This window comes from Stomoxys calcitrans, chromosome 3, assembly GCF_963082655.1.
Source record: "Stomoxys calcitrans chromosome 3, idStoCalc2.1, whole genome shotgun sequence".
NCBI lineage: Eukaryota > Metazoa > Arthropoda > Insecta > Diptera > Muscidae > Stomoxys > Stomoxys calcitrans.
This window is the reverse complement of record NC_081554.1, coordinates 24,936,127-25,065,657: the sequence shown is the minus strand read 5'-3', so window position 1 is coordinate 25,065,657 and position 129,531 is coordinate 24,936,127. Positions and strand designations below refer to the sequence as shown.

The 129,531-nt window shown below is 39.4% G+C and overlaps 2 protein-coding genes across 7 annotated transcripts; both read right to left on the bottom strand.

Annotated features, from left to right (window-relative positions):
• Window positions 1–8,990: 8,990 nt before the first annotated feature.
• Window positions 8,991–12,001, bottom strand: LOC106084887 (PITH domain-containing protein CG6153). Of its 3 annotated transcripts, none has more exons than XM_013248835.2 (6): window positions 11,930–12,001; window positions 11,252–11,450; window positions 11,067–11,188; window positions 10,883–10,987; window positions 10,673–10,758; window positions 8,991–9,204 (listed from the first exon to the last, which is right to left on the bottom strand). In XM_013248835.2, the coding sequence occupies exons 2-6, from the start codon at window positions 11,447–11,449 to the stop codon at window positions 9,080–9,082; spliced, it is 636 nt and encodes a 211-aa protein (XP_013104289.1). In that variant the 5' UTR covers window position 11,450; window positions 11,930–12,001; the 3' UTR covers window positions 8,991–9,079. The 3 variants fall into 3 exon arrangements, with proteins under 3 accessions (XP_013104289.1, XP_013104288.1, XP_013104290.2); XM_013248834.2 differs by lacking the exon at window positions 11,930–12,001 and adding an exon at window positions 11,831–11,923; XM_013248836.2 differs by lacking the exon at window positions 11,930–12,001 and adding an exon at window positions 11,654–11,763.
• Window positions 12,002–21,708: 9,707 nt separating this feature from the next.
• On the bottom strand, window positions 21,709–67,628 carry LOC106084900 (uncharacterized). Of its 4 annotated transcripts, none has more exons than XM_013248864.2 (8): window positions 67,609–67,628; window positions 45,119–45,880; window positions 31,286–31,637; window positions 27,325–27,734; window positions 27,045–27,166; window positions 26,818–26,933; window positions 26,601–26,718; window positions 21,709–22,418 (listed from the first exon to the last, which is right to left on the bottom strand). In XM_013248864.2, exons 2-8 carry the CDS (start codon window positions 45,354–45,356, stop codon window positions 21,936–21,938), a joined length of 1,839 nt encoding a protein of 612 aa, XP_013104318.1. In that variant the 5' UTR covers window positions 45,357–45,880; window positions 67,609–67,628; the 3' UTR covers window positions 21,709–21,935. The 4 variants fall into 4 exon arrangements, with proteins under 4 accessions (XP_013104318.1, XP_013104317.1, XP_013104316.1 ...); XM_013248863.2 differs by lacking the exon at window positions 67,609–67,628 and adding an exon at window positions 67,377–67,549; XM_013248862.2 differs by lacking the exon at window positions 67,609–67,628 and adding an exon at window positions 54,889–55,120.
• Between the last annotated feature and the right edge of the window lie 61,903 nt (window positions 67,629–129,531).

Here is a 129,531-nt window from a genome sequence, read left to right as displayed (position 1 = left end):
TGTGTTAGGCCCTTTGATGTCTTATTTCATTTTGGTCCAGATCGGTCCAGATTTGGACCTTATAGACCGATCTCTCGATTTAAAGATTTGGCACCATAAAAGACGCATTTATTGTCCGACTACGCTGAAATTTGGGACAGTTACTCATGTTAGATATAGCTGCCATATAGACCGATCTCTCGATTAAAAGACTTGGCCCCATTAAAGACGCATTTATTATCCGATTTCGCTGAAATTTAACCCAGTTACTTATGTTAGACATATCGACATCCGTATCCTTTGTGGTTAAGATCGCTCTATATTTCGATATAGCTGCCAAAAAGACCAATATTTTATTCTACAAAATTTAACAGGGACTTGTGTTTATTAGACCGTGCAGAATTTGGTCCAAATCGGATCATATTTCAATATAGCTGCTATGGGTGCATAAATTATGAATTTTTTACCGGATTATGACGAAATACGGTGAGCTCCACTCAAGTCCTACTTCCTCTTTCTGGATTTAGCCGTCGACGACAACACACACTCTCTTCAATACAACCACGTTAAAAACCAAAACCTCCGTCTCGTTATTTAGCCCATTTAATCCATGTAAGCGTGCAAGACGAATGCAGCTATTGTGCATGACTGCTGGTAAAAGGAACCCAAGTTCCCAGCTTGTTTGGCGAAATCCCTTTTTTCTGTCGGAAGCTGAGTCCCGATGTTTCACCCATCCCAGGAAGCGCCAATAACGCGCCTTGTCATATCGAGTATCATACGCACTCAGCATTTGTGCCACTCGGTATTATGTAGCATTTTTCTGAGCGTACTAAAAACTTTTAATTGATCAGATTTTAAAGGGTCATTAAATAATTTGTATTTTGAAGGTTGTTGCAAATGTTTCTTTTTAAAAATTGATAACCAAATGCTTTGTTTAATCTTTATTTATAAAAAAAAAATCTCACATTTCACACGTACTTACACGCGTTTACCTGCTCACCCCAACCCAAAAACACCACACATACACATTCTCAACCTTCTCTCATTGAAAATCACACACTATATGCAATTCATACACGATACGATACACACTAAACCCACATTCCCACACACACACACTCACCCACGCATCTTTTCTACACTCTTGTCAATTTTGTTATAAACAAATTTATTATTATGATTATTATTATAAACATAAAACAAGAACGAACAAGCTAAAATTAAAATTATATTTTTACCAACCACATACTACATAATACAACATGAAAAGAGAAGGATTACAAAAGTTACAACAAATGTCCCCCTTCCCCCCCATCCAACCAAAGAAATCAAACCCTTAACAAAAATATGAACAACAAGCGAACAAATCTCACAATTTCTTATAAAACAACCAACCAACCAGAAGAAAAAGAATTCCCAAATTAACTAAAAACCAAACACCACAACAATGATAAACCAGAAAAAGAAGTTATCAACCAAACCAAAAATAATAATAATAACAAAAAAGAGAAAATAATAAATGATGATGATATTTCATATGGAAAAATAATAAACAACAACAGAAAAAAACACAATAAAAATTTAAAAATATTAAAAAATGTAAATTGTCCAATTTTTTCTCTTATGTTAAGGGATTTTTATACTCCATTGAAGAATGAAAGGTAGGTTAAATTTATTATTGTAGCGGACCGCTAGTATTCATCATTGTTTACTTTGTTTTATAGTTATGTCAGTACATTTGCCTTTAATACTTTTTGCCATTGATACTTTTACCATATTCGCCAAACTATGTTTGTCCGAACTTGTCTATAAAGATCTTATTGTAGTTTATGCGATATTGATAACACTGATAATGAACGAACATATGATTATTCCGTTAAGTTGAGCTTTCTGTTTGATTTGTATTCAAATGTTCTTTATCAGAATATAAAAGGAAATGCACTTGCTTTGTTTCGGTTATTCTCTTTGTGCAGATCAGTGATAAGGCAACAACAGGCATACAAAAAGCCTCCGTGGTCGCTTCGGGCACCATTGGTTGATACTGCTAGTTGTTGTTGTTAGTATAAACAAACAAACGAATGGACAGCAATGATGATCCGCGGTCGCTCCTCCCACCGTTTCATTATGCTGCGTTTGTTGTTGTGCTGTGTTTCAGTCGTTAGCACGGTTGCCAGATATTTTCGAGAGAGATTCCCAAAAAAACTGCCGATTAAAATTTTATTCCATTAATGGAAAAGATTTACTGTTCAAAGTTTTTTATGAAAAATTTTCTTTTATGTCCACAACCAAAGGATTGCTGCATTTCAATTTTATCATTGTATGTAGTAAAAAAAACACTGCGTGCAAAATTTCAGCCAAATTCGATAACAATTGCGGCATTTAGGGGCTCAAAATGTGAAATCGGGATATAGTTTTATATGGGAGCTAAATCAAGTTATAAACCGATATGGACAGTTGTACTTGCCACATTTGTTGGAAGTTGTAAAAAAATTATTATAAGCAAACTTTCCTATAGTAAGAAGTCAAGTCGAAAGATCACTTTATATGTGAGTTGGGTCGAAATTCCGGCGAAAACATAAAATTAAATGTTTAGCTGTGGTTATTCTCTCCTAGAGCTGGCGACACTTGTGAGAAATTTACCTTAGGTAATCAGCCGCACTTCTCTTCTAAGTGATGTCGCTTTGCGGCAAGCCGTTCGGACTCGGCAATAAAAAGGAGATAACTTATCATTGAACTTAAAAACTTGTATCGTACAGCATTCATTGATATGGAGAAGTATCCCCTCTGTTCCTTAATGAAAAGTTCTTGAGCAAATTTGCATATCGAAATCTGAACTGATATGGCCCATTTGGAAATGGAGATAGCCTCATTCGTTCGAACGCTATCGTGATTTCATAGGGATGGACATGGTTTCATCGGCTTAGAATATCAAGACGATCGGCTTGGCCATAAATTGTTGCAAACATTTCCAGCTTTAGTACCATGGCGAAACAATTAAAAGTGGTCTAATTTGTACAATAACCACAAATCTTATGGTGCAATCCGCCATCAAGCTGATCGACCTTTTCCCAACACACACAAAGAAATTTGTGTGCGTGGGTGTATACGTGTGCATACATGAGCAGAGAAAATGCGAGAAAGAAGATGACAACAAAGAGAAAGCTAACAAAAATCTGACATCTTAATACCGTCAAACCTGGCCGGCAGTTAACAGCTGTTCGAGTGAGACCACCTTTTTAAATCTGCATGCTTCCTGGTGTCATCATATTCACACACAATTGCTTAATATATTATACTTTCTACTAAATCACACCCAAGGCGGATTTAAAAAGGTAGTCTCACCCGAACAGCTGTTACCAGCCGGCCAGGTTTGACGGTATTAAGATGTCATACTTTTGTTTGTATTCTCTTTGTTGTTATTTTCTTTCTCGCATATTCTCTACTCATGTACGCACACGTACACAAATTTCTTTGTGTGTTTTGACAGAACGACCATCAGCTTGATGACAAGATGGCATATTGCACCATATGACTTGTGGTTGTTGTACAAATGAGACCACCTTTAATTGTTTTGCCATGGTAATCATCGAAATATCAATTTCCGTCCCTACAAAGTCTGTTGTAATCACTTTACAGCCTTCAAAAATTGAGATATTGAGCTGAAATTTGACACAGATACGTCTTTTTGACGCACGCTGGTTAAGATCTTAAACGGGTCAAATCAGACCATATTTGGATATAGCTGCATTATAGACCGATCTGCCGATAAAAGGTGTAATGTCCATAAATGCTTTATTTTTATCCGATTTCGCTGAAATTTGAAACAGTGAGTAGTTTAAGGCTTCCCGACATCTGAAAATGCTTCAGATCAGAATATATTTATATATAGCTGCCATATCTTGACGATCTTGACGATAAAGGGTCTGAAGCCCATAAAAGCTTTATTTATTACCCGATTTCGCTGAAATTTGAAATTGTGAGTAATTTTACGCCCCAACATAGGACACAAATATGAACTACATCGGACTTATCCCAAATATGGACTGTATCAGACTAAAAGTTTTATTTTGTACCGATTTCGCTGAAATTTGAAACATAGATTATTTTTGCGCTTCCCAACTCCCGATTCAAATATGGGTCAGATCGGACTCTATTTAGATATAGCTATATCGGACTGTATTTAGTTATAACATATAGACCGATATTCCGATTAAGATCATAAAAGCTTTATTTACTACCCGATTTTGTTGAAATTTGAAATACAAAATTCAACAGTGACTTATATTTATTAGACCACTCAATGTCCGTGCCGAATTTGGTTGCATACGTTATCCAATTTTCACCGGATTGTGACGAAAGCGGGTTTACATATATACCCAAGATGGTGGGCGTTCAAAGTTGGGCCGGGCCGAACTTAATGTCTTTTTACTTGTTTTTATTTATTTTGGAAGTATATTCATTTACTTTTACATACAAATACTTTTTTATTTATGCATCCACAAATATTAAATTTTTTCCACCCCGAGTTAGGGTTGGTACTCTATTTTGCTTTCGGAATAGCCACTAAAATTGTTAATTGTTTCGCGTACGAAATTTAACAGCAATCAAATGTTTTTTTTTCCATACCAAAACACGTTTCCCTATCTGCACTTATTGTTTTCTCTATTTTATATATTTTGTCCCAAATAAATAAAGAAAAAAGAACCAATGAAACAAACTAAAATGATGCCGGCAATAGTTTCAAGTGTTGCCACTATAGTAGTTTTTTGCAATTTCCTTGACTATAAGCAGAGTATTACATTTCCGCGATTTTCAGCCAACATTTCGCCGAAGTCTTTTTATATGGAGTTTGACAGCATTCCGCTCGAAAAACTGAACAGAATACTCAGCTTAAGTACATGTGAGCAAGATCTCTAACACAGTTACAATAAGATGTTTGGCGATCGCGTTTTTTTGCGTAGGAAAACGACTTGTTACGCATCGACGATGGTTGTGTACTTTTTGGACGTCGTGAAATGTACATTTTCCTTCGCTAGTCAAAAAAACATGTTATAGCGAAACAAATACTTTTCATCAATATTTTCCGCTATTTTTTTATATGGAATTTCACCGCCAATATAGTACACACCTTAACTCTTAAAGGCTGGTACTACATTTTTTACGGGAAAAATGTCCCTAAATCGTTCTTTCGATGGTTTGACATAGTTACCAAATTTGATTTTTTTGGGTTTCTTTGGCAAAAATATTGCCATTTACATATAAAAATTAAATATGGCATTAATCAATTTATCAGCTGCTACATGTTCATGTTAACACACAAATGTGAGTGTGGACCATACTCAAATTCATAAATGTTGTTACAATTCCAACCAAACCCTACCCCTTCGAAATTAATAAATAATGAAACACAAAACTATTTAAAAAGAAACGAATTCAGTTTTTATTTGTAAAAATAATTAGATTTTGTAGTATTTTCGTTGGTATAAGTTAAATAAGCTCAACTTTCCAAAAGCCTTTGCCTTTACCTTGTATAAAAATAATGTTGTCGTAATAGCAAGACCAAAAGCTTAACACTTTCTTTCACACTCGTTTTTACTTTGTACAGATTTATTACAATAGTTTCTTACGAAAGAAACATTTATTTTTTAAAATAAAATAAAAAAAAAACGTTGCCTGAATCACTCTGTTTATAGTGAGGAAAATAGCAAAATCTATTATAGTGGCAACCCTTGAAACTATTGCCGGCATCATTTTAGTTTGTTTCATTGGTTTCAATGGTTCGCATTTATTTGAGACAAAATATATAAAATAGAGAAAACAATAAGTGCAGATAGAGAAACGTGTTTTGGTATGAAAACAATAACTTTTGATTGCTGTCAAATTTTGCTCGCAAAACAATTACAAATTTCAGCGGCTATTTCGAAAGCAGAATAGAATACCAACCCTAGCTCTTAAGATGTTAAGAATCTCAAAAGTAAACATGTGATTAATGCATTCTAACGGTACTCTTGAAGAATAGCACCAAAAAAGGGAAGATAGAATTGCTTGGTATCAGATGTGAGTTTAGTGCAATAGTGAAGTGAAAACAACATATTAATAAAAAAAATCAATATATTGACAAAATCTATAATGAATGTTGAAAAGAAAGGTATTAACAAAACATAATTGTGTATGTTAAGCTGTTGTGTAAGTTATTTAATATTAGTGTTTTATATGCATGTTTTGTAATGTTATCTTGTCAGTATAATTGAGGTTCGAGCAAGATTTTAGTTTTTTTCCCCTTTGAACTCCCCATTGATATTTTACACCAATGTCAATGATGATCTTAAGATTTAGGCAAGGGATGGCTGTGAGCACCATATATAGGCTGAACATTAAGGTCCGATCTGTGTGGGGTTCATTGCTGTCACGAGAAGCTCAGCTGCGAGCTACCTTGCGCGACCTAAGTTGTGGATAGTAGAATGCTCCATATGGAGTAGCTGCAACGGCAATTGCAGACAATCAGCGGTATCGAGTGGAGAGTCTCAGTTAGAGGTCGGGTGGCTCCGGCTCTTGCACAAATACTGAGTGCCTATGATGCTCGATATGAAAAGGTGAGTTATTGGCGCCTTTAAATAACCAATGGCTGACCTGTTCCTGCAGCGATCGGTCCTTTGGACCAGATCGGGTAGCTCACCTACAGGAGCTTGACGAGAATTGCCACCTCCACATGACAATGTGGCTACAACAACAACAACAACAACATAGTCTTAAGGTGCTACATTTAAAATTTCAGCTGCAACTTTGTGCAACTCTCGAAGTTATGAACAAAAGTCTAAAGCTGCCTTTATCTCTTTTTGTAAGTTTTCGATTGTGTCCGTGGTATTGGTTATGTGGCTTTGTTTTCTTTATGCGACACTAGCGCTTTCTTTCACTCTCTAATACCTTTTACTTACAGGTATTGCAATCGTCTTCTGTTTTGGGGTGTTTTTAGATCAAAACTCCAATATATGGGAGGGGTCATAACATTTGTTGCATTTTTTCACACAGTCTTGCGAAAAAATGCAGCCAAATCGTATAAAAATTGCGTCCTTTAGGGGCTCAAAACGTAAAATCGAGAGATCTGTTTATATGGGAGCTATATCCAGCGAAATTCGGTCTATATGCACCTATATCGATTTTTAGTCTGATTTGGACCATATTTGGTTCGAAAGTCGATATGCATAGTACAAGTCAGTGTTTTAAATTTCAGCGAAATCGGGTAATAAATGCAGCTTTTAGTCATTTTTGGCCGCTCTTTCCATACAAGTACGACCACAGTGTAATCTAAACCATATTCTGCACTGTTGTAAAAAAATCGAATAAAACACCCGTTCCAAATTTCAACCTAATCGGATGCAAAATTTCCAAATTAAACATCTTAAGCTTATAAAATTCGTAGTTTTTTTTATATGAATAGGCTGAAATTTGGAACGGGGAGTTTTATTAAACCTATCTTCAACTGTGCCGAATATGGTCTAGATCGATCAAACTTTAGGGGTTATTCCCATATAAATGTACCCCCGATTTTTGGTATTTTGGCTCTGGAACCCACATTTTTACTCCAATTTTTTTAAAATTTGGCAAGCGATATTTTATTGGCATTGTAAAAGTGACGTTAAGGTGGACGTTAAGGTGGGTTTACTCCCCAAATTTTAGCGAACATCCTACTACAAGTATAGAAGGCACGTAGTGGTTTTCGTCTGTTTCCTACCTATCCCTCTGCCAGGACAGTTATGACTCGATAATATGATCTATAGATTTGGCCCTCTTCGACAACTTCAGGGGGTTCGCGTCCAAAGACGAGACTCTAAAATCCGGTATCTTATATCTTCAAGTGAAAATCACCAACTCCGTCTTACTGGAGTCAGCCCATCCCGATCGTTGACATCAACTTATTTTGTCTCAGTAGCAAAATTTATTTTCGCGAAAAGTTCATCAAAACTTTATTTTCATAGAAAATTGCGTCAAAATATCGATTTTTATATAAAATTTTTACTAAAATTGGATTTTCGTAGAAAAATTTTAAAATGAAATCGATTTTCATAGAACATTTTGCCAAAGGTACGTTTTCATAAAAATTTTCATCGAAATTTGATTTACTGAGAACATTTATCTGAGGCTCTACATGCAGATAATCAGAGAGTTGTTGTAGCAGTGTGTTGTACACTGAAGCGGCAGCCCTTGCCGATGAAGGAAGCCATCGGGTCAATCCGGTCCTTACAACCGACTGCCATGGGATTGATAATCAGAGAGTCATAGCCTGGAGTGATGGGAGTTAGACGTTCTTACGCCAACAAATACACACAAAATTTATGATAAATATTGGGTTGCCCAAAAAGTAATTGCGGATTTTTCATATAGTCGGCGTTGACCAATTTTTTCACAGCTTGTGACTCTGTAATTGCATTCTTTCTTCTGTCAGTTATCAGCTGTTACTTTTAGCTTGCTTTAGAAAAAAAGTGTAAAAAAAGTATATTTGATTAAAGTTCATTCTAAGTTTTATTAAAAATGCATTTACTTTCTTTTAAAAAATCCGCAATTACTTTTTGGGCAACCCAATATTTCACAGACACATTTATAGGATCCTTGGTATTGAACGTGAGACTTATCGGTGATCCAAGTATTGGTTTAGACTCCACATTAGGGTATTGCCCGCTAAAGGGTCGGGTCCACAGGTTACGGATAGCGGAATACTCCATACGAAGTAGCTGCAACTGCAGCCGCGGACAATCAGCAGTATCGAACGGAGAGTCTTACTAAGAGGCCGGACGGCAACGGCTCTGACAAGTTATTGGCATTTTGAGTTCTACATTAGATTCTATTTAATCGAGCCTTATTGTACTGCCTCGTAGGATTCCTATTTCTTTCCTCGATTTTTTAATTATTTATACATACAAATAATTATCACAACATGTTTTTCATACATGCAATATTTCTCAATAGAAAAGTTTATTTTTAATAAATTATTTAAATACACTTTAAAGCCATGGTTGGGAATTTCAAAAATTTGTTTACTTTTATTTTTTTTTTGTTCTTTTTTTATTCTAAATACATATACCAGATTCATTTTTTTCTGTTCCTATTGTATCGTCCTGTTTACAGCATCAAATGCCTCATTTTTATGATCACTAACATTTGGACGAGCCTCATATGTGCATATTGTAACACCATGATGATGGGCTTCACTGAATTCACCTCGTAGACCTAAAAGAAAAAAAAAAAACAAAACAATAAATTGCTATTATAAATAGTACAGATAAGCTTTTATCCATTTCTGACAAAATTGCAAATTTTGCCTCAAGAACATTCCACTAAGGAACAGGGGTAAACTTCTCACATATCAATGAGTGCAGTCCGATTCAAGTTTAAGCGCAATGATAAGGGGCCTACTTTTTATAGCTGAGTTCGATCGGCGTGCCGCAGTGCGACACCTCTTTGGAGAGAAGTTTTACATGGCATAGTACCTCACAAATGTTGGAGGGGAAAACCACCGCTGTAAATTTTTTCTGAAGGTGTTGCCAGGATTCGAACCCAGGCGTTCAGCGTCGTAGGCGGGCATGCTAACCCGGGTAAGGTAAATTTCTTCAGGTACAATGGGAGGCGGTCGTTCTCCAAGGACTACATTCACCCTGTAGCTTTTTACCGCATCTGCATGAATGTTGTCTAGACCTGCATGATATGCCGCTTGATTTAGATTTTCTCTCTGGTAGCGCTGAACCTCTAGCTCTAGATCATGTAGATGTACCTTAAGGCTTCTGGGCGGTGGAAATCCATACACAAGATGATGATTGGATGGTCTCTGCGATAACAGCCCAAAGGTATTGCTTAGACAGCAGCCGTCGCGGGCGGCATTTTGACAGATCTGAATATTATAATTCCACGCGTGTCACAGAGCAGTGTGTTGTACACTGAGTCGGCAGCTCTTGCCGATGAAGAACTCCGTTGGGTCAATGCGACACGTACAATCGGCTGCCATGTAATTGCATTTGTTGTTGTTGTAGCCACATTTTCATGTGGAGGTGGTGATCACCGCAGGTGAGCAAGCTCGTTCCGTTCTATACGATCGATCGCTACGGGAACATGACGGTTATAGGTTATTAAAAAGCGCCTATAACTCGCCTTGTCATATCAAGCATCATTGGCACTCCATATTTAAGCAAGTACCGGTGGCGCCCGGCCATGCACTGAGACTCTCCACTAGATACCGCTGATTGTCCGTGACTACAGTTACAGCTACTCCTTAGGGAGTATTCTACTATTCGCAACCATTGGACGCACCCGCTAGCTCCCAGCTACGTTTTTCGTGATAACGAAAAACACTACAAATATTGGATCTCAAGTTCCAGTCTATGTGATGCCTATAGTTATCCAGTTTTGAGCCTCTGAGTTGTTCAAAATACTGGCTCCTTGGATATGGGAGATATTCTCTGCTTGAATTAGTATATCGTTTAAATCTGGATAAGGGAAAAAGTTTCACATTTCGTACTCCTCTTTTATTGTTCCTTTATTATCACAAGTTTGCCCCTGTTCCTTAGTGGAATGTTCATGGCCAAAATTTGCATTTGTTATCACAATGGACTATGCTGTCTTAATAAATCAGATTGCAGACTGTATTTATAATCAAATCTAAAGTCGTTGGTATTCTCAAATATGTTCATATTTCTATACATACCTATATAATAAATCTTTGTATTATCTTCACCAAAGTTCGAAGGGAAGTGTATTGACAAATGATGAACAGATGAAAAGGTAACTACTCTGTAATAAAAGAATTTTATGACATATTATAGAAATTTTAAATATTTTTATAATGCCAAAAAATGTATTAAATATATGAGCGGAATGGAGTTGATTAATTATAACGACTATAATAATAACATACTTGGGGGAATATTCCACTTCACCTCTACTATCTCGTGTTAGTTCGAATTCTTGATCAGCTTTAGATTGGGCATCATCAAATGTCATTTTTGGGCGATTTTTAAACCTTTAACAAAAAATGTGGATAATCTGATATTAATTTTACAATTTCCCCAACAAACAAAATGCCATAAACGGATTCTTACAATCTCATTTTACTAGGATGTGAATCATCATTGGCACCAGCTACTATAATGCCTTTTAGTTTTATGTTGCCAGTAAATGGTATATTAAACAATAGTTCCTCATCTGCATCGCTTTGAACATACTAGGAGATATATAAAAAAATCTAAATAAATCACTAATTTGTTGCATTGATTTGTGTGCCTACCTTTGTTACATCCAACCTTTCTTCGTAGGGCTTGAAAACTTTTTTACCATCGCCATCACATTCCTCATTCAAACATTCCATATTTTCCATGTCGATTTTTTGATATAAGCTGTATTCAATTCCCATTTCGAGAGCATGATCTACATCTGTGGCTTCGTGGCCGCAACCATGGCCATGGTTATGGGAGTGACCAGACATGCTAAAAATTGATAAAAAAAAATATAAGCACTAAGTTATTTGATCATATAAAAATCACAAAAAATGTTTACTCTCCATGTAATAGAGGAGTAACATATATGGTTATTGTATTATTCTGTGTCTTTATGGTTCCAGGCTCTGAGGTGCCCATAGTTATCCTGTTCCGGGTAAAGTCAGTATTATTAAATCTAACACTTGCCATACCATCGACCGAGTGTTTTTAATCTATTGACTCGCCAGATAAGCCATGGGCAGCAGCAAATTGCTGTTCTGACTTGCGGCAGTTTGTCTTCCTGCATGAAACTACCGGCCTTTAAGCGGATACATTTTCCGCTTCCAACGGCATTGCTGTTGGGTTTGTGACAGCAGAAACGCGCTTACCCTTCAAAAGACTTTTGTCGTAGAAACTATTAATTCTCTAAACTTAGTCTACTTCCAAACTTATCCAATCCCCAAAATATTCCAATTTCGCAGACTCACTTTTTATCCTGTACGATGTTACTTTTTGTTTTTGTTTTGATCTAAAAGTCGATTTTTGACTAATCGATTAATCGACTATTTGTTTAAGAAATCGAAGTCGACTTCTGGTGGTTAAGTCGACCTTAAAGTAAAAAAGGTTTAATCGTTAATTTACGATTAGGATTAAAATGTCGGTAAATGCTTTAAGATGTCGGTGAACATTCCATTAAAGGGCATATGTATAAAAAACCAGTAAGGAAAGGCAAAAGTCTGGCGGTGCCGACTGTATGATACCCTATACTACTCTGTAGGTACAAAGTGGAAGCTATCTCTAATTCTGAACCAATTTTGATGGACCTCGGTGAATGTTTTCAGATGGGTTATGAAACAATCCGTATCAAATATAACAAATATATTCAAACTATAATACATACAGTTGACAAATGACAATTCGATGGCAGCCGGTTGTGCCTACCGGATTGACCCCATGGATTCCCTCGTCGGCAAGGGCTGCCGTCTCAGTGTACAAAACTGCTAAAAAAACAACAAATAACAACATTATTGCAAATTACCCAAAATCTGACGAACATATATGTGGGAGCTATATCTAAATCTGAACTGATTTCTTTCAAATTTCTTAGATATTGTGGTAGTTGTCGAGGAAAGCGTTGTGGAAAATTTTGTCCCACATTCAGAAGTTGAAAACACGGCTATTTCACACTTTTTAACATCCCTATCGTAATAATTGTGAATTGAAGATCTATTGTGAATGTTTATTTTGCCGGTCACCAGTGCTGCCCAGTCTCAGTGTTATAATATTAAATGGGTACATTACACTTGATGATTTGTCAAACATTTCATTGGATGATGCACGAGTTGTTATGATACTATGGCTGAATTATTTAAAGTAGAGGTGTGCCTGATTTTTCATTCATACTCACGTACGCTCACGAGAAATCTTACTTACGCACGCTTAGAGGCAAAAATTATTCCCACACACGGCTCACGAGTCACAAAACGCTCTTGACTCACAAGAAAATCACGACCAAAGTGTAACGGCCGTATTAACGAAAAGGAGGAATACGGCCGTTCTGGAGACTTTATAAACTACTAATAGGCATTTGCACCAAAAACCGTATTCACAAACCATTAATAGCCTATTAAGAGTTTAAGATTAGTTCAGTGAGCAAAAGTTATTGTAGGTTCTGACCATCTTTAACCTAATAATAACCTCACTTATTGTAATTTCTGCATGCACTCGTAAGGCTGATTTAAAAAGGTGGTCTCGCGCGAAGGGCTGTTTACAGCCGGTCAGGCTGTTTTCCATCGTTTTCATATGGATTTAGTTGATCCAATTGAAAACAGCCGGTAAATGGCGCTAATTTGGAGAACCCAACCTGATCAGAAAGAGGACAGAGTGGTCTAAATTGATCATATAGCATTTATCTTCGTTATGACTCCGTTGCGGTTTTTTGCGGTATTTTTTAACTTTCCCACTCTAAAACGGGCCTTAACAATAATTTTCAAAAACACCAGTTCTCGGAGCTGTGTAGGGCGATTTAAGAGAAATTTTGTTGGCACACTTACTTAAACTCAAAAATTTGATATCAGAATGTGAGGTGGGGTGTCTAGGATGGCCGCCCACTCCCGAAACTAGCCAAACGAATTTATAGACTAGTCACTACAATATGGGTATCAAATTAAAGGTATTTGAAAGTAGAAAGCGAACCTGATATCCAATTGTTGGACTAAGTGTTTCGTGGTCATCTCACCCCCCAAAAAAACCCCTCAAATCTGACATGTTTACTGACCTTTGCAATGTGGGGTTTAAATAAGAGGTATTTGAGAGTAGAAAAAAACCCACAGGAAAATTGGAATACATTTTCAACTGAAATAAGGCAGAAATTTCCAAATTTAGAGTACTATTCTCCAAAATAGCATTTTCGGGCGCAGCAGGGCGGGCCGGGCTCAGCTAGTCTTATGTATAAAAATCAATTTGTGTTTGTTTGTTCCGTATTAACTCAAAAACGTCTGAACCGTTTACCTTGAAATGTTCACAGATTGTGTAGGTTGGTCTGGATGGCTATATAATTTTTTGATATCGGAAGGGGGGCGGACCCTCCCCCTTATGCAAAAAACACCACCCAAAATCAAAGGTAAACCGATCAGGACAATATGGGTATCAAATGAAAGGTATTGGAGAGTAGAATACGAATATGGTATTAAAGTTTGATTCTAAGTACCCATCGGGCCGCCCCAACCCCAAAACTCCGCCAAAGAGATATATTGGACGTTCATGTCAATATGGGGCTCAAATGAAAGGTATTCGAGAGTAGATTACGAATATGAGATACAAAATCAGATCGAAGTATAGGGGGTCACCCTACCCCTCAAAAAACGCCCCAAATGGGCATATAGGACTCGGTTTGTTTGTCTGTTCCGTAGAATCAAAAACGACTGAACCGATATCCTTAAAATTTTCACAGATTGTGTATGTTTTTGTGGAAGGAAATATAGGCTATATAATTTTAAGATATCGGATGGGGCCAAAGTGAACTGATAGGCACAGCATGGGTATACAATGAAAGGAATTGGAGACTAAACAAGTAAAAGCGTGCTAAGTTCGGCCGGGCCGAATCTTATATACCCTCCACAATGGATCGCATTTGTCGAGTTCTTTTCCCGGCATCTCTTCTTGGGCAAAACAGGATATAAGAAAAGATTTGCTCTGCTATTAGAGCGATATCAAGATATGATCTTGTTTTGACCACAATTAAATTATATGTTGCAATTCTTATTCAGCCAATTCGAATAAGAATTGCGCCCTTTGGGGGCTCAAGAAGAAAAATAGAGAGATCGATTTATATGGGAGCTGTATCGTTCTATAGACCGATTGTCATGAGAGAATCCGTCGTACAAAATTTCAGGCAAATCGGATAATAATTGCGACCTCTACAGGCTCAAGAAGTCAAGATCCCAGATCGGTTTATATGGCAGCTATATCATACTTGGCACGGTTGTTTAAACCATACTTGGCACGGTTGTTGGATATCATAACAAAACACGTCGTGCCAAAATTCATTCAAATCGGATGAGAATTGCGTCCTCTAGAGGCTCAAGAAGTCAAGACCCAAGATCGGTTTACATGACAGCTATATCAGGTTATGGACCGATTTGACCCATACTTGGCACAGTTGTTGGATATCATAATAAAACACGTCGTGCAAAATTTCATTCCAATCGGATAAGAATTGCGCACTCTAGAGGCTCAAGAAGTCAAGACCCTAGATCGGTTTATATGACAGCTATATCAGGTTATGGACCGATTTGACCCATACTTGGCACAGTTGTTGGATATCATAAAAAAACACGTCGTGCAAAATTTCATTCCAATCGGATAAGAATTGCGCACTCTAGAGGCTCAAGAAGTCAAGACCCAAGATCGGTTTACATGGCAGCTATATAAGGTTATCAACCGATTCGAACCATACTTGGTACAGTTTTTGGATATCATATCAAAACACGTCGTGCAAAATTTCATTCCAATCGGATAAGAATTGCGCACTCTAGAGGCTCAAGAAGTCAAGACCCAAGATCGGTTTATATGGCAGCTATATCAAAACATGAACCGATATGTCCCATTTACAATACCAACCGACCTACACTAATAAGAAGTATTTGTGCCAAATTTTAAGCGGCTAGCTTTACTCCTTCGGAAGTTAGCGTGCTTTCGACAGACAGACGGACGGACGGACATGGCTAGATCGACATAAAAATTCACGACGATCAAGAATATATATACTTTATGGGGTCTCAGACGAATATTTCGAGTAGTTACAAACAGAATGACGAAATTAGTATACCCCCCATCCTATGGTGGAGGGTATAAAAACGAATATCGTATTAATATTTGGGTCCAAGTACTCAGCGGGCTGCCCCAACCCCAAACAGATATATTCGACGTTCATGTCAATATGGGACTCAAATGCAAAATATTCGACAGCAGATTACAAATAAGGCATAGAAATGTAGGTCTGAGTAATGGGAGGTCACCCCACGCCCAAAAACCCCCATATGGGCACATTAGCCGACCATTGATATCCAATTTTTGAGCTAAGTGTTTGGGGGTGCGCCCTAATTAACCCCCTAAGCTGAGTTTCATTTCATAACGAATTTGATATCGGTGCCGGTGGCCGCCCCATCCCCAAAATACCCTTCAAACGGTTAATATTTACCGACCATGGCAATATGGGGCTCAAATCAAAGGGATTTGGTAGTGGAGCCCGAATTTGATATCCATTTTTTTTTTATTCTTAGATGCCATCCCTTCCCTAAAAAGCACTTCTCTTACCCTAATTTTCAAAAACACCAGATCACGGAGATTGGTAATGTGATTTGTTCGAAATTTTTTTTGCACTCTCACTCGTGGTGACTACCAAAAACGAAACATGATTTCTATTGTTGGAGTCGGGTGCCTCGGGGGTCGCCCCAAACCTGCAAAATGGATGTATAGACCAATCACAACAATATAGATCTCAAACAAAAGGTGCTTGAGAGAAAAAACGAATTTGATATCAAATTGAAGGGTCATCGGATGTATTTACCGACCATGGTAATATGTGACTTATATAAAAGCTATTTGAGAGTAGAGTACGAAATTGATACTCATTTTCGGTACAAAGACTCTGGAGTCCACCCTACCCTCAAACATAACTTATTTACCGATCATACTAATATGGGGCTTATATAAAATTTATTTGAATTATTTTTTTAAAATGAAATTCTGGCCAAATTTTCTTAAAAAAAAATTTTATAAGTGAAAAAAAATTTTATTTTTTTTTATCAATTAAAACTACACTTTTATGGTTTGTTTCACTATTTTATTTCATTTAACAAACTTTCGGAATTTGGAATTTGAATTCTTGTTTTTAGGAGGGTATTAGGTAGTAGGTTTTCATTTGGGAGTTGGTTTTCTTGGGAAGTTTCGTTTTTCTATCATTACGGTATTCATCTGCGACCTTTCATCTACAGACTGGACTTCCTTAGGTATGTGATATAAAATTCTTAATTTGTTAAATTCTCTTTAGTATTATTCTGCTTTGCTCTGTTTCAATTTGGATTTTCGGCCGCTGGTTTCCTCTTCCTTAATCCTTAAAGGTTTATACTGTTTCTTCTTTCTCTATATATGTATGTATAAGTGTGTGTGTGTGTGAGAGTTTGTATATATTTGCATTTTTGTATATATATATACTGATGATGATCATGAACTGTTTTAAAGTCATGCAAGTAAATGTTTCTTTAGTTTTTCGTTTTTCTTTCACTAAATTATGGCTCGATTAAATACAATCTTCTAAATTGCTGTTTATGTTGGAATTAGATTTAGTTTTATATCAATTGCATAATTGATTGATTGATTGGTTTGTTTGATAACTAAACAAAAAAATTTAGTTAGATATGTGCTAAAACACATAAACAATAATATTCTGCAGATGAGGGCTATTTATGGTCTAGCCTCCATTTCTAACAAATCATCAAGCGGAGGGGTCTAAATTCAAAGGATTGTTCACTGATCTATGTCAGATATTTGTAAAATGTTGGTAAACAAAAATTTTCTTGAAACTCTAAAATGTTTTCAAAATCATTACTGACAGCTTTCTTCCAGGATTCACTAAAAGAAGGTTAGGTCACATGCGAAAACATAAAGTGGATAGGCCCCATGAACATCATTAGGGATGTCAAGTCTGCCGATTGAAAATTTCATCATATATGAGAAACCGTTAATAAAGAAAGAATGTAAAAAGAGAACAAGTTGATATCCTCAATGCCAAGTACTGTCAAAAATTAAGAGCAAGTAAGAGCGTGCTAAGTTCGGTCGGGCCGAAGGTTATATACCCTTCGCCATGGATCGCATTTGTCGAGTTCTATGCGCGGTATCTCTTTTTTTGCAAACAAAGAATATTGAATAAGAACTGTTATGCTATTGGAGCTATATCAATAATGAATGCTGAACATTGTAGAAGTCATTGTGTGAATTGCGCCTTGTACGGGCTCAAGAAGCAAAATTGGGAGATAGATTTATATGTGAGCTGTATCAAGCTATTGATCGATTCAGACCATATTAGACACGTATGCTGAAGGTCATGAGAGTAGCCGTTGTACAAAATTTCTGCCAAATCGGATGAGATTTGCGCCCTCCAGAGGCTCAAGAAGTCAAGATCCCAGACCGGTTTATTTGGCAGCTATATCAGGTTATCTACCGATTTGCGCCATACCTAGCACAGTTATTGGAAGTCATAACAAAACACCTCATGCAAAATTTCAGCCAAATCGGATGAGAATTGCGGGCTCTATTGGCTCAAGAAGTCAAGATCCAAGATCGGTTTATATGACAGCTATACCAGACTACGAACCGATTTGAGTCATACTTAACACAGTTGTTGGAAGTGATACTGAAACACTACGAGCAAAATTTCAGTCAAATCGGACGAGAATTGCGCCCTCTACAGGCTCAAGAAGTCAAGACCCAAGATCGGTTTATATGGCAGCTATATCAAAACATGGATCGATTTGGCCCATTTACAATCCCAACCGACCTACACTAATAAAAAGTAGTTGTGCAAAATTTCAAGCGGCTAGCTTAACTCCTTCGAAAGTTAGCGTGCTTTCTACAAACGGACGGACGGACATGGCTAGATCGACTTAAAATGACATGACGATCAAGAATATATATACTTTATGGGGTCTCAGACGCATATTTCGAAGTGTTACAAACAGAATGACGAAATTAGTATACCCCCATCCTATGTATTTCGGCTGATCGCTTGGCTTAACCTTATTCAGTAAATCCTTGGAAGTTATGAGCAAAGTCTTTTCTTATTTAGGCAAATTTTGCCTAAGCTTATAACATTATTATTATTGATTATTGACCGTATAATTCGTCGAAGAATACCGCTGATGAAGGTATGGACTCCCAGAAACTGAAGTCCGGTTACTCTTTCGACCAAAAAAATTTTGAAAACATTTTATTATTAAATAAATTCACCCTCGGTTGGCAATAAATAAATAAGTTGGGCAACCATTGGTTTGGTTGTTATTCCTTCTCTCTTACTGCCCTAAGGAGAGTTAGAGGACTTATTGAGCACTGTTTCAAAACAAAAGCGTGCTTTACACCGTTCTCAATAGTAGGTGGGTATGTAAAGCACCATAATCAATTTGACAAATGTGTTTATGAAGATACATGGCATATCAGAAATCATGATCCACCGTGCCAGTCAACGTGTTTTGAATAGCAGCACACACTTGCAAAACTTTTATAAGTTCTTTGCTTTGCTATTCTTTGAATAGAAGGCATTGAGTATGATCTCGAGCTAGAATATTGTTCGAAAAATCACGAAAAGATTTAAAAGATCAAAGTAACTAATACTCTTAGATTTAAGCTTTTAAACAAAAAATTAACTCCTAAAATTGGAATTTTTTTATTAATATTTAGCAAATGTCTCCATTGTTGCTTATACCTACCACCGAAGGTGTAAAAGAGCAGATGTAAATGGAATTTCTGTATTACAATATGGCTTCCGGAAAGCTAAATCAACAGTCGATGCGATCAGATACGTAACGGAGACAGCCAGAAACGCCATAATGGCAAAGGGCAAAAAATACATCAATCAATTTAGCTAGCTGGAACACATTGTTTTTCATTAAGCAATATAAACGTTCCCGAGTACCTTATAGCAATAATAAAAAGCTATTTCTCGAACGGAGGATTATGCGTCGACATAGATGGTCGTCGTTTCATAGGGTCTTAAACACTTAAAAGCCCCGATTTCGCTTATATTTGGAACAGTGAGTTGCACTAGGCCTCGTTGTCCGGCCTGCACATAGTCCAGATCGGACCATATTTATATATAGCTGTATTATAGACCGATCTGCCGAATTAGGGTTTTAAGCCCATAAAAATCCCATTTGTTACCCGATTGCGCTGAAATTTTAAACATTGAGTTGTACTGGGCATCTCATTGTCCGAACTGAACATTGTCCAGATCGGACCAAATTTGAATGTAGCTGCCATATAGACCTATATACCGATTTAGGCTCTTAAGTCCTTATAAGCCCGTGTTTTCCTGTATCGCTGAAATTTAGAACAGTGAATTGGACTAGATTTCCCGTTGTCCGAACGAAATTTGGTCCAGATATGACCATACTACGAGCTCACTATATCTGGACGAAGCCCACCTTAGTCGCGGAGATCCTGCATCAGGATATTCAACAGAACCAAGTAGACGAAATATAGAACACAAAACAATGCTACAACTACCAAACAACAGTAGAAGCTGTTTTAATGACGTAGAGACGATCTACCACTTTCTTTGTTCAGGTCTGGGTATACAGGGATAATGGGACACAAAGGACTACGAGCTCACTTATGTAAAATCGGTGCGGCAAGTAATAGCATGTGGGCAAGATGATGAGACGTTGTATCATATCCTATGTCAATGCCGGTTTTCGAGGCTAACAGATACCGGCACTTAGGTGGGGACACAATACCAGACATGAACCAACTTAGGGGCGTGGCATGGAAAACAATTAAGGTTTTTGTAAGTAGCACGGAATTCCTAATTTAGATTTTTTTTCGAGGTAACTTTTTTAATATTTAAAGCACACAACAAGTACAACTGGCTTAGGTGTATGTCCATAGTAGCGTTGGGTGGCTTGATATTAGCATCCTCTTTTCAACATAACCTAATGTAGATTTGAAAAAGTTTTATTTGACATATTTGCTTTATAGGACTGTCAAATAAACCTATTTTCAGGCTTCATAAAGTTTTGTGAATAAGGCTGTTTATTTTTAAAGAAAATTTCACGAATTTTTTTATCTTTGTAAATTGTTAACAATCAGCTTCGTAAACGGATGGACGGAGTCAACAGAAATATTAGAAATAAATTGAACAAAACTATCAAACATAATTTTGTTTTTCCCGACCTAAAAAGCCGAAATTATCCGACATGTCATACAAAAAAAAATATAAAATTTTTTTTTTTTACTTTAAAGAAAGTTTTGTTGAAATTTTGCCTTTAGAGAAAATTTTATGATTTTTTTAACACTAACAGATATGATGCTTGAATTGTTTAACACATTTTGCAAACTACAAACTATCTTTCCCTTTACATCACTAGCAAAGTTATTGGGTTAACCAACATTTTACAAATTTCAATTCATTTCAAAGTGACTTTACATTGCCTCATCCGTTCTTCGTTTCTCTAAAAGATTGCCATGATTTGAAATCCATGATAGGTTTTTGTTTCTCTGACTTTGGATTTTATTTGTTTTTTTTTTTTATTTCGGAGTATTTTTATTGTTGTTGATGTTCTAAATCTAAAAATTATCGAAAATAATAATAAACCTAAGTTAAATGTCTTCACATTATAAATCTACACAAAATTAACATTAAATATATTTATATATATATATATAATGTATATTATCATATATGGTATGTATAATAATAATAATAATAGTAATAATATTAATTATTTATTTCTGTATGTATACGTATTGGTTTCGGTTTTTTGTTTGTTTTGTCTTGTCTTGTCTTTAAAATGCATACAATTAGTAAAATAATCTCTAAACTATACACAAAAAAAGCTTGAAGCCTTCTAACAATCTCTCCATTTGTTTGGTTGTATTTTTATATAATTTTTGTTTTTATTATTTTTATAAAATTATAATCAAAATATATCTGTAGATCGTCTATGTATGTCTTCCTCTTCGCTCTATCTCTTCTTACAAAAAAAGAAAAAAGTTTAATGATAAAATTCAATTATATTTTCTGCAATTTCTTCTTATTTTTGATTTTTTTTCTTTAAGGGAAATTTCACTCTATTTTCATGGGTCAATTTTTTTGGTTTTTTCTATCAAAAGGGATTATTTATGGATTTTTGTGTGTGTTTTTTTTTTCCAAAAATTCTCATTTTCCTCTTGTGGCTGATAGCCTATAGCTTGCTGATTTGCTGCTTTATCTACTTGAGTTTATTTAGGCAATTCATAAAACTGGACGGGAAGCGCTTTGGGCGTTATTATCTCATCATCAAAATCTTCATCGTGTATAGAATAGTCTCCACCACCTCCGCCGCCACCATGACCACCGCCTTGTTCGTTATCGAATTCATTGGGCACAATTTCCACATCGGTGGGTGTGCCCAGAGTTGAGGAGCGACCATTGTTACCACCAGCATAATTTGTTCTTGACTTGTGTTTGATGACATATTCGCGTAAGAGATGTGAGTAGAGTATATCATCGATGTAGAACATGGTGCCCAAATTATAAACGAAAACTTCACTTTCCGTTATTTTGGCATTATTAATGCTGGTGGCATTACTACCGGGATTTCGAGTGACTTTAATATGACCACCACCTATTGTCTCGAACACTTCATTATCCTTGAGATCGCGATTATAGAGTCGTCCTTTAACGAAATGATTTAAAAGCATTTTGACGCCTCGCTGCGATGCCTAGAAGGGAGATGAAAAATATTTAAAAGACATTACAAGACTATTATAATTATTATAGGGAAAAATAAAGACAGTAGCTAAACTTTCGTCTACCGGTCTTAATTGAAGTCAACTCCTTAACAGGATTAGCACAAACCTTGGCGCCTGACTTCGCCCTTCCGTTCGTTTGTTTTATCAAGAAACTATTGTTCAATGTTATTCATTTCAACATATTGAACTAGTTCTGTTAGATAGGTCAATCAGTTAGTTCATTAGGTCACTGCAGCATCCAAGGCGCTATGCTCTGAACAAATCTTTACATTGATGCTGAAGAACCTGAATGTACCGGGAGACGAAAGCTTGATGAAGATCCTTGGCCTGTCTTTGGACACACTTAAGGTCAAAACAGAATGAGCGTGTTGAGATTTTTTTTTGAGCGTTGCCTTGAAAAATGCAACTCTTTAAACAAATTCCACAAAAACAATGCGCAAAAGTTAAACAAATTTTTAATAAAAACTTCGACGACATTTGCCAACAAATTTTCAGCCTCATTATACATGTGGTCAAGTAAGACGGCAGCTAAGTGTGAGAGCCGATGGCGTAACAACTTATTTGTCAGCCCTTGGGTGCACAACAGCACAAGCTACTGCAATTTGTGACAGCGTCAGAAATAGGAACAGGGTCGTTAAGTCGCGTGTCAGCGCCACTTGGGTTGCTGCCAAAGAACAACATATAACAGTTGACCGGTCGGTAGTGAACTACGCAGTGCCAGTATAGTGGAATAAGATAATGCAGCATTACAACGGGCTGTCTCCTCAAAACAACCTCATATAGACTACCTCCATCAGCGGCCATCCAAATTGTCATCTTGTAGATAGGCAACCACCGCCCAGAGAAGTCAAGGAACCTCTATGTCAAGCAGCTTATCTGGCGTCTAAATAGAATTCAAAAGGAAATGGTACGGGAAGCGGTAAATAACAATAGAGTGTATGCCGTTTTTGGAGAGCAACAACCATCCATAGCACCTGAAGAAGTTAATATCCCCCGGCAAACCAGAGTGGTTCTTGGTTAACAAGTTTTCGGCGAATGCAGTCGTCTCAACTCCTACTTCAAACGACTCCACTCACCTTTTTATATGCCCAGTCAATACCTATTCAAGTAGCAGATTTGTTAGATCTGGATACTTAGCAGAACACAGCAAACAAATTAAGAATAAAGACACCTGGTCAGGAATCGCTACCCTTCTTCCACAAGCAAGTATCAGGATTCAATTTTTTCTGACTCGTAGCTGAAATTTACGGATAGCCTGCTCCGAATCGTACTAGGCCGAGCCGGAATAGAGATGGACCGTGGTTTTGTGCGGATACTATTATCATCAGTAAGGTGCAACACATGTGATGGCTGGATCCACCACAGGAAAAGTAGAAATTGCTTACGCCTTCCCAGCCTTAAGGACTGAAGAGTGGATTATGTGGGCGCATGTTGCATGAATCAATCCTCATTAGCGTCAAGAACCACCCCGCCACCAACAACACCCCTTCCATCCCCTCCATGGCCAAACTCACAACCTCGGCTAAAACAACAGTCACTGCCCTCTGCCTCGCCACCGCGGGGCCTACAACAATGACAGAATATGACTACGCAACCACGGCTAACTACCCCGTCATTCACACCGCCCCTTCCACCCTCACCATCTCTTTCAGTGTCCTACTCTAGGGTAACGCAATAATCATTGCCCAATGCCACCCACCGCAGGTCCTACCACAACGTCGTAACTTAACACACATGTCAACAATTCCATGGCAGCCAATTGTACGTACCAGACTGACCAGATGGAGTCCTTCATTGGCACGGGCTGCCGCCTCTGTGTGCAACACATCGCTACAACAATAACCGCACATATCTGCCGCGGTCAGAATACGAAACGGTCTCATAAACGTACTGTCCTCGTTGCTCACGACTTGTCAAAAGCACTTAACACGGTTCACCACACCACTCTGTTCAATGACCACATTGAATCTGATCTTCGTAACTCGACAAATAGGTGGGTTGGGAACTATATGTGCGGCCAGAAATCATGTGTAGAGTTCAGGAATGCTAAGTTGAAACGACTGCAATGGCAGTCGCGGACAATCAGCGGCATCGAGCGGAGAGTCTCTGAGCGGCCGGGCGCCACCGGCTCTTGCACAAATACTGAGTACCCATGCTGCGATATGACAAGGCGGGTTATTGGCGCCTTTAAATATCCAATGACCACCCTGTTCCCGCAGCGATGGGTCCTTTGGACCGGAACGAGCTTGCTCACCTACAGGAAATTAACGAGAATCGCCTTCTCTATGAGAAAATGTGGCTACAACAACAACAAAGATCTGCGAAAGACCAAGGAACAGGAATAGAGTTCTCAAATATTTGGCCGGCAGCACCTGGGGCATGAGCGAGAAAAAACTTTTGACGATCAATAAGGCGATAAAGCGACCGGTGATAAACTATGCGGTCCCGGTATGGATCGCGGGGTGTGCCAAACACTCTGGCGAAACCTGTCAGAATGGGGCACTAAAGACCATTACGGGATGCCTCCAAATGGGGAGCACCGACCATTTACACGAGGAGACTAAGATCCATAGGGTTAAGGACTGGCCCCAACTCCCAGAAACAAGAAGAACATTTTCTGGATGATAAGAACACAGTCTCTCAACACCTCACAGTTCCGTTTACAACTGCCTCATATAAAATGGGTCTACAGAATATCCACCAAGATGCAGTAACTAGTGCGTTCTTATCGTACCGACAGAGTACCATTGCTTACGGCGGGAAAGACCTGCCCAGAACTGTTCTGCCCCAACTGAGGTCTGGAAGGTGTAACAGACTGAACTCGTTTCGTTCAAGATTAGATCTATTACAAAAATCTGCCCTGAGTGTGACACTGATCGACCTATAGACGGCTTCGGCATACTCTACAGACCCGATTGCTTGAATTAAACTATAGCGACATACAATGACAAACTATTGCGCACTCTATTAGAAATGCCGAAAAATTCCTTACATGTGTACAAAACACCTCCCTCAAGGAACTCATGGTACAACTAGGAGTGCCACTGTAGCCAGAAATGCGGCATATGGAGCATTCATGTCAAGATCCAAGCGAATACGAGACATTGAAAAGGAAACGTCTATACGGTAGAAAGAATAGGGACATGAAAAGATATGAGTGTGAGCAAATTGAAACTCTAAAGGGACGGAATGAAGTCAGTCAATTCTACCAAATTCTGTAGTGGCAAATCTCGGAATAGGTACATAAATGCTTATGATATGGATAGAACATTTTTTGCAGCTGCCGACATCGCCATAGTCGCAGCGACGAGGATAACCCAAAATGAATCCTTGATGATAGCATAGCATTGACCCGGCTAAAGAGCAACAAGGCAGCAAGAGCCGATTGGTTACCAGCAGAACTCTTTAAGACCGCATGCTTCACTCAGATACACATCTGCATCAGCTTGATGAAAATCTAAAGTCATGGAAATAGTTGGACTTTATCAATACGGGTTAAGAATTGGCAAATCCACCATCCATTAAGGCAGCAGTTGCCGAAGGGTTACCAGTGCAAATTGGTCCATGAACATTCCATTAAGGAACAGTCGCAAACCGTAGCTCGGAGGTTGGACATGCTAACCTATGGACATGCCTATGATGCTGAAAGCCTGGGTTCGAATCCTGGCGAGAATATCATAAAAAGTTTTCAGCCGTGTTTATCCCCTCCCAAAGTTGGCGACATTTGTGAGGTACTTTGCCATGCAGAATTTTTCCCCAAGGAGTTGTCGCACTGCGGCAACTCGTTCGTACTCGGCTATAAATAGGAGGTCTCTTATCATTGAGCTTAAACTTGAATCGGACAGAATTTATTCATATGTGAGAAGTTTGCCCCTGTTGCCGATGGGTTACCAACTAAACTATTTAGGACCGAAGGCGACATGCTGATAAGGCTTATGTATCAGCTCGATTAAGATCAAAGTCATCGAGATAATTGGACCTTGTCAACACGGCCTTAGTAAATACACCATCCATCAAAGCAGCAGGAGCCGAAGAGTCACGAGCTGAACTATTTATGACCGAAGGCGACATGCTGATAAAACATATGCATCAGCTTAATTAAAATCTAAAGTCTTAAAGAATTTTGGCATTTTCTTTAACACAATATCTTACCATAACATCATCGCTCAGCTTATCAAAACCCAATTTCTCGAAGGCTTTGTCATCGGGAACAAAGAATGTGTAATTCGCTCCTGAGACATGTGGGGCAATTTCAGCATTATTTAAAAATCTGCAACAAAAGATAAACCACGGCATAAATCAAATGTGAGACAACAACAACCACAGCCACAATCATAAATTGCAGGATAAACAAAGTAGAAATGCATACCTGGTGATTTGTGTAAATCTGGGATCTCGTTCCAACGCCAAGAAGGAATGCGATAGAAATTGAGCGCCAAACCAAGGGAACGCCAGCAAGGGTGGGGTCTCTTTATCCTTGTGCATCTGTGGGTGGGTGGGATGATAGAGGGTGAGGCATGGATTGGATTACAAAGAACAAAACACAATCATTTATAATGTTAATCTGTAAATGGCCATTCCTAACACACCATTTACCTGATGCAATTTGGACACAACAGCCTCAGAGACAAACAGTACTTCGGTTATGATAAACACTTGATTGCCATTGGACAATGTATAATCGGACATTATGGAAACATTGTTGACGGTGGGTGCAGCTGCAACAAAGAAGCAAAACATAAATTAGGGATTATTATTGCAGAGCAGAGAAAGAACCATCATAACAACAAACCAACCAGGGCAACCTTTGCATAGGGAGCTATAGAAGGCCACTCGTCTGTCTGTCTGTGTTCTTTCATTATTAATATGTACTTACGTTGTCCCCTAAACAGAACACTCTCACCACCCATGGTGCGTACTGCCATTTGGTCCATGTTCTTTAGTTCATTCATACGCAAAGGCTTTTGGGTGGGCAAGAAATGATTGCGCAACACACTCTCCGTAAACTCTTGCACACTGAAGGGATAAAAGCCCCAGTCGATGGGATGCCAGCGCTGGAAGGCATTGTCGGTGGGTATGAGTATTGTGTAAGAACCATCGTCCATTATCTGGGTGAGATTGCTTTTCGAAAGGAAATGCTGGAAAACTTTTGTACCACTTTTCATGCTGCCAAGGAAGGACATTAGTGGGCTGGCCTTTGACTCCTTAAGGATCGGTTCATTCTTTGTGTGGGCAATATTGCCGGTGGAATTGCGCATCTCCAAACGTTGTGGTTCGTTATAGCGACTGCAAAAGAAAACTTGGGACATTAGAACAACACTCACTCGCTATACATGCAACTCAAAAGGGGCAAAGCTAACACAATTATTTTTGCAGTGGAAGTTTAAAAGCTTGTTTCAAGACAACATTTATCAATGGCCAATATTGTAGCTTATGGTTGGCACCACAAATTTCTAAGTAACTAGAGGAAGAAAAACTTTAAATGCCACTTTGCAGTTTTGAAAGGATGTGGTAGAATATAGTATTTTTAAAGAGGAGCAGTTAAGATTTACTAAATTTCGCATCTGTAACAGTTGGGTTAAAGTCGTACTATAGACTATTTTAGGTAGCGACAGACGAAGGCCCTGGTGGGTATCAAACCCATGAACCCCTCAATGGTGATTCAAGCTACCGGGATTGTTAGGTTTGGTTGAAAATAAGTTCAGGATGTTAATTTGCCACATGCAACTATGAACATACGCCTAGGTAGTTGCCTCGAAAAACAAAATCTAAGTCAGGAATTCTGTGCTACTCACATTATCCCTAATTATTTTTCATATCTGTGGAGGCTACAAATATTGTTAGGTGCAAAAAATTTGTTGCATGTGTTAAGGGGACATATGAAATGTTTAAGTTGACATATCTTGTTATACCCACCACCATAGGATGGGGGTATACTAATCTTGTAATACGGTTTGTAACACCTTGAAATATTCGTCTGAGACCCTATAATATATATATATATATATATATATATATATATATATATATATTATAGCTCCCATATAAACCGATCTCTCGATTTGACTTCTTGAGTCCTTACAAGCCGCAATTTTTGTCCGATTTGGTTGAAATTTTGCACGTAGTGTTCTGTTATAATTTCAAACAACTGTGCCAACTACGGTTCGAATCGGTCTATAACATGACATAGCTCCCAAATAAACCGATCTCCCGATTTGACTTCTTGAGCCCCCGGAAGTCGCAATTTTTGTCCGATTTGGCTATAGAGTTCGGTTATGGCTTTCAACAACTGTGCCAAGTACGGTTTAAATCGGTCTATTACCTGATATAGCTTCCATGTAAACCCCATTTGACTTCTTCAGCCCTTATAAGCCGCAATTCTTGTTCGATTCGAATATTCCCGAAACCTGCCGGGTCTGCCAAAAGGCGCCCGGACAACCTAGGTCCTTGCACACGATCACGCTAACACCTCAGCTCTTACCGTTCCAAATTTCAAAGAGATATCTCTATCCGTTTTCACATTGCATATTTTTTACTATTTTTTTTTCGTTTTTCTCCCACGGTGCTATGTCTCATCATCTTTTCCACATGCCCAACATATGCTATCAATTGTCGCACCTATTTTGGATAAGTGAGCTCGTGGTCCTATGTGTTCTGGTATGATATCGAAATATGGTTAACCCGAAGCAAGTAAGAAGAAGGTGAGTTCTTCTTCTCAAGATCCAGATCTCTTCATAGGATTTTTGTCGTCCTACCGACCGTTCCGTAATTCCACGTTTGTCGTCCACACCTTTAACTCAGACTGCGTCGACTCAAAAGGCTTCGGGTTAACCATGTTTATTGACGGCTGTACTTTGTACTTTGGCTTTCACTGCCAAATCGTCTGCTCTTTCATTCCCCCTTACTCCCTTATGGCCTGGCACCCAAATGATAAAGGCGTTAATCTCCTTCTTGCACTCCACGACTGTTCGTGACCTTACATCCCTAGTTGTTATTGTCCTGATGGTCAGTTTACTGTCCGTAAAGATGTTCACACTTGACGTCCTCGCGTTAACACCATACCACCTCACGACTTCCGTGATAGTCTGGATCTCCATCTGTTCAGACAGTTGAAAATAGAAGTCAGTCTCTGGATTCTCAATGTAGACCCCAGGTTCTCTCTGTCCTCTAGTTTTGATCATTCTGTGCAGTATGATTTTCCAGATGACAATATCAGAGCTCCGTCAATCCAAGACTGTGCCTCTGGTAGCAACTGCCGTCAATAAACTTGGTTAACCCGAAGATTTTCGGGTCGACGCAGTCAGAGTTAAGGGCGTGGGCGATGAATGCGCATGCAACACTGTGGAATATCGAAATGGTCGGTAGGATGGCGAAAATCCTATGGGGGAATCCAGATCGTGAGAAGAAGCTATTACAGAAGGAAGTAAGAAGGGGGTAGTATAGCTATTGGTATCATGACGTGACACATAGGACTACGAGTTCAGTTATGTCAAATTGGTGCTACAAGTCATAGCATATGTAAGGCATGCGGGGAAGATGATGAGACGTTGTAGCATTTCCTTTGTTATTGTATTGTCTTCGGGTCAAACAGATACCGGCACATAGGGGATACTGTACCAGACATGAACCAACATAGGGGAGTGTCATGGAAAGCAATTAAGGATTATGTAAGTAGCACGGAACTCTTAACTTAAATTTTCTTTTTCGAGGTTACTTTTTTGTATTTAGAGCGCACAACAAGCCGAGAACCAGTTAGATGTATGTCCATAGTGGCATGTGACGGATTAACATCCGCACCCTCTTTTCAACCTAACCTAACCTAGGCTCCTCGATATCCCTGTTCAAACGGCCCAGGTCGATAACGACGATAACGACGGCCCAGATTTAGATAAAGCAGACATATATACCGATCTCCTGATTTGAGGTTCTAGGATCATAAAAGGTGAATTTGTTAACCAATTTTGCGGAAATAAGGAACAATGAGTTGCGTAAGACCTCTCGACAATCGTACCGCGTATGGTTAAGATCCGTCTGTATTTCGATATAACTGACATATAGACCACCGGTCTTTCAATTTAAGGTGTTGGGCCCATAATAACCGCATTTATTTTCCGATTTCTCTGAAATTTGGTATAGCGACTTGTGTTAGGCTTCTCAACATCCCTGTTTAATACGGTCCAGATCGGTCCACACTGATATACCGATCTCCCGATTTAAAGTTTTAGTTCCATAAAAGGTGAATTTACTAACCGATTTCGCTGAAATTTAGCACAATGAGTTCTGTTAGACCCTCCTACAGACTATGGTCAAAATTGTGCTACAGTTGGATATATCTGCCATATATTCCGATCTACCCATTTCATTTCTTGGATTTCGCTGAAATTTAACACAGTGGGCTGTGTTAGTCTCTTCGATATTCGTGTTCAATATGGTTCGGTCTATATTGGGATATATCTTTCCTTAGGTCCATAAAAGATGAATTTTTACCCGATGAATTTGGTGCATAAATTTGAGGTTAACATATATAATATGACGGCCCGGTCGAACATAATGCTTTTTATTATTTTACCTTACATATTTTATTTCACTTTATTTTGTTTATTTGGGAAAACATCTGTGAATATATAAGCATCATCCAGTTAAGACCATTTTGGTCTAACCACTGCATTCAAAATTGGTTTGTGACGTCTTATAAAAAATGAATTATAGCGCAGTATTTCCTCCTTTCCCCCAATCAGAACTTCTTGGCCAATAAAAGCTTGTGGCCAAATAAAACTTCAAACTCAATTTAACACAGGAAAACAAACTACCAGCACTTAACTACATACAAAACTTACATATTGCTGCCCTCCTGTATGTTCCGCTTCGAGTATGGTGATTTGCGATCGCCCAAATAACCATCAATGGCCAATGCTATCAAATTGTCATTGATGCGTACACGATGCAATATCTGGAAACCATTCAGCAACCACACCACACCACTGCTATTGGGCGATTTCTCCACTTTGCGAAAGACAATTTTGTGGCCATTGCCGTTGCCATAGGATGAGGATGCGGTGGAAGAATCTTCATCGGCATAATTGTCGAAGGCTCGCCCCGGCACCATGTGCTCCAACATGAATTCTTTGAGGCGCGGTTTCTCAATGGTGCGCACATCGATTTTCGGTATAATTAAGGTGAACGGTATATCTGAAAGTATCAATTAAAAGAAAACAAGAAAACGCATTAACTATTAATTGTAGCCGTGGGCAATAGCGACAACTGCAAGGGACCGCAACTACATGGCCAAGGCCATTGACGTTAATATGCACTTATGTACGGATGTGCTCGAAAATAAATTGCAATTAAAATGTGGCCTGCCATAAGAGGTTTCATTATTTTCATTATTTGTGGTGTAAATAAAATTACAAATTAAAATTTGTTGTAGGGTTATGATGAAGGAATGCAAACTAAATGAGGTAAAATAGATGTTGTGGCTAAGATTACACTTGGATTTGCGCTAAGGGGAAAAACTGCATTTGAAAGGAAACAAGTAAAGGTTAAAAGGAAAAACTGTGGAAAAAGGGTCTTTGAGAAATTGGATTGGTTTTAAGATGAAAAAAAGCGTACTAAGTTCGGCCAGGACGAATATTATATACCCTCCACCAAGGATCGCATTTGTCAAGTTCTGTGTCCGGTATTTTTTTATAGGGAAGGAAAGGATAATGGAAAGGAATTGCTATGCTATTAGCGCTATATCAGGTTATAGTCCGATTCGGACCATACGTGATTTAGAACCCATTGTGCAAAATTTCAGCCAATTCGGATATGAATTGCACCCTGTAGGTGCTCTAGAGGTAAAATCAGGATATCGGTTTATATGGGAGCTATATCAGGCTATAGACATATATTACGTATATTGAAGGTCATGAAAGAAGAGACTGTCCAAAATATCATCCAAATTGGATAAGAATTTTCCCCTCTAGAGCCTCATGAAGTATAACCGAGATCGGTTTATATGAAGCTATCTCAGTTAATAATCCGATTTAGACCATATTAGCACACATGTTAAAAGTCAAAACAAACTTGCCCTTCATGGAAAATTTCAGCCAAATCGGATTATAATTGCGCCTTCTATAGGCTCAAGAAGTCAAGATCCCAGATCGGATCGGTTTATATAGCAGCTATATCAGGTTATAAACCGATTTAGGCGATATATAGCTCAGTTGTTGAAAGACTTAATAAAACACCTCATGCACAATTTTAGCCAAGAAGTCAAGATCCCTAATCGGTTTATATGGCAGCTATATCAAAACATGGACCGATATGGCCCATTTGCAATCCCAACCGGCCGATACTAATAGGAAGTATTTGTGCAAAATTTCAAGCGCCTAGCTTTACTCCTAGCTTTACTGAAAGTAAGCGTGCTTTCGACCGACGGACGTACATAAATAAGTGGACTTAGAATGGCAAGACGATCTAGTATATAAAGGGTGATTTTTTAGCTAATATATTTTTAGCAACACAGGTTTAAACAAGTAATAAGGCGTTAAGTTCGGCCGGGCCGAACTTTGGATACCCACCACCTCGGGTATATATGTGAACCACATTTCCAGTGAAAAATGCATACCTTATGCCCCATAGCAACTCTATAGATATCATTCGATTTAGACCAAATGCTTATAAGTACAAGTCATTGTTCAACCGAGAGATCGGTCTATATGGCAGCTATATCCAAATCTGGACCGATCTGAGCCAAATTGAAGACAAATATCGAAGGGCCCAACACAAGTTATTGTCCCAAATTTCGGTGACATCGGACAATAAATGCGCTTTTTATGGGCCCAAAACCTTAAATCGAGAGATCGGTCTGTATGGCAGCTATATCCAAATCTGAACCGATCAGGGCCAAATAGAAGAAAGATGTCGAAGGGCCTAAGGCAAATCACTGTCCCAAATTTCAGCAAAATCGGATAATAAATGTGGCTTAAGACCATAAATCGGAGGATCGGTCTATATGGCAGCTATATCCAAATTTGGACCGATCTGGGCCAAATTGACGAAGGATGTCGAAGGGCTCAACGCAACTCACTGTCCCAAATTTCAGCAAAATCAGATAATAAATTTGGCTTTTATGGGCCTAAGACCATAAATCGGAGGATCGGTCTATATGGCAGCTATATCCAAATTTGGACCGATCTGGGCCAAATTGACGAAGAATGTTGAAGGGCCTAACACAACTCACTGTCCCAAATTTCAGCAAAATCGGATAATAAATGTGGCTTTTATGGGCCTAAGCCCATAAATCGGAGGATCGGTCTATATGGCAGCTATATCCAAATCTGGACCGATCTGGGCCAAATTGACGAAGGATGTCGAAGGTCCCAACGCAACTCACTGTCCCAAATTTCAGCAAAATCGGATAATAAATGTGGCTTTTATGGGCCTAAGACCCTAAATCGGCGGATCGGTCTATATGGGGGCTATATCAAGATATAGTCCGATATAGCCCATCTTCGAACTTAACCTGCTTATGGGCAAAAAAAGAATCTGTGCAAAATTTCAGCTCAATATCTCAATTTTGAAAGACTGTAGCGTGATTTCAACAGACTGACGGACGGACATGTCTAGATCGTCTTAGATTTTTACGCTGATCAAGAATATATATACTTTATAGGGTCGGAAATGGATATTTCGATGTGTTGCAAACGGAATGACAAAATTAATATACCCCCATCCTTCGGTGGTGGGTATAAAAACTCACGCACGTTTCGTGTTTTGTTTCACTATCAAACATCTTCAGTTTGGTCTGTAATTTAACCGTGAATCGTCTTACAAACGAACAATGCTTGCAAATTATTGAATTTTATTATCAAAATGGAGTGAAGATCAGACAGAAGCATTGCAGGAGCTACCCGTGCATTCAGATAAATTCACAGTATGGTGCAGTTTATGGGCTGGTGTCATCATTGGACCGTACTTCTTCAAAGATGATGACGTAACTGTGAATGGTGATCGCTGTCGTGAGATGATATCCAACTTTTTTTTCCCAAAATGCAAGAGCTTGACTTGCATGAAATGTAGTTTAAACAAGACGGTGCCATATGTCACTCAGCACGCGTAACAATGGACTTATCAAGAGGCGAGTTCGGTAAACATTTTATTTCACGTTCGGGACTGGTCAATTCACCGCCTAGATAGTGAGATTTAACGCCTTTAGACGTTTTTTTTTTGTGAGGCTATGTTAAAGTTCATCGCTGTCGTGAGATGATATCCAACTTTTTTTTCCCAAAATGCAAGAGCTTGACTTGCATGAAATGTAGTTTAAACAAGACGGTGCCATATGTCACTCAGCACGCGTAACAATGGACTTATCAAGAGGCGAGTTCGGTAAACATTTTATTTCACGTTCGGGACTGGTCAATTCACCGCCTAGATAGTGAGATTTAACGCCTTTAGACGTTTTTTTTTTGTGAGGCTATGTTAAAGTTCATCGCTGTCGTGAGATGATATCCAACTTTTTTTTCCCAAAATGCAAGAGCTTGACTTGCATGAAATGTAGTTTAAACAAGACGGTGCCATATGTCACTCAGCACGCGTAACAATGGACTTATCAAGAGGCGAGTTCGGTAAACATTTTATTTCACGTTCGGGACTGGTCAATTCACCGCCTAGATAGTGAGATTTAACGCCTTTAGACGTTTTTTTTTGTGAGGCTATGTTAAAGTTCATCTCTATACAGACAAGCCTGCTTCAATTGACGTATTGGAAGGCAACATTAAAGCATCTATTCGTGAGATACAGGCCGAAATGTTGGAAATACAAATTTCATGCCTATTTCTGAATTTTAGGTTTTTTTTTGTGAAAAACTTTTCTATAGTTCTTAAAAAATCACCCTTTATATACTTTATGGGCCATTGGATTAATATTTCGAGGTAGATTTCCGCCTGCAGGACCGTTTTATGGTCAGGCTTTCTAAAACAGATCTCAATCCCTCGGTTCTCAATGTAGACCCCCAGGCCCACTCTGTCCTCTAGCTTTGAAACATCCGTGTAACATGATCTTCCAGATGGCAATAAGAGGGTTCCGTCAGTCCAAGACTGTGCCGCTGGCAGCAGTGCCTCGCACTCGACCTCAAGTGTCGTCTCAGGTTTACAATCGGAAACCTCTTCCCTTCCTTCCAGATTCTGCTGTCTCCGTGAGTCCCGTCGTATTTTTATGACAGATAACGCAGGTCCTCGGCCGAGTACCAGTGTTGGCATAGAATAATTGCTAGTTGATATGGTTCAGTCCAGAAACTTTGTTCCGTGTCGTTTATGGCTCTGAATTAAGGCAATAAGAATCTTGCTTTTGCTTTTTCTCCATCAAAGCGTAAGTAGCTGTCTCGTTCCGGTGGAGGTTTATCTGGATGACCTCGAACATTGGTCCTCAAATAGATGGGCATCTTGGAAGTGGGTCTCATTCTCTGCTTCCTGTTCTTTAGGCTGCATTGAGTTCCGTCACTGCACTGCCTGATGTTTTAATATTAGGATCTTTGCCTATCTTAGTCTTCCGTAACTTCAGAAAGTCGGTAATGGTTCCATCATCGGGTCCCTGTTCATTAGGCTGTATTGGTTAACATTTTTCCTTTCCCCCACAGATTGAATTCTGTGGAAAGTTCTCTCAAAATCTTAGCTTTTGTTGTTGTGATGTAGCCTTGGGTTATACAATTACTATATAAAGGGTGATTTTTTTGAGGTTAGGATTTTCATGCATTAGTATTTGACAGATCACGTGGGATTTCAGACATGGTGTCAAAGAGAAAGATGCTCAGTATGCTTTGACATTTCATCATGAATAGACTTACTAACGAGCAACGCTTGCAAATCATTGAATTTTATTACCAAAATCAGTGTTCGGTTCGAAATGTGTTCATTCACCGTAACGTTGCGTCCAACAGCATCTTTGAAAAAATACGGTCCAATGATTCCACCAGCGTACAAACCACACCAAACAGTGCATTTTTCGGGATGCATGGGCAGTTCTTGAACGGCTTCTGGTTGCTCTTCACTCCAAATGCGGCAATTTTGCTTATTTACGTAGCCATTCAACCAGAAATGAGCCTCATCGCTGAACAAAATTTGTCAAAATTTGAACACATTTCGAACCGAACACTGATTTTGGTAATAAAATTCAATGATTTGCAAACGTTGCTCGTTAGTAAGTCTATTCATGATGAAATGTCAAAGCATACTGAGCATCTTTCTCTTTGACACCATGTCTGAAATCCCACGTGATCTGTCAAATACTAATGCATGAAAATCCTAACCTCAAAAAAATCACCCTTTACCACTACTCTGATATAGGTTATTTTAACTTAATGCATTTGTATACACCGTAGCGCAGAGGTTAGCACGTCCGCCTTTAACGCTGAACTCCTGAGTTCGAATCCTGGCTAGACCATCAGAAAAAAATTTTTAACGGTGGTTTTCGCCTCCTAATGCTGGCAACATTTGTGAGGTACTATGCCATGTAAAACTTCTCTCCAAAGAGGTGACGCACTGCGGCACGCCGTTCGGACTCGGCTATAAAAACGAGGCCCCTTATCATTGAGCTTAAAACTTGAATCGGACTGCACTCAATGATATGTGAGAAATTTGCCCCTGTGCCTTAGAGGAATGTTCATGGGCAAAATTTGTAAATATTTGCATTTGTATGTGTAAATCGACTCAGAATCGATATCTGCCTTGTGCGTCTGTTTTTTCGGAATTTTCTGACGATCATTTTCAAATTTGGCATATGCTTTTCTTCGGCCTAGAGACGAAGTATTTTAAAACTGGAAAAATCGGTTCAGATTTGGATAAAGCTCCCACACTCAGTGATGGTTTCAGGGAGGGTACAAAAACCTGCACTAAATTGAAACGCCACTCATATGTTGCATATTGTAAACATTACAGACGTTAAGCCTTCCAAACAATTAACCATAACCATCGTAACATAGTTCACATTACACTTAAATGTTGCCATAATGTGTTGGCAGCCAACTTTTGGCCAACCAATTCTCACAGTTGCCCACATTCATAACAACAAGCCACTATGTACTAGTTATGTTGTTGATACGTGTCTCAAGTGTTTGGCCCAAGTACATACACATGTATGTGCATGGGGTCCTAGCCACAACCACTGCCATGGTGGATATTTTAATTAATTAATATTCTTCGCGCATAACAGGTGTGTTCTAATATAAAACACATTCTTGAGGCTTGCGATTCCTCTTCTTTCATGCCCCTATCTTTTTGGGAGGGGGCCATATAGTGTCTGTTCATGGACATTCTATATACGAGTATTTCGAGAGCTCTTTTTTTTTTGGTTATATCATTCCAGTTCCCTACATAAAAACAATGATGGACAAAAAACTTATTTTGCAAAAACATTTATGTTCCCAGCTCATTGTTGTTACTTACTTTGGGTTGGGTTGGAAGAGTACGTGCAGTGAGTGGGTCGATTTCTTCATAGATCTTTTAATTGCTATTCGCAGCACATATGGCCATACGGCATGCTTGAATACCTGAATAATTTGGACAAAACCACCAACAAATATTATCGCTCTTCTTATTAATAGATTGGAACAAGTTTTGAAACCATTTTCCTGCTGTTTTTATATCGAACAATTAAAAAATGCCCACATTTTTTATGAGGGGGGTGGTTTGGGTTTTGGTAAGAATTGTTGTTTAGGATAGACTTACTGGGTGTTTGCGATTTGGATTGCTTGGATCCGTTTGCATGTTTTAGCCTTGGTTTTCCAAACTAAGAAGACAGAGAATGTGCAAGAATGCACTTCCTCCAGTTGAGTGATTCATTATGTTTGTGTGCTGGTTGCAAAAACTTTCTAACTTTAACCTTTAAAATTCAATTACCGTGAAATGAATCACTTGGAATAATCTTTTGTGTTTTTGCCATTGTGGACGAATTCTTCGTATTTGAGTCCGTTAATTTTGCGGAAACTTAAGGTTTTTCTTTTTGATTCCCTATGGTTTGCTATTCAACCATCAGATGACGAGGAAAATTTTTTGACAATCAGTTTCAATTCACTTACAAAAACGAAAACATTTTTAATATCTTAGATTGGGATTAGTTATTTTAAATGGAATGGCGAAGTTAGAAGCCCTATCCTTAGGCGTAGGCAACATAGGAGGCCGCGATAAACTTTCTTAACAGAGCACGAATTTTGATAATAAAATTGAAAATATTTCAAGCGTTGTTCGTTTGTAATATGATTCATGTTTATATTATAGACCAAACTGAAGATTTTTGAAAGTGCAGCAAAACACGAAACGTAAGTGAGCTGTTTAAACCCGTGTTGGAAAGACATAATAGTTAAAAAATCACCCTTTATGTTCCGCCCGATGTTCATTCTAGAGCATATGCAAGCGCATTTATAAAAAACAATTTTCTTAAAATTTCACCCCTACCCGACACCTCACATTCTTGCTCACTGACCTTTGCCCAAAAAAACGCATCTCATGTTCATGCTCCAGGAGGTATACATCTGTATAACAAATATAGAAATTAGTTGAAATTTTCAAATAATTTCAATAATTTTTTTAATTTTTTTAATTGGATCAATTTCAATAATATTCTTAATTGGATGAAATAAAAAATTAATTGAAAATTTCAATAATTTTTTTAGTTGAATGAATGCAGTCCTTTATTTGAAGAATTTTTCAATTACTTTTTCAAAAACGATGATTGATGTTATCATTTTCGTGATTGAAGCAGTTTCAATTAAAAAATTAATTGGATCAATTAATCTCGCGATTGATTGAAATATGTATTTCCAACCCTACAAATATATATATATTCTTGATCCTCGATATATTCTAAGACGAATTAAGGATGTCTGTGTGTCCGTCTGTTGGTCCGTTGGAATTACATTACAGCCTCATAAAATTTATATATTGAGCTTAAACCTGACACAGAATTGTATTCTTTCTATACGCAATTAAAGTTTTTGAACGGACGAAATCAGATTATATAGACCGATCTGCCGATTTCGGGTCTTAAGGCCATAAAATAACTTTCATTACCCGATTTCACTGAAACTGGAAACAATGAGTTGTTTTAAGTCTCATTTTATTCGACCGAAATATGGTCCACATCGGGCCATATTTAGATATACACCGCCGTATAGACCGATCTGCCGACATAAGGTCTTAAAGCCATAACTGCTGCATATATTAACTGAATTCGCTGACATTGGGAACATTGAGCTGTATTGAGTATCCTGGGTAAGCCTATAAAATTCTCATTTATTCCCCAATTTAGCTGAAATTTTGTGAGTTGGACTAAATCTCGCATATTCCGATGGATATGGCTGTCATAGACCGACCTGCTCATATGGGGCCTTAAGGCCGTAAAAGAAATTCGACCAGAATATGTTCCAGATCGGACCATATTTAGATAAAGGTGTCAATTTAGGGTCTTTATACGTTAAAAAGAGGATTTGTTGCCCAATTTCACTGAAACTGTGACTATAAAAGTTCTCGGACCATGAATCAAATATGATCCAGACCAACCCATATACAGATATAACTATGGATTAGCTATTGGAGTTATAAACAAGTAAAAAGGCGTTAAGTTCGGCCGGGCCAAACTTTGGATACCCACCACTTCGGGTATATATGTGAACCACCTTTCGTCATAGTCCGGTGAAAAATACATACTTAATGCCTAAAAAGCAGCTTTATCAAAATATAGTCCGATTTGGTCCAAATTCGGCACGGATATTGAGTGGTCTAATAAGTTCAAGTTATTGTTAAATTTTTTAGAGGAAAATATAGTAGTTATATCCAAATATAGACCGATCTGAACCATATATGATACGGATGTCGAAAAGCCTAACAAAAGTCACTATGTTAAATTTAAGCGAAAACGGATATAAATGCGACTTTATGCGGTCAAGACTTTAAATCGAGAGATCGGTCTATATGGCAGCTATATCCAAATCTGAACTGATCTGAGTCAAATTGAAGTTGGATGTCGAAGAGCTTAACAAAACACACTGTCAAAAATTTTGGGAGAATCGGACAATAAATGCGTCTTGTACGGGCCCAAGACCTAAAATCGGGTAATCGGTCCAAATGGCAGCTTTTTCCAAAACTGGGGTGATCGGGGCCAAATTGAAGAAGAATGTCGTGGGGCCTAACACAACTCACTATCCCAAATTTCAGCAAAATGGGATAATAAATGTGGCTTTTATGGGCCTAAGACCTTAAATCGGCGGATCGGTTTATATGGGGGCTATATCAAGATATAGTACGATATACCCCATCTTTGAACCTAACCTGCCTATGGATAAAAAAAGATAATAAATAATCTAGTCATTGTATTTGCAACACCTCGAAAAATTGATTTGCAACTCTATAAAGTATATATGTATATATATGTGGACAATATATCTGAGGCCTCTAGGCTAAGGAAAATGCTATCCTCAAGATCTAAAACTGTGGGATATTTTCAGATGTCAGAGAATGTATGGACAATGTCTAGTGAGGAAACACCACAACCACTCGTTGTACACATTCCTCAAGAAGCTCTCTAACAGACAACGTGGAGCCACAAGATGTTGTCACTGGTCGGAAATTATTGGGGAAATTGTGTCTGAGTTAAAAATCCTTTGGGCCATAAGAAGTTTCGATTCCTTTAAGTCGCCAGGCCCTGATGATACATCACCGTTTGCATTATATGCTGTGTCCGACAGACTAGCTCCTTGGCTTAGGGAGATATACTCTGCTTGTATCAGCATGCCGTATATACCTATGGAATATGGAGGGAGACAAAATTCATTTTCATTCCACAAGCAGGACAACCTTTCCGCACGAAGGCAAAAGATTTTCGTGGTATTAGTCTGTCATCCTTTATGTTCAAGACTCTAGAGAGGTTGATAGAAGTAAATCTTAAGGCAATAATCCCTGGGGATCACCTGTCTCGGCAACAGCATGCATATAATAAGGGCAGGTCCACTGAAACAGCTCTTCACGACCTAGTCGGCTAAATAGAGGGTTCTCTCGCTTACAATGAATATAGAATGGTAGCATTTCTTAACATTGAAGGTTCTTTCAATAATATAAAATCTACGTCAATCATGAAGGAGATGGAGTTGCTAGACATTAACTCTACCGTAAGAAAGTTTATTAATAACTTACTTACTAAAATATGCATTGCGGCAGGCTTGGGATCTGTGGATATAATAAGATAGGTCAGCAGAGGAAAACCTCAAGGAGGTGTTCTGTCTCCTCTATTTTGGAATATAGCCATTAACAATATATTATTGTCTCTGGAAGAAGAAGGTGTAAAAGTGGTCGCGTATGCTATTGACGTGGCAATTGGTGTTGGGGAAGAGTTTCCCAGCACTCTAATCCGTGCTGTGTTTATACTGTAGTTGTCTGACCTATAATGCTATATGCTTGTTGTTGTTGTAGGTGAGAAAACTCGTTCCGGTCCAATGGACCGATCGCCACGGGAACCGGCTGGCCATTGGCTATTTAAAGGCGCCAATAACTCGCCTTGTCATATCGGGCATTATAAGCACTCAATATTTGTGCAAGAGCCGGTGCCGCCCGACCTTTTACTAAGACTCTCCGTTCGATACCGCTGATTGTCCGCGACTGCCGTTGCAGCTACTCCGTATGGAGCATTCCACCATGCGCCTGGTAGCTCGCAGCTAAGCTTCACGTGACAGCAATGGACACCACACAGATCAGACCTCCGGCCTGTGTGGTGCTCACAGGTATCCCGTGCCCGGATGCTATATGGTTTTGTAGTCTGGTGGACGGCGCCTAAAAGGTTAAAGTCCACCTAAAAGGATGGCTTGTCTATGCATTACAGCCGCACGCTTTTTGATAAAAGCGGTTCATGCAATGCACTAGAACTACAATATCCCTGATAATAGAAGTAACAGAGACTTCTATACGGATGGTTCCAAACTAGACAACTACATTGGCTTTAGAGTGTGCTCTGAAGAACTTGGACTGGTCATAACGAGAACGTTAACCGACCACTGCAGTGGGTATTAAGCGTAAATACTTGCAATTAAAGAAGTCGTGGAATGGCTGAGACATGATGTCATAACGACGACTGACACAAATATCTGGCAGTCTGTTATATCCCTGGAGAACGTATTTCTGAATATAAAAACCGTCATCGAAGTCGAGGAAGAAGAGACTATAGTGAGTCCCGCACTGGCAGTCAGAAGGAGTTCCACTTTCAGTTTTCATTTCTTTGAGAACTTGTCCGATTTAGCGGATGTGAACATTCGCAAGTTGTTGGTCTTTTTCAAGCGATCTGGATGTTAGAAAGTTAGTAACTAGAAGGCATCTTGCTACTCTTATTCCTGTGGTATTACAACTGCCCGGCCGAGTTATCCCGCTTTACTTGTTCGTTGTTATTTTTGGAATGCAAATGTGGTCATTACGCATTTTAAATTATTGCTCACCTAACACGAGGTGACGCATAGTTTACAAATTTTTATATCCACCACCATAGGATAGGAGGTATATTCATTTAGTCATTCCGTTAGTAACACATCGAAATATCCATTTCCGACATAACAAAGTATATATATTTCCAATCGTTATAAAATTCTAAGGCGATTTAACGATGTCCGGTGTCTGTTTGTCTGTCCGTCCGTGTATCCGTCAGTTGTAATCACGCTACCGTCTATAAAAATTTAAATATTGAGTTAAAATTTTGCTCAGACTCATATTTTTTCCATACGCAGGTTAAGTTCTTGAATGGACCACATCGGAATATATTTGGATATAGCTGCCATATAGACCGATCTGATGATTTACGGTCTTAAGCCTATAAAAGACGCATATATTACCAAATTTCTCCGAAATTTAGAACAGTAAGTTTTATTAGGCCCGTCGATATCCGAACCAAAAATAGTCCAGATTGGAACATATTTGGTAATAGCTGTCATATAGACCGATCCGCCGATTAAGGGTCTTAGGGCTATAACAGGCGCATTTATACCCAGACTTCGCTGAAATTTGGAACAGTGAGTTGTATCAAGACTCCCAATATCTGTCCTGAATATGGTCCTTATCGGGCTATATTTTGATATAGCTGCTATAGAGATCGATTTTCATTTTTAGGTTCTAAAGGCCATAAAAGGCGCATTTATTTTCCAATTTTGGTAAAATTTGAAAGGGTGATTTTTCACTAGGCACCTCGACATCTGACCCGAATATGGTGTACCGATATGCCGGTTATGCCTATAAAGGCACAAATAACTCGCCTATAACAAGCTCATTTAGTACCCGATTTTGCCGAAATTCAGAACAGTGGGTTTTAAAAGGCCCGTCGATATCCGTACCAAAAAATGGTTTAGATCGGAACATATTTGTTTATAGCTGTCATATAGACCTATCTGCCTATAAGCATTTATTACCCGATGTTGCTGAAACTCAGAACAGTGAGTTTTATTAGGCCCGTCGATATCCGAACCAAAAATGGTTCATGTCGGAACATATTTGGATATAGCTGTCATATAGACCGATCTGCCGATTATGGGTTATATGCCTATAACAACCGCATTTATTACCGGATTTCGCTGAAACTCAGAACAGTAAGTTTTATTAGGCCCGTCGATATTCGAACCAAAAATAGTCCAGATTGGAAAATATTAGGATATAGCTGTCATATAGATCGATCATTTAAATTAGGGCTTAATCACATGAACGGCACACTTAATACCTGATTTCGCTGAAATTTCGAACTGTTACTTGTATAGAGCTTCTCGGCGCCTAAAGCAAATATGATTAAGATGATATATGATGATTGGCCAAATCGGTCCATGTTTTAATATAGCTGTCACATAAACCGATCATGGGTATTAACTTCGTGAGCCTCTAGAGGGCGCAATTCCTGTCCGATTTGAATGAAATTTTGCATGATGCGTTTTGTTATGATTTCCAACAACTGTGCTAAGTGCGGTTCAAATCGTTTCATACCCTATTATAGATGCCATATAAAACGATCTTGGATCTTGACTTCTTGGGCCGCTAGAGGGCGCAATTCTCATCCGATTTGGCTGAAATCTTGCATAAGGTGTTTTGTTATGACTTCCAACAACTGTGTCAAATATGGCGCAAATCGCTACATAACCTGATATAGCTGTCATATGAACCGATTTGGGATCTTGACTTCTTGAGCTTCTAGAAAGCGCAATTCTCATCCGATTTGGCAGAAATATTGTACAACGTCTTCTCCCATGACCTTGAACATACGAGTCCAATATGGTCTGAATCGATCTATAGCTTGATACAGCTACCATATAAACCGATCTCCCGATTTTGCTTCTTGAGACCCTACAAGGCGCAATTCTTATCCGAATGGACTGACATATTACACAATGACTTCTACAATGTTCAGCATTCAATTCATTTATGGTCTAAAACTTGATATAGCTTCAATAGCATAATAGTTCTTATTCTTTATTCTTTGTTTGCCTAAAAAGAGATACCGTGCATAGAACTCGACAAATGCTATCCATGGTGGAGGGTATATACGATTCGGCCCGGCCGAACTTAGCACGCTCTTAATTGTTACTTGTTAAATTTGTTTTTATGAATCATACTAGCATAAAAAAATCTTTGCTATTTTTTAGTAATAAATAAACGAATATAGCATACGACATCACTACTCACCTCTTTGAGGCTTATAGCCATATAATTCCAAAACAGGTAAACCATCCTCCATGAAACGCCGCACTTGCTGCCAATTCTCATCGTTGATATTTATCGAAGGATCTGCCGGCAAGACGTTGACATCCGGTATAAATTTACTTTCGATTAATTTGATATTTTTTAGATTTTGATCGATTTGTAGAACAGAGGCAAATGCCAACGAGATCACTAGGGTAAAGCTTAAAATCTGCAGCCACATTTTGCCAAGAATCTCTTTGCTATGGTTTAACACTTAATGTGATTTTAAGGTTTCTTAGAACCTTTAGTTGTTCGATGTGAGGTTAGATTATTTATATATTATAATTTCCAGTTGTCACAATTGTCCAGTTTGCTGTGGAAGCCCCAATTGGGGAGATTTTTTGTAACAACAGAAAATGATTTCTTTAAAATGCAATTGATGGCACGACTTTTTATTTATTATTTTAATTGGGGTTTTTTGTTTTTCTAGTTCAGAAAGTTTAGGAATTATTTATATAACATGGCGCAAAATGGCTAAGGTTTATAATTTTCTTATTGTTGAGTGATGGCGAATTGTTAGCATATTTCATATGAACAAACGATTGCTTGATGCGAGAGTTGATTGACTACTACTGTTGTCTTATTGTTTTGGTATTTACATTCATTGATTGTATTTTGTATTCTGTTATTAAATATTTGTTAAAGTTAAAATGCAATTATAGTTGATGCTGGTTTAGTTGGCTCTGTGAATATTTTGCTATAAATCTGTAATTAAAAAATATTTTTCTGATTAAATAACAGTTGCAGGGGGGTTTTTCCAAAATCTCAGCTAGCAGTTGTTTGTGAAATTTATTCCTTATATGGAATATTCACATTTTTTATTATTTGTTTGTTTTTTTTCTCTGAACTGCATTGCAAATAGACTTTCTTCAATTAAAAGTAAGATTTGTTGTGGTAAAGCGCTTTGTTAATTCGTTTGTTTTTTCATTATATAGCACACATTTGTTCGAATTGGTTGTATCACGATTTTTATATCCTTTTTTGTTGTGAGTTGTTTGGTTTTTTTATTATTCAAAAAAATGCATTTATTGCATAACGTTTGTATTGCATCACATCTCGCTGTCACCATCTACACCGTGCCGTTGTCACATGAAAGGCGCACATGCGTATTGAGTTTAACAATGATTTGAAGCGAAGCTATAAACTTGCATTTCTCCAACCAGTCATATGTTATCTACACATATTTGTGGTTAAGGAAAGTCTTAGCCTTAGTATTCGATATATTTAAGAGAGAGGTTTGTAAAAGCATAGAAAATATTAGGATAGTTTATGCTTGTAAGGACGAAATCTTTTTGATTTAATTTAATAAATTGTTTCTATGCTTACACTTTAAGGTCTAAAACAATACTGGCCATCTTTCTAGCTTAGACCTTGGCTTATAAACCCCGATCAGTATGACTAATGCTTATGAGCACTTAAACAAAAATTCCAACACCTGGGGAGAAAGTGAGAGGATGTGCAACTGTCGATAGTGAAGTGTATATAGCATAAACCATTGTTACTGAAAATGGATCTTTATTGTCAAACATTTCCTGATTGAAAGTAGTCATATTCCGTCACAGAAAGCTAGCACTTCAAAACCACCTGAAGTGCTAGCTTTCTGTGTTTCTTTACATTAAGTTATGTATTAAACCAATGTGATATCAATATAGGAGGTGTGATAAAATATGTTCAAAAGTGATTCTACACTCAAAAAAATAAATTCAGCCAAATCAGAATAACAATCTGCGCCCCCAAGTGGTTCAAGAAGTGCAATCGGGAGATCGGCTTTTACGAGAGCTATTTCAGATTTTAGACCCATTAAGGCCGTACATGGCACGTACGTTAAAAGGAAAAAAGAAAAAAAGTCATTGTGCAAAATTTCAGACACATCAGAGCTCTCTAGGGGCTTATAAAGTGCAATCGGGAGATTGGTTTATATGGAAGCTATATCAGGTCTTAGCCCTATTCGGAACATACTTTGCATATCTATTGGAAGTTATAACAAGTAAAAACGCATTAAGTTTGGACTTGCCGAACTTTTGATACCCACCACCATGGATATATTTATTATAACACTACTATATTCATATTAATATCCAAATATAGTGAGATCATAATCATAGTTGGTTCAGGTGCCGAGAAGCTCTATACCAGTAACAGTTCGAAATTTTAGCGAAATCGGGTAATAAGTGCGCCGAACATGTGATTATGCCCTAATTCGGATGATCGATCTATATGACAGAGATATCTAAATATGGTGCGATCTGGACCATATTAGGATTGGGTGTCGGGAGCCTTAAAGCAGCTCACTGTTTGCAAAATCGGAGAATAAATGCGCCTTTTATGGTCTTTAGGCCCTAAAGCTGAAGATTAGTCTCTATATCTAAATATAGCCCGATCGGACCATATTCAGGGCAGATGTTGGGAGTCTTGATTCAACTCACTCACAGTTCACTGTTTGCAAAATCGGAGAATAAATGCGCCTTTTATGGTCTTTAGGCCCTAAAGCTGAAAATTAGTCTCTATATCTAAATATAGCCCGATTTGGACCATATTCAGGGCAGATGTTGGGAGTCTTGATTCAACTCACTCACATTCAACTCACAGTTCACTGTTTGCAAAATCGGAGAATAAATGCGCCTTTTATGGTCTTTAGGCCCTAAAGCTGAAAATTAGTCTCTATATCTAAATATAGCCCGATCAGGGCAGATGTTGGGAGTCTTGATTCAACTCTCTGCTCCAAATTTCAGCGATGGCGGATAATAAATGCGCCTGTTATAGGCGTTAGACCCAAAACGGTCTATATGACAGCTTTATTCAAATATGTTCCGATCTGACCCATTTTTGGTTCGGATGTCGACGGGCCTATAAAACTCACTGTTTTGAATTTCAGTGAAATCCGGTTATAAAGATCCTAAATCGGCATATCGGTCTATATGGCAGCTATATGTAAATATGGTCCGATATACACTATATTCGGGTCGGATCCCTAGTGCAAAACACGGTTTAACATTTCAATAAAATCGAAGCTGAAGATCGGTTTTTAGAACAGATGTTGGGATTCTTAATACAACTCACTGTTTCAAATTTCAGCGAAGTCGGGTAATAAATGCGGCACCCAAATCGGCAGATCGGTCTATATTGCAGCTGTTTCCAAACATGTTCCGATCTGGACCATTGTTGGTTCCGATACGCCCCGCTGGGCCTTCACCATTGTCAGGCTGGAACCAAAGTTCCAGGGGCCAGACTAAAGTCTCCGTTCAATTGAACCTTTAACAGTTCCGGACTGATCACCTTGGAAAAAGGAATCGCCGTAAGCCGACCTTATGGGGATATCCGGATAATGATAAAACGAGGCTTATACTGAATATTCATAGCATTACGATCTCACTTTTGCAAAATAGGTGCGGGAAGTAATATCATGTGTAGGGCACTGTAATTTGAATTTGTCTTGTACACAAACATTTAATTCTAATTATTTGTTTGTCTTGCACACAAACATTTAATTCTAATTAATTCCTTCCATTATAGGATTGAGCCGCTAGAGGGCGCAATTATCATCCTATGTGGCTCAAATTTCGCATGGTCGGTTCATAAGCTGATACAGCTCCCATATAAACTGATTTCGGATCCTGAATTCGTGAGCCGCTATGGGGCGCAATTAATATCCGATTTGGCTGGAGTGTTTTGTTCTTACTTCCAATAAATGCGCCAAGTATGGTCCCTATCGGTCCAAGACCTGATACACCTCTCATATAATCCGATATGGGATCTTGACTTCTTGAGCCTCTAGAGGGCGCAATTATTATCCGATTTAGCTGAAATTTTTGCATGAAGCGTATTGGCTTGACCATCAAAAACTGGGCCAAGTATGGCATGGAATTGGTCTATAAACTGATAAAGCTCCCATATAAACCTATCTCCTAATTATACTTCTTGAGCCTCTAGAGGGAGGAATTCTTTCCGATTTGGGTGAAATTTTGCACAACGACTTATTTTATTATCTTTAACATAATTGTTAGATATAACCAAATAAACACATCTTTCAATTTAATTTCTTGAGCCTCCATAGAGCGCAACCCTTATCCAATTTGGCTAAATGAATTCAATTTTGGTCTCCAACAGCCAAACCAAGTATGGCCGCAATTGGTTCATAACTTGGTATAACTGAAAAATCATAGTAATTCTTATCCATTATCCTTTGTTTTTCTATAAAGAGTTATTGGCCAAAGAACTTGGCAAATGTGATCAATGGTGGAGGGTATATAAGAATCGGCCCGGCCGAACTTAGCACGCTTTTACTTGTTTTTTTTTTTCTTCAAAAATGTTAGCGTGTTGCATTGAATTTATCACTTTCCTCTATTATGTCACGTTTTCATAATATCTACTTCCACAGTTAGTTGTTTAAAAAATAATATGAGATTTTGCTTTCTAGCAAGAAAGAATTGGACAAGTTTTCGTTCACAATTTTGTCTTGTAAGCAAAAAATTTTGCCATAAACAAAGTCAAAATGGAAATATGCCAAAACCAATGTTTATGGGTAAACATTATTTTTGGTGGAAAATAAATTTGGTTTTCTCAAAAGTTTACAAGACTTAATATAACCAAGTGACGGAAGACCGATAGTATTGGTGTTTGGTATAGGTGCATGGTTAATGGTGATATAGTACCTTCCTTTAAATGAGTACTAAACACATTAGGCATTGTGACAATATCTGTATTAGGAAATTTTACAATGCCACATCAAAATAGAGAATTTGAATTTTTCGGACTCGACAACAATTTGCCTTTTTTTTCATACACTAGACACCTTAGGTTTACGTTTTAATATATTCTAGTGTCTTTCTATTGAACTTTTTCACATTAAATTCTTGAAGTCATGTTATTACCAGCAGCAGGTGGATTCATGCGATTTGATTCTTCCTTCCTATCCTTAAGAGTGTATGGTGAACAGTACATGCGCGAGTATAAACGTGCAAAATTGAAAACATGAATGATTATGTGCAGATTTCTTTGCGTACTTTAAACCCTTCTCAATAAGATGAAGTTTAAGTACTGAGTGAGTCCGACGCAAACACAATGCCTAAATGGCACCTATTTTATGGGTACACCATACAGTGCAGAGTAATTCAATGTAATCGAGCTGGTTGGCTTGATGGTTTTTAAAATAGGCCTAAATCGTTTTACATGTTACCAACTTCTCGATTATTAATATTACCTGTTAAATTGTTATTCATCTAAAGGTGATGAGTTTTTCCTGCCTGCGTTCTTACAAAACATAAAGCAAAACACGCATATTATCTAAAGATCACGAATCTGTCAGACATGTGCAAACTTTCTTTTGTGTATAAAGAACGACTATTTATAGGGCTAAATCATAATTCAATGACAAATAAAAACGCAGTTCAAAAATCCATTCATCTATTAACTCTGCAGTCTCACCAACTACGACGTTGCAAAAAGATAGCAAAACATATTCAGGAAGAGAGACGGACTTCGTTTGAAAACTTTCACCCGAATATTGTCAAACGCAATGAACAAAAAGAAAATTGCTGATGTATGAGTACATATAAAAGAGAGACGGCAGAATAATCTTGTTTGTATATATGTGCTTGGCTTATAACAGAATAATTGAGACCTAGAGTTGGTTGTCATACTTTTTTTTCCAACGACGCAATGGGAGGGCGGCAACCCGAGGCTCTTATTTCATTGTATTGACCCCTGCACTTAAATCTGATCGCATACAAGGCTGTTTTGGGGGTCTTCTTTATTGCGCTCATGCACACAGACCTATCACCCAGATGAAAGAGAGAGAGAGAGAGCACAACATAGAAGAGAGAGCTCACAACACCAATGCGATGAATGCTGTCACTCGTGTTTCGAATTCATCGACGCCGTTAGACAAATTAATTTCAATTAAATACAATGAGATGTCAAGCGTTTATGGTGGATAAACAAAATATAAAACACAGTGGTTAGAACATAGTTTGTATGTAGTTCTTCATCATCACATATTTTAAGTTAACTCTTACAATTCTGAAATGATATAAGTAGCCGAGCTCTGCCTACTTTCGGGTTCAGCAGGTGGATGATAGCTGAATGACCCATAAGTCAGCTTTGATAAGTAAGCAGCCTCCGACAACAAGCGGCGAAGACCGAGGACATGCTACAAAAAAGCATTTATACCTGACGACGTTTTTGCGACATGGCTAACGGATGCCACCAGTTGCTTCAGTATCTACCCACAGTAGTGCTCTACAGATACATAGATGCAGTCTGGGGGGTGATGACCCCGTGGATTCCCCTATCAAGGAACCTTGCCTTGGCGCGTACATTGAAATATGATTTTGATAACTGATTTGGATTGATGCAACGGGCTGATAGCTGTGGTATTCTGTTACTTAAGTAGGAGGGAGTGACATCCTTCACGAAATGGCTTTAAGGCTAATGACACCGCTGCCTCCGTCCCGCATAACCCCTAGCAGGATTTGGAGAAAGCTCTGTAACCATTATGTTGGTAATGTAGTATATGTTGATATGATATCCAGATTAATGCCCGACCTGGCTCTGAACGCAAGTACTCATAAGGTCTTGCGTCAACCCTGGCGAGGAGCTCTTTACTTGCAAAGATACCTTACTTGCAAAGATACCTTACTTGCAAAGATTTTCGGACAACCGCTGAAAGTTGGGACCCAATCAAACTGGAAATACCAACCAACATAGCATCCGAGAGATGGAATTGATCTTTGGAAGGAGATCGAAAGTACTCCGATCACTGGTGAATTCTCCATGAATCTCCGGGCCCAGTGTTGAAAAAGAAAAGGTAGTAAGAAGTATGGCGTTAGACTGTACCCCATCAGAGAATAACATAGAAGCATGCGAGAACAGCATAAGTTCTCCTAGACAAGAGTTTATTGTGAAGATGCAGGAAAATCCTTCGCCACATGCGACTGGCCATAGGAAGGCAGACAAATATCAGCAGGGATGTTCAAAATGGTGTGTCAGAGTTGGAAGAACTCTTGGACATCATAGATAGCTACTGCAAAACCGCGGAGAAGAAGAAGCAGCTAAGCAGGCCAAGAACAGTAGGGACTCCCTCGACATCGAACAACATGTTGCAACTTTCAGAAGAAGAAAGTCCTTCTCCAGATGCGACTGGCCATAGGAAGGCAGACAAATATCAGCAGGGATGTTCAAAATGGTGTGTCAGAGATGGAAAAACTTTTGGACATCATCATAGATAGCCACTGCAGAAACTGTAAAACCTCGGAGAAGAAGAAGCAGCTAAGTAGGCCAAGAATAGTGGGGACTCCCTCGACACCGAACAACATGTTGACGTATTCGACGGTGCAAAGGGAGAGTAGCGAACCAAGTCCAGTCATGGATAACACCGGCATGAAGCAAAAGGACAAAGCTGTAGAAATGAGACCACCAACGGCTGAAATGAAGAAGCCCGACAAAGAGGTCGAAAATCGCGAGCTCGGAAACCGCGGAAACTTTTCCAAAATAATCCTTTTGAAAAGCGACGAGTGCAAGTTTAATCTTTTTGGTTGTGATAGGAAAGTCATTGTATACATATGTTTTCCCGAAATTAACCTTTTAACATGGTTTATTTTATTTATGTAGGGCTTTTACCGTGCAGTTCTTCCTCTTTAACCATTACTTTAAGCGAATTTGGAATTGTTTGTGGCGCAACACCATAGAAGAGGCCACCGTAGTGCAGAGGTTAGCATGTCCGCCTTTGACGCTAAGAGCCTGGTCTTGAATACTGGCAAGAAAAATTTTTCAGCGGTGGTTATCCTTTCCTATGCTGGCTTTATTTGCGAGGTAGTATGCCATACATAGAAGCCATGTAAAATCTTCTCACCAACAAGGCACTCCTTTCGGACTTGGTTGTAGAAAGATAAGACCCTTATCATTGATAAGGCGAACCCTTTTCATTGAGCTTCAACGTAAATCGAACCCACTTATCGATATATTCATGGTTAAATTTTCATTTTGCATTGTGACGTAACATGCTTTCCTAAATATTCCTTAATATTATTACAGAGAATTGTGGCATGTGATTTCGAATTTTCTGCATTTGGAGCTCATTTGCAACAGAAAGTGCTTTTAATAGACCAGATCTCTGTTTGTTGTCGACAGTTTTTATTTGTTTCCACTTTCTTATAATGGATTGTATAGGCCACCGAAGCGCAGAGGTTAGCATGCCCGAATGTGACGCTGAACGCCTGGGTTCGAATCCTGATGAGACCATCAGAAAAAATGTTCAGCGGTGGCTTTCCCCTATTAATGCTGGCAACATTTGTGAGGTACTATGTCGTGTAAAATTTTTCTCCAAAGAGGTGTCGCACTGCGGTACGCCGTTCGGACTCGGCTATAAAAAGGAGGCTCCTTATCATTGCGCTTAAACTTGAATCGGACTGCACTCATTGATATGTGAGAAGTTTGCCACTGTTCCTTAGTGGAATGTTCATGGACAAAATTGTTATTATTATAATACTTTGTGGCCTATTTACTTTTCACCAATTCTTTCTTGAGTTAAGTTATACACTAAGTTAAGGTGCTCTATGAAAATTGCATATGTTGAACATATCCCCAAAAATAATACAATATTACGAATTTTGGGTTAAAAAATACGGGATTAGGCTTAGGATATTTACCGGAATAATATCAGAATAATATGGAACCCAAGTAAAAAGTATTAGAAAGTAGAAAAAAATCTCAGTATTGTCCCACAGTGGTCTAAAAGACAAAACAAAAAAAGCAGAGGAAATGAATTCCCAACTTTGATCTATTTTCTTCGAGCAATACAAAATTTTCTAGGCATTTAAAGAGGAGGGCATAGGATTTCAGAAACAAGTTGTTGTTGGTCCATATTTCTAATACAGAGTGAGATACATAGTCTCACAGTTGAACACTATTGATCTCTCAAACAACCTGGTGGCTACAACTCTAAAACTACGTAACCGAAATAATTTGTCTGCTAAGCAAGCCCAAAAAAAATTTCGCTTACATGGCAATGTTATCATCTACCGTTTGGGAGACTTGCATAGTCTATACCTCTTTCCGATTTTAGCCTATATAACTGAAATTTTGAATATTGTGAACACTGTGCAGCTTACAGTAACTTCGTAAATAGATACGACTTGGAATGTATTCAAGTATTTAAAAATAGATTCAATTTATATAAATTTCTTAATTTTGTTTTTGTGGACCCAAATGGTGGTTCGCAAGGAAATCCATAATTCTCTGCTTCAAATGTTTCCTTATTCGGGTGGGTTTGACGTCGTCTCGGCGTCAATTGTTTTTTTTACGTTATATTTTTTTTTTCTTGAGTTGCCGTTCATAACCGCTTTCCAAATTTGTACAAGTTCAGTTTGTTTGGTCCGACAATATCCATCCTCATGTTCATCATCATCAGTCGCAGCACCAGCAACAATCGCAACAGCACCAATTACCATTGAATGGATTTAATTTATCTTGATTTAAAATTGCAACACACAGCAAGTGAGAGAGCGACAGATGGAGAGTGGGATAGAGAGCATATAAAAGTGAAGTGATTTTTTTATTCTTCATTTAACTGTTACTGAGATTTTCTTTATTTGTGTCTGCTACGGTGTCTTATTTGTTCGTTGATTCGTTTTTTGTGTCTTACACTTTTTTTCTTGTTTTTCAATTTTTTATTCTTGTTTATTTTTTTTTTTTTAATTTCTTGCTACTCAATTTACCGAATTATTTGTTATTCTGAATTCTTGATTTGTTGTCGTCGCGCACCGAACTACTTTGCAACAGCCGTGTTCTTTCCGTGTTGAGCAACCGCACTCGTTGAATTCCCGTTTCGTACTGATACAAATTCTCTTCTGTTGCAAACTCCTGTCCGGCAATTGGTTCGTAATGCCGCCTTGTAGTTGGAATATTAGTGAGTGCTGCTTGAGTGAGTGGTGCCGATGACGACTTTGGCTATAATGATGATGATGGCGATGATAATAATTATGATGTCTTTATGAGGTTTGGAGGTAATGATTATTATGTCTTATGTCTGTGTCGGTTTGGTGTGTTGGTTTTTTGTTTTTGGTGTTTTGGAGCCTTCTATAAGCTTAACGAAGTCTCTGGCAATTTTACCGTTGTGCCTTATCCGTTAGCCAGAGACAGTGTTGCCAATCTAAGCATTTTTGGTAATATACTTTTATTTGCCCAAAACTATGCCAACACTAGTGATAGGTAATATCTACTCAAAGAAGGTTATTAAAGGCATGTTACATACGTACAATACAAATATGACAAAAGAAGAGACATGAACCCCAGAGATGGGGGTGGTGGAATTTAAGGCTGTTCACCCTAAAGATCACCGTAGCGCAGAGGTTAACTATCCGCCTTTGACGCTAAATGAATGGGTTCAAATCCCGGCGAGAACATCAAACAACATTTTCAGCGGTTATTATCCCCCTTCTAGTGCTGGCGACACTTGTGTGGTTATTACCTTAGGTAATCAGCCTTGTAAACTTCTCCACTAAATGGTGTCGCTCTGAGGTACCTTATCATTGAGCTTAAATTTGTATCGGACAGCACTCATTGATATGAGAGAGCTGTTCGTTAATGGAATGTTCAAAAGCAAATTTGCATTTGCAGCGAACACGTTCTTCATATTCATTTTACTGGGGTAATTTTAGGTTAGTATCTAGAACATTAGAACTGGTCACTTTCCGTTTTATCCGCTGGTTGAGAGTGATTTACGCTTGTCACGATAACTCACGACTACCGAAAAAAAGAACGATAAGACCAAAGATATTTTCAAAGAGCTTACGAGAGAATATACGACCGACGTCTAGGCTCTGACAAAGAAATGATGCTAGGAGATTTTAATGAAATGTCGGAAATTCAGACCTATCGATAAAACATCCATAACTGAAAAGAAGGGACGAAAAACGTCGAGAAGACAGGAGGATTTGAGTGCAAGCTAAACGAGACACTTGGAGCCGGATTGAGCTCCGTAAATGTTATGAACTAATATAACACCATACTGATGATATCGGTAATCTGGAAACAATTTTTTTTTTGAAAACTTTAGGTATCCGATCGAAGCAGAGACTTAGTCACCTCCGCAATCCGTGTTGAAGCTATCGAGTGCATAACGCCAAGCAAAAATAAATGAAAAACAGTATTCCGATCTTAGAATAATAAATCAAGAGGTGCTGTTACCAACTATGCTATATAAATAAGACCGGAGGCGATGATTATAATCGCAGCATATTATAATATCACATATCTAAACCAGTGGTGGGTGGTTACTCTAACACATGTGCACTCTATTTCTAAGCCCATGGGCAAGACCGATTTAAAAAGTCGATCTCACGCGAACAACTATTAACAGCCGGCCAGATTTGACGGTATTTAGATGTCAGATTTTGGTTTGGATTCTCTTTCTTTCTCGCTCACGTAACTACAATTTCTGCACACGTAAACACACACGGTGCACTGGCACGGTGCACTTTTATCAAAGCTTGTCGCTTTTGGGCCGGTCATAACTTCGTTCGATTTATATGGATCTTTCTCAGAGATCGCACTATACGAGTTGTCGTAGATAGGTTCTCATCAGATGAGTATACATTGACCGCAGGTATGCCGCAAGGCTCTGTCCTTTCCCCTTCCCTTTTTCTTATTTTCATTGACGATCTATTGGGTCAGATTCCTCAAGAAATTGTGGACAGGAGGCGCATTATGGATGAGACGCTCTCCCAGGATTTGTTGGCCATTTCCGCGGGGGAAGAATGAACAGAGTAGATTTTAACGCACAGAAGACGCAGTACTCTTTCTTGTCTCACAAGCGATTCACTGACCCATCGATAGATATCAATCGTCGATATCTATCGACGGTATAGATATGGAGCAGTCCGTTAGTCAAAACACGTATTCGAAGTGTCGAAAGAAGCATTCAAGTGTTTGGGCTTTTTTAAGCGGTGCAAGAAATATTTCACCTGTTCTGATCTTCTCAATATCTATACTACCTACATCAGGCCGAGGATGGAATATAACTCTCGTATATGGGCAGGAGCTCCAAAATTATCCTTGGAGCTACTTGACCGGGTTCAACGGAGAGCGATGGTGTTGATTGGGGACAGTAGGGTATCCAACTCTATTGCTTCCCTTAAATATCGTTGGAATGTTGGTAGCGTTGCGTTTTTCTATCGTTATTTTCATGACGTCTGTTCCAGGGATATTCGTCTTCTCATCCCTGATGTTAGGATGTTCACCAGAAATACAAGACTTGCCAGGAACTCACACCCGTTTGTAATTGATTGGCCTGTCGACCGAACCATGCTTTACCGACAAAATTCATTTTTCGCCCGAACCATTCGTATGTGGAATCGACTTCCGGCTAATATCTTTCCCACCGACATTGAAATTTCCCCCCTCCAACTCTTAACTTTCCCTAATTGCCTATGCAATGCACTGCATATATAGGGGACATCCCCTGGTAACGTAAAAAAAAGCATTAGGAGGGGGAAAAACGCCAGTATTCGAACCCAGGCGTTTAGCGTATAGGCGGACATGCTAACCTCTGCGCTACGATGGCCTCCGCATATTGTACATTAGTTAACAGTTGCTTGTTGTACCGCATTGACATTACACATACAGACGGCGAATTGAACCATATGCCGCTCATAAATTTCCAATTGGATGTTGGTACTTTGAACGCAAATCAAACTACAGTTGTCGCAAAAATTAGAGGTCTTCCTCATCACTCCTTTTGACAATGAATTAATTCAGAAGAATTATCGCCTTCTGCATTGACTCCGTCAACACCAGCTCCATCATCGCCAGCATATACGCAATATCCTGTAGCTCTTGAACCAGCACACCTAGGACATTGAATTTTTGTCAGTTGATATTTAGGTTAACTCTATCTTATATGAGGTATTTAGCGAATTTAACTCAGATTTTTCATTTGACAACCCTATTTGTGGCATGCAAAATTGATGAATGCCGCAATTTTGATGTGTGTGATGGATTGTTGAATGACAGTCTGCTCTGCCACTGCAATTCGCAGAGAGTATGAACACCATTATTTGTGATTAGATATGTTTTAGTTGGAATTTGCTTTTGCAAAATATTATGCAATGCTTTCAAAGTCGTGATGTTAACGATTTCACCCCAAAAAAGAAAAACAGTAGCATGTTTAATGTACAAGTTAACATAATGAGGCATACATTGTTGCCCAAACAAGGATCATGACTATGAATAACAGGCTTTGTAAGTCTGTTAATTCATGTACATTTCCATAATAGAGCAATGACTATGGGAATTTTTAACTTTAGGTGAATGCATTGTAAAATGTAAAGGTGTCTTAATTTTGTATCAACTGCATTGCAGTAGTTTTTTTATACCCAGCACCATAGGATGGGGGTATACTAATCTAGTCATTCGGTTTGTAACACCTCGAAATATTGATTTAGGACCCCATAAAGTATATATAATCTTGATCGTCTCGAAATTCTGATTCTGAACTAGCCATGTCCGTCCGGCCGTCCGTCCGTTTGTCGAAATCACGATAGCGGTCGAACGCATTACGTTAGCCGTGGATTGCGGATTGAAAATGGGCCATATCGGTTCAGATTTGGATATAGCTCCCATATAAACCGATCTACCGATTTGACTTCTTGAGTCCATGGAAGCCACAAATTTTCGATTTGGCTGAAATTTTGCACATAGTATTCTGTTATGACTTCCAACAACGGAGCCAAATCGGTCTATAACCTGATATAGCTCCCATATAAAACGATTCAATTTTTGTCCGACCAACCGGACCAATTTTTGTACGTTCTAAATCGGTCAAGAACCTGATACAGCTCCAAATCGGTCAAGAACCTGATATAGCTCCCATATAAACTGATCTCCCGATTTGATTTCTTAAGCCCCTGGAAGCCTCAATTTTCTTCCGAGTTGGCTGAAATTTTGGACATAGTATTCTGTCATGACTCACCACAACGGAGCCAAGTACGATCCAAATCGGTCTATAACCTGATATAGCTCCCATATAAACAGATTCAACTTTTGTCCGACCAACCGGACTAATTTTTGTCCAATTTGGCTGAAATTTTGCACATAGTGGTCTTTTTTGACTTCCAAAATCTGTGCACAACCTGATATAGATCCCATATAAACCGATCTCCCGATTGGACTTCTTGAGCCCCTGGAAGCCGTAATTTTCATCCGTTTGGGGTGAAATTTTGTACATAGTGTTCTGTTATGACATCCAACAACTGTGCCATGTACGGTTCAAATCGGTGAACAACGTGATATGGCTCCCACATAAACCGATCTCCCGATCTGAATTCTTGAGCCCTTACTAGCCGCGATGTTTATCCGATTTGGCTGATATTTTGAATATAGTGTTCTGTTATGACTCTCAACAACCGCGCCAAGTACGGTCCAGTACGGTCTATAACTAGATATAGGTCCCATATTTTGGCAGTGGGATCCCAAGATTCGACCCGGCCGAACTTAGTACGTTTTTACTTGTTTGTAAAAGTCTTTGTGAGCTGGCATTTCAAGTTTGGCCTGTACATCATTTTAAGTTTTTAATGAAATTATAAAAGCGATTCTTTTCACTGTTTTCTGTATTTTGATATGCTAACTCGACTGCTGGTCCTGCTGCAGCTGCAAACTGAAAGATAACCCCTTAAAGAACGAAAATATGTTCCAAATTTCAAACTGATGTTATTTTCAATATCCATACGATTTCATTCAAATAGGAATTGATGGCTCAGGTTTATTGATTTCTGTTCCCTACTCCCTCCACACATTGGCTTTTTTCTAAGCGTTTAGTTTTCCTTCAGGCTCTTGGCTCGTTACTGTAAGCCTCTTGCTATTCCATTTTCTTTTCCTCATTCATTATCTGTCTGACCCCCTAGCGCTATGTTCATTTCTACTGTCTAAGGTGCTGGTTGGGTCGGGTTGTCTATCCAATTGTCTGTCAGTTGGAAAACATTCAATTACATATTGCAATTTGATTATTGCCCAGTGGCCTCCTGTCTGGCTCCATTATTTATAGCTAACGTCAACATCACTGAGAGAGATATGTTCCTATGTTCTTGTGCATTGCCAGACATTTTAGCCCGGGAAGCTTTGCCTTATTGGCTACAGTTGAATGAAATGCGTGATAAAATGACGCATTGTGAAAAGTTTCGTTTTTAATGGCTATGTGGGGTTTTCACAGAAAATTAATATGCCAATCACATTTGCCCATCGTCGATATATAAATCGAATGGTATTTTTAGTGCTGATTGTAGAGCTGCATCAGAAAATTCTTGAATAGTGAATAATAGGGGGATGGCTGAAACTGCGTTAATTTTGTTCTACATTGGCTATGCATTGATTGAAAGTCTTAATGCCCTAATGTGGTGCGTCAATAAAGGAATAGTTGTGTCACTTTGATTGAAGTCGACTTGGCTTTGCAACAATGTAACATTCTTTGGCTTGCATATACTCATAAACTATAGCAAGCCCATTTGGATATAAATACATATTTATTCTTCAGTTATTTTTATTAGCATATCAGCTGCCAGTGAAGGATTGAAATAATGCCTTTAATCTGCTGGAATTTGACATTAAGATTCCGGGTTACTTGACATATTATATCAGTTTAAAATTCCACTCGATATCAGCTTGAGGTAGGGCAAACGCATACGCACTTTATATGAGACGTGTCTGCTTCAATATGGGGGAAATCCAGAAGTCTATTTTTAGCTAAGGAAAATGATGATCCAATTAAAATTGTGGAAACATTTGAAAAAAAAAAATGTAAAGAGAATAAGTGTCTATTCCTTGGGTCGGGTTTCCTACTCTTAAAAAATTTATCTTTATTTTTTGCAAATTTTTTTCTCAGTGCTTTTTCATACCGATCTCCCGACAAGAAATCTTGAGTTCATTAGAGTCGTATATACTTTTGTCCCGATTTCAATGAACAAATGTGCTGAGTTTGGATAAACCGAACTCCCTATTTAAGGGTTTGTTCCCAGAAATACACTTTTACTTTGTTCCAGTTACTGTCAATATCAGAAATTTCGCCCTTTTTCCAAAATTTAAAGTAGTGAGACACCATGTATCAGTATTTAACCTCTCAAAATCCATGGTTTTATTCTGCACTCTTAACGAATACACACGCAGATAAAAATTATTTTCAATAACAAGAACTTTTGTCAAAAAACAGACAACGAAATTTGTTAATTTTCCTGCAACAATTTATTTTGAATTTCGACGACCCAAAGTACAATTTTGTTGTTGAAAGGCACTCTTTGCACAAAACAACAATATGTCTATAAGCAAGAAACAAACCATGGCTGGTTACGCCACATAGGGTATGCTGCACAGATTCGGAGTGGTGGCTTTTATTTTCTTTGTTCGGCTCGCGCTGCTTGTCTCATTCATTAGCTGCTTTTAAAACCCTTTAATTTTGGTAGGAACTGATCATAACATTTATTAAAATCGAGGGAAAAAGGTTATGGATTTCCAATAAGTGAACGCAGAGCAAATGCGAGAAGGGCATTGAATGCGCAAAGTGGCTGTAGTGATAAGGATTTATGGAAAGCTGTTAAAGATAAGTTTAGAATTTATAAGAAGGCACTGAGAAAGCCCAAAAGGGTGGACTTTGTCAGTTTGATCGAGGAACTCTGAAATATAAAGGATAATTCAATATTATGGAAGATAATGACCATAGCCCTCACGAGATTACTTCATGGGCCTCACGAGAGACTCTATTGCATTTCCTGAGGACACTTTTTCTGAGCTGCGAGCTCGGGGAAAAGGTGGAAATCGATTTGCTAATCACGGAGAACAGTGATGCGGCTGATATATATGGCGAAGAGACTTGTTACTTATGATAGTGTTGGTTGGGTTTTACAATCTTTCGGACCTTACAAGCACCCGGGCCGGAAGGCATTTACCCGATAATGCTACAAAAGGCTTACGTGTGCTTTTTGGGAAGGTTTATTGAGCTGTAGTGTAGGCTACAACAATGTCTCCACAAAGTAGCCCTATAGTGGAGAAATACTCTATTTTTAAACGTTTAAATAAGCCCCATAATTCTTTCGAATCTTGGCACACTTATTCCCAATCTTATCACCAACAACATCATCATCGCATTGTGAGCAAAACCTTAATGCGAATTTAAATTTCCTTCAGCAGTCAAAATGAGGTCTACAAAATTGCAGCAAAGCAATAACAACAAGATGGCCAAGAATTTGTTTTTATTTACCCAAGCAAGTAAACGCGTACAAAAAGCCGGTAGCAAATTCATGCACACCACCCACTTCAACCACCCAATAAACCATCCAGAGAACATTCAAATACAACTTAACGTCGGACATAAATATTCGCTTCATCAGTCAGACGCACTACTATCTCACAAATATCTAGTAAATTCGTGGTTCAACACATTCACTCACGAAGTGGATTCGTAAATTGATTTAAATGTGCTCTTCTTCTTCTTCTCCTCTTTTGTTGTTGCCACTATATTGCGATGCCATCTCAAGAGTAGCGAGATGCGGGCAGCAGTGGGTATTGTTTGAGAGCGGCCACTAGTAGTCTAATATATTGGGTTGCCCAAAAAGTAATTGCGAATTTTTTAAAAGAAAGTAAATGCATTTTTAATAAAACTTAGAATGAACTTTAATCAAATATACTTTTTTTTACACTTTTTTTCTAAAGCAAGCAAAAAGTAACAGCTGATAACTGACCGAAGGAAGAATGCAATTACAGAGTCACAAGCTGTGAAAAATTTGTCAACGCCGACTATATGTAAAATCCGCAATTACTTTTTGGGCAACCCAATATATACAAACAATTTAATAGTTAAATCGTTGGCCGTATGTACCTAAAAAACATCCACAATCTTCGTTTTAGTTACATAGACATTGGTTGGTTGCTTTGCTGTTGGCTATTGCCTTATGTCGTTCGTTGTATGGCTGATGGACGGCAACCTTCTGCTTGCAACCCAGGGATGATAAAGTTGGTACTTTTTTCGTACCTTTTTTAGAGCAGCTAGGATAGCAAAGGTATTTTAATATTTCTTGCAATGTTTTAACCCGCCACCGAAGGAATACAATAAGATTATCAGAGCAGCAAAACGTGTCTGCTGGAAGCTTTTCTGCGAACAGGTCTCAAAAACCCATGTCCAAACTGAAGCTTTAATAGACGACATGGTAGTGAGAGCAGAGATAACGGGATATGTTAAAGATTTTGATGAAAATGCATTATCCACAGGATACAACGGAAGTCACGGAGACACTGGGATCTTATCATAACACAATTTATGGTAACGGAAGCCTTGAGAAGCTTCCAACCATTTAAGCAGGATGACTCTCTGGCGCCCAATCTGGCCACTATTTGCACAGCATGCCTAGGACTTGGGTGGTATTCATACTCAAGCCCGACAAGGCAAGTTATGCGACACAAAAGGCCTACACACCTAAATGCCTTACGTCGTTTCTACTGAAAACTATACAAGGTGTTGTGTATACCTAAAGAATAGGACATTCAACAAGGCAAGCTTGGTGGTGACTACCCTGCACGAAGTTGTGCATAAAATATAAGAATCTTTCGATGCTAAGACCCACACATAGGCGGTATGCGTTGATATCGAGGGGACCTTTAACAATGTGCGGACCCACACATTGATTCAATTCTTAGGCCAGTACCGGGTAAAACGGATCTTGAGAGACTGGATAAACCATATGCTAAAGAACAGGAGGATAAATTGCGGGTCCCATGGCACAGGTGGGAATTTTATCGCCTCTCCTATGGTTGACCAACATAAATATCCTAATATGGATGCTGACTGAGGAGGGATTTAAGCCCGTATGCTTCTGAGGTGTAAGGATCCGGACCAGCTATGCAGAAGGGACGAAAGGGTCTTGCAAATTGCACACGACTGGGCTAGATCTAGGTGTCTCAAGGTTAACCTAGAGGAAACCGATACCTGCCTGTTCACGAGAAAGACGAAGGTGCTCTATTTTGACGCACCACGTTTCTTCAATAGAACGATATTCATATCTGACAATGTCAAATATTTAGGATAATGTCAAATACTAGGGCACTCGAGACTATTCCAAATATCTGACCCATAGATATACAGATTAACTGTGGAGCAGTCCATCGCAGTATAATGGAGGCGACGATAGGAAACCTGGGTGGAATAGGAGAGGTTTGCGATCGGATAGCTGTCATCTATGTTCAAGTGCGAGGCATTCCTGCCTGGTCTACACCGGTTTTTAACGGTCCATAGTCTTGGATTGACGGAACCCTAGTATTGCCATCATGCTACACAGATGGATCAAAGCTAAAGGACAGAGTGAGCCAGGGAGCCTACATTGAGAATCCAGGGACTGAGATGTGTCTTAGACTGCCTGTCCATGATACGGTCTCGCAGACGAAGATCCGAGTGGAGAGTCTACATTGAGAATCCAGGGACTGAGTTGTGTTTTAGACTGCCTGTCCATGATACAGTCTCGGAGGCGGAGATCGGAGTGGAGAAGTGTCGAATGTGAACATCCTTACGGACAGCAAACTGGCCATCAGGGCATTAACAACCAGGACGTAAGTTCACGAACAGTCTTGAAGTATAACATGGATTCTGCTAAAAATTAATACAAAATAAATTTAAAACTTCTGTCAAACCAGCAAAAATTAAAGCTTCTGGGAACCAAACAAGGATGATCGAGAGACTGGTTTACATGGCTGCTATATCAAGTTCTAGACTGATTTGGAACGTATTTGGCACAGCTGTTGAAACTAAGAACGGAACACCAAATGCAAAATTTCAGCCACATCGGAAAAAAATTGCGTCTTGTAAGGGCTCTAGAAATCAAATCGGGAGATCGGTTTATATGGGAGCTATATTAGGTTATAGACCCATTTGAACTGTACGAGGCATAGTTACTGGAAGTTATAAGGGAACACTTTGTGCAAAATTTCAGCCAAATCGGACATAAATTTTGGCTTCCAGGGGCTTAAGAAGTCAAATCGGGAGATCGGTTTATATGGGAGCTATATCTAAATCTGAACCAATATGGCCCATTTGCAATCCCCAATGACCTACATCAATATTAAGTATCTGTGCAAAATTTCAAGCGGCTGGCTCTACGCGTTCGACCACTATCGTGATTACTACAGGCGGACGGACATGGCTAGATCGAATCAGAATGACGATACGATCCAGAATATATTTACTTTATGGGGTCGCAGATCAATAAACGAAATGACAGGTGAAAGTAACAGGCAAACATAAAAACTAGCATAACATTTCTTTTTCAGTTGATTTTTGTACATAAAACTGCTGACCTTGTTTGCTGATTTAGATGACCGAAATGTTTGCTGAAACATCAGTAATATCTGTTTTCTCTTTTTTAGCCGACGAATTCTGCTGCTTTAGCAAACATATTTGCTGTTTTGAGAAACAAATTTGGTTGAGTCTATCAAGTATGATAAGGGATCTCCTTTTTTATGCCGATTCCGAACGGCAAGTGAAAGCGTTCTAGGATTGACCGGGCCACCTTGGATCGAATTTGTCAAGTTCTTTACTCGATATCTAATTACTAAATTTCCAATCTGTATTCCATTAAGGAAAAGGGGATATTTCTCTTATATCAATGAATACAGCCCGATTAAAGTTTTAACTCATAGCGACACCACTTGGTAGAGAAGTTTTAACATAGCAAGATACCTCACAAATGTAGCAAGCATTAGTAAGGGGGCTGAAAAATTTCCCCCTGATCACGCCGGGATTTGAAACCAGGCGTTTGGCGTCATTGTTTTAAATGCTAACCTCTTCGTGGCCTTACCATAGCCAAAACAAGTAAAAGCGTACTAAACTCGGCCGGGCCGAATCCCTCCACCATGGATGGCATTTCTCAAGTTCTTTGCCCGGTATCTCTATATAGGCCAACAAAGAATAATGGATAAGCATTGTATGCTATTGGAGCATTGGTTTGAATGTTGGGCCAAATCGGATAAGAATTGCGCCCTATAGGGTCTCTAGATGTAAACTCGAGAGATATGTTTTTATATCAAGTTATGGACCGTTTCAGACCATATTTGACACATATGTTAAGAGTCAATGGAGAAGGCGTTGCACAAAATTTCTGCTAATCAGATAACTATTGCGCCCTTTAGAGGCTCAAGAATTCAAGATCCGGTTTATATGGACAGTTTCGGACCATATTTGGCACATATGTTTAAGGACATTGAAGACGGCGTTGTACAAAATTTCTACCAATTCGGATAACTATTGCGCCCTTTAGAGGCTTAAGAATTCAAGATCAGGTTTATATGGCAGCTATATATGACAGCTATATCAGGTTATGAACCGATTTAAACCGTACTTAACGCATTTATGGGAAGTCGTAACTGAACATCTCATACAAAATTTCAGCGGCTCAAGAAGTCAAGATCGGTTTATATGTCAGCTGTATCAATCGGTGGACCGATATGTTCATTGTGTAAAATTTCATTCAAATTAGATAAGTGCGCTCCTTAGAGGCTCAAGATGTAAATCGGAAGATCGGTTTATGTGGTAGCTACATCCAAATGTCAATCTTCGACCACCTACATCAAAAAGAAGTATCTGTGCAAAATTGGAAGCCAATCGCGTTGTTCTCTTTTAATTAATTCGTTGGTAATTTTTCGTTGTATTCAATCTATTGACTACCAAGGTCCGCTCAGTAGGATATTTTGTTACAGACAAGACAATTAACATATATTCTCGAAAAAACATTTATGTACTTCTTAGCACTCCAGTTAACTAGTTGCGAAGGGAAAATAATTTCATCATTTCTTTTTTTCGGTAGTGAAAGGGCCAAGAAGTACTTTTTCAACATGACTTTGGTACTATTTTTTTGTTGCTTTCATTTATCATCCCTGTTGCAGCCAGGAGGCACCACAATAAAGCGAAGAAGAAGACAACGACGACGGCAACAACGACCAACAATGACGGTGATGATGTCGGTGTAGGAGATGTGATGATGCAGAGGTAGGAAAAATGTATACATTCACAAAATAAAACTCAATAGTAAAAAGGCAACAAAAAAACAATATATAGATTTTTTCAAGGAATGGCAAAGGCCACAATAACCCAGGAAATCCTTCAAAACTCTATAAATTCCAACACATTAATATAGAATTTCTATTTTAAACTATTCAAAATCATTTCGAACATGTCCACCTTCAGTTATTTTGCGTTTTTTTCTAAGAGCCACTTCTCAACATTCCTTTAATCAATCACTTTTCTTGTATACACATTTCCATTCCATAATCAATTTAATTTAATTTAATGCAATTGAATTTAACACTTATTGCGTTTGATTTTGCTGTGTGTGTATGTTTTGCTTTTATTTTTATTTATTTTTTTTTATTGTGCCACTTTTCCCGCTGTATAAGAAATTTTTCTCACGCACATCCGATTAACCGAGGCCAAATTTACGTCTGTTATGCCGGAAAATTTACAACAATTTAGCTTTTTTTTGCATTCCTTCATTCCTTGACACTTGTGTCACTTTGCATGTCACCAGGGTTGCCAGACCATGGGGGGTCGCCACTACACACTGTTGTAGTGTGAAAGCTTAACTTTTCCTCTTCAAAAGCTGCTGAAATTCCTTTGGTGTGGTAGTTTGCTTTAAATGGCGCAGTATTTGTCAAAGTAAGAAAAGCTTTGGAATTTTAGAAATTTGGAGTTCATAAAATCGACATAGTTTAATTTTTTTTTTTTGTATTGAAATGCCTAAATGTGGTGCTATGTTCTGTTTGGTTAAAGTCCACATGATTTTTATAGTCCTAAAACTATAAAAAACAAGTAAAAGCGTGCTAAGTTCGGCCGGGCTGAATCTTATATACCCTCCACCATGGATCGCATTTGTCGAGTTCTTTTCCCGGCATCTCTTCTTAGGCAAAAAGGATATAAGAAAAGATTTGCTCTGCTATTAGAGCGATATTAAGATATGGTCCGGTTTGGACCACAATTAAATTATATGTTGGAGACCTGTGCAAAATGTCAGCCAATTCGAATAAGAATTGCGCCCTTTGGGGGCTCAAGAAGTAAAATAGAGAGATCGATTTATATGGGAGCTGTATCCGGCTATAGACCGATTCAGACCATAACAAACACGTATGTTGATGGTCATGAGAGGATCCGTCGTACAAAATTTCAGGCAAATCAGATAATAATTGCGACCTCTAGAGGCACAAGAAATCAAGATCCCAGATCGGTTTATATGGCAGCTATATCAGGTTATGAACCGATTTGAACCATACTTGGCACAGTTTCTGGATATCATAACAAAATACTTCGTGCAAAAATTCATTCAAATTGGATAAGAATTGCGCCCTCTAGAGGCTCATGAAGTCTAGACCCAAGATCGGTTTATATGGCAGCTATATCAGGTTATGGACCGATTTGAACCATACTTGGCACAGTTATTGGATATCATAACAAAACAAAATATATATACTTTATGGGGTCTCAGACCAATATTTCGAGTAGTTACAAACAGAATGACGAAATTAGTATACCCCCCATCCTATGGTAGAGGGTATAAAAATATTTGGAAAAGAGAAGGAAAGAAAAACCGGACTACCGAGGACCCCCGCAAACAACTTAAGCAACGTGATTTGCGAGTATACTTCTGGAATGTCAAAATTCGAAGCAGAGATGGTGCAGTATACGCACTGATGGATGAATCTACAAGAAGAGCATGAACGCCATTCACTGGTAAGCGGTTTTCAGAATGTTTAAATTAATGCTTAAGGCCCCGATATGAAAGAATTTGGGCGTGGGAGACTTCACTTTGGCGCCTTGTTGTAGCTGTTAATAAGGTGAAGTTGGAGGCCATACATTGTGCAGGTGAACGTGAGGCCAGCTTAGCTCAGATGTTAGCCTATCCACCTTTGGCGCTAAACTCCTTTGGCGCTCAAACCCAAGCGAGAACATCAGAAATCAAGTAAAAGCTCGCTAAGTTCGGCCGGGCCGAATTTTATGTACCTTCCACCAAGGTTTACATTTGCCGACTTCTTTGCCGGCTATCTCTTTAAAGGCAAACAAAGGATAATGGATAAGAATTCCTATGCTATTGGAGCTATATTGGGTTATGGACCGATTTGGGCCATACTTGGCTTGGATTTTGGAGACCATAGTTGAAGTCATTTCAGCTCTAGAAATGGAAACTAGAGATCGGTAGGTATATCAAGTTACAGATCGATTTAGGCCATACTTGGCACGTATGTTGAAAGTCATAGGAGAAGTGCATTGTGCAAAAGTTCAGCCAAATCGGATAATAATTGCACGTTTTAGAGGGTCAAGAAGTCAAATCGGCCTATCGGTTTATATGGGAGCTATATCAGGATATGGACCTACATGAACCATACTTGGTAAGGCTTTGGAGTTTCACCGAAATCGGCGCCGTATTAACTGCGCCGGCATATAAAAATGGGATCGGCAATAAAAATGCGATCCCTTAACATTGAGCTTAAAACTTGTATAGGACAGCACCCATTGATATGGGAAAACTATCTCCACTGTTCCTCAATGGAAAGTTCATGGGCAAATTTGCATAATTTGAACGGGAAGGTGCCGCTTTTTTTGGTGAATCGGGTTGATACGATTCTGGATTATCAACGTATCACTAACGGAGTTTTTGACTAAGAGGATTGCGAGCAGAGGAATTCCGAAAGTAGGGATTTTGTCCCTTTTTGTGGATTCCGGATGTCGCTGAGATTCTGAGTTAATTTGAAAAGTCAATGCAAATGACGGTCCTCGTTCAAAGGGCGTTGAGTTAGCTGTATGGATGGGCAAGGTCCAATGGGCACGGCAAAAACTCCAGAAGAACTGAGCTTTAACTTTTCATGGCCCTCGTTCGAAGGGCGTTGAGTTAGCTGTATGGATGGGTAAGGGCCAATGGGCTTGGCTTAAACCCCAAAAGGACTGAACTTTAACTTTCACAATGAGGAGAAATACGGGTATATTTTTGAGTAGAACTGACGCTCTCTCTGCGGGCCAATTAGTTGGATATAAATATTGACCCTAGACAAGGCTGGCGTAGGAGCGAGAGGAAAGGGTCAAAAGGTGACTCAATGTGCTTTACTCCTGTCGCAGTTGAAGTGTTGAGGTTGAAGTATTAGACCGGGGATGATACTCTCGATGTTTTTAGCGGTTGTGCGGCAGATTATCACTAATGGATGTCTAGTGTGGCATTGGGTTTTAAGCGCTTGTGTCATTCGCAAGATGATCGCGAAGGTTTAGGTTTAGTGGAGGCCTAAGAAGTCAAGATCCAAGATCGGTTAATATGACAGCTATATGAAAACATGCACCGATTCGAACCATACTTAGCGCAGTTGTTGCAGGTCAAAACAGAATACTTCCAGCAAAATTTCAGCCACATTGAATAAGAATTTCGGCCTCTAGATGCTCAAGAAGTCATGATTCAGATCGGTTTATATGACAGCTATACCAGTTTATAAACTGATTTGGAGTATACTTGACACAGTCATAACAGAGCAAATGCAAATTTTGCCATGAACATTCCACTAAGGAACAGGGGCAAACTTCTCACATATGAATGAGTGCAGTCCCATTCAAATTAAGGCTTAATGATAAGGAGCCGAGTCCGAACGGCATGTCGCAGTGCGACACCTCTTTGGAAATAAGTTTTACATGACATAGTACCTCACAAATGTTGCCAGCATTAGGAGGCGAAAACCACCGCTGAAAATTTTTTCTGATGGTCTAGCCAGGATTCAAACCCAGGTGTTCAGCGTCATAAGCGTACATGCTATCCTGTGCGCTACGGTGGCCTCATATGATTCGAATTGGTCCATAGACTAGCATAGTTCTCACATACACATATCTTGAATCTACATTGTATAGTCTTTACAGGACTTAAAACATGCCTAAATAAGAATAATTAAAACATTTTCTATGAATTCACGAAACGTAATGTAGATTTGAAATGGGTTTATTTGACAGATTTCTTTTCTAGAACTCAAATAAACCTATTTTAAGGCTTCATTAAATTTTGTGAATACGACCGAAGTACTTCAACTGTCTATAGCGCAGAGTTTGTTATTCAGTTTTTTTGTTTAGTTTCTCCAACTTCAGCTGTTCTAGCAATATCAGTTTTTATGGATGCCAGCTTTGACGTCAGTGATTTCACCTAATCACCACTGTCATCCTTTTTTTTTTTTTGTTCCTTTTCCGCTTTTCATTAAAACAAAACATGTAAACATGAAACACATACACCCATGAACGTTGATATCATGGCAGTGAACTTTTTTTTAAAAAGCTTTAAATGTAACATAAGTTAAGGCGCTGTAATAAGAAAACAGGTTTATGTCTATGCTACAATAAACGTACTGTATACTTTAACATAATTAACACAGTACTCAATAAAAATAGAAGCATTTATCCAAGACACTTAATTGACACTTACACACTGCCTAAACTTAAAAAGTTTACCGTAGATGTCGCATATTTCCTGATATTTAGAAGCAAGATAATGTGTTTTTCTTAAGCACTTTTTACTTTTGTCAAAATTAATGATACAGCTAATTTAAAGCATTCAAAGTAAAATTTAGATTTTTGACAGATTTTGAATTTTAATTTTTTTGACGGAATCACGAAATAAGGTCAATTTCTCTCAGTATACAGAGATACAGTCAATTTAACGTTTTCAAAGTGAAATTCCGATTTTTTGGTGGATTTTCGACGAAATTGTAAATTTAAGGGGAATTAAGGGCCCATATTCCTCTAGGACGCATAGTTTGGGAGTTACAGCCAATTCGAAGTTTTAAAGTGAAATTTCGATTTGTAATGAATTTTCGATGACATTTTGAATTTTGGATGGAGTGACGCATTAACGCTTATTTCCCTTTAGGACGCATAGTTTGGGTGTCACAGTCAATTTGAAGTTTCGATGTCGAATTTTAATGGATTTTTTGATGAAATTTTGAATTATGCATGGAGTGATGCATTAATTTGCCTCTAGGACGCTTAGTTTATTAGATGCAGATAATTGAAAGATTTCAAATTGAAATTTCAAATTTAGATGGATTTACGGTGGTGCCACGAATTATGCTCCATTTCCCTCTAGGAAGCTTAGTTAAGGAGATACAGGATATTTAAATTAATGAGATATTTCGATTTGTGACGGATTTTCGATTAAATTTAAAATATTTTCTTTGATTTTTTGATAAAATGTTGAACTTTTTGGTGGTGCCGCGAACTAAGGCTCATTTGCTTCTAGGACGCTTAGTTTAGGAGTTACAGCCAATTTAAAGCTTTCAAAGTGAAATTTCGATATATGATGCATTTTCGATCAACTTGTAAATTTGTTGATGGTCTTATGAATTAAGGCCCATTTCTCTCTGGGACGCTTAGCTTGGAAGATACTGCCAATTTAACGTTTTAAAAGTGAAATTTCGACTTTTGATGGATATTCGACGAAATTTAAAATTTTTGAAAGAGTTACCAATTAAAGCCAATTTCGGATATGAAACTCAGATTAGGACATACAGCCAATTTTAAGTTTTCAAAGTGACGATTTTCGATTTTTAATGGATTTTCGATAAAATTTTGAATTTTTTGATGAAGTCACGAATTAAAGCCCATTTACCTGTAGGACGATTAGTTTAGGAAATACAGGCAGATTAAAGTTTTCAAATTGAAATTTTGATTTTTGATGGATTTTCGATGAAATTTTGAGTTTTTTGATAGGGTCATGAGATAAGGCTCATGTCCCTGTTGGTCTCATAGTTTTTGTGATACAGCCAATCTAAAGTTTTCATGCTAAAATTTCGGTTTATGATGGATTTTCGAATAAATTTTAAATTTTTGGATGAAGTTGCGAATGTAGGCCCTTTTCCTTTTTTGTCGCTTAGAAGATACAGCCAATTTCAAGTTTTCAAAGTAAAATTTAGTTTTTTTATGGATATTCGATGAATTTTAAAATTTTTGATGGAGTCACGAATTAAGGCCCATTTCCCGCTAAGACGCTTAGTTTTTGTGATACAGCCAATTTAAAGTTTTCATGCTAAAATATCTGTTTTTGATGGATTTTCGATAAAATTTTAAATTTTTGGATTGGGCTGCAAATTTATTCTCTTTTACCTTTATGTTGCGTTGTTTAGGAGAAGAAGTCACGAATTATGGCCCATTTCCCGCTAGGACGCTTAGTTTAGGAGATACAGTAAATTTAAAGTTTTCAAGGTGAAATTTAGATTTTTGATGGATTTTCGATGAAGTTTTGAATTTTTTGATGGAATCACCAATTAAGCCCATTTCCCTCAAGGACGCTTTGGTTAGGAGATACAACCAGTTTAAAGTTTTCAAAGTGATATTCGAATTTTGATGGATTTTCGTTGAGGTTAGGTTGAAATGAGGGTGTAGATATTAAATCTGCCCCATGCTACTGTAGACATACAAGCTGGTAACCGGCTTGTTGTGAGCTCTAAAAACTAAAAAGTAACCACTAAAAAGAAAAATTTAAGTTAGGAATTCTGTGCTACTAACAAAATCCTTAATTGTTTTCCATACCACTGTCCTAAGTTAGTTTATGTCTGGTATCGTGTACCCACCTAAGTACCGGTGTCTGTTAGCCGCGAAAGCCGGGCAATGACATAGGAAATGCTGCAACGTCTCATCATCTTCGTCACATACCCCACACATGCCATCACTTGCCGCATTGATTTTCCATAAGTGAGCTCGCAGTCCCATGTGTCCCGTTATGACACCAAAAGCTATACTGACCTCCTTCTTACTTCCTTTCAGTAATAGCCTCGTCCTCTCACGAGCCGGATCACCCGATAGGATTTTCGCCCTCCTACCGACTGTTTGTCGCTCACGCCTTTAAATCGGACTGAGCCGACCCCAAAGGCTTCGGGTTAACCAAGTTTATCTACGGCAGTTCTTTGGCCTTCACCGCCAAATCGTTTGCCCTTTCATTCCCCCCTAGTCCGTTATGGCCCTGAACCCAAACGATGCGGATTGTTCCATCCTCAGAGTAGGCGTTAATCTCCTCCTTACACTGCAAGACTGTTCGTGACCTTACCTTCCTGTTTGTGATTGCCCTTATGGCCATTTTACTGTCCCTAAAGATGTTCATACTCGACGTCCTCGCGTTAATACCACTCCACCTCACGCATTCTGTAATTGTCCGGATCTCCGCCTGCAGGACCGTATTATGGCCAGGCAGTCTAAAACAGATCTCAGTCCCTGGGTTCACAATGTAGACCCCCAGGCCCACTCTTTCCCATAGCTTTGATCCATTTGTGTAACATGATCTTCCAGACGGCAATACTAGGGTTCCGTCAATGTAAGACTGTGACGCTGGCAGCAGTGCCTCGCACTCGACCTCAATTGTTGTGTCAGGTATCCGATCGAAAACCTCTTCCCTTCCTTCCAGGTTTTCTATCGTCACCTCGATTATACCTGCTTCCATCCTCAATCCATTCTCCCATCGCCTTAAGTCTCATAGCCGCAGTGACTGCCTCACATTTAATCTGTATGTCAATGGGTCGGTTACCTAGAATAGTCTCCAGTGCCTTAGTGAGCGTGGTCCTCATCGCCCCACCTATGCCAAGACAACATGTTCTCTGAACCTGTTGTATGGTCCTTATGTTGCACTTTTTCTCCAAAGCAGTCCACCAAACTATTGAGGCATAAGTAAGTATTGGTCTTATCACGCTCCTGTAGAGCCAGTGGACTATCCTCGGATTACTTTAACATCATCTGCGTCGCAGGCGGGTTCAAATCCCTCCTGAGTCAGCATCCGTAATAGGTCATTTATGGTGCTCACCCATAGGAGTGGAGATAATATGCCCTCTGTGGCGTGCCCTGTTCCACTTTCTTCCTTATATTTATGCCATTAGACACACAATTTATTCTTTGTATGGTTTATCCAGTCTCTAAGGACCGGGTCCAGCCGGTACTGTCCTAAGGATTGGATCAGTGTGTCGGTCCGCACATTGTTAAAAGCCCCCTCGATGTCAATGCATACCGCCAGTGTGAACCTTTTTGGCATCAAAGGATTTTTCTATTGTATGCACAACCTTTTGCAGGGCTGTCATCACCGACCTTCCCTTGACATAGGCATGCTGTTTGTATTTGAGCAGTTCGCTGGATGTCCTACTCTTTATTAAGGTATCCACAATGCGTTCCATGGTTTTGAGTAGAAAGGACGTAAGGCTTATGGGTCTGTAGGCCTTTTATGACGCATAACTTGCCTTGTCGGACTTGGGTATAAACACCACCCTTGCCACCTGCCAGGCTTTCGGAGTTTATGCAAGTCACGTTGTGAAAATAGTTGTCAGATAGTCGTCCTCCTTTTGTAGTAACGCAGGAAATATTTCATCAGGTCCGGATGACTTAAATGGTTTAAAGCTCCTCAAGGCTTTTCGGTTTTTATGAACTTAAGTCTCATTTTCCGCTTGGACTCATAGTTTGGGAGATACAGCCAATTTAAAATTTTCCAAAGCGAGCCAGTGCCCAATTTTATTTGTTTATTGAAATCAGTTGACTTCAAGCACACCGGTTGCAAATTATACTTGACTTTGGGCTGCTAATTTGCCAACGGGCGTTCGTTTGGCATACCTCAACCAATGAAAAGTAGTCATTAGATAGGAACTCAATTTTTCATAAAAAAATTTAGACATTGCAGCCACTCAGCTGGTTAGCGTTTCAAACGAAAAAGAACTCTGCCAAAGACATAAAAAACACTTGAAGTGGAAATAGTTTGAATACCTTATTTCGATGGTAGTTGACGGTGTTTTCCTTAAGGTTTTTGAATCCATTATTCAACAAAACTATGACTGCACAGTATTGTGAATGCAAGAGATCGTGGCGATATTTGTGGGTGTCCCAAATACTTATGGTTGCCCAAAAAGTAATTGCGGATTTTTCATAAAGTCGGCGTGGACAAATTTTTTCACAGCTTGTGACTCTGTAATTGCATTCTTTCTTCTGTCAGTTATCAGCTGTTACTTTTAGTTTGCTTTAGAAAAAAAAGTGTAAAAAAGGATATTTGATTAAAGTTCATTCTAAGTTTTATTAAAAATGCATTTACTTTCTTTTAAAAAATCCGCAATTACTTTTTGGGCAACCCAATACTTTACTTTAATTGGCTATGACAGAATATTTGTTCCACTAGCCGAATGTAGAATAACGTTCCAAGCGCCTCGATCTGCTGCGCTCATTCTAAAATCTCTGACACCAAGTTACGAGGTGTCTCCCACCACTTGATCTTTCCATCGAGCTTTTGGTCTTCTCGGATTTGCGTGTACCCCCGTGTTTGCCTTCAAAAGACTTCTCTGCTGGAGCTTCTTCATCCATTCTGACAACATGACGCAACGAACGCAGCCGTTGTATTTTGATGCGTGTAACTATGGTATCGTCGTCATACAGCTCATACAGCTCGTGGTTCATACGACGCCTATATTCTCTATTAACGCAAAATGGTCCATATATTTTACGAAGAATCTTTCTCTCAAATACTCCAAGCACTGCCTCATCTGCTTTAACAAGTACCCATGCTTCAGAACCATATAACAGCATAGGGTGTCCCAAATATTTGGACTAAAATATGAATGTTGGAACCGTACTCTTCTCCTAAAATATTTCATGAACGTCCCCTATCATAGAGGGGGCTTTACTCGGTGGTCTGCCTATATTTTACGAAGAATATTTCTCTCAAATACTCCAAGCACTGCCTCATCTGCTTTAACAAGTACCCATGCTTCAGAACCATATAACAGCATAGGGTGTCCCAAATATTTGGACTAAAATATGAATGTTGAAACCGTACTCTTCTCCTAAAATATTTCAAGAACGTCCCCTATCATAGAGGGGGCTTTACCCGGGGGTCTGCCTAAACTTTTTTATGAGGCCTTCCTGGTTTGCTGGACTTAAATTTTCACACAAAATAGCCTTGGTGTGCTAATATGTTTTTTTTTTTATATTCACCACTACAGGATAGGAGGTATATTCATTTAGTCATTCCGTTTGCAACACATCGAAATATTCATTTCCGATCCTACATAGTATATATATTTCGGATCGTCGTTAAAATCTAAGGCAATTTAACGAGGTCCATGTGTCTGTCCGTCCGTCTATTGTTATACCCTCCACCATAGCATGGGGGGTATACAAACTTCGTCATTCCGTCGGAGTTTTTGGTCCATATATTTTACGAAGAATCTTTCTCTCAAATACTCCAAGCACTGCCTCATCTGCTTTAACAAGTACCCATGCTTCAGAACCGTTTGTAACACCTCGAGATATGCGTCTAAGACCTGCAAGAATATATATTCTTGACCGTCATGCCATGTCAGTCCGTCTGTCCGTGTCCGTCTGTCCGTGTCCGTCCGTCCGTGTCCGTCCGTCCGTCCGTCTGTCTGTCCGTCTGTCCGTCCGTCTGTTCGTCCGTCTGTCTGTCCGTCCGTCTGTCCGTCCGTCTGTCCGTCCGTCTGTCCGTCCGTCTGTCCGTCCGTCTGTCCGTCCGTCTGTCCGTCCGTCTGTCACTCCGTCTGTCCGTCCGTCTGTCTGTCCGTCCGTTCCTCCGTCTGTGCGTCCGTTAGTCCGTCTGTCCGTCCGTTCGTCCGTCTGTCGAAATCAAGCAGACTTTCGAAGGATTAAAGCTAGACGCTTAAAATTTTGCACAAATATTGGGTTGCCCAAAAAGTTATTGCGGATTTTTCATTTAGTCGACGTTGACAAATTTTTTCACAGCTTTGACTCTGTAATTGCATTCTTTCTTCTGTCAGTTATCAGCTGTTACTTTTATCTTGCTTTAGAAAAAAGGTATAAAAAAAGTTTATTTGATTAAAGTTCATTTTAAGTTTTATTAAAAATGCATTTACTTTCTTTTAAAAAATCCGCAATTACTTTTTGGGTAACCCAATATATCTTAATAGCCGAACCGGGCCCGCTCCGCTGCGCCTTCTTTATCTCTCTAATATCTTTTTAGGGTGGGGACACTTCGCCCTGAATGCGGTTATCGAACTCGTGCCATTGTAGCCTATGGCGCTGAACGCGTTCAAATCCTGGCGAGAACATCGGACAAAGCGGTGTTTATCCCCTGTTAATGATGGCGACATTTGCGAGGTACAATGCCATGCATGGTCATTAAAAAAAAATTTCCCCAAAAAGGTGTCGCACTGCGGGACGCCGTTCCGACTCGACTAAAAAAAGGGTCCCTTTTTTTGAGTTTAAAATTGAATCGAAAAGAACTCATTGATGTGTGAAAATTTGCCCCTTCTCGGTTTCTGGTGATAATGTTCTTGCAAGGGTAATATTCTCATTATGGGAGGGATGTCACCTCAGACATTTCGTCTCAAATGTGGATATCAAATTCGTACTGCACTTTCATATCCCTTTAATTTGAGTCCCATATTGCAATGGCCGGAAAATATGAACCGTTTGGAGGGAGTTTTGGGGCTGGGGCGGCCACCGGCAATTTACACTGAAAATATATATCAAATTCGTTCTTTATTCCCAATGCAAATGAAGTTCAGTTTAGCTCCAAAATTTGATTTCAAATTCGTTTTCTACTCTCAATTTCCTTTCAATTGAGTCCCATATTGTCATAATGGGTCAAATAACCCATTTGACGTATCTTTAGGAGGAAAAGCAACACACAGACTTGAACGGAAATTTTAATATTGGGTTGCCCAAAAATCCGCAATTACTTTTTGGGCAACCCAATATAATATTCGTGATCTACTCTCTAATACTTTTCATTTGAAATCCGAAATCTAACAATTATATAGCCTATGTTTCCTTACAGACAAACGTTCCCAATCTATGAACATTTTAACAAAATCGGTTCAGCCAAGTGTCATATAGTCATGATGGGTCTAATAGCGTTTTTGAGGGGTGGCGTGACCCCTTATACTTCGATCTGATTTTGTATGCCAGATTCGAAATCTACTCCCGAATACCTTTCATTTGAGCCCCACATTGAAATGAACGTCCAATATGTAAGTTTGGGGGAGTTTTGGGGTTGGGGCATCCCGATGGGTACTAAAACACAAATTTTGACACCATATTCGTATTCTACTCTCCAATACCTTTCATTTGATACCAATATTGTCTTGATCGGTCCACTTTTAATTTTGGGTGGTGTTTTTGGGGTAACGGTGGAGAGTCCGCCCCTTTCCGTTATCAATAAATTATGAAGCCTATTCCTACTACCTGACCATATTCGTAACCTACTACCGAATACCTTTCATTTGAATCCCATATTGTCCCGATCGGTCTACTTTTATTTTTGGGAAGTAATTTTGGGATAAGGGGGAGGGTCCCCCTTTCGATACCGACAAATTATATAGCCTATGTTTCCTTCCAGACCAACCTACACAATCTATGAAAATTTCAAGGTAATCGGTTCAGCCGTTTTAGAGTCTATACGGAACAAACATACAAATCGACAAAAAAACAAAAAACAACAAACCTACAAAGATTAGTGTAGGTCGGATAGTAAATGGACTCAAACGGTCCATGTTTTGATATAGCTGCCATATAAAACGATCTTGGGTCTTGACTTTTTGAGCTTCTTGAGGACGCAATTCTTATCCGATTTGGCTGAAATTGGGCACATTACGTTGAGGATTGACTTCAAATAACTGTGCCAAGTATGGTCTAAATCAGTCCATAACCTGATATAGCCACCATATGAAATGATCTCCCGATTACACTTCTTGAGCTTCTAGAGGGCGCAATTCTCATCGAATTTGGTTGAAATTTTGCATACATCGTATGCCAGGTATGATCTAAATCGGTTGATAACCTGATATAGCTACCATATAAACCGATCTCCGAGGCCACCTTAGAGCAGAGTTAGCATGTCCGTCTATAACGCTGAACGCCTGGGTTCGAATCCTGGCAAGACTATCAGAATTTTCAGCGGTGGTTTTCCCCTACTAATGCTGGCAACATTTGTGATATACTATGCCATGTAAAATTTCTCTCCTAAGAGGTGTCGCACTGCGGCACGCCCTTCGGACTCGGCTATAAAAAGGAGGCCCCTAATTAAGCTTAAACTTGAATCGAACTCCACTCATAGATAGTTTGCCCCTGTTCCTTAGTGAGAATGTTCATGGACAAAATTTGCAAATTTGCAACATAAACCGATCTCCCAATTTGACACTCTGAGCCATTGGAGAATGCAATTTTTACTCGACTTGCCTGAAATTTTAGAAGTGGTATTTTTCTATGACTTCTAACAGTCATGACAAGTAAGGTCCATATCGGTCAATAACTTGATATAGCTCATATAAATATTGAAAAAGTCATTCAAAGAGCTTGACAAATGCGATCCATGGTGGAGGGTATGTAAGATTCGGTTCGGCCCTTTTACTGGTAATCCCTCAAAAGTCTTCAAAAATTAAGATATTGGGCTGAAATTTGACACAGGTACGTCTTTTTGCTTCACGCAGGTTAAGTTCTTGAACGGGCCAAATCGGACCATATTTGGATATAGCTGCTATATAGACCTAACTGCCGATAAAGGATCAAAAGTCCATAAAAGCTTTATTTATTACCCGATTTCGCTAAAATTTGAACCAGTGAGTTGTTTTAAGACTCTCGACAACCGGACCAAATATAGTTCAGATCGGACTATATTTTGATATAGCTGCGATATAGACCTAACTGCCGATAAAGGGTCTGAAGCCCATAAAGCTTTATTTATCATCCGATTTCGCTAAAATTTGAAATGGTGCATTGTTGTTGTTAGCTTCCCCATATCCGACAGAAATATGGTTCAGATCGGACTATATTTAGATATATCTGCCATATAGACCGATCTGCTGAACTTAACACGTTTTTAGTTGTTATACGCACCACCAAAGGATGGGGGCATATTCATTTTGTCATTCCATTTGCAACACATCGAAATATCCATTTCCGACCCTATAAAGTATATATATTCTTGATCAGTGTACAAATCTAAGACGATCTAGCTATGTCCGTCCGTCTGTCTGTTGAAATCACGCTACAGTCTTTACAAATAGAGATATTGAGCTGAAACTTTGCACAGATTCTTTTTTTTGTCCATAAGCTGGTTCAGTTCGAAGATAGGCTATATCGGACTATATCTTAATATAGCCCCCATATAGACCGATCCGCCGATTTAGGGTCTTAGACCCATAAAAGCCACATTTATTATCCTATATTGCTGAAATTGGGGACAGTGAGTTGTGTTAGGCCCTTCGACATCCCACTTCAATTTGGACTAGATCGGTCCAGATTTGGATATAGCTGCCATATAGACCGATTTACTGATTTAAGGTCTTGGGCCCATAAAAGGCGCATTTATTGCCCGATTTTGTCAAAATTGTGGACAATGAGTTGTGTTAGGCCCTACAACATCCTTCTTTAATTTGGTTCAGATCGGTCCAGATTTGGATATAGCTGCCATATAGACCGATCTCTCGATTTAAGGTTTTGGGCCTACGAAAGGCACATTTATTGTCTGATTTTGCCGAAATTGGGGACAATGAGTTGTGTTAGACCCTTCGACATCCTTCTTCAATTTGGCCCAGATCGGTCCAGATTTGGATATGGCTGTCATATAGACCGATCTCTCGATGTAAGGTTTTGGGCCCATAAAAGGCGCATTTACTGTCCGATGTCGCCGAAATTTGGGACAGTGAGTTAAGTTAGGCCCCTCAACATCCTCCTGAAATATGGCGCAGATAGGTCCAGATTGGATATCGGCTGTCATATAGACCGATATCTCGATTTAACGTCTTTGGGCTATTAAATGCTCATTTGTTGTCCAATTTCGCCGAAATTTTAAACAGTGAGTTGTGTTAGGCCCTACTTCATTTAATTTGGTCCAGATCGGTCCAGATTTGGATATAGCTGCCATATAGACCGATCTCTCGATATAAAGTTTTGGGCCCATAAAAGGCGCATTTATTGCCCGATTTCGCCGAAATTTGAGAATTTGCGTAAGGCACTTCGACAACTTTCTGCAATATGTCCCAGATCGGTCTAGATTTGGATATAGCTACCATATAGACCGATCTCTCGATGTAAAGTTTTGGCCCCATGAAAGGCGTATTTACTGTCCAATTTCGCCGATATTTGGGACAGTGAGTTGTATTAGGACCTTCGATATCCCTCTTTAATTTGGCCCAGATCGGTTCAGATTTGGGTACAGCTACCATATAGACAGATCTCTCGATTTAAAGTCTTGGCCCCATAAAAAGCACATTTATAATCCAAATTCGGTGAAATTTGACACAGTAACTTATGTAAGGTTTTTCGACATCCGTGTCGTATATGGTTCAGATCGGTCTATATTCGGATATGACTACCAAAAGACTAATATTTTGTTCTACAAGTTGAACAATGTCTTGTACTTATTAGACCTCTCATTATCCGTGTCGAATTTAGTCCAAATCGGACCATATTTCAATATATTGGGTTGCCCAAAAAGTAACTGCGGATTTTTTAAAAGAAAGTAAATGCATTTTTAATAAAACTTAGAATGAACATTAATCAAATATACTTTATTTACACGTTTTTTCTAAAGCAAGCTAAAAGTAACAGCTGATAACTGACAGAAGAAAGAATGCAATTACGGAGTCACAAGCTGTGAAAAAATTTGTCAACGCCGACTGTATGAAAAATCCGCAATTACTTTTTGGGCAACCCAATAGCTGCTACGGGTTTAAAAGTGATGCACTTCTCACCAGATTACGACGAAAGGTGATTAACATATACACCCGAGGTTGTGGGTATCAAAAGTTCGGCCCGGCCGAACTTAATGCCTTTTTACCTGTTTTTTTAATATGCACTGTGCATTCTAAAGCTCTATCACCTCCCATGCCAAACGTATATTCCAAAAATGTTGTCTTTCATTTGTGCTTTGGGACTAGACACGTGGTGCACGTGCCAAGTTATTTACGACAGTGTTGGCCAAGTGTTGCTCTCATCGACTTTGTTTTGCTTTAGTCCCGTTTAATGCCATTCGACTATACATGCACTATAATTTCTTGGGCAATGCCTTTGCCACACCAAAAGCCATGGACTTCATAGTCGTTTTTTTACTGTCCAAGCTGTCTACTACTCTGGGCTCAAAACTTTTGGATTAAGGTAATTAAGTGCAAATGCTGGCCAACATTATCTGAGAGGAAAAAGAAACCAAGGAGGAAACAGGAAAGTAACACTTAGACACAATTTGCTCTGCCAAAAGCCAAGCGAAACTAGCCTAACCTTCCTGGCCATAATGAAAATTGAAAATAAATTACCATTTTTGAACTTTTTGCTTGAAATGAGAAAAATTGAATAAGGAACATGAAATTCCAAAAAAAAATGTCCTTTACCTATATTAGGTAAGTAATGTTGTTAAGCCAAATTGGTGTTGGTGTTGCTGTAGTCGTGCCAACTTAGCTTATTGCTGTTGTTGTACCATCTCAAGCTTAACAATAGCGATAGCAAAAGTTCTTTAATAAATTGTACTTTCACTTTTAAAATGTTCATAAATCACCAAAAGAATGAAAACCAGTTTGCATGGCTGTTTCCGTTTCCCCTTGCATTGCCTTTAATCTTTGCGCACTCTCTTGCTCTCTGGCTCACGCTTTCTTGGCAGAGATTTCATTTTAATGATATGCTCCTTTGTTTAATGGCTATGGTCATTACGGAAACGTCATCGAACATCATCTGTCATGGACGTCCTTTGAGGGTTTACTGGCTGAATCCTTTATTATGTCTTATTCAAGCGATTTCCTTTGTCAATGCGAAATTGGAGGGATGTTATTAGGCATACGAAGCAGAGTGGCAAAAATTAGAAGCAATTATAAAATAATTGAAGGTGAGATAATTGGCAAATGTGCTTTAAGGTTTAAATTTCAAGATTTAATTTAAAAATTTGTATACCCTCCGCCATAGCTCCCCAATAAAGCGATGTCCCGATTTTACTTTTTGAGTCTCTGAAGGGTGAAATTCTTATCCGATTTTGGCAGAAAGTTTGCGCCTAGTCTTCTTCTTCTGGCTGAAATTTTGCATGAGGTGTTTTGTTATGACTTCCAATAACCGTGCTTAGTATGGCGCAAATCGGTACATAACCTGATACACCTGCCATATAAACCGATCGAGGATCTTGACTTCTTGAGCCTCTAGACGACGCAATTCTCATCCGATTTGGAAGACATTTTGTACAACGGTTTTTTCATGACCTTCAACCAAGGCTTCGGGTTAACAAAGTTTATTGACGGCAGTCCTCTGGCCTTCACCGCCAAATCATCTGCCCCTTCATTTCCCCTTACTCCGTAATGGCCCTGCAACCAAACGATACGGATTTTGTCATCCTCAGAGAAGGTGTAAATCTCCTTCTTACACTGCAAGACTGTTCGTGACCTTACCGTCCTGGTTGTTATTGCCCTTATGGCAATTTTATTGTTGGTAAAGATTTTCACACTCGACGTCCTCGCGTTAACACCACACCACTTCACGCATTCCGAGATCCGGGCGAATCTCTGCCTGCAGGACCGTATTTTGGTCAGACAGTCTAAAATAGATATCAATCCCTGAGTTCTCAATGTGGACCCCCAGGCCCACTTTGTCCTCTAGCTTTGATCCATCCATGTAACATGATCTTCCAGATGGAATTACTAGGGTTCCGTCTATCTAAGGATGTGCCGCTGGCAGAAGTGCCTCGCACTCAACCTCAAGGTTCATCTCAGGTATCCGATCGGAAACCTCTTTCCTTCCTTCCAGGCTTCCTATCGTCGCCTCGATTATACCGCGATGGTATGAGCTGCTCCCAGCCTCAATCCATTCTCCCATCACTTTAAGTCTCATAACCGCAGTGGCTGCCTCACACTTAATCTTTATATCAATGGGTCGGATATCTAGAATAGTCTCCAGTGCTGTAGTAGGCGTGGTCCCCATCGTTCCGCCTATGCCAAGACAACATGTTCTCTGAACCTGTAGTATTATCTTTACGTTGCACTTTTTCTCTATCGCAGTCCACCAAACTACTGAGGCGTAACTAAGGATTGGTCTTATCACGTTCCTGTATAGCCAGTGGACTATCCTCTGATTCAGGTCCCATTTAGAGCCTCCGGCCCGTCTACATAGTGCCCAACATATGTAAGCCACCTCGGTACGCTTCTGAATTCAGTTTCCTGTCCAAGATCCCACCTAAGTGTATGACCTTGTCAGATATCGAAATTGTTCTATCGACGACAACTACAATATCTGAGAAGTTTGCTCGAAACCGTTTCAGATTTAGATATAGCTCCCATATATATGTTCGTCCGATTTTGAGAAATGTTGCAATTAAGAGCTCATTTGTTAACCGATTCTCTTGAAATTTTGCAGGAGGGATTTCCTTATAATTCTTCACGTTCCTGTGTAGCCAGTGTACTATCCTCTGATTCAGGTCCCATTTAGATCTTCCGGCCCATCTTCATAGTGCCCAACATCTGTAAGTCATCTCGGTACGCTCCTGAATTCAGTTTCCTGTCCAAGATCACACCTAAGAATATGACCTTGTCAGATATCGAAATTGTTCTATCGACGACAATTACAATATCTGAGAAGTTTGTCCGAAATCGGTTCAGATTTAGATATAGCTCCCATATATAAAAGTTCGATTTTGATTTTGAGAAATATTGCAATTATGACTTTTAATATTGTTGGTGAATTTCATAGAAATCGGTTCAAATTTAGATATCTTATATATAAAAATCAATTTGTGTTTGGTTGTAGGTTTGTTTGTTTGTTTGTGTGTTTCTTATAGACTCAGATACGGCTGACCCGATTTTCTTGAAATTTTTTCAGATGGTGCATAATGATCCCGTGGTGAAAATAGGGTACTACATTTTTTGATATCTGAAGGGGGGGTGGACCCTCCCCCTTGCCCCAATTTTCAGAAACGCCAGATTTTCGGAGATGGGTGGTGCGATTTATGCGAAATTTTGTGTACTCTCATATAGTACCCTAAAAATAAAAATTTTACAATATATCCAAATCTCGGATAGGGTACCTAGGGGGACTGCCCCACCCTAAAACCTACCAAACGTATTTTTAGACCAATCACGACAACATATTTAGACCAATCACGACAATGAAAGGTAGGATAAGAAAACGTATCTGATATCGGACCAAGTGCTAGGGGGACCATCCCAACCCCCAAAACACCCCTAAATCGGGCATATTTACCGGCCATGGCAATATGGGACTCAAATGAAAGGTATTTCCGAGTAGAATACGAATTTATATCCAAGTGTGGGACCACGTTTCTGGGAGGCCGCCTCTTCCCCAAAACACCCCCTAAACAGGACTTATTTACTGACCATGGGAATATGGGGCTTAAATTAAAGGTATTTAAGTGTAGAATTCGAATCTGATTTCCAAATATGGGACCAAGTGTTTGGGGGGGCCTCCTCTCCCCAAAAACATCCCCCCAAGGTGACAAATTTACGACCATAGCAATATGGGGCTCAAAAGGTCTTTGGGAGTAAAGCACAAATCTGATAACAATATTCGGGAAAAGTGTCTATTGGGGCCACTCCATCCCCACAACCACACCCAAATAAGAAGTATTCGCTGACTATTGCAATATGAGGCTCAAATAAGAGGGTTTTCAGAGTAGAACACGAATCCGATATATTGGGTTGCCCAAAAAGTAATTGCGGATTTTTTAAAAGAAAGTAAATACATTTTTAATAAAACTTAGAATGAACTTTAATCAAATATACTTTTTTTACACTTTTTTTCTAAAGCAAGCTAAAAGTAACAGCTGATAACTGACAGAAGAAAGAATGCAATTACAGAATCACAAGCTGTGAAAAAATTTGTCAACGCTGACTATATGAAAAATCCGCATTTACTTTTTGGGCAACCCAATACTTATAGGGTCAGCGTAGGGTATTATACAGTCGGCACAGCCCGACTATTGCTTTTCCTCACTGGTTTTCTCGGAGGCCACCGTAGTGCAGAGGTTAGCAAGTCCGCCTATGACGCTGAACGCCTGGATTCGAATCCTGGCGAGACCATCAGACAAAATTTTCATCGGTGGTTTTCCTTTCATAATGCTGGCAATACTTTTGGGGTTCTACGCCATGTAAAACTTCTCTCATAAGAAGTGTCGCACTGCGGCACGCCGTTGGGACTCGGCTATAAAAAGGAAGCCCCTTATCATGGAGCTAAAACTTGAATCGGACAGCACTCATTGATATGTGAGAAGTTTGCCCCTGTTCCTTAGTAGAATGTTCATGGGCTAAATTGCAAAAATTTGCATTTGTACTGGTTTTCTCATGTTACAGTGTATTGGGGCATAGACACATAAGACTAATGTTGAAGAATTTGACTCCTAGGCGAATTGTGGCTAGCCTCCGTAATTTCCGCCTGACCACAATTTCGCAGCCAAATGCATGTCTCGTATCACTTGGCAGCTATTAAATAGACCTTGGCAATTAGCATTGAAAAATCCTTAAAGCACTTTTCAATAAAAATTAAATTGTTAACAAATACTTTCATTCACTAATTATCACTTGTTCATCGTCAAGCGCAATGTTTCAATTATTATGATTATTATTCAAATTAGTTGAAGTGTTATGTGATAGGCTACTATTTGCATTTGAAAGTTTTTTTTTTTCAAATTCTATAACAGATCCATTGATTCGTGATATTCAGTAAGCCTAATTAAAATTATGTTCTAAATGCAAAAAATCAACAAAATCGCCTACCATTGGCCTCAGTTCATTTAGCCGGGGTTTGTTTGTTTGTGTGACACTTTGTTGAATAAATATGATATGGTATTTATAATTTAATTGAAACATAGTATCATGCAATTATAGCCACAAAACATGCCATTTATACAAGTCAATGGTCAAATGTAACCGAAACGGGTTAGGGAGAGCAACATTAAACTCCCCAAAGCCACAGCTAGGCATGCCTGAGCTTTGGCTTTATTTAATTAATAGCATTGGCATAAATATTTTATGCAAAATTCTACATCCTGACAGCGTTATTTATCCCATGCAATTTAAATAAAAATCCAAAATTAAACATTCACATTAATTTAGCTGGTGTAGTAAATTGAAAATGGAGGATTTGCTCCAACAATTGCTAAATCATGAGTTGGGTTAGCAAATAAATACATGAGATATCAACCTACAAAGATCTCTGGAAAGCTAAAAATACAAAGCAAATGACTACCAACAACAACAGCAATCAAGTGGCGAACAGATTCATAAATAGACACAGCTTCCATATAAACTAATGCCCCGATTAGGCTTCTGAGCCTATGGAGGCCTACATTTTGGGCTAAGTTGGCGCAAAATTTGGTATGGGAGATCCAGTTATGGCTAGAACTCCACGGTAGCTGAGTTCATAGAATGCTTGTTAAAAAATACGGGGGTCGTATATATAACCCACTAGCTGACCCGGGCCCGCTCCTCTGCGCCTTCTTTTACTTTATATGGAACAAAAGTATCCTTGGAATATTTATTTTCGACAATTAAAGATCTTTTAGTGAAATAGCATGCTACGAAAATAGTATTGGGTTGCCCAAAAAGTAATTGCGGATTTTTTAAAAGAAAGTAAATGCATTTTTAATAAAACTTAGAATGAACTTTAATCAAAAATACTTTTTTTACACTTTTTTTCTAAAGCAAGCTAAAAGTAACAGCTGATAACTGACAGAAGAAAGAATGCAATTACAGAGTCACAAGCTGTGAAAAAATTTGTCAACGCCGACTATATGAAAAATCCGCAATTACTTTTTGGGCAACCCAATATATCGCTTTATTAACAGTTTAACAATATAAGTGCCTGTATCTGAATCCTATATGATCTTTATTGGTCTACGAATTTAAGTTTGGATGTAAGGTATACTTCATATTGCCATTGGTTTAGGGGAGTTTACGCGATGAGGCGTCCCCCAAACACATGGCCCCAAAATAGGTTACCAAATTCGTTTTCTAATCTCAAATACCTTTCATTTCAACCACATATTGGCATGGTTGAAAAATTTTTAACCTTTGGGGGGTGTTTTGGGGATGGGGTGATGCCCTAAATACATGGTCCTACATTTAGATATCAAATTCGTATTCTACTCCAAAATACCTTTATTTGAGCCCCATATTGCGATGGTCACTAAAAAATTGCTATTTGTGGGGTATTTTGGGAAAAGGTTAGACCCCAGAAAATTGGTCCCGAAAGTGGGTATCAATTCTTGCTCTACTTCCCAATACCTTTTATTTAAGCTCCACATTGACATGGTCGGTAAATATGCCCGATTTAGGGGTGTTTTGGGGATTGGGGTGGTCCCCCAAACACTAAGCCCGGAAAATATATCAGCAACGTGCTCTATTTTCATATATTTGAACCCCATTTTGGCATTTTCCTCAAAATTGGATATCAAATTCATTTTCTAATCTCATTTAAACTCATATTGCAAAAGTCGGCATATATAACCGGTTTGGGGTATTGCCCCTAAAAACTATAAATATTTAGTTCCACTCTCTTTAAGACCCAAATAGTCTTGGTGAGCAAATACGTCCTATTTGGGGTTGTTATGGTGGTGGGACGTCCGCTAGACAGTTGATCTAGCGGACGCGGTCTACTCCCACATACCTTTAATTTGAGCCCCATATTTCCATGGTCGGCAAACACGTCGAGCTTGGAGGGTGTTTTGGGGGATGGGTGGCCACTCAGTGAGTTGGCCTTGAAAAATATAAATCGGATTCGTGTTTCACTTTTAAAACCCTCTTATTTGAGCCTCATATTGCAATAGTCAGAAAATAATTACTATTTGGGTGTTGTTATGGGGGTGGGGTGGCCCCATAGACACTTTTCCCGAAAATTGATATCAAATTCGTGCTTTACTCCCAAAGACCTTTCATTTGAGCCCCATATTGCTATGCTCGTAAATTTGTCCCCTTTGGGGGATGTCTTTGGTGAGAGGCGGTCCCCAAAACACTTGGTCCCATATTTGGATATCAGATTCGTATTCTACATTCAAATACCTTTTAATTAAGCCCCATATTCCCATGGTCAGTAAATAAGTCCTGTTTGGGGGGTGTGTTGGGAAAGGGGTGGGCCCCCAGAAACGTGGTCCCACATTTGGATATCATATTCGTATTCTACTCGCAAATACCTTTCATTTGAGTCGCATATTGCCATGATGGGCAAATATGTCCGATTTAGGGGTGTTTTGGGACTTGGGGTGGTCCCCCTAACACTTGGTCCGACAAATGGATATCAGATACGTTTTCTTATCCTAAATACCTTTCATTTGAGTCCCATATTGCCGTGATTGGTCTTAATATATGTTTGGTAGGTTTTAGGATGGGGCATCCCCCTAGGTACCCCATCCGAAATTTGGATACCAAATTTTTATTTTTAGGGTACTATACAAAATTTCCCTAAAATCGCACCACCCATCTCCGAGATCTGGCGTTTCTGAGAATTAAGGTAAGGGGGAGGGTAGTACCCTATTTTCACCACGGGGTCATTATGCACCATCTGTGAAAATTTTTAAGAAAATCGGTTCAGCCATTTCTGAGTCTATAAGGAACACACAAACATACAAACAAATCTACAAACAAACACAAATTGATTTTTATATATAAGATATCTCCATATAAACAAATCTCTTATTATAACTTCTTAAGGGCGCAATTCTCATTCGATTTGGTGAAACTTTGCATGAAATGTTTTTTTATGACTTCCAGCAACTGTGCTTAGTAGAGATGCGAAACCGAACTTGATTCTTAACTTCTTTAGCCACTAGAGGGCGCAATTCTAATCTGACTAAGTATGGTTCAAATCGGTCTATAACCTGATATAGCTGCCATATAAACCGATCTTGAATCTTGACTTCTTGAGCCACTAGAGCGCGCAATTCTCATCCGGTTTGGCTGAAATTTTCCATGAAGTGTTTTATTATGACTTCCAAAAACTGTGCTAGCTTAGGTTAGGTTGAAAAGAGGGTGCAGATATTAATCCGCCCCATGCCACTATGGACATACACCTAAGCCAGTAATCGGCTTTTTGTGCGCTCTAAAAACTTAAAAGTAACCTCTGAAAAGAAAATTTTAAGTTAGGAATTCCGTGTTACTTACAAAATCCTTAATTGTTTTCAATACCACCCCCCTAAGTTGGTTCATGTCTGGTATTGTGTCTCCACCTAAGTGCCGGTTAGACGCGAAAGCTGGCCAATGACAGAGGAAATGCTCCAACATCTCATCATCTTCCACGCATGCCCTACACATGCTATCACTTGTCGCACCCATTTTACATAAGTGAGCTCGTAGTCATATGTGCCCCGTTATGATACCAATAGCTATACTGACCTCCTTCTTGCTTCCATTCATTAATAGCCTCGTCTTCTCACCATCTGGATCCCCCCATTTTCGACGTCCTACCGACCGTTTCAGTGTTCCACAATGTTGCATGCGCATTCGTCGCCCACTCCCTTAACTCGGACTGCGTCGACCCGAAAGACTTCGGGTTAACCAAGTTTATTGACGGCAGCCCTCTGGCCTTCACCGCCAAATCGTCTGCCCTTTCATTCCCCATTACTCCGTTATGGCCCGGCACCCAAACGATGCGGATTTTGCCATCCCCAGAGAAGGCGTTAATCTCCTTCTTATACTGCAAGACTGTTCGTGACCTTACCGTCCTGGTTGTTATTGCCCTTATGGCAATTCTAATGTCGGTAACGATGTTCACACTCGACGTCCTAGCGTTAGTACCACACCACTTCACGCATTCCGTGATCGCCCGCATCTCCACCTGCAGGACCGTATTATGGTCAGGCAGTCTAAAACAGAAAACTATGCTATGTATGGTTTAAATCGGTCTATAACCTGATATAGCTTCCATATAAACCGATTTCAGATCTTGACTTCTTCAGCCACTAAAGGGCACAGTTCTCATCCGAAATTTTGCATGAAGTGTTATAACTTCCAAAGACTGTGCTAAGTATTTTTCAAATCTGTACATAACTTGATATTGCTGCCATATAAACCGATATGGGATCTTGACTTCTTAAGCCTCTAGAAGGCGCAATTCTTATCCGATTTGGCTGAAATTTTTCACACTGACTTCTACTATGGTCTTCAACAGACTACGGTGGAGGCCACCGTAACGCAGAGGTTAGCATGTTCGCCTATGACTCTTTATGCCTGGGTTCGAATTTTGGCTAGAACATCATAAAAAAAGTAGAAACGTGTTAAGTTCGGCCGTGCCGAACTTTGGATACCCACCACCATGGATATATTAATCATGCTATTTTATTATAACTCCACTACCATATCCATAGTTATATCTTCAAGTCCCGAGAACTCTTATACTGCAACTCCATAAAGTATATACATTCTGGATCGTCCAAACGTTATGAGTCGATCTAGCCCTATCCGTCCGTCTGCCAAAATCACGATCGCAGTCGCACGCGTAAAGATAACCGCTTGAATATTTGCACAAATACTTTTTATTCATGTAGGTTGTTGGGGCCATATCGGTTCAGATTTAGATATAACTCCCATATTACCCGATCTCCCGATTTGACTTCTTGAGTCCTTACAAGCCGCAATTTTTGTCCGATTTGGCTGAAAGTTGGCATGTGGTGTTCAGTTATGACTTCCAAAATCGGTGCCAAATACGGTCCAAGTCTGACTATAACCTAATATAGCTCCCATGTAAATCGGTCTCTCGGTCATCCTTGTTCGGTTCCTAGAAGCTTTAATTTTTTCTGGTTTGACAGAAGTTTGGTATGTAGAATAAAAGTATGCCATTCAACTAAATTTATTTTGTATACATTTTTAGCAGAACCCATGGTGGTGGGTTCCCAAGATTTTTTCTTACTCTTCCTTTACTCTTCCTCTAACAACCCCTTCATAAATGAAGCAAACGCCATTTTTAGCAAACAACGCACTTTTTTGCAGGCAGCCTACTGGTCTGAATTTTTTTTTTTGCTATAACAGCAGAACTACTGCTGTAATGGCAGCAAAATTAACTACTTACAGTCAGCAGACAGTTCCTTCTGTTATCGGTAGTCTTTTTTCTATGAGTGTATATAACTTAAACCTATGCTATATATACAATATAGCACATATATTGGGTTGCCTAAAAAGTAATTGCGGATTTTTTAAAAGAAAGTAAATGCATTTTTAATAAAACTTAGAATGAACTTTAATCAAATATACTTTTTTTACACTTTTTTTCTAAAGCAAGCTAAAAGTAACAGCTGATAACTGACAGAAGAAAAAATGCAATTACAGAGTCACAAGCTGTGAAAAAATTTGTCAACGCCGACTATATGAAAAATCCGCAATTACTTTTTGGGCAACCCAATATAATGAACCCTTGATTTTATACCTTAGAAGTTCTGATCATGTATACCATTCAGTGGTGAAGTTGAATAGCTCTACTGAATGGTATACATCGAACAAATGATAAGTATCTCACTTAAATTTCTGAAATCATATTTTGCTCTTTGAGTGACTAACGGCAAGTCACACAAACCAAAGAATGATTCACACAAAAATTCTTTCCTAGGAATTTTAAATGATATCCTAAAATTTTTCGTGGTTATTTAAATTTTCTAAATGTAGATAGAGATTGTGACAGACAGAACATCTCAGCCCAGCAACAATTTGGTTACATACATCCACTTGCAATCTTGGCCAACGACAAAAGTGATGATGGTCTTGGTCAGAGTTTGGCCAAAGATTGTGTCATTATTTTCCTCGAACGAACTGTTCCACTTTCACACAATCACTCCGAGTAGTAGATACATTTAAATTGGCTACAATAAAAATAAGGAAAAAGGACCAAACGAAAGACCAAAACTTGTTAACAATGGCTGGTCTGTGAAATGGTGTAGTAGTGTTGTCGCACTACTACTACTGCTACAACTTCTGCTGCTGCTGCTGATAGTGGTTGTACACTTGCCTTAATTGCCTTGTAGCGTGTTCAAGGTACGTTTGAACATGAAGTCATGTGCACCCATGTGCAGACATGCGTTCACGTATGCACATGACCCACTGTGCATAACGGTACATTGAAGTAAGTTCTTAATCGCTGATTCCGCCTTGATTTCATATTTGTTTACCTGGAATTGTTGCTTGTAGCTTGGAAAGTTGACCGTTTTCGCGGGGTCCAAGTGACAAGCAACAACCAGAGAAAGATCAGTCTCGTTTTAAATCTCAAACCCGCGCATCGTATTCTCTCCCCCTCAAAGTGAAAACCCAAGGACCAAATGTTTGGGGTCAAACTAAGGGTTTTGCCTTCCGAAATAAAACATAGGAAGTTTTATGTTTAAAATTCAAATGTGGTGGTGATTGTTTATTGTGATGTTCTTTTCTATGTTATTTAAATTCATTAGTTATAAGTAGATCGTAGTGTTTAAGTAGCAAATATTTAGGTTTAGATAGCACAATTCATAGATTTAAGTAGCAGTAGTAAGTAGATTAAAATTTAAATTATGAGTATAGTTGATTGTAGTAGATAGACATTGTATTTAACAGGTGGGGGGTTTGCAATATTAGAATTAGTTGGTGTTGTATGTTGTGTCCCGCACTTATGGTTGTTGTGATGTTGCAATTGTGGGTCGAGTGTAGATTTGGTTTTTGAGTCGGTTGTTATTGTGTCACTTTGTATCTAAAATGTTAAATATATTAGTTCACTGTTTCAAAGTTTATTGTTGCAATGTTCACTCTAGTTATATATGTTTGTATGTATGTTCACTTTTTACTTTTCACTTCACTTGGGTTTTCACTTTGAGGGGGAGAGAATACGATGCGCGGGTTTGAGATTTAAAACGAGACTGATCTTTCTCTGGTTGTTGCTTGTCACTTGGACCCCGCGAAAACGGTCAACTTTCCAAGCTACAAGCAACAATTCCAGGTAAACAAATATGAAATCAAGGCGGAATCAGCGATTAAGAACTTACTTCAATGTACCGTTATGCACAGTGGGTCATGTGCATACGTGAACGCATGTCTGCACATGGGTGCACATGACTTCATGTTCAAACGTACCTTGAACATTCTCCCCCTCCAAGTGACGAAGTGACATCTTACCTTTTCTAATTTTGGTTTCTTGCCTGTGAGGTGACTGGGCCGACGAACACGTATCCCCAATCTGTCTCCTGGGCGAAGACGGCTCCCAATCCGGGTTGTACAACACCACTCCTCCGGAGGTGGGCGTAGGCATCGGCCCCTACCTCTACATCGATTGGTTCGTTGCCCCTAGGGTCAGCATCTGCCAAAGAAAGGGATCCTAGGCTGCTTGTGGGGTCGGGAATGATGGGATCTGAATAGGGTCGTCGCGGCAAATCCCGGGTCACCACTGCCCGGATGGTATACATGGTCCTCCTCGACGCATGCCTTGACCGAAGTCTTATTGTTGCCAGACGGTGCCCTCTGCGCTCTCTCGTTGGTATCCCCAGGCGAGTTACTGTGGCTGCCGCGATTCGGGTGATGGTCGATGCCTGGCACAAAAGTACCCGTACCCCAGCCCAATCGTCCTGCTCCTCGGGTGCCAATTCCACCATCGCCGTGGGTACAAAAAACAGTGGCCCGGCTGTAAGGTATCTCGACCGGGGGAGGGCCTTGGACGATGGGCATCTGGTTGGCTGGTTCGATTGCAAGTTGCCGTGGGTTGGCAATCTCCATTGGGGGCGGGCTGTAGCTGCCGTATGTCTCCCTAAGCTGTGGGGCTCCATGCAGCATTGTGTGATGGCGGTAGTCGCATGTTCGGCAGGCAGTGACCACGGGGCAGTCTGGGGCCAGATGGCTGCGCGCCAGACAGTTCCGACAGTAACTCCGTCTCTCAACTGTCTCGTATCTCTGATACGGTGTCATTTGCCGGAACCGCGGGCATGACCGTATGGCGTGGTCCTCCTGGCAGAGGCCACAGGCATACTGCCAAGATGCGGGGCGATACCTGGGTTCCCGTGGGTCGAAGCGAGGGCGTGTGGGTCTGGCGGGTTTAGGGTCTTCCGTAATGGGTCCTCCTATGATCCACCCAAAAACGGTGTCCTGCGCTATAAGTGATCCAAAGGATTTCATAGTACCGCCTTTTGTGAATATAAGGGGTCCAATATCTAATCCGATTAACATGTCCACGGGTCGACTTTCAAAGAATCGGGGGTCCGCGAGACTAAGGTGTGCAAAATCTCCAAATTGATTTTGCCTTAAATTGTGTGTTGGTAAATGAGAAGGTAGGGTCTTTAAGACTGGTGCCCAAACCTCCAGCTCAAAACTAGGATTTACTCGTGAGCAAAGATTGAAGACGCAAGCTTTTGTCGATGTTTCAGAAACTGCGTCGCTTAAACCTGTGACGTGAATTAAATTCTTAACTGTTGGAAGTTGCAATTTGTTTCTAATTTTTTCTGATATGAAAGTTGATTGTGACCCAGGATCGATGATTGCCCTGGCATCATATCTATGTCCTCTAGATTTGATTTGAACTATTGCTGTGAACAAAAGTGTCTCTTTGGGTTGCGGAGTGGGTCTGATTTCCTGAAGTGTCAAAGTCGTTGAACAAGGTGCTTCTAAACAAGGTGTGGACTGTATATTTGGCGATACCGATGGTTGTACTAGGGTGGTTGAAGCGGCAGCACTGGTACTAGGGCGTGCGTATTCGCTAACCGGTTGAGCTAGGGTGGTAGGATCAGTAGCACTGGTGCTAGGTCGTGCTTCCTGTCTACCGGGTTGAACTAAAGTGTTGAGAGCGGCAGCACTGGTGCTAGGTCGTGCTCCGCCTCGTTGGTGTGTGTCTGTTGTAGGGTACTGGCTCTGGTTGCCTTTATGTATCAAACTGTGGTGTCGTTGACTACATTCCCTACAACTAAAACGACTTTTACACTCCCTGACTCCATGATCCGAAGAAAGGCAGTTATAGCAAAGATGACCTGTCTTAACAATGTTTATTCGATCGTTGATCGACCTTTCTAGAAATTGAGGACATTCTCGCAAAGAATGATTGGATTTACAAAGTTGACAAACCGGTTTGTTATTCTGAGCATTATAGTGTGATTGTGTGTTGTTGCTGGGTCTTGAGCCCGTGTTCTTGAAATTGGGATTTACATTTGTTTGAAAACTATTAACTCGCTTTTCCCGCTTATCGTACTCCGATCTGGGTTGATTATATCTCGAATATTGTGGCTTGATATTGCCGACTGATTCTAGGGTCTTGAATTTATGGGTCAAAAATACATCTAGTTGATTCCACGATGGAAGAGACGAACAATCTGCTAGGCTGCTTTCGAATTCTTCTAAAAATATTCTTGGTAGTTTGGTTGACACAAGATAAACTAAGATTGGGTCCCATCCCCCCGTTTCTACTTCAAGGGTCTGTAAAGTTTGGGTACAACTACCTATAGTGCGCTGTAATTTCTGGATTGTTGATGCGCTATCAACGGAAACCGAAGGTAAATTAAAAAGAGCTCGCAATTGCTCATTTACCTGCATGCGTTTATTTTCGTACCTATGAACGAGATTTCTCCACGCTATGTCGAAACCCCCATGGGTCAGTGGAACATTGGAAATTATTTCGCGGGCTTCTCCTGCTGTTTTTTGGGTCAAGTGAAACAACTTCTCGACTTTACTTAATTTTGAATTGTTAATGTAAATTGCTGAAAATAAGTCCCTAAAGGTGGGCCATTCGCGATATCCCCCTTTAAAAACATCTGTGTCACAGGGCGGCAATCTTAGAGCTGGTGAAAAATCATTAGTGTCTCGCTGTTGGGTCATCGATATTCTCTCCTGTTTTTCTTGATCTTGTTGCTCGTTAAGGGCCAAAATCTCTCCGTTAAGAGAGCTTAAACACCGTTTATAAGTTTCTAGTGCCTGTTTGTAGCTATTTCGAAGCTTAGTTTTATCTATAGGTGTCTCATCCTTTTCCGGAATGCGATCCCTACAATCTAAGTATGCCTTCTTGATTTGATCCCATAAAGAATTGAGTTCTACCCGCGTGATTTCTAACGAATGTAGATTATCATCCGACTTAGCCGCGGAGTAAACGGTCTCAAAATCCACTAAATCATCCACACAGTTTACAAATCTTTCGCGTAAATTCTTATCCATTTTGTAATTGGCTTGTATATGTTTTAAATAGGGTCAAAAACTATAAAACCAAGGAAAATTTTACAACAAAATGTCCTAAAAAAAACTGGTTATTTGTAGAAATCAAATCTATTTCAAAAAAAACCTAATGCGAGAAAAAAAATGTGTGTCTTGATGATGGGCCAAATTCACTTGGATCAAATTAATTTGGGTCAAAATTAATTGGGTCAAAATTTATCAGACAACCGAATTAGCGATTCATAATCAGAAAACGATCAAAAACAATATTAAAGTACGCTGGGTAAATGTATGAACTTTTCCTTTTTTGAAAAAAAGGTTATGTATGACGTAATACCCAAGCGCACTTTAATAGAAAAACAAAATGGTACTCACTTTGAAGCTTCTTTTTTGATGTGTGTGTATGTGTGTGTGTGTGTAGGTGGGCGCTTGGCTTGGGTCCAGAATTGTGTGTTGGCGCCTTTTGCAATTTTTGTAGTTTTGTGTCGTTAGAGTTTTGGATTTTGTTGTTTTAGTGTTTTTGATTTGATGAAGTTTTGGGAATTTAACCGTTGTAGCGGGTTGTTCCGTTTTTATCCCAGAGCGTAGATTTTTTGTTTTTGTGTTTTTACACGGAACGCACGAAATTGATTTTGTTGGGGTTTTTTGAAAATGCACAATATTTTATGTTTGATAGAAAAAGAAAGAATTAGTTTGGGATAAAATTTACAAATTTATCGAGCAACCCATAATTCTGTTTTAACACTTTAATTTGTTTTTTAAGTTAAAATACTGAAAAATTTATGATTTTTAGAGAAAAAAAAATTTTTCAAAATATGTAGAAAAAAATTAACATAAATTTTGGGTTGGACGATAAATTGTTAAATTTTTCAATTTTTTAGCTCTTTTTTTTCATTTTAACACAAAGAAACTTCTTTCAACAATTTAAAATTTTTTTGATTTTTTATAATTTTTGAAATTCCACTTTTTTCCACTTCTGTTCCACTGTGCGGGTCACTTTACGTTTTTTGGGTCTTTTGCACACTTCTTTTTTGATTTACCACAACTTCTAATGATTTTGGGGTCAATTTTTGCACATTAAAATTTAATTAATTATTTTTATTTTTACACGGGTCACCCTGTTAATTTAATTAGTTTTTGTTTTATTTGAGTCTTTATGTACTTTAATTGTCACTTTGCAATTTGGTTATTATTTTCTTTTGTTATTTCGTTTTGATCTTCATTTGGTTGGAATATTTTATCAAATTTTCAATAAAATAAATGCCACAACCAAACGAAGAACACTGAGAGCCGCTATATATTTTTTAATTTGTGATTTGTGTATTATTTTGTTTTTAATAAATTGCCAAAACTGATCTTTTATGTGTTTTGATATTTTTGTGTTGGCCGTCCGTCCATCCGTGTATGTATGTACGGTTGTGTGTAACCAACCCTTTTTTCGCACTTTTCTCTATTTCATTTGCTTTTAATTGTTGGGTCACTGCACTTTTGTTGTTGCGAATTTTTTTGTGTTTCGGTCACTGGGTCTTTTGAAATGAAAATGAATTATTTTTGGGCACAAAACAGAAAAATTTTTTTTTGATTTTTGGTTTTTTAATTATTTAAAAAAACCACTTATCCGGCTCGAAGGACCAAATGTTTGGGGTCAAACTAAGGGTTTTGCCTTCCGAAATAAAACATAGGAAGTTTTATGTTTAAAATTCAAATGTGGTGGTGATTGTTTATTGTGATGTTCTTTTCTATGTTATTTAAATTCATTAGTTATAAGTAGATCGTAGTGTTTAAGTAGCAAATATTTAGGTTTAGATAGCACAATTCATAGATTTAAGTAGCAGTAGTAAGTAGATTAAAATTTAAATTATGAGTATAGTTGATTGTAGTAGATAGACATTGTATTTAACAGGTGGGGGGTTTGCAATATTAGAATTAGTTGGTGTTGTATGTTGTGTCCCGCACTTATGGTTGTTGTGATGTTGCAATTGTGGGTCGAGTGTAGATTTGGTTTTTGAGTCGGTTGTTATTGTGTCACTTTGTATCTAAAATGTTAAATATATTAGTTCACTGTTTCAAAGTTTATTGTTGCAATGTTCACTCTAGTTATATATGTTTGTATGTATGTTCACTTTTTACTTTTCACTTCACTTGGGTTTTCACTTTGAGGGGGAGAGAATACGATGCGCGGGTTTGAGATTTAAAACGAGACTGATCTTTCTCTGGTTGTTGCTTGTCACTTGGACCCCGCGAAAACGGTCAACTTTCCAAGCTACAAGCAACAATTCCAGGTAAACAAATATGAAATCAAGGCGGAATCAGCGATTAAGAACTTACTTCAATGTACCGTTATGCACAGTGGGTCATGTGCATACGTGAACGCATGTCTGCACATGGGTGCACATGACTTCATGTTCAAACGTACCTTGAACATAGCGAAAGAGGGCTCTGCTTTAATTTTTGGTTTTTGGGCAGTTGGTTGAGTGCAATCAAACCAGCCGGAATATCAAAAATGAAAAGGACTTAATATAGTCTGTCAATGGCAGTTTATTTTGGTTAGGGAAGTAGGAAGGAAAAACATTTGTTTTTTTTTGGAAGGGAGAAAGGAAATATGTCTTGTTGGTACACTAAGAAAAATTCAATAATTTTTTTCTTGCAAAGATGACAACAATTTTAATGAAATTTTCTGCAAAGAGAAATTTTTAGTGAAAAAGATTTCCCCTTAAAAAAATTTAATTTTCTCCAAAGACAATATTTTAATATTATTAACAAAACAAAATTTCAATGTTATTTTCTCAGAAGGTAAAATTCTAAGAAAGTTTTCTCTAAAGACAAAATCGTAAAAAATTTTTATCTAAAAACAAAATTACAATAAAATTTTTCCTAAATCATCTCATAAAGTACAAGTAAAAGCGTGTTAAGTGCGGCCGGGATGAATCTTGGGAATCCACCACCATGGAATTAATTTAAATAAATTGTGGCATCTAAGGGCTCAAGAAGTCAAATCAGGAGATCGGTTTATATGGGAGCTATATCAGGTTATGGACCGATTTGGACCGTACTCGGCACTGTAGTTGGAAGTCATAACAGAACACTACATGCAAAATTTCAAATCGGATAAAAATTGCGGCTTCCAGGAGCTCAAGAAGTCAAATCGGGAGATTGGTTTATATGGAAGCTATATCTAAATCTGAACCAGATATTGCCCAACGACCTACATCGATGTTAAGTATCTGTGGAAAATTTCAAGCGGCTAGCTTAACGCGTTCGACTTCTATCGTGATTTCGATAGACGGACGGACAGACGGACGGGGCTAGATCGACTTAGAACGTCGAGAGGATCAAGAATATGTATATACTTTATGGGGTCTTAGACGAATATTTCAAGATGTTACAAACGGAATGACTAGATTAGTATACCCCCATCCTATGGTGGTGGGTATAAAAATCAATTTGTGTTTGTTTGATCCGTATAGACTCAAAAACGGCTGAACTGATTATCTTGAAATTTTCACACAGGCTATACATTTTTTTGATATCTAAAAGGGGAGGGTCCTCCCCCCTTATGCCTAAAACACCACCCAAAATCAAAAGTGGACCGTTTGGGGCAATATGGGTATCAAATAAAAGGTATTGGAGAGTAGAATACGAATACGGGCCGCCCAAAACCACAAAACTCCCCCAAATAGACATATTGGACGTTCATGTCAGTATGGGGCTCAAAAGAAAGGTATGCGGGTGTAGATTACGAATCAAGCATACAGAACCAGGTCGAAGTATAGTGGGTGAAATCCATAAAAGTATGTGTGTATATTCTTAATCGTTTTGACATTTCCAATCCGATTTAGCCACGTCCATCCGCCTGACCATCTGTCGAAAGCATGTTAACTTTCGAAGGTGTAAAGCTAGGCGCTCATACCATCGCGGTATAATCGAGGCGACGATAGGAATCCTGGAAGGAAGGGAAGAGGTTTCCGATTGGATATCTGAAACGACACTTTAGGTCAAGTGCGAGGCACTGCTGCCAGCGGCACAGTCTTGGACTGACGGAACCCTAGTATTGCCGTCTGGAAGAGCATGTAACACTGATGGATCGAAGCTAGGGGACAGAGTGGGCCTGGGAAAACAGGGACTGAGATCTGTTTTAGACTACCTGACCTTAATACGTTCCTGCAGGCGGAGATCCGGGCGATCACGGAATACGTGAGGTGGTGTGGTACTAACGCAAGGATGTCGAGTGTGAACCTCTTTACGGACAGTAAAATGGCCATAAGGGCAATAACAACCAGGAGGGTAAGGTAACGAACAGTCTTGCAGTGTAAGAAGGAGATTTACGCACAATCTGCATCGTTTGGGTGCCTGTCCATAGCGGAGTAAGGGGGAATGAAAGGGCAAACGATTTGGCAGTGAAGGCCTGAGAACTGCCATCGATAAACTTAGTTAACCCGAAGCCTTTCGGGTCGACGCAGTCCCATTAAAGGGCGTGGTCATGTAACCCTGTGGAACAGCGAAACAGTCGGTAGGACTGCGAAAATCCTATGGGGTTATACGGATCTTGGGAGAACGAGGCTAGCCACGAAATCAGCATACGCGACCACTTATACACCTCTTTATTCCAGAGTCAATAATATATTGTTGATGGCTAAATACCAAAGTAGAGCAGACAGTACACTTTCTTGAAGTGTTCCCCTGTCCATCTTTTTAGATCTTAAGATTCTAAGTCTGCCATAACGCATGTTTTAGTAAGTAAATTATAAATAAATTTATTCATTGATACTTTGACTTCAGGAAAAACTTCATCGAATTTTTTTTTCTTAACAGAATATTTCATGAAAATTTTGATTTTTCCAAATGAAAAATTTCTTTCACTGTTTTCCCCCATCCTTTACTGGAAATGTTTCTTTAGTCATACTCTATGATTCGAAAGTGTCATGAATAAATTAAAACAATTTATTCCCTCATTCGGAAATGGGACAACAAGAACGGCTAGAAAAGAGCTTCAAAGAAATAGATTTTTGTGTGCATAAATAAAATTAAACACAGAGAGACAAATGAAAACATTGAAACGAAAGCCCAGCATTTGAGACAAAATAATTGAAAAGTATGAGTAGCAAACAAAGACACATTGATGCCTTCTTTCAAGTCAAAACATTTGCTTGTGCACTCACTACCAAATATTGTGGAATTCCTTTTTCTCTCCTATCACTGCTATCGAAGGATATGTCAGGGCACATGAATGGGTAAAGGGACACCGAGATAAATGGCCTCAAAGCTTGTTATGAGGATATGGCTGGCTGGCTGGTTGGTTGATATTGTTGTCGTTGTTGTTGTACTTTTCAACAAGATGAAGATCTGCTAAATTATCTTAAATGCAGATTTTATTCTCTGTTTCCAACATTCATTCGTAACGTCGTCCATTCATTCTTCCACTCAAGTTATCCCATTTCAATTGAAGCTATGCCATTGCCATGCCATGCCATACCATTTGTCTGTTGTTTTTTCTACTGTCTTGGACCGTACTTGTTTCACTTAAGCTCTTCTCCAAAAATAGTGTTTTGTTCATAATGTAGTATAAACAACATTTTCACAGTATTTTCCGTTGTTGCGGACGTAGTAGTTGTTGTTGTTGATGCTTTTGATGTTCGTGCTTTTGTTGGTTGGATAAAATTTTAAATGGCTTAACTTGACAAGGCCATTGAATTTTTGTATAGAGCTTTTGTTCTTTGCCTTGTCAATATACTATACAGTATTATACCCAGTAAACATTGTGGATGGTTATTGAAAATTTAGAAGTGGATGCTATGTTTTGCAATCCGGTCAAGGGGTAGGTAAGAATCTGGAAACGCATTTTTAGGTCATTAGAAAGAGGTGGGTGATAACAATGCCGCTCCGGTGGGATGCTCCATCCCATCTGGATAATCTTATCCGGGACATTGTCATCGATGACAAGGAAATGTTAGCCGTAGTTCTAGGTACGTCAAGGTTCGTTCAAGGGGCAGATAAGAATCTGGAAACGCATTTTTAGGTCAACAGAAAGCGATGGGTGATAACAATGTCGCATTCCCCATCGGAGCATCCCATATGTTTGACATTGTCATCGATCATGTCATCGATGATAAGGAAATGTACGCGGTAGTTGTAGGTACGTTTCCAGATAAACATAAACAAGTAAAAAGGCGTTAAGTTCGGCCGGGCCGAACTTTGGATACCCACCACCTCGGGTATATATGTAAACCACTTTTCATAAAAATTCGGTGAAAATTTCATACCTTATGTCCCATAGCAGTTATATCTAAATTTGTTCCTATTTAGACCAAATACTAATAAGTACACTAGCTATATCTAAAAATTAACCGATCTCAACTATATACGACACGGATGTCGAAATGCCTAACATAAGTCACTGTGTCAAATTTCAGTGAAATCGGATTATAAATGCGCTTTTATGGGGCCAAGACTTTAAATCGAGATGTCGGTCTACATGGCAGCTACATCCAAATCTGGACCGATTTGGGCCAAGTTGCACAAAAATATAGAAGAGCCTAACACAAAGCACTGTCCCAAATTTCGGCGACATCGGACAATAAATGCGTCTTTTATGGCCCCAAAACCTAAAACTTAGATATCGGTCTATATGGCAGCTATATCCAAATCTGGACCGATCTGTGCGATATTGAAGAAGTATGTCAAGGGGCTTATCTTAACTCACTGTCTTAAATTTCGGCGACATCGGTCAATAAATGAGCATTTTATGGGCCTAAAACCATAAATCAAGAAATCGGTCTATATGGCATCTATATCTAAATCTGAACCGATCTGGACCAAATTGCAGAAATATGTCGAAGGGCCTAACACAACTCACTGTCCCAAATTTCAGCAAAATCGGACAATAAATGTGGCTTTAATGGGCCTAAGACCCTAAACCGGAGGATCGGTCTATATGGCAGCTATATCCAAATCTGGCCCTATCTGTGCGATTTTGCAGAAGTATGTCAAGGGGCTTAACTTAACTCACTGTCCTAAATTTCGGCGACATCGGACAATAAATGAGCATTTTATGGGCCTAAAATCATAAATCTAGAAATCGGTCTATATGGCAGCTATATCCAAATCTGAACCGATCAGAACCAAATTGCAGAAATATGTCGAAGGGCCTAACACAACTCACTGTCCCGAATTTCAGAAAAATCGGATAATAAATGTCGCTTTTATGGGCCTAAGACCCTAAATCGGCGGATCGGTCTATATGGGGGCTATATCAAGATATAGTCCGATATAGCCCATCTTCGAACTTAACCTGCTTATGGACAAAAAAAGAATCTATGCAAAATTTCAGCTCAATATCTCTATTTTTAAAGACTGTAGCGTGATTTCAACAGACAGACGGACAGACGGACCGACATCATTGTCTTCGATTTTAACGCTGATCAAGAATATATATACTTTATAGGGTACGAAATGGATATTTCGATGTGTTGCTAACGGAATGACAAAATGAATATACCTCCATCCTTCGGTGGTGGGTATAAAAAGGCCTGTGACAACATGGGATAACTGGGAGCATCACACGGGCTGGAACTTTGAGCTTCGACTTCTGTGGTGTTAATCGATATCACGCGAATTTATGCGGAGAAGATGCATATGCGGCCGCTGGCAGTCAGCGATTTGTTAAGGAGAATATCGGTGAGGGGTCAAGTGGCACTGACTCTTACATAAATACTGAGTGCCAATGATATTTGAAATGACAAGGCGAATTATTGGCACCTTCAAATAAGCAATGGCCAACATCAGCGTCTGTTTCCAGGTTAGGGGCGGCTGGAGGCGAACGTCGGATCTTGGAGCAAACGGATCGCGACATCGAGGGATATATATTGGCCCATATAACGTAAGCGGTTGGGGCGCTGGGCCAATAGCTCGAAACCGGAAATCTTTAAGGATTACTGAAAGATATAAAAGAATAGCAAAAACCCACTCCCATGCATACGAAAAAAGGACCATGATCTTCATCTGAAATGTCCGTATTCATTATAGAGAAAGTGCACTAGCGGGTGTCTTGGAAAAGTGCAAGACAGATATAACCATCTTACAGGAAGTGCGATGGAAGACTGAAATCTGCTTATTCAAAAGGAAGACGAAGGTGGTCCAATTTGAAGCTCCAGGTTTTCTCTACAGAACGATTTCGATATTTGACATGGTTAGGACTGATCTTGGACAGGAAACTGAATTGGAAGTGTTATATTCAGGAGCTTACCGAGAAGGCTGACAGATGTTGGGCTCTATGTAGGCCCGTATAGGCAGGCAGGCTCGAGAAATCCGAGAATAGTCCACAGCCTCTACCATACTTACTTACGCCTCAGTAGTTTTTTGGACTGCGATGAAGAACAAGTACAACATCAGGTTCAGAGAACATGTTTTCTTGGCATAGGCGGAGCAATGAGGACAACGCCCACTGGGGCACTGGAGATTATTCTAGATATGCGACTTATTGACATAATGGTTAAGTGCGATGCAGGCACTGCGGCTATGAGACTTAAGGAGATGGCGGAATGGGTAGAGTATAAGAGCAGGTCATGCCATTGAGGAATAATCAAGGCGTCGCTGGGAAACCTGGAAGAAAAGGCAAGAGGTTTGTGATCGAGAACTTGAGACGACACTTAAGGTGGAGTGCGAGGCACTGCTGCCAGCTGCAAATACTTCGGTTGACAAAACACTGTTCATGTTACGAAGATGGATCAAAGCTGGTGGACAGAGAGGGGTCTACATTGAGAACCCAGGGACTGAAATCTGTTTTCGACTGTCTGACCATAATACGGTGCTGCAGGCGGAGATCCGGGCGATCTAGGAATGCTTGATGTGATGTAGTGGAATCTTCGCGGATAATAAACTGACCATCTATTGCCCTGATGGTCAGTTTATTGTCCGATAAGATGTCTACACTCCAACCATTAGGATATGGTCACGAACAGTCCCGGAGTGCAAGAAAAAGATTATTGCCTTCTCTGAGAATGGCACGATCCACATTGTTTGGCTGCCGGGCCATAGCGGAGTAAGGGGGAATGAAAGAAAAGGCGATTTGGTAGTGAAGGCTAGAGGAATGCCGTCAATAAACTCAGTTAACCCGAAGCCTTTCGGGTCGATGCCATGCGAGTTAAGGGCATGGTCGACGAACTCGCATGTAAAACTGTGGAACAGCGAAATGGTCGGTTGGAAGACGAAAATCCTATGAGGAAATCTGGGTCGTAAAAGACTAGGCTATTACTGAAAGGAAGTAAGAAGGAGTTCAGTATAGCTTTCGTTATCCTAACGGGACACATCGGACTAGAATCTGACTTAAGCAAAATCAGTGCGGCAAGTGATAGCATGTGCAGGGCATGCGGGGATGATGTTGAGACGTTGGAGCATTTCCTTTGTCATTGCCAGAGTTTCGAGGCTAACAGACACCGGCACTAAGGTGGGGACACGATACTAGGCGAGAACCAACATAGGGGTGTGGCATGGAAAAAAATTAGCGATTTTGTAATGTAAATAGCAGAATTTCTGACTAGGATTTTTTTTTATACCCACCACCACGGGATGGGGGCATACTAATCTAGTCATTCCGTTTGTAATACCTCGAAATTAATCTGATACCCCATATAGAATATATATATATATATAGTCTGCATCGTCTTGACTTTCTGAGTCGATCTAGCTATGTCTGTCCGGCTGTCAAAACCGCTTGAAATTTTGCAAATGGAACAGGGGCAAACTTCTCACATATCAATGAATGCAGTCCGATTCAAGTTTTAAGCTCAATGATAAGGGGCCTCCTTATTATAGCCAAGTCCGAACGGCGTGCCTCAGGGCGACACCTCTTTGGAGAGAAGTTCTACATGGCATAGTACCTCACAAATGTTGCCAGCATTAGGAGGGGAAAACCACCGCTGAAAATTTTTCTGATGGTCTCGCCAGGATTCGAACCCAGGCGTTCAGCGTCATAGGCGGACATGGTAACCTCTGCGCTACGGTGGCCTGAAATTTTGTACAGATACTTCGTATTGATGTAGGTCGTTGGGGATTGCATATGGGCCATATCGGTTCAGATTTGGATATAGCCCCCATATAAACCGATCGTCCGATTTGATTTCTTGAGCTCTTAGAAGCTTCAACATTCATCCTATTTGGCTGAAATTTGGAGCAAGAACTTAAGATAAGTCTTCCAACATCCATGCCAAGTATGATACGAATCGGTCTATAAAAAGATATAGGCCCATATCAACCGATCTCCGGACTTGACTTCTTGAGTACTTAGAAGCCTTAATTTTCATCCGATTTGGCTGAAATTGGGAAAAAGGACTTGAGTTATGACTTCCATCATCCATGAGAAGTATACAGGTCCATAAACAGATATAGCCCCCATATAAACCGATCCCCGGATTTGACTTTCTGCTTCGGCTGAAATTTGGCCCAAAACCCTATCTTATGAATTACAACATCAGTGCCAAGTTTTGTCCGAATCGGTCAATATGGGTATATGCCACCTAAGTAATGATATTCCGATATGACTTCTTGAGACCAAAACAATTCAAATACAAACTAAGCTAATAAGGATACATATCTAGCGGAATCCATGATGGTGGGTACCCAAGATTTCCGGCCCGGCCGAACTTAGCACGCTTTTACTTGTTATACCTACCACATAGGATAGGGGGTATATTTAATTAGTCATTCTGTTTGCAATACAGCGAAATATGCATTTTCGACCCTACAAAGTATACACATTTCTGACCGTTGTAAAATTCTAAGACGATTTGAGGATGTCCGTGTGTCTGTCCGTCAGTTCGTCCGTGGGTATGTCATTTGTAATCACGTTACAGTCTCTACAATTTGAGACATTGAGTTGAAATTTTGCACAGATTCGTATTTCTTCTATACGCAGGTTAGGTTTTTGTATGGGCCAAATTGGACAATATTTGGATATAGCTGCCATATAGACCGATTTGGCGATTTAGGGGCTTACGCTCATAAAAGCCGAATTTTTTTTGCGATTACGCTGAAATTTGAAACAATGAGTTTTTTTAAGCCTACCGTCGTCCGACCATCATATGATCAAGATGAGACTATATTTAGATACAGCTGTCATATGGACCGATCTGCCGATTGGTGTCCTTAAGCCCATAAAAGCCGCAATTATTATCTGATTTCGCTGAAATTTAAAATAGTGAGTTGATTAAAGCCTTTCGATATCCGACTTAAATATTGTTCAGATCGGACTATATTTAGATGTAGCTGTCATGTAGACCGATCTGCTGATTTAGGTCCTTAAGCCCATAAAAGCTGCAATTATTATCCCATTTCGCTGAATATTGAAACAGTGAATTGTTTTAAACCTTCCGTCATCACAACTAAATATGGTCCATATCAGACAATATTTAGATATAGCTGCCATTTGTACGGATCAATCGGTAATTGAGGTCCTAAAACCCGAAATTATTATCCGATTTCGCTGAAATTTGAAATAGCGAGTTGATAGCCTTGCCATATCCGACTCAAATATGGTTCAGTTCGATCTTTATTCAGATATAACTGCCATATAGATCGATCTGCAGATTACGAGTCTTAAGCCCATATAAGCTGCGTTTTTGCCCCATTTCGCTGGAATTTGACACAGTGACTTGTATTAAGCCGCCCGTCATCTGACCAGCATATGGTTCATATCAGACTATCTTTAGATAAAGCTACCATATAGACCGATCTACCGATTTAGGGTCTTAGTCTCTGAAAAGCGAATTTGTTGCCCGATTTCACTGAAACTGTGACTTGTATAAGAGTTTTCGGGACCTGAATCAAATATGATCCAGAGCAGCCCCCATTTGTATATTACTATGGGTTTAAGGACCTTTTTTATAACAACTCATGGTGGAGTTGTTATAAAAAAGGATGGTTAATTTATCCATGGTGGTGAGTATCCAAGGTTTGGCACTGCTGAATTTAACACCTTTTTACTTGTTCGACTTAGTTTTTATACCCACCACCGAAGGATGGTGGTATATTCATTTTGTCATTCCGTTTGCAACACATCGAAATATCCATTTCCGACCCTATAAAGTTTATATATTCTTGATCAGCGTAAAAATCTAAGACGATCTAAACATGTCCGTCCGTCTGTCTGTTGAAATCACGCTATAGTCTTTAAAAATAGAGATATTGAGATGAAATTTTGCACAAATTCTTTTTTTCTCCATAAGCAGGTAAAGTTCGAAGGTGGGCTATATCGGACTATATCTTGATATAGCCCCCATATAGACCGATCCACCGATTTAGGGTCTTAGGCCCATAAAAGCCACATTTTTTATCCGATTTCGCTGAAATTTGGGGCAGTGAGTTGTGTTAGGCCCTTCGACATCCTTCGTTAAATTCGCCCAGATCGGTTCAGATTCTGATATAGCTGCCATATAGACCGATTCTCCGATTTATGATATAAGGCCTATAAAAGCCACATTAATTATCCGATTTTGATGAAATTCGGGACAGTGAATTGTGCAAGGTTCATCGACATCCTTCGTTAATTTGGCTCAGATCGATTCAGATTTGGATATAGCTGCCATACAGATCGATCCTCCGATTTATGATGTAAGGCCCATAAAAGCCACATTCATTATCCGATTTTGCTGAAATTTGGGACTGTGAGTTGTGTTAGGCCCTTTGACATATTTCTTCAATTTGGTCCAGATCGGTTCAGACTTGGATATAGATGCTATATAGACCGATTTCTTGATTTATGGTTTTGGGCCCATAAAATGCTCATTCATTGTCCGATGTCGCCGAAATTTGGAACAGTGAGTTAAGTTAATCCCCTTCACATACTTCTGCAATATCGCACAGATCGGTTCAGATTTGTATATAGCTGCCATATAGACCCATATCTAGGTTTTAGGTTTTGGGGCCATGAAAGACGCATTTATTTTCCGATGTCGCTGAAATTTGAGACAGTGAGTTTGGTTAGGCTCTTCGACGTCCTTCTTCAATTTTGCCCAGATCAGTCCAGATTTGAATATAGCTGCCATATAGACCGAATTCACGATTTAAGGTTTAGGGCCCATAAAAGAGGCATTTATTGTCCGATTTCGCCGAAATTTGGGACAGTGCTTTGTGTTAGGCTCTTCGACATGTTTATGCAAGTTGGCCCAACCGATATCTCGATTTAAAGTCTTGGCCCCATAAAAGGCGCATTTATAATCCGATTTCACTGAAATTTGACAGTGACTTATGTTCGACATCCGTGTCGTATATAGTTTAGATTGGTATGAGGTATATGAGTATAAGGTATGACATTTTCACCGAATTTTGATGAAAGGTGGTTTATATATATACCCGAGGTGGTGGGTATCCAAAGTTCGGCCCGGCCGAACTTAACGCCTTTTTACTTGTTCTCTTTCGCACAAATACTTCTTATTAGTGTAGCTTTATTGGGATTGTAAATGGGTCATATCGGTGCATGTTTTGATATAGCTGTGATATAAACCGATCTCGGATCTGGACTTGCGCCTCTAGAGGGCGTTATTCTTATCCGATTTGGCGAAAATTGTGTACTTTAACGTTTTCTATGACGTTTAAGAAATATATCGAGTATGGTTTGATTCGAATAGGTTCAAAACCTGATATAGCTGCCATATAAACCGATATTCCGATTATATTTCTTTTGATATAGCTGTGATATAAACCAATCACGGATTTTTACACCTTAAACCTCTAGAGGGCGCAATTCATATCCAATTGGGCTCTCGTTTTGCACGATGACTTTTCCTATGACTTCCAACATACGTGTTTTGAATCGGTCAAAAATTTAGATATAGCTCCCATATAAACCGATCTTCCGATTGCACTGGTTGCGCCTCAAGGTCGCAATTCTTATTCGATTTTGGCTAAAACTTTGTTTAGTATAACCGTATATACCTGGTTATAACCCGATATAGCTCCCATATAAACCAATCTCCCTATTTTACTTTTTGAAGCCCAAGAGGTCGCAATTCTTATCCGATATGGCCCAAATTTTGCATAGTGACTTCTCTTATGACCTTTAATATGAGTGCCAAGTATGATTTGAATTAGTGTTAAACCTGATATATCTACCATATAAACCGATCTCCCGATTGCACTTCTTGGCCCCTTAGAGGTCTCAATTCTTATCCGATTTGACTGAAATGTTGCATTGTGATTTCCCCTATGACCTCCAAAATACGTGCCGTGAATCAGTCCATAACCTGATATTACTCCCATAGAAACAGATCTCACGATTTCACGACCTTGACATGGTTCGGGTGCATGGTTATCTGCACCCTCTTTTCGACCTAACCTTACCAAACATGGAATTTCGTGGATTGTCATAATGTTTTACTGGGTTGTTAAGGAATTCCGATGAATTTTTCCTGTAGAATGACGATTTTCTCCTCATTCCAGGCATGATTTGCCCCACATCATTCCTGGTGTTTACTCCAATTGAGAGATTTTTTCCCCCCATTTGGGGAAGGATATATGCATATACTAGCAAACATTTTGATTTTTGTGTCTGTGTGAGTGCGTGCATAGTGGATCCGTAGAATGATTTCATTTAACCTGAGCTTTTTGTTTGTTTTGCATATTTCAGTTTTTAGTTTTCTATTTTGTGCCGATTTTATGTTTTGCTGTCTCATATGCCAGCAGCAAACTGCAGATTTTATGCAAATATTGAGGCTGTATATATATTTTTGTTATTTTCTCCATCATCAGCAACAGCAGCACCATCATCATCATCATCAGCAGCTTTTTGTGATATTATTTCCTCTGGCTGGGCGGGGAGGATTGGATGGTTTTGAGTCCATTTCAATATTGGGTTTCAATTTCTATTTTTTGCCATAGCTGTAATTTAAATGTTATGGCTTTAAATTGAAAGTAAATTTAACGGGGAAATGGTATCTGTTAGGAACATCATGCAGCATGGTCATTGGTTCATGGCTACCATGGGAGTACAGCGAAAGTAGTTCATTCATTCATTCATTCATTTTAGCTGACAAGAGCAGGCACTTTAGAACTAATGAAAATTATTAAAAAAAAAAAAAGAAATAAAATGGAAAACAGACAGTTGAGGGAAAACTAAATTGCAAATAGACAATTGTTGAATATTGTGAAGGAAAAATCAGGCCAATATACATTGAGTTTTTACGCTTTCGTGCATTGACTATTCAAGGGGAAACTGTCAATAACCAAATATTGAAATAAAATAAAAATTGTTGTCGTTCTTTTATTATTTGCTTAAATTATCAAATGGGGGCACTCCTTTTGGTTATTTAACCTAGCGAGAGAAAAGATAATTTTTGATATTTCTTGTACATTGCATATTGAAATCAATGTTCTATTTTGTATATGCTGGCGTAGAGTAGTCGAAAACAAAGTTGCTGATTTGGGGAGAATAGTGATATGGGGAGTTGAGCAATCTCAACTGGAAAATGGTATGGTTAGGTTGTGTGGGTAGCCCCCCATGGGTGAATTCACTCGGGGGCCAGTTTGGCTCATTGTGATACCCTAGAAAGAAAGAGAAGAGAAAGAATATGTGGGATTTCGGATCATATATAGAGGTTATATACGAATAAAAGCAACAGGAAGATTGGAGAACCAGAGCGGGGGTGAAACGCTTATCCCTCACGAAAGCAGGTACATATGTACTTTCGCCGGATCTTATCACATCCTCCACCGGAACCATGCCGTTCCGTTCACAAATCTCAGGAGGCCTCCTAGATGTAAGTTCGCAAGATCATCTAGATCGCAGAAGAACCGTCTCTCCAGTAAGAAGAGCCTGCGTACACAGACATGAACAGAGCACGATAGTCTACTCCTCCACTTCATCAAGACAACTCTTGCAGAAATCATTGGGCAGTATGCCCATGCGCGCCGCCATGCAAGCTATGGCGCAGTGTCCGATCCACTACTCCTCTACTCCTCCACTTCATCAAGACAACTCTTGCAGAAATCATTGGGCAGTATGCCCATGCGCGCCGCCATGCAAGCTATGGCGCAGTGTCCGATCTACTGCCATTGTGCTCAACGACCTCATATCGAACACCAGTAACTTCTTCGTTCTCCTCCGGTCTATGACAGACGAGAGCTCGTTCGGCAACCATCCACTGAGTAGCTAAGTCGCTGATTGGTTCGCCCGGCGCAGACGGACCCGTCCTGACTCATTCGCCCGCCCTTTCATTCCCCTGAATCCTTTCATTCCCCTGAATCCTTTCATTCCCCTGAATCTCTTCATTCCCCTGAATCATTTCATTTCCCTGAATCCTTTCATGTCTGGGAACCCATATCAGCGTAACTTCGTGGTTCCCTAATCTATCCAGGGAAAAACAATCCATCACACACCTCGACCTCACAGTCCTCGAACCCAAGGTTTTTGGCGCCGCCATACTATCCATATAAATCCTGAGTGTTGAGGGCGGTAGATCCCTTACCAGAATTTCTTTTGCGGCTACTGTTATGACACAGAACTCTGCCTGAAAGAACGTAACGAAAGATTCGATCGGATGTGTCAGAGATATACCAATGTTAACTGTTTCGTAACAAATCGCCAATTCAGTCACTAACAACATCTTGAAGCCATCAGTGAAGATGGAATTTGCCCTGAACATTCTACTAAGAATCAAGGGCAAACTTCTCACATATCGATGAGTGCTGTCCGATTCATGTTGAAGCTCAATGATAACATCCTACTTTTTATAGTTTATTCCGAATGGCGTCCCGCTTTGCGACACCGCTTTGGGGTGGAGATTTAACAAAGATTCTTTGCAATATTTTACAAGGCTTCAAAAATGTTCCTAGCGTTAGAAGGGGAATACCACCTCTGAAATTTTTTTCTGATGTTCCCTCCGGTATTCGAACCCAGGCGTTCAGCGTCATAGGCGGACATGCTAAGCTCTATGCTACTGTGGCCTCCTCAGAAGTCTCACCCTCCTCCTGGGGAAACGAATCCTGAATGTCCCAATCGCAATCGGTAGCGGTGTCAAATAGTCAGAGATCCTCCTCAGTCTACTCCTGCATCAATAGCATCCAGGATAGAACTGTGGCTTCTTCTGTCCTCCAAGCTTCCTCAGCTAAAAGCGATCTTGACGGTGCAGTTCCGAATATAGGCCTCAATTGGCTGCATATGCAGCAAGGCATCCACACCTTCCTGCGGTGCTGATCTCACTGTCCCAGTGACTCCGATGCAGACCCGTCACTGGACCTTCTCAAACTCCCTCCTACGAGTCCTCTTATCCACGGCCCTACACCATACCACTGACCCATAGGTTCTGGAGGAGTAAAAAAAGCATAGAGCCTTACGGCTCCTTTCCTCTGTATTCCTCTCCTGGATAGCTTCATATCGAGAATTATGCCATGAATTATGTTCTTCGCTTCTGCGACATTTGCAGGGTGATTCTGTCCAATGACGGAGGTCTGAACTACGGTAACTTATATCTGCGAGTGAAGAATCGAACAGCACTCATTGATATTTGAGACGTTTGCCCCTGTCCTTAATGGAATGTTCATGGTCAAATTTGTATTATCATTTGGGAGTGAAGAGTACCAGCTCCGTCTTCCTTGGTTTGGTCCTCAACCCATTTCTGGTAGCCCATCGCAACAATCTCCTCAGTGACCCTTCGGAACAGGAACACGACGTAGTTAGCATAAACGATTATCTTTGTGCCATATCCACCGAAATCCTACAGGATTTCATTCATTACGAGATTCCACTGAATCGGCTCTGTCCCAAGGGGAGCTCCTCTTGTCAGCCCCCTTCTATCCACACTATCTCCAAGGTTCGCATTAATAATCCTGCCATATTATTAGTCCACTGGGAGATAATAGGGTCCCCGTGCAGTTCAGTATTATTGAAGGCCTCCTCAATATACAAAAATGCCGCCATAGTGTACTGCTTATGCTAGAGGGATGTGTCGACCTCTCGTACCACTTCGTGATGGGTCGTCGCCACCGACCTGCTTTTGAGGTATACGTGTTGTGCCCCACGAAAGTTCTCCGGCGTCAGCCCCTCTCTTACCTTCAGGTCTATTAGTCTTTCCAGTGTTTTGAGTGAAAACGGTGAAAGACTAAAGACCCTGACCATCCGACTTCGCTCCATGCCCTTGGTATGTAGCACCATGCCAGGTTCACCCGAAAAGTCCGTTCTGGTCAAGTCGGGATAACTCCAAGAAATTCCTGCAGCCGCTCCGGGATAATACCGTCAAGTCGGGCCCACAATCTTCTCCTCGTCAATGATGTCGCTGATAAAGTCATCTGTCAAGGCAGCATATGTGGGTATAACGATATCTTGATTGCCAACCTCTTCCTGGCCGACCGGAAAGTACATCTCCATTAGAAGATCCACTGTCCTCTAACCGCTCCGGTAAGTCGTTTTAAGTCTCGTCCTCCCTCCTCAGGGAGATAGGCGTGTTAGGATCCTTCGAGGGCACTTTGTGCCACCTAGATGGCTCACTTGTGCTTTCACTTCACTTCTCCACAGAATTTCGCACAGGCACTCCTCTCCGCCTTCCTTGTTTCCTTCTTGAGCCTGCCAAGAGCCTCACGATATTCGTCCATGCTCTCTGCCGTGTTCTCTCTCTCTTGGCCTTATTAAAATTCCTCCTGCTCTCTCCCCTAAGTACCTGCTGTTCTGGTGACCATCATGACTAACTAGTTTAACGTGGCGGTACTCATTCGGGTCATGCCTCCAAAAAGGCTTCGTCCTGTTCCCTTGCATCCTACAGAGGCCCCTAGGGGGCCCAGCTTCTGCATTTGTTCCCTGAACTTCTTCCAGTTGGTCCTTCTCGGGTTTCTGTGTGGTCTCCTCTTCTCCAACTCAGATTCGAAAAACAGCATTGGATAGGGACGTTCCAGCTCAAGACATTCACCGAGTTACTGTTTGTCATAAGAGTTTTATCTATAACCTGTTCCCTGATTCGGTTATAGAAAGTAGGAGCGGTGCCCCTTTTGCATATAACCAAGCCCGTGGATAACTTGTAATCAAAAAGTGATTCACCCCTATTGTTGATACCCGTGCTTCCTCATAGACTGTGGTGTGCATTGGCGTCGCCCCCTAGCACAAGGTCATACCCCTTATCATCGCACCAGCTGGCCAGGGTCGGACTGGGTCCATAGGGGGCTTGTCTTCATGGAATGGTAGGGACATGAAGGCCAGGACCAGTAAAGGTTTGCGCGGTCTCTCCAAGGCCACTACCGTTAATTTTTCATCTCTGAAACCAGAACTCTGATTTAGGTTCAAATTGCTACTGGCCATGATCAGCTTCTGATCTCACCTTCTGCTGGAACTCATATGAGATTCAGATTTCGTCATCTGAGTCCACTAAACCTTGTTCTCAACAGCTCATCCGTGGCTGCCTCTGAGTTGTGTAGGTTAATCTGCACTAACTTCAGGCAAACCATGCTCTTAGTTCCCTGGGTGGCGTTGTCATAATCGGAGGGCAGGACCATTCTTACCTGGTTAAAGCCGAACTTGGTCTCTCCCAGCGAGGACTTCAGGAGTTCAAAGGATTCGGAACCAAACCTGATCCAGAGATCCTTGCCATTACCTATATCCTTCGCTCGTCCCCTTACAACTGTCCAGTCCTCCGCTAGAAGAAGCTTATTTTGCCCTTTAATCAGCCTAGTCTAGCGGGTGATCTGATCAATGAGGACCAGCTCTATCTTCATGCCAGGGCAACCACGGTTCCTGAATGAGGACCACATAGTTCTCAACAGCTCATCCGTGGCTTCCTCTGAGTTGTGTAGGTTAATCTGCACTAATTTCAGTTAACCCATGCCCTTAGTTCCCTGGGTGGCGTTGTCATAATCGGAGGGCAGGACCATTCTTACCTGGTTAAAGCCGAACTTGGTCTCTCCCAGCGAGGACTTCAGGAGTGCAAAGTATACGGAACCAAACCTAATACAGAGATCCTTGCCATTACCTTTATCCTTCGCTCGTCCCCTTACAATTGTCCAGTCCTCCGCTAGAAGATGCTTATTTTGCCCTTTAATCAGCCTAGTCTAGCGGGTGATCTGATCAATGAAGACCAGCTCTATCTTCATGCCAGGGCAAAGAGGGTAAATGTCACCGATACAGTTAAAAAAAAAATCTAATGGTTTCTGACGCCCTTCTGCCTTATGGTAGAGCTCAAAAATGTTCTCTTCTATCATCAGACATCTTTCCGTAGAAAGCCGGCCTTCTGGATTACTTCAGTCTTAAATGCACTTGGACTTCAGATGCTGATGACAAATAGGACAATTTCCTTGCTCGATTCTCACCAGGAGCCTGCGCATGGCCACATCATTGCTGCTTATTCCTTGGATTGTCTCCTGACCACCTTTCCTGGCTCTGGTGGCAGGCATGGTGATTGGTTCCCAAGATTCGGCCCGGCCGAACTTAGCACGCTTGGTGAAATTTGAAATGTATGGAGTTTAGGAGTTGATAAATTTTTTCACAGCTTCTGACTCTGTAATTGCATTCATTCTTCTGTCAGTTATCAGCTGTTACTTTTAGCTTGCTTTAGAAAAAAAGTGTAAAAAAAGTATATTTGATTAAAGTTCATTCTAAGTTTTATTAAAAATGCATTTACTTTCTTTTAAAAAATCCGCAATTACTTTTTGGGCAACCCAATATTTTAATATTCTTTACTATGTGGATGTTATCAAAAGATGCCCATTCCCATATTCGAAATATCCTGGCTGGATTTAATTGCATAACACTTTCATTTTAATATTTGCACAATAACATTTTTCCTCTGCTTGAATTTTTCGAAACAAAAAAATTGTCAAATGGGTGCTTGGTCAACATTTCCCCATTTCTACTGTTTTTTTTTTGTGCTATTCTAATTAAAACCATATTTCATATCTTCCCTCTTGCAGCAAACACTTCAAGCGTAAACACTTGAAATTCTAATTTAGCAGAAAACCCCGGGTAGAGAACAACATTGCTTGCAATCATTAAAAGCTTAACAAATTGTCCCAACTATATAGAGAAATGAATGAATGCACAAGTTTATGGGATTCAAGTTTCTTAAGTCATCTTCTCTATTGTGGCAAGAATGGCAGAAAATTAAGAAACAAACTATTCAACTTAAATCTAATAAAGAGCTCCTCAAACAGAATTTCTAAGAAAACTAAAAGTTGCAACAAAAAAGAAAGAAAAATATTCTACTTAAAATATTTTAAATTGTCTTAAAGTTTCTCGTTTGTATAGAAGGAAGTCATAAAGCAATTCAAAATGTCCTGAAGCTTAAACGAATACCAGCACACATACTGGTATAGTTTTCAAAGATTCCTCTCCTTGGCATGGTTCTTTCGTTTGTTTGCTTCGAGCTTTTCGAACTTTCATTTTCTAACGGAAATGCACAAAACCAAAAGGAACACAGAGGAAGAGAATAGTTGTAGGTTTCATAGACTTACACACCCACACACACACACACATACACATACTTGTACTCGTTTACATTGGGTATACACAAGGAAGAGCATGATACAGTTGATGAATGCACTATTTAACCTCAAATTATGTTTGGTTTATACATTTAATCCTGCTCCTGCTGCTAATGTTTCTGCTGGCATCATCATCAACTTCACCATCATTGTTGTTGTTCTTGGATACACTGTGAAAAAAAGTGTTTTTGAGATATTTGTCATGGGGTTTTGTCGAAGGCTGAGGTAAGTTCAGTCGTCTCCTCAAGTGATAACACATGTTAATTAGAATCGAGGGTTGACAATTAGGTGACTTTATTGGTGTATTTCTGTGTTACGATCTACTTGTGTTGTGTATGTGAATGACAATGGGGCGAAGGGGTGAGTAGGTTATCGTCCTCGGTTTTTGTTTAAGAGCGCTCGTTTGTAGAAGCGCCTCTTGGAGGATGGGTGAGTTTATGGGTGTTTATGCGGTTTCGTTTGGTGTTGTCCCGACGGCGAGGCCCTCGCAAGTTCAAGGTTCCTTTGTTGATGCTTTTTTTCATTGCTTTTAACGACGGTAGTCGATTTATCGTTCATCGCGATTGTCGGTGAGGGCAATATATAGTGTTCAGGATAGATAGCGGGAGGTTTGTTATCGAATACTCCCTATATAAACTGAGCGCTGGCTTGGCTGAACAATGGATTGTTGTCTTCGTTCGGGGCTGGCGGATGCGGTACCGGCGTTTTCTGGTTCGGTGGTAGGGAAAGGCAGGTGCGTTCTATTAGTTGTAGAACGCACCTGCCTTTCCCCACACGGCGTTAGCGACACACAACAATTTTATATTTAGGATTTCAAGTGATCTCTAGCACGCGGAGGATGCATTGGACAACAATCAATCTACGGCCGGCTATGCTATCTAAGGATGCGAACGAGTCGCGGATTGGAGCTAAGCGCGAAAGCGAACTGGTCGCTGATGCGAGTGTATTGAGTATTCTTGATAGGCGCGGATGCTAGCCAAGCACGGATTATAAGCTAGGAGCTTGCGCGGGTGCAAACTAGATATGGATGCAAGTTAAGTGCGGATGTGAACGCATCGCGGGAGCAAACTGGAAACTGATGCAACTAAGTGCGGATGCGATAAGCCGGGCTGAACCTCCCCCGGACCCTCCCCCTTACCCTAATTTTCGGAAACCCCAGATTTCGGAAATGGGTGGTGCGATTTAAGCGAAATTTTGTGCGCTCTCATATAGTACCATAAAAATAAATATTTGGTATCCAAATTTCGGATGGGGTACCTGGGGGGGCCGCCCCACCCTAAAAACTACCAAACCTATATTTAGACCAATCACGACAATATGGGACTCAAATGAAAGGTATTTAGGATAAGAAAACGTATCTGATATCCAATTGTCGAACCAAGCGTTTGGGGGACCACCCAAGCCCCAAAACACCCCTAAATCGGACATGTTTACCGACAATGGCAATATGGGACTCAAATACGAATTTGATATCCAAATGTAGGACCATGTATTTAGGGCATCACCCCCTTCCCAAAACACCCCTCAAAGGGTAAAAATTTTTCGACCATGCCAATATGTGGCTCAAATGAAAGGTATTTGAGATTAGAAAACGAATTTAAATAAATAAATGGTATTTGAGAGAAGAGCACGATGCAGATATTTTTTTCAGGGCCAAGTAGATACTTTCGGGGGGACCACCTCTCCCCCGAAAACACCATTAAATCAGACATCATGAGAATATCGTGCTGAAATGAAGTATTTTAAGAATGGAGTACACCTTATATCCAAACTTAAATTCGTAGACCAATAAAGATCATATGGGATTCAGAAAAAGACACTTATATTGTTAAACTGTTAGTCAAGCGATATACTATTTTCGTAGCATGGTATTTCACAAAAAGATCATTAATTGTCGAAAATAAATATTCCAAGGAAACTTTTGTTCAATATAAAGTAAAAGAAGGCGCAGTGGAGCGGGGCCCGGGTCAGCTAGTCGTATAATAATTTCACCCTCTAGAGGCTCAAGAAGTAAAGATCCCAGATCGGTTAATATGGCAGCTATATCAGGTTATATACCAATTTAAGCCATATTTAGCACAGTTGTTGGAAGCCATAATAAAACACGTCGTGCAAGGTTTCAGCGAAATCGGATAATAATGGTGCCCTTTAGTGAGGAAGTCAAAATATAAGATCGGTTTATATGGCAGCTATATATGGTTATATACCGATCTTAGTCATATTCAGCATATTTGTTGGACATCATAACAAAACACCTCACGCCAAATTTCAGCCAAAGCGGATAAAAATTGCGCCCTCTAGTGGCTCAAGAAATCAAGATCCAAGATCGGCTTATATGACAGCTTTATCAAAACATAGACCGATATGGCCCATTTACAATCCCTACCGACCTACACTAATAAGAAGTTTTAGTGCAAAATTTCAAGCGGCCAGATGTACTCCTTCGAAAGTTAGCATGCTTTTGACAGACTGACGGACGGACGGATGGACAAACATACGGACGGACATGGCTAGATCGACTTTAAACGACAAAACGATCAAGGATATATATAATCCTCGAAATATTCATCTAGGACCCCAAAGACGAATATATCGAGGGGTTACAAACGGAATGACGAAATTAGTATACCCCCATCCTATGGTGGAGGGTTTATTAAGGACCTTAAGTGAGACTTGTTCCTTCCATTGTAAGAAGTGCTCACAGCACAGATTTTATACATTTGTCTATGGGCCCATAGCTTCTTCCGAAATCGTTAATGTTTTCCAATCAGAAAGTGATCTATAATGAGGGAGACTATGAGGGCGACTTATCTTTAAGCGAAAGAAAGCAATACAGTAGACCTCTGCAAGTTAAGATTGGGCCAAATAATCTTAGAGCGTTCAGGGCCCCCAATTCATGACCACCTTCCACCAGTTGTTCTTCAGGCCTTTTCTGCAAGAATTTGCTTTTATGTTGGTATCCACAGCTTCCAGTATCCTTGGTATCTGAAAAATGTACAAAAGCTTAAAAATTTTGCATATCGCCCATGTTTAGCCCTTACCCTTTTGTAGTTCCAATTTTATCATTCCAAACTCCTCTGGCAGCAAAGGATAGCTCTTGCTTAAAAATTTTCTTCATTTTTCCGCAGTGTACATAAACTAGTCCATCTTTCTCTTTGCTGTTTTCCTTTCTTTCAATGATGATGATGACTTTTAGTTTGTTTTTACTCAGTCTCAAGTTGGACATTCGTCGGAAACCAAAGTACGTGTGGTTGAAAAGCATACTTGGGGGAATAAAGTGTTTTAATGAAAAACAATTCTTGTTAAATTTCATTTAGTTCTCTCTCCTCAACTGAAAATATCTCTCCACCTCATGTGGCTTTGCTTTGAAAAAATAGTCTAAGTAAAACTATGCTAGACTCGCTGAAAGTATAAACGAAGAAACGACATAAGGACAAAGGACAAGCTGGGCATTTAAGTTAAAAATCAACTAACGAGAGCAAAAATGAGAACAGAGAATATGTAAATAGTTTTTATACCCTCCACCATAGGATGGGGGTATACTTTTTGGGTTGCCCAAAAAGTAATTGCGGATTTTTCATATAGTCGGCGTTGACAAATTTTTTCACAGCTTGTGACTCTGTAATTGCATTCTTTCTTATGTCAGTTATCAGCTGGTACTTTTAGCTTGCTTTAAAAAAAAAGTGTAAAAAAGAATATTTGATTAAAGTTCATTCTAAGTTTTATTAAAAATGCATTTACTTTCTTTTAAAAAATCCGCAATTACTTTTTGGGCAACCCAATAATTTCGTCATTCTGTTTACAATTCCTCGAAATATTCGTCTAAGGCCCCATAAAGTATATATTGTAGTATTCTAGACTACCAATGAGTTTATCTCCCGCACCGTTAAGGGTAAGTTGTATACAGAAGTCAGAAAATAACTATGGAAGAAAACCTACACGGAAAAAAAAAACTTCTTCATATTGAAGTGATGACTGGTTTTTATGAAGCAATGAAATGTTTATGAAACATTTTCATCATTTGTTCTCAAAAATTTCTTCAAATCTATGAAAATTTCATATATATGAGGAAAATGTTCATGAAATTTGATGATATTGGGTTGATGAACACGCTTCATCAAATTTGATGAAGGATTTTTTTCAGTGTAGAGCTTCACTTGGATAAACATTTCCCACGGAAACACATAAACGGACAACTTGGTGTCAGCAGAGGTTGTTACTGATATGCAATTGACAAGACTTTCCGAAAAAGTTTCGGGCCATTTAATGTGCCTGGCCCAGAAAATTAAGAACACTAGTTGAATTAAGCTGTGACGGACACCATGATTGAGGGGTATAAAATCTGATAGCATTGATATATTGGGTTGCCCAAAAAGTAATTGCGGATTTTTCATATAGTCGGCGTTGACAAATTTTTTCACAGCTTGTGACTCTGTAATTGCATTCTTTCTTCTGTCAGTTATCAGCTGGTACTTTTTGCTTGCTTTAGAAAAAAAGTGTAAAAAAAGTATATTTGATGAAAGTTCATTCTAAGTCTTATTAAAAATGCATTTACTTTCTTTTTAAAAATCCGCAATTACTTTTTGGGCAACCCAATATCTCTGTACCTGTAAGATATGAACCGACACAAAGGTACCCCACACTACTACCAAAAGGAAGAGACACGGACCCATTAATAAATATAGGGATTGGGTTAGAAATCAGTTCCGATGAAGTAGAAACTTGCCGCCGCATTTGTCTACCGATGACTCCACAATATGTACGAATATTGGCCGAAATTCATCATTTCACATTTAAGCAAATTTCAATTGTGACTAAATAGTCTGCACACCCAACGTGGTGTAGGGTATCAAAAATTTGGCTTTGACCGACTTTAGCCCACACTTACCAGTTTCTAATCTTTCGTCCATTAAGTATGTCAGTCAAAACATCTTCTAATCACCTGCAAAAAATTGCTATTTACAGATTTTCAAACTCTGCTCCTTGATGTATGTTTCCCCCAGCTAACACAATTTAAATCCTTCTACCTTTTCTGAAGTCCTACATTTTATTGGCTTAATTGGTCCCTAGGAGTTTTCAACAAGAAATTTCAGAACCAAAACAAAATTCTTCTCTTAAACAACTTAATTTATGTCACACTCATACTTCTTCTTTAAGGGAAGTGGCCATAAATTGGCCATTTCATTTTATTCTTTTTACTTAATCAAGTGTGGAAAAAATCTTGCTCTGTTTTTCGTTTTTTTTTTTTTTTGCAACAGAATCTTTGGCTAATTAATTGTTCCTTCCCGGCTGTAGAGTTTCAAGATAGAATTTTTATCTTTAACTTTTCATCGTGGCTATCTCTCATTCCTAGGGGCTGTTTTTTTCGTCCGCTCCACTCCACTCTGCGCTGCTCTACTTTGGGGTGCTTCAACCATTCAGAACCATTAAAAAGCGAAAAGTTGAAAAAGAGCAATTTCTAAGTTTGAGCATTAAGCGTAAAAGGAGACAATTGAAATAATTTTCAACATTTATCATAGTAATTTTTGGACGACTGAGTAATTAACACAATGACTGTGAATGGCTTTTGCCTACACTGCTGCTGCCACGATTATCCTTTTTGCGTTTTTGCTAGCATCCACTTAGAATACCAGCAGACTGGTATGGTATGCTAATTATTTGCATTGAATCCTTCAGCAAGGAGCCGGCCGGCTTGAGCATTACAATTATACACAGCCTCTGCCTTCATCCACCCACTGAGACTAAGGTCCGCCAACGTATGTCCTTTACCAAGTTGAGGTATGTCATAGATGAGAACGAAGGCTTATGATGCCATGGGCTTTAAATTGGTCTTCAACATACATAAGTGGGTGTGTGTGTGTGTAGGAGTATTTAGTTTTATGTATGTGTTGTTGTTATTGCTTGTTGGAGAAAGTTCAAGTGTTTGTTTGTGACAGACTATGAAAAAGCCTTCGTCCTTCGCTACAAAAATAGGGACCAAAAGCATGAGGCGTTTTATTGCGTGCTTTAAATTGATGTAATGCACTCTATGGACTAGGAGAATTTGTTAGATTATGTGAACGGTTCTGATGTTGTAGAGTGCTTCTATACTTTGCATAGACCCAAACCGGTTAAATCGATTTTTAGGGACTCAAGCCCTTAAATCGTTCCATTGGTCTTTACCATCCAAATATGGCCCTATGTAGAACTGAACCTGTTTAATAAATTTCCCATGTACATTCCATTAAGGAGCAGGGGATACTTCACTCCTATCAATGAGTCCAGTCCGATTAAAGTTTTGTCTCAATGATAACGGCCTCCTTTTTTATGCCGAGTCCAAACGGCTTGCCGCATAGTGACACCACTTGGCAGAGAAGATTTAACATGGCGGGATACCTCAGAAATGTAGCCAGCATTAGTAAGGGGATAACCACCACTGAAAATTTTGCTAATGCTCAAGCCGGGATTTGAACCCAGGCGTTCGGCGTCATAGGTGGACATGTTTACCTCTGCTCCACGGGGGCACACCTCACAAATGTAGCCAGCATTAGTAAGGAGATAACCACCACTGGAAATTTTGCTGATGCTCACGCCAGGATTTAAACCCAGGCGTTCGGCGTCATAGGTGGACATGCTTACCTCTGCTCCACGGGGGCCTCCAAAAAGTCAACTGGGCAAAATGTGGAGACTATAGGTTGAAAATTGCGATCTATGCTATAGACGGACAGATTGAGGGACAGATAGAAGAATGATGTCACAGATAGACAGTATGCCACAAACTGTATACGAGTGTTGAGTGGCAACATCACCATCTTAAACGACGCAGCACATGTGATAGTGGGAATGTCCCCCTTCGATTTGCTGGATAGGGAATATTCTCACTGTAGTATGTTACTTGAATACGGTGATTTCATGAGGAAAATTTGCAAAGGCAATGGGAAAACTCCCCAAATAGTCGATAGTCGTATAAGGAATTGCCAAACATAAACAAGTGTTAACGTGAAAGCAACCCAAGCTTAGCTACAATCTGACCTTATTTATGATAGGTCATGGTGGTTCCAGAATCAGACTATATGACTATATAGGGACGCAGAAAATGTGATATTCACATTCCCCAGATTTAACCGAGATAGAAAAGTAATGGAGCCAATACAAATATCAATATATACACCAATACCAGGTACTGTGCAAAATTTCGTCTTGACATTTTAAGTCAATCTAGACATGTCCGTTCGTCTGTCCGTCCACCTGTCTGTTGAAAGTACTCAAATCTTAGAAGGAGTGAAGCTTGCCGCTTTGAATTTAACAAATACTTCTTATAAATGTAGGTTGGCTGGGATTGTTAATGGCCCAAATCGGTCTATGTTTAGAAAAACTCCCATATAAACAGATTTTATGAATTGGTTGAGATTTTGCACATGGTGTTTTATGATTGTTTCGGGTCATCCCCTGATCTAGCTTCCATAGGAACCGACCTCTGGATTATAATTCCTGAGCCTCTACAGGGCGCAATTATTATTCGATTTGGCTGAAATTTTGCCCAACAACTTCTACTGGTCATTATCATACGTGCCAATTATGTCTGAATCGATCTAAAATCTGACTCAGCGGAATCGGCTAAGAATTACGCCCGATAGGGGCTCAAGAAATAAAATCGGGAGATCGGTTCATACGGGAGCTATATCAGGTTATGGACCGATTCAGAAATAAGAAGAAGTTGTTGTGCAAAATTTCATTAAAATCAATCAATAACTGCGCCCTCTAGTGGCTCATGATGCCAAATCGGGACATCGGTTTATATGGCAGCTATATCATGTTTTTAACCGATTTGGACCGTATTTGGCACATTTGTTGGAAGTCGCAATAGAACACCGCATGCAAGATGTCAGCCAAATAGGAACAAAATTGCGGTTTGTAAGAACTCAAGAAGTCAAATCGGGAGATCGGTTTATATGGATTTGGACTGTACTTGGCGCAGGGTTTGAAAGTCATAACAAAACACCATAAGCTCAATTTCAGCCAAATTCGACAAAAATTACGGCTTGTAAGGGCTCAAGAAGTCAAATCGGGAGATCTGTTTACATGGGAACTATATCAGGTTATAGGCCGATTTGGACCGACTCGGAGCAAAGTTTGAAAGTCATAAGAAAACGCCATATGCTCAATTTCAGCCAAATGGGAAAAAATGCGGTTTGTAAGGGCTCAAGAACTCAAATCGGGAGATCGGTTTATATGGGAGCTATATCAGGTTATAGGCCGATTTGGACAGTACTTAGCACAAATGTTGGAAACACATAACAACATATAGCATACTAAATTTCAGCCAAATGGCACAAAAATTGAGGTTTGTAACGACTCAAGAAGTCAATGTCGGAGATCGGGTATATCAGGTTATAGATCGATTTGGACCGTACTTGGCATAGTTGTAGTCAGTCGTAACAGAACACTACATTCAAAATTTTAGCTAAATCGGACAAAAATTGCGATTTCCCGGAGCTCAAGAGGTCAAATTTGGTGATCGGTTTATATGGGAGCTATATCAGGTTATACACCGATTTAGGCCGTACCTGGCACAGTTGTTAAATATCATAACGGTGCAAAATTTCAGCCAAATCAGATGAATATTGCGGCTTGTAAGGTCTCTAGCAGTCAAATCGGGAGATCAGTTTATATAGGAGCTATATCTAAATCTGAACCGATATGGCCCATTTGACCTACATTAATAATACTTTTCTGTGCGAAATTTGAAAAGCCTAGCTTTACTCGTTCGACCGCTATCGTGATTTCGCCAGACGCACGGCCTGTCGGACGGACGGACGGACATGGCTAGATGGATTCAGAACTTTCTTTGTAGTAGAGTAAAATTTTCGCCATCAAATTTGGGTTAACACAGGATCTGCGGATCCTTGAAAATGTTGTTTTACATGGTAGCTTTGTAATACGATTTTGAAAATTGATAACCAACACAAAAACAAACACGTAAAAAGGCGTTAAATTCGGCCGGGCCGAACTTTGGATACCCACCACCTCGGGTATATATGTAAACCACCTTTCGCCAAAATCCGGTAAAAAATGCATACTTTTTTAAGGTCATATTGAAGTGTTCAAAATATTCGACCTTGTCCACCTAATGCTTTACTTGGGCCTTCATTGTCATCAAAGTATTGTTGTCCCCCATCATCATCATCATCAGTTTGGCTCTCTTCTCGAGCCGTTAACGTTGACGTTCTTCTTGTCGTTACTGCTCTTGTTATTGTGGACTCCATTTTAATGTATGTTTTGTCGTTGATTTAATTATGTCTGCTATCTTACTTAGCTTGCAACAGCAAACTTTGTTGGCCACGCGGCAGAAATCGGGCAACAGTAACCTTAAACAAGAAACACCACTGTTGATTGTTGAGCAAAGAATTTCTTTTCTCTACGGCGACATCAATGGTAGCAGTAGTAACCAGCAGCGGCAGCGGCAACAGCAACAGCAACTGAAATGCCAAACAAAAGACCAGCACGAGCCTTAATGGCATTCCGGGTACTTTACACTTTATTGTGGGGCATCAAAACAACAACAACGACGACAAACAGTCCTGTGTGCAAAAGGACCACGGAATGAAATGTAATGGCCTGCGTTCGTTTACATTTCGCTTGGAATTGGAACATTAACGACATCAAACACAACATTTAAGTTACATTTTAAGCAACGCCAACAGAAAAGATCAGTAAATAAAGGCAATATTTTTTATGGACTCCAATGTTAATGTTTATGTGAGTTGTTTAAACAAAATTAAAACATTTCAATAAAGGACACACTAGCGTGAGGAAAACATTGAATCGAGCAAGTAGAGTTATAGCAAGAACTTGCA

Bases quoted from the DNA above. Each gene is read 5' to 3' on its own strand.
- LOC106084900 (XM_013248864.2), bottom strand. From the start codon at position 45,356: ATGTGGCTGCAGATTTTAAGCTTTACCCTAGTGATCTCGTTGGCATTT. The intron at 27,735-31,285 runs GTAAGTTTTGTA...TTTCTTTTGCAG, and splicing joins ATACAGGAGGGCAGCAATAT to TCGCTATAACGAACCACAAC. The intron at 26,719-26,817 runs GTATGCATTTCT...CTTTTGTTGCAG, and splicing joins AGATTTACACAAATCACCAG to ATTTTTAAATAATGCTGAAA.
- LOC106084887 (XM_013248836.2), bottom strand. From the start codon at position 11,748: ATGCAGGAAGACAAACTGCCGCAAGTCAGAACAGCAATTTGCTGCTGC. The intron at 11,451-11,653 runs GTATGGCAAGTG...ATCAATTTTTAG, and splicing joins TTAAAAACACTCGGTCGATG to CATGTCTGGTCACTCCCATA. The intron at 10,759-10,882 runs GTATGTTATTAT...CTTTTATTACAG, and splicing joins GAAGTGGAATATTCCCCCAA to AGTAGTTACCTTTTCATCTG.